The 105,512-nt window shown below is 32.7% G+C and overlaps 6 protein-coding genes and 1 pseudogene across 7 annotated transcripts in view; 1 reads left to right on the forward strand and 6 right to left on the reverse strand.

The window, feature by feature from the left end:
* The window catches only part of LOC133697466 (uncharacterized), a 2,391-nt gene extending 189 nt beyond the window's left edge, over positions 1 to 2,202 (forward strand). Inside the window, exons 1-3 of one of the 2 annotated variants that reach the window (XM_062120028.1) lie at positions 1 to 866; positions 1,004 to 1,202; positions 1,285 to 2,202. The exon at positions 1 to 866 is cut by the window's left edge and continues 189 nt beyond it. In XM_062120028.1, the coding sequence (XP_061976012.1) occupies positions 462 to 866; positions 1,004 to 1,202; positions 1,285 to 1,847 (1,167 nt within the window). In that variant the 5' untranslated portion in view covers positions 1 to 461 and the 3' untranslated portion in view covers positions 1,848 to 2,202. The remainder of the gene's footprint in view (positions 867 to 1,003; positions 1,203 to 1,284) is intronic. The other variant, XM_062120029.1, reaches the window with a different exon arrangement.
* Positions 2,203 to 20,768: 18,566 nt separating this feature from the next.
* On the reverse strand, positions 20,769 to 22,881 carry LOC133698013 (3-ketoacyl-CoA synthase 11-like). Its single transcript, XM_062120872.1, has 2 exons — positions 22,082 to 22,881; positions 20,769 to 21,829 (listed from the first exon to the last, which is right to left on the reverse strand). The coding sequence occupies exons 1-2, from the start codon at positions 22,853 to 22,855 to the stop codon at positions 21,044 to 21,046; spliced, it is 1,560 nt and encodes a 519-aa protein (XP_061976856.1). The 5' UTR covers positions 22,856 to 22,881; the 3' UTR covers positions 20,769 to 21,043.
* Positions 22,882 to 31,485: 8,604 nt separating this feature from the next.
* LOC133695815 (3-ketoacyl-CoA synthase 11-like) lies at positions 31,486 to 33,325 on the reverse strand. The gene is made up of 2 exons (XM_062117766.1): positions 32,527 to 33,325; positions 31,486 to 32,271 (listed from the first exon to the last, which is right to left on the reverse strand). Exons 1-2 carry the CDS (start codon positions 33,298 to 33,300, stop codon positions 31,486 to 31,488), a joined length of 1,560 nt encoding a protein of 519 aa, XP_061973750.1. The 5' UTR covers positions 33,301 to 33,325.
* Positions 33,326 to 40,567: 7,242 nt separating this feature from the next.
* LOC133696785 (3-ketoacyl-CoA synthase 2-like) lies at positions 40,568 to 64,044 on the reverse strand (annotated as a pseudogene).
* A 1,197-nt stretch (positions 64,045 to 65,241) lies between these two features.
* Positions 65,242 to 67,988, reverse strand: LOC133696013 (3-ketoacyl-CoA synthase 11-like). Its single transcript, XM_062118022.1, has 2 exons — positions 67,054 to 67,988; positions 65,242 to 66,119 (listed from the first exon to the last, which is right to left on the reverse strand). The coding sequence occupies exons 1-2, from the start codon at positions 67,843 to 67,845 to the stop codon at positions 65,337 to 65,339; spliced, it is 1,575 nt and encodes a 524-aa protein (XP_061974006.1). The 5' UTR covers positions 67,846 to 67,988; the 3' UTR covers positions 65,242 to 65,336.
* An 8,079-nt stretch (positions 67,989 to 76,067) lies between these two features.
* Positions 76,068 to 78,830, reverse strand: LOC133695991 (3-ketoacyl-CoA synthase 11-like). Its single transcript, XM_062117985.1, has 2 exons — positions 77,909 to 78,830; positions 76,068 to 76,969 (listed from the first exon to the last, which is right to left on the reverse strand). The coding sequence occupies exons 1-2, from the start codon at positions 78,698 to 78,700 to the stop codon at positions 76,187 to 76,189; spliced, it is 1,575 nt and encodes a 524-aa protein (XP_061973969.1). The 5' UTR covers positions 78,701 to 78,830; the 3' UTR covers positions 76,068 to 76,186.
* Positions 78,831 to 91,739: 12,909 nt separating this feature from the next.
* Positions 91,740 to 97,453, reverse strand: LOC133697488 (U-box domain-containing protein 44-like). The gene is made up of 4 exons (XM_062120074.1): positions 97,036 to 97,453; positions 94,914 to 96,276; positions 94,020 to 94,338; positions 91,740 to 93,529 (listed from the first exon to the last, which is right to left on the reverse strand). The coding sequence occupies exons 2-4, from the start codon at positions 96,144 to 96,146 to the stop codon at positions 92,016 to 92,018; spliced, it is 3,066 nt and encodes a 1,021-aa protein (XP_061976058.1). The 5' UTR covers positions 96,147 to 96,276; positions 97,036 to 97,453; the 3' UTR covers positions 91,740 to 92,015.
* Between the last annotated feature and the right edge of the window lie 8,059 nt (positions 97,454 to 105,512).

Consider the following 105,512-nt stretch of genomic DNA (forward strand, 5'->3'; position numbering starts at 1 on the left):
GTCTTCCACGAAAAGACTCTAAGCTAAAACCCATTGTCTTCTCTTGCATAGCTTCCAAGTTTTACTTTTATCCCTTTAATCATGCAAGGAAGGTACTAGTTTTTTCTTGTACACAAATTTTGGTAGAATAACTCTTTTTTCTTGAGGCTTTGATTGGGTCTAGTATATTTTTTTTATTTCCTTTTTTGAGCTTTTTGAAAGAGAGAGATAAATACTGGTAGGGATCAGTTTTAACCAGTGCACATTGATTTTAATGAACTATACGAAGTAAGAATCATCAGGATCCGGATAGGTCATTGATGATTAGTCAGTCTCAGTCACTGTGTAAGCAAGCAGGTCTGTATTTGTGTGTGAGAGAGGGGGGCTAGCTAGAGCTGGATATGGAGCAGCTGCAGAACTGACAATCACCCAGTGTTTAAAACCACATAGCAATCCATCCTTGTTAACACTCACTCTTTGTTATGCCTTTCCCTATGAAGATCCAACCAATAGATATTGATTCTCAGGCACGGGTTCGAGCTGAACCGGCTAAACCGGTGCTGAAATCGCGTCTAAAGAGGCTCTTTGACCGGCAGTTACCAAACGTGTTGCGGATTTCCTCTGTGGACAAAGCACCAGGTAGTGAAGCTCCGTGTGGGAATAACAGTAAAGATGATCAGTTTGAGCCGAGCTCGGTTTGTTTGGCTAAAATGGTGCAGAGTTACATGGAGGAATCCAACGACAAGCCATTTCGGGGCCGCCATCGCTGCAATTGCTTCAACGGCAATGGCAACGACAGCTCGGATGATGAATTTGATGTCTTTGGTAATGGTTTTGGGGAATCAATGGGCACGGCTCCTTCTGGTGATGCATGTGATTTTCTCAAGGTAAATAAAATCACTTCAATTGGACTCTTTCTTCTTGTATGTCCATATATAAGCACAAATAGATTATTTTCTGAAAGAAATGATCAGAGAGAGCTAAAATAACAGTGACTTGTTTGGTTGGTTTTTAAAAATAACAGAGTTTGATTCCTTGCGCGAGTGTTGCGGAGAGAAATCTATTAGCAGACACTGCAATGATTTTGGAGAAGAACAAGAATCACAAACAGAAAGACGGTTTTTTGAGAAAGATCGTAACAGATGGATTGGCATCTCTCGGCTACAATTCTTCTATTTGCAAATCTAAATGGGACAAATCTCCTTCTTTCCCTGCCGGTACATGTACAATTCATCCCGTCTTTGTTTTTCTAATAAAAAATTCGAATTTTGTTTTGATTTTGTTTTAATTTTGTTCTCTGATTAGGTGAGTATGAGTATGTGGATGTGATAGTTGAAGGAGAGAGATTGTTGATCGATATCGATTTCAGATCGGAATTTGAAATAGCGAGATCGACCGGGGCCTACAAGGCGATCCTGCAATCGTTGCCGTACATCTTCGTCGGAAAATCGGAGCGGCTTGGACAGATTGTGTCGATTGTCTCGGAGGCAGCCAAACAGAGCTTGAAGAAGAAAGGCATGCACTTTCCTCCTTGGAGAAAAGCGGAGTATATGCGTGCTAAATGGCTCTCACCTTGTACCAGATTACACGAAAACGTTTCGAACAATAACAGCAACGAAACTGAAGAGCTAAAAGAGGAGTTTCCAGAGAGTGATGATTGTTGTGGGGAGTTCGAGCTGATTTTCGGAGAGAATTCGAAGTTAGATTCCGAGTCGTCCATTTCGTCTCCTGAGAAAAGTTCCGGTGAGGATGAGAAAGTGAAGGTGAGGACAGTGGCGTGGCAGCCACCGGCGGTGAAATCGAAAGGTGTAGAGAGAGGAGCCAGGATGGTGACTGGATTAGCTTCTCTTCTCAAAGAGAGACCATAAAAAAATTTTGGAATTTTTTGAGGTATAAAAAATATAATTTCTATATATAATTATAAATATATCCTTTTTTCCCCTTCGTTTTCTTGTTTGCGAGGTGAAGGGTTGTTTGTAATCTCTGAGGCAGGTGAATCCATCGTCAATGTAATAAAATATCGATAATGTAAATATTAAAACAATGTAAAAAAAAAAAAAAGTTAGAAAAAAAACTAAAAAACTAAAAGCACCTGAGGATCGATCCTCGTTTCTCTAAATGGCAGATACTGTCTATTAAAAAATGGGGGTCTCATACCCATTTTTCTTAGGTATTGTTTCTACAATGGGAACAAAGGAGGATGAAACTTTCCTCTTTTTTTTTTTTTTTGTTAGTGTCTCATCTTTTTAGGCAAATGACCTTTTACAGATTCTTTATTTTTAATTTTTCTTTAGTGGTGGTGTTTGGGTTTTGTTATTGTTGTTGTTGATGACGGACGGCAGTGGCTCGTGGAATCTCGAACGCCGTGAGGAGGAGGCAAATAAAACGTTCACTGGAATGGCGTGATATTCTCTCTAGCTTTCCATGGATTTTTTAAAAAAATTTGCACACTAACCTAAATTTTTTGACCATAACATATTTTTATTTTATTGGAATTCAAAAAAATAATATTTATTAAATATTATTATTTTTAATTACCACAAAATAAATTTTTATGTTTTAGAATTATGATAACTTAACCTGTCACGTTTCAAACGTTTTAAAAATATAACATATCGTGAAATTTAAATCCCTCCTCAAATTAAAGAATATATATAGATGCAACTATCCTTTCTAAAAAACTCATCAATCACTTATTTTTTTCCCTTTAAAACACAAAATACTTGAATCCATCATAATCTATATGATGGATCCTAGGATGTTTTTCTTTTTAAATTCATCGTTGCCATTGCCTCCCAAGCACTTTGTAGTCCGACAAGCAAGGTAAACATAATATATTTTCATTAAATATATGGGTTTTATATTTAATTTGTGTTTGATTTAACTTAAATGAAATTATTGTTTAGGGTTGAGGTTGAATTTAGAGCTTGTTGAATTAATTATAAATACCATTAGTTAGGATAGATTTGATATAATTGAACATGAAAATAAGTTGAATTAATTATGAATTAATTATTTCAATAAATTATGTGTTTCGTTGAATTTTGAATAAGTTATTAAATTAATGATTCTGTGTGAATTGGTTGGAATCAACTAATAATGTTATGAATTACGCTTGATGGTTTCATGCAATAGATTATGAATGCGGTAGAATTTTGATGAGTTACACATTGCAATAAATTATGGATAAGTTGCCTAATTTGATATTTTCTTTGAATGTTTTTAATTTTTTTTTATGAATTTGGGTTTGATTTCATGCAATTGAGCATGAAAATACCAATTAGATATGATATCGTGAATTTTGTTTAATTTTGGTCAAGTATGTGTTTTGTTAAATTTTTGGAATTTGTTTGAATTTACTATGAATTTTGGCAATTAGGATTAGGGTAATGCAATTTAGTTACAATTATGACCAATTGACCGGAATTCAAATTGTTTTTTTTTTTTTACAAAATATCTTGTAACATATTTATGTTATGTCATTACGATTATACTTTTGTTCCTGATGTGAGCAATTTTAGACATGTACAGAAATGAAAGAAACTATTTGTCATGGACTTGAGTGGAATTATAATGATATTGATGTTGAAATAACTTGGAGGTGTTACATTGGTGAACATCAGTATTATCATGTACTAATTGTATGTGATGACAGTTTTAAGACAATAATTGATTCTTTCATCCAAGATGGATTAACACATGATGATATTGTATGTAAGTAGTCGATCAAAATCTTTGTGTATCCTGGCTTTTGGTCGAATATGTACAAGTGCATCACAATTTGTTAGTCCTTCAAAGTCAGTTAGTAGTGGGAAAATTTTTTATTGTTGAATGATTTTGTTATAAAGGATTGATGATACTATGTTTGACAATCCATTTACCAATCAACATAGATTTAGCTATTTCAAGCCAAGTGACAATGAAAATGATAAGACATTAGACCTTAATATGACAGTAAATATTGATGATGATATTGATGAAATTTGAAAGATGGAAGAGAGATTGGGTGATTGTGTGAGAGAAACAAGTTTAGAGGGGGATAGAAAGAGAGGATAAAGGGTTGGCAGCAAAAGAAGTTAAAGAGAGAAAAAAACCATGAGTTGAGAAGGAAGAAAAAAGATGTTGATCAAGAAATTTGCAAGGATATTTGCCATTGCTCATCCAAATTTTCTAGGTGAGTTATTCTTCTATAAACTATTATCATTAATTAGTGTTTAATTATGGAAATTGAATAGATCTTTAATTATTCAAGTTAAGGTTTATTGATGAAATTTGAGGGAAATGGAAATTAAGTGTAGAATTGTGAAATAAGAGTTTAATGACAATGAAATAGATGAAAATGGATGAAGGAATTTGGATTATTAGAGACACTTAATTTTAAGTCAAATGGGAAAAATGTAGGGGGAGTTCTTTCAATTTAGATTTCTATGTATATTGTGTGTGTTGTAAAAGCATATTGATAATGGGAACCCTAAATCTAACTAAAAGGTTAGGAAGTAAATCATGATATTTGTTAGGTTTAACATGTTTAGGTGAGTTAAATGCCATTGAATATGCACTTGAGATTTTTAATGTAACTATTATAGAATGTGGTACTAGCTTGAAAACATGTTAAGACAAGAAGAATCAAAGAATGGAACATCTAGTAAGTTTGGGGTTAGGTTTTGACCAAATAAGGAATGATAAGACGAATATTTCTTTAAATATGAAGTAATATATGAATATGATAAAAATGATTGATCTAGTATAGTTATATTGATAACGGACAAGATTTGTATTCATAGAGATTCATTTCTTCTTCCTTGTTATGATGCAGATTGATGTAGGTGACAAAGTTTGTGTTTAATTATGTAAGATGAAAGAAGAACACTAAAGAAATGGGAGCCTAAGCTTCGATAACGTATGAATGACAGCATAATTAGTTGTTAAAATATAATATGATATTTTTTTAAAGTATATTAAACTTATCTAATTTCACATTAAACATAGGTACTCTTACATAGGATATCGCACAGCAAGGTGACAAATCTTCTTTTTATGGTGGGCAACACATTACAAGGCTAACATTACCAGAAAGCATGACTAATTTCATAGAGAGTTTGAGTCATAGTACATGCCTATCGCCCCGTTGACACTTTTGTTCTATGATTGTAGAATAGACAATGATTGGGGGACATTTTCTCCGATATTATCAGTATATTTAACTTTAATAAATATTTTCATTACTTAACATTAAAGGTATTATATTTTAAATTATTGTGCAAGATGAGGTTACGATTTATTATTAGACATATAAATGAACGAAATTGTATGAACGAGTTCAGCCATATGTGTTCAAGACTGATTTTTTATACATAAGTTGTGTAGAGCACATCAAGCTTAACCACAACCTGATCCATGCACTAATTGAGTGATGAAGATTTGAGACACACACATTCCATCTTAGGCATGAAAAAATGACACCGACATTACAAGACTCCGTAATTTTTTTTGGTCTTCCTATTGATGGATGGGTGGTCACATATACTGGTCTGTATAATTAGATTGCATTATACGAGCATTCATTTGGTTTGCCATCCTCTCCTTCTAAATTGAAGAGGGGTAGAATACATCTTAAATAGATTGAGGAGACATTTACCATATCATTATATGATGCTAATGACAAGGTTTTGCGAAGGTATTCAATAAATTATTATTTGAATGTGTTAATTATATATGAATTAATATGATGATTTTAATTTGCTGTGTAGATATGCGAGAACATATTTATTGTGCATGTCTAGCAGTATATTATTTATAAACCTCACAGGGAGATATCTGCCTTTAATTTATCTGACGCTTCTGGATGATTTTTTTCGCACCCTCCCGGGAGCTCGACGTCGCGGCGACCCATCCTTCGTATCGGGGATTGATGTTGGGGTCTTTCTGTTGTGAAAAAGGGAGTCGCCACCTAGTATTATGGTCATTAGGAAACCTAACTGGTCTTTCAGAGATTCTAAGGCAAGGGACTGGTTGCGTAAAAGGAAGGTATTAGCACCCCTAGTACGCCCTACCTAAGGTAAGCTGCTTGGTGTTTGATTTGCCTTATAAATGTTATGGTGTTGATGTTCTCTAATCCCATCAGTTTCCTAGGATAAGTCTACTCTGATGAACGAAATCTAGGGTGCTTTAAAACTAAATTTTTTTTGTCTTAGTATTTTATACTTTCACAACTGGTAAACCGTGAAGTAAAAAATATTGAAATGTCCTCGATTATAATCAAGGCTTCTTTCAAGGATGTGTGCGGATTTATTATTCCTAGAAAATTATTTTGGATATTTACCACTCCGGGTTTCTTTATCCAAATATAATAGATGAATTCCCTCCAAAATAAGATTTTTATAATTTTTGGAATATTGGCCAATACCCTTTGGAGTTTTACAAACATGTTGTAAAATCCAGAAATGCAAGAAAAATGATTTTTGTTGTGTTTAAGAAATCCATGCGAAAACACATTTTTGAAACTTCAAATATTTGTTTTTTTAGATAAAAGACGTCAAAACAATGTTAGGGTATTGGCCGTATGCATGAAAACAAAACATTTTTTTCATTTTTATATTTTTTTCTGATGTCTTGACGAAAACCGGGTATTTTCATACCGGATTTGTATCTTTATAGTATAAAAATACAAACTTGCAGAAAATCACAGATTTTTTGAATACATATTTGAAGAAAACTTTTGAATGGGCCATACCCGGCCCAAAAGGAAAATGGGCCGAAATCAGCCCAACAGTATGGGCTTACTTTCTACAGGGCTGAACTCAGCCCAGCAGCATGGGCTGGGCTGGGGTTCCGGCCCAAAACAAGTGTGGACTGGTTACTGTGCACCAGCACAGTAACCGGGGGTTACTGTGCATATGCACAGTAAGTAACTAGTGAAATAGCATTTCATTGTTCAAGTGAATTATATTTCACTTGAACAGTGAAATGCAAGGAAATGGTGCATTCACAGCGACGAGAAGGAGAAACAAACCTGGTGGCAGAAGCGATGTTGAAGACGATGGTGAACACTCCCTGTGATGCTGGTGGCGGTGGAGAGGCAGCCGACGAGGTCTCCCGGTGGTTCTGACGGTGGCAGTGGCTGAGAAGCTCAATGTCAACAACTGTTTTCTGCAGTATTTCTTCTCCTTTATGCAGATGCACCCGCCTCTATTTTCCTTCCTCGTTTGCTTTTGTTTGGTTCTTCTCCTCTTGATCTCGGGTATTTCCTTCTGTCAGCTGTTCGTCCTCCTCAGTGTACAATGGTTTCCCTCAATGGTGGCGCGACGTGTGGGAGAAAGATGATGAGCTGAGGAAAGAGGGTTGTTGATGAGAGGGAAAGGGGACAGTGTTGGGGCTGCTAGAAGAGAATGAGAGGAATGGGAAAGGGCTGCCCCGGTTTGGCTTTGCAAGAGAGGGGGCTGTCCCTTGTTGCTGGCTGTTGAGGGGAAGAAGAAAATCAAGCCGGCTGGGAGAGAGGAGAGGAAGATGATGAGTTCTCTGGTTTGTCTTTGGCCAGACAAAAGAGGGAAGGAACGACGCTGGTTTAGGTGGGGTGAGAGGCTGAGAGTTTCGGTCAGCTGTTGTGGGGAAGAAAAAAATCAAAAGCCTAGGGGGGGTTGGATCTAGCGGCCGGCAAAGAGAAAAAGGAAAGAGAAAGCTGGTTGCAGGAAAAACCGGGCAGGAAAAGCTTATTTTGTGCCAATTTTGAGCTCTCAAAAACCTGCCCCCTGAGCATGGAAATTGCTCCTATTTATAGGGTTGGAAAGAGGGTAATCTTGTCTTCAATGGGGAAAACGTCTCAGCCTTTGATTCGACTCGAGTAATCCAAACCGTTGGTTCAAAGTGTGCACCTCGAACTGCCAAATTTGCAGACTGCCCAAGGTGCACGATTTGGGCCAATAAACAGAACCGTTCCTAACTTTTTTGACCCGATTGGACCACTCCCCGGGATAAAGGGGTTCCAAGTGGACATGTTGGTGCATGCTTTGTCGGATTTGGGGGCCAAACGAGGCAGAAAACAAGATTGGAAGTCAGCCACCCGGGCAGCTCGGTGGGGAAGAAAATGAACAGTACCTGGCTCCTGCCCTTTTTTTTAAAAAAAAATGCAAAACGGCGCCGTTTTGATAAAAATAGGGATTTCTTTGCCAATTTTCAATTTAGTCCTCCGACTTTCAGTTTCGTTTAATATTATTCCCTAATTGACCCTAAAACTTCTGATTTGATGCAATTTAGTCCCAGTATAACTTCATCTTCGGCCCTAGAGTTACGCGCCTTTGCAATATGGTCTTTGGTCTCGGATTTATGCAATTTCATCCCTAATTGACCATTGAACTTTCAATTTCTATGCAATTAAACCCTTGATTTAACCAAATCAACTCTCAAAAATTATAATTTGACCTCAGAACTTTAATTTCTTCCAATCAAAGCCTAAATTGACTTAAAACTCAATTTTCCTTGCAATCAAATCCTCTATAAATTCAAATAAACCTTCAATAAAATCCAATTGAGTCCATAAACATTCAATTTTGGCCATTTTCTCTTCAAATTAAATTTTCTCTTCCAACAAGGCTCTCCTTTGTTAAATATATACTGTAAAATTTCACTCGCATTTCTGAACCTCCTTAATTAATTTTTTTCTGATTTTTTCTGAGCGCCCCTACCTCTTATTATTTTTCTAATTTCTTTCTGCTATATATTTTTATATTTTTTTCTTTTATTTCTATTTAGGGGGGGGGGAACCCAAAATGGGTTTCAACAATTTTGATGCAATTCCCATATATAACTGAGGATTTATTGTTTTAGCATGTCTGTATAGACATTTATATCTTGAGATGGGCCAAAAAGATTGGAGAATGTTTGCTACTTCTACAGGTATGAATGAAAGAATTTGAAACAACTATTTACGTTTTAGATGTTTGTTGTTAACATGAAAAAAACTCATTTTTATTTAATAACAATTATGACCTTGAGAGCATATTCATATGAATCGGTTCTAAATTCCTAATTTGTCACTTATAACTGTTAAAACTATAAGTGTTAGACTTCAGCTCCCACTTGGATGCAAGTAAATCAATTTTATTTTGCAATTATATGCATTTATATTGTCTATTCGTAACTTTAAAAATACAATTAAACTACCACATTTGTAATGTTAGTTGGTGTGCTTGTAGAGTATTTGATAATAACTTAACACATGTGTTGTCATTTTATCTGAGCAAGCTAAATATGCAACAACCTATCTAGGTATTTTTTGAATAATTTGTTAAAGAAAATAAGTTAACTTCACAATAATTATTGTTGTTTAATATTTAAGATACTTATCTTCTACATATCATGTGAACGTCTTATGAGGATGAAAAATTGGTAGTTACTCTAGTTATTTGCATTAGAGGGATGAACATATGAACATTAGTGGTCCCATTGATATTTTTTAAGATGATTGAGCTACATTGTCCAGATCGAGCAATAAGACATTTTAATACAGACAAGACATTTCATTTAACATAGATACGAGTGGTGCATTACACGTAAAAAATTACCAGGGTAAAAATAATGATTACAATTGATTAAGCCATCATTAAACTTATGTATCACAGTGGGATGCATCAAGAAATGAGATATTTATATAGATACATCATGTGATTACAGAGAATGAGTATATAATTTGGTACATAAGTATCACATATTGGGTCATTACAACGAATCCCAAACAAGTTCCTCCACCAACATACAAGCAATAAAAGCAACATGTCTAGCAGGTTCAAAATACCATAGGTAATCGAATCTTTTTAAAATCAATATATGTTAAACGATGCATTTTATTTATTGATATTTTAATTTAAAATTAATATTTTTTAAAAAATTAGGTTGACTTGTTGTTACGGGAGGGTCGAGAGGCCACATCCATGCTTCATAATATTGACAAAGAACATGAAGTATACACCTATATGTCTTGGTGGTTCAATGTTTATTATAATGCACTTTATAACTTTGAAGAGATGTTAACTCTTGATGATGTTGTGGCAGAGGACGAGGCCACTAAGACAGGAGCAAGATGTAGTCGTGCTATTGACGAGCTTAGATCATCCATGTGGATGGATAGATGGGTTATATTGACATATTTTGGGACTTAAATTATTAGAATGTTGTATTATTTAAGTATTTCATATTCCTTTTGCATGCATATATGTTTATTTATTTGCATTCATCTCACGAAAACATTCTCATAGAGAACTATATTTCATAAATGTGGTGGGGTAAAATAATTGAGATTTGTGTTTTGAGTGGTAAGCTTGATGCTACTTGTGATTATGAAATGTGATAATTTATTGTATTTGATTATTGTGGTTATTTTCAGGTATTTTAAATTGGATAAAATTTTGGGTATATTTCTTAAATAGAAGAAACTTTGCTTGAATTTTGTTAAAATTAGAAAATTTCTTACTCTCTAAAAGCATTAACTAAATAAAATATAAGATTAACAAACTAAATAACCATTGAAATTATAGTTGTTATGTAACTCAATGATAAATCTCATAAGAACCTTTTTTTTGTTAGATTTAGATGTTGAGAAATTTCATTGCTGGATTTTCATGGAATAATTGGGATATCTATTGAAATTTAATCGATATCGCGTTTCAGAAACACGACATCAATTAAATATTGCGGTTCAAAAAATGTAACAATCAAAAGTGTGTTTTTCGGTCAAAACATTTTGCTGCATTGTTAATTACCCAACATGTCCCTTTCCATGATAATTACCCAATATGTGCCTTTCCATGTTTAAAGTTTTTTTATTTTTATTTTTATTTTTTTTATTAGTAGTTTAGGTCTGCTCAACTTGTGTTTTTGTTTTTAATTCTCTTTTTTTTTGGGACACCTAAAAAACGCCTCCAATACTTAAACTCAGCTCGCGAATCCATTCATTTTAAAGGTTTTCACAGCCTCCAGGGAAATTTCTCCACTCCCGGTGGGTGGGTCAAAATTTGGGAGTGCTGGACTGTGGTATAAACTAGGAAGATGCTGTCACACGTGCAACACAAGCACAAGTGCAAATATTTGAACTTGAGCTAGATGATTTGCATAATCGAAAACTAATCCTGTTTTGGTTCTTGCTTTTTTAGAGGCATCGGGGTCATATGTACCTGCTGTAGCTCATTACCGAGGAGGGCTAGCATATCATAAATTGAAATCTTTTCTTCTCTCAATCGTAGCATGAACGTTCATCATGAGTAACCAACCACTCCTTGAAGGAACCAGCTCCTCCAGTACTATTTAAATCCTAATAGAATGCCCTTTTCCCTTTCCTATGAAAGAGTGAACCGTTATATTTCTTGAACAACTTTAAGAACTTGGCATATCTAGCGACCGGGAGGGGGGCCTATACACAATACATCTAATTAAAATTAAATCCCACAATGTATTATCGTATTCATGAGCTATTGTGGGGTCTCTTTCCCTTTTCTTATTTTTGGGTGATAGGACTGATGATGGGGTGGGGTCTCTTCTTCGTTCTTCCCATACAAGGCAAAATTATAAAAACAAATTTGCCTAAAGTTTGACGATAATAATGCTCTTATGAAAGCAACCCATCACCTACCTACTCTCTCTCTCTCTCTCTCTCTCTCTCTCACACACACACACAGAGAAAGAGATGGTATGGAGATTGCTTGCGAGGTGTATATTTGTTAGCCTTTTAGCCTTCACGAAATCAGAGTATTCATAATGCACAATGGAAAAAGAACTTGGAAGGGCAGTTTTGCTCGTGGGAAGAATGTTGGGCTCCCACTTTAGAAATGCTAGGCAATTTGCTGGGCTTCCAAAGACAAGGACTCGAGGAAATTAAGGTAAATTTGCCACATGGAATTGGAAATCGATGCATGTGGACAGTGACGGAAGTAGAAAATAAAATTAAGAGGGTCAAGTTTTTAGTTGTTTTACTTAAACTAAAATTATAAATATCATTAAAAAAAGGGTTGAAAAACAAATTCTTTGTGGGGGCCGGGGCCTGTGCCAGCCTCTCCCTGGCTCCACCCCTGCATGTGGGTGAGAGAGACGCTTTTCTTCTTCTTTTTTTGTACAGTACTTTTATACATAACCCAAGATTATTCGTTTATTAAAAAAAAAAAAGAGTAAATATTCATTTTTGATAGCAGGATATGATTTGGAGCTTTAAATCACAAATGGTAAGGGATGTCTCAATCCAAAACCGAGTGAGAGCTCATGAAAAGTCTAGACAGCTTAGCCTCTTTTCTATCGAATCATGATTTAACATGTTTGCGGGTTGCTCGACAAAGCTTCTATTTCCGTTGATTTTTGAAAATGTTCTTGACTTGAAAAAAAATTAAATTATTTCTTTTAGTATTAATGTAAAAATAAATTAAAAAATTATTTTAAAAGATACTCTACACCGCAGTTCCAATCATCCCTAAAACGATAACAATCCTCCTTTATTCAAAGTCATTTATCCGTTATGATATGGATTCAATATTAGGTGGCATATGGTCCTTTAGCATATTCTTCTTTTTATGGCCTTTTCTCACATGTTACTGCTGATTTCCTCCTTACCCACTTCCTTTTTAAACCTTGAATGCACTCGAACTCAAAAAAGAAGACAACAGCCACATTGTCAGACGACAAGGCAATTATACTTCTGATATTGTTACATTAATTTATCAAGCTTATGTCTCGAGAAGCATTGGAGTGATGATCTTTTATATCTGGATTAACATAGTTTACTCCTATGACTAGCTCTGCTGCAGCTTTACCTCATCGAATCAATGGAGCGGATCGATCATCATTAAACTATAAAGGGTAAATCACAAAACACCTCCCTGGTGCTTGTGTTTCCGCCACTTGGTCCCCATACAATGCAGTTTTTTTCTAATTACTTCCCTGAATCTTCACTTTTGTTTTCAATGTGTCTCAGTTAGAGTCTCTAAACTCTCAACCTGCTATTCTCAAAAAAAAAAAAAAAAAAACTCTCAATCTGCTGCAAAGATGATGATGAAAGGATAAGATTGCACTCAATAGGATTGAAATATAGAAACAAATACACAAAAGAAATAATATGAATCATGTTGCAGATATATCAGGGAAAACTTTTACTTACGTATTTATAGATTTTTAGAGAATTGGTGATTTAAGTAAAATGAAAAAAAAATTTCAAGTTACCCGAATTGCGTGGGTTATATTTATTTACTTACGTATTTATAGATTTTTACAATTAATGAGTTTGTAGTTTTCAGGACAGTCAAAACTTTTTTCACTTGGTTAATTGAAATCTTTGAAGGGATTTTGGATAAAAAGAATAATCAAATAATGGGTGCAAAATCTGAGTAATTCTGGTTAGCTGAATTACAACCGGGATAAAATATAATTTAAGGAAAGTGAGATTTTTCTTAGATAATTTAAAGAATTCTCCGAAATGATAATTTTCATCGGAGCCATGCGCGTAGTTAAAAAACTCTTTGACTGGTATCGAGGAGGTGGGGTGGTTCTTCTGTAATGGCTTCAAAGAAATGGAATCGGAAAGGGATTAAGGAAATAAACCAGCTGATGGGATCATCAATTTCGACTTATCTACCAAACGAGAGCAGAAATATTAATTAATGAACAGCTGTTGCGCACTGTATTAGTATCTTAACCACCCAGTTGGTTCCATTAATTGGCTTCCTTGGAATCAAAATTAGATATGAATATAATATAAATGATAAACTAAATGATTAGATAAAGAGTTTGACATGGAAGTCCTTTATTTATAAAAAAGGTAAGGGATTAGATAAAGATTAGTGACTCTCCAAGCATCAAAATTAATATATCAACTAACGAGATTCCAAGAATTCTCATTAAAAACACCATCGCTATGTAAATTATCTTAATCCTGTTTTATCAAGTTTATAATCAAAATTAAAATGATTTGGATGTAAAACCAATAACACCTAACAATGTATTTGATGTTTGCCCAAAGAAAAATCCAATGAGACCCTAATGTACCCGCATCAGACCATTTTCTAGCGGTGGTTCTGATGTGCAATGGCTATTGCAACTGTGTAAATTAATGGCAGAACTTATCGATTCAAGATCGTATTTCTGTCCACCTTCATGAATTCTCTCTGGTAGTGTCAAAAACTCACTATAAACAAGAACGTATCCCCTAATGTCCCTGTGCTCTCACAAAGCTGCAAGGAAACTCTGATGGAGACGAGGGGATGATCTGAGATATTCTTAAACGTATCAACTGGGCTGTCAGACATCCAGGCCAGGCCTGTATAATGATTTCCAGCTGCTTTTCTTGGTTAGCAGTACAGTACAGAATCAAGAACAGCCTAATTATTAAGAAAGAGTTGATTGCTAAACTCCAAAATCTAACGGTAAGCTCCCCCACCACATGGCCCACCCTTTTCAGGGCCTTTACGACCCCGATGACATTCATATGTTTATCCACCCCCTACAGTAATATAATATAATACAATGAATAATTTAATCAATGCCTCGAACAAATTTGATCAACTGTGATTTTCTTTGCTGATTAATCTTCCTAACACACTCACCTTTTATTTTAGGATTAAATCATGCATGTAAGCAATAAATTAGCTTTTCAAATATACTATAAACAACATGGATATATTCATCAGAGTATTAAATCTTGCTTTCCTAACACAGAAAAATAAAGATATATCTGTCGAATTTGCTCTTACGTGCCTCGAAAGAACGTTATAGTGAAAGAAAACAAACTTAAAAGAAAGAGAAACAACTCACGATTGAGATGAGAGTGCTTCACAATATTATCTTTATCATTAGACCCTGCCATTCATTTTTAAAAAGATCGTAAGGAGAATTACCATGCCTCACTTCCCCTTCAAAGAGGGGAGGAAGAACGCAGGGGATAGGAAAGTGAGGTCTTTTTTTTTTTAAAAAAAAAAAAGTTATTTCATAATCCAAACATAGCAATATTTGAAATCCAACTTTCTTGACTTGTTATTCCATTCAATTTTATAAACGAATACCATTGTTGGAGCCCAAATGCACCATCCCCTCCTTTAGTTAGCCCAACTCTTCTGCATGTCCTCGCCTGAGCTACATGCTAGAAGGCCGAAATTTGTAGAGTTTCTTTTCTTAGGCTTTTTATTAATTAGAGGTGAGAAAAAAACTGAAAAATTGATTAAATTAAGAAAATTTACTGCTTTTTACACCATTAATCTTGTAATTTTGGATATATAAGTGCAAATACATTTTCAACATCATATTTTATCAATAACCTTTATCTACAACTATAATTACAACCTGCTTTTAATACCAAACACCAGCTAAAATATATTTTATTATATTATATTGGGACTAAAATCGCTTAACTAGTTGGTAATTTCTTATTTTATTATTTGTAGTAAAATTATCATTAAGAATCTAACTTAAATTTAAGTATTTTTAAAATTAAAATAAATTATTTGAAAATATTAACTCTTTCATTTATCAAAATATATATTTTTTAAAAACAATATAAGTAAGAAAGAAACAAGAATTAATACATTATATAAGTCTTTTAAAAATAAATAAAAATACTATATAATTGCTATTAGTTTCTTTGTTTTTTTTTTTTGTTAAAGTTAAGGAAATAAAGATAAAGAACCTTCCGTGTAAAAAATCACGACTTGGAAAAGCAAAATGATCAAAGATTCATTACGTGGCAAATCTCTGAAACCCACTCATGAAGGCCGCAATGCCCGATGATCCAGCAAAGTAAAAGCCCAAACCATTAAAATAAAATCGAATCCGGGTCAATAAACCTCCCCTGCCCAGCTGCCCTGAAAAATGGATCCCGCGGTCGACGACCCAATCGCGATAGCCAAACAAGACCGATAGACACACAAAATAATGTAGAAGCTGGACCAAGACAAGTCCGGGGGCGGCTCCATAGCCCCAGCTCCTAAGAGAGGGCGTCCCTTCGGCAGCACAAGTGACCGTGCAGCCGCCTCACCTGCTGCAGATTCTGTGGTACAAGTTGAATCAAAAGGGTATCAGCCTTGATGAACTCCAGGAGTAATTAATATAACTTGTGGATTTGACAGGAAAAATGGTAAAAATGTGATGTTAGCAGTCTGTGGAATAATGCGAGTTTAAAGGAAGAAGAAAGACGAATCACCAGAGAGAGACATGGGCACTCAACGCTCTCACGTTGCTTTCTTTCAAAGAAGACATGCGCAAAGACTCCCGCTAAAATATCTGGCTTCCTTGATGATCTTCTTCAAGTTGTATTTATCTAGCTTTACTCACACTTTTAAAATCTCAGGGTTTGTGGAATTATTTAATTAATATTCTAGTAAAAGTCTGGACTTGATTGAATGCAAGTTATTTAGGTGTAAATTTGGTGCAAATAATGATGTGTTAAAACAAAACAGATAGATGATTGGCTTGATATTGCGCTTCCTAAAGAACTCCAGAGACGCTTAGGGTTAGAGCATTGGGTGCCCATTTGTTCACTACAGGATTTGGTAACTATATCAAGCGAGCGACAATCTGCAGAATATGTAGAGATCAAGACATTAACATTTAGGTTGTTTAGGGTTATTAAAATCATGCTCAGATTGATGAGAAGCCTCATTGGATCCTTGAGCTTTTGAGCTAACACTGCGGGAAGAAAACTTGACGGGCATGTAATTGTGCATTGGAATGTGAAAAAGTGAAGATTGCCTTGTATGCTCTGTAATTTGGAAGTCGATTTAGACAAGAATTCTTTTCCTGTTTCTATTTTCTTTTTCAATTTTACAAGTCTTCCCAAATCTTAATATTTTATTTCACCGTTTTCCAAGACCTATAAGGGCCCGTGACTGTTAAGGTACATACATGAGATTTTAGGTTCATGACCCCTTAATGAAAAGAGAGAACACTGCATGTGATGTGCATATGGGAGTCTGTGAAACAAAGATCTGGCTCTTCTCTTATTGCAACCAATGTATTCATGCTTTGGTATGTCGGAGGTTGCAGGAATCACGAGTGTTTAAATATGTGATTTAACCTTGAGTTTATGATGTTAGGATTTGGTTGAGAAAGATAGAGATATCCCTGTACTTGCTGAGTCGGCAAATATCTTTGGAGAATAGAGCCATAGAACTCTGCATATACATTCACCTTCACATACAAAAAAAAAATAAAATTAAGTTGGTTCACATCTCTTGATTCTATTTTATGATATCAGGGCTATTCTTTCTGGCTTTGCATTGTTGAAAATAGTCTGTTATGAGATTAAGATATCATTAAAGCCTAACAAATTGAACTGGGAAAGTGAAACAATGCAAACACAGCACCTAGGGGGTTTCAGTGTATTGGTTCAAGGTGTGAATTATCAAAGGTAGTCAGATAATCGCACATTGTTGTCATGGAAAATTATTTTTTGTTTTTTTTGCTCTTCTTCTGTCTTCCCTCTGTCCCTTGGTCACAGCAAGAGAAAAATGGTTATTTTGACGAAATGCTTGACAAATACACAAGTACAGCATATGAAATTGAACGTATTAATTTCTGGTGATGTAAGTTTGAAGATGCTTAGAAAGATATATGCACCAATTATGCTTTCAAATACTTGAGAGAGGATGTCGAGATTGTAGATTCAACCTTATGATTCTTGAATGGCTAAAGTACATTTGATCTTTGTTTGAGGTTGTGCGAAGTCATTTGCATTTTTCACTGTTCCTGTGTTTGCTCTTCTTTTCCTGTCGGTAGAATGCCATTGTCGGCTACATAGTTTAATATTGTAAGGGAATTTTGGATTGATGTGGTTGTGATTAGACAGACGCCCATGTTTGATTTTTTTTAAAGTTATTTTTTTATATTTTTATATATTTTGATAAACAGATATAAAAAAAATTTAAAAAAATATTATTTTAATATATTTTTTAAATAAAAAATACTTTAAAATATAACAACTATCAAAATAACACATGCATCCTACGTATTCACCTCAACTCATGAAACCATGAATTTAGAGCGTAGGAGACAGGTGGGTTTGGGTTTAACCGATGCAGCAATGTTTGTTTGGAGAAGTGAATGTTTGCCCATGTGTGCAAGACATCAAAGTTTATGTTTTTAGTTAACTGGAAATGAAGTAGTGCAGGTTATTAGAAACCCAGGGCCGGGGGGGATTGATTATTAGCCTTTGAATTGACGCTAACAAGTCTTGAAATCAAAAAACATGTAACTATTTAGATGGTGGTTTAGTGGTAAGAGCTTGGGACCAAGAGGTTTGCTTCCTCTGTGGTCTCAGGTTCGAGCCTTGTGGTTGCTCATATGATGGCCACTGGAGACTTACATGGTCGTTAACTTCAGGGCCCGTGGGATTAGTTGAGGTGTACGCAAGCTAGCCCGGACACCCCCGTTAAACTAAAAAAAAAAAAACATGGTCAATAATAGTATTGTATATTTTTATACGGCAGCACATTCATTGAAATTAGTAATCTTAAGAGTCGGACTTGGTAGCCAAGAAATTAAGTTTGCTTATTTTCTTGATTTTTTAGGTTTAAATCTTAGGATTAGTAATTAAAAAATTATTAAATTTCTTCAACAACAAGCTACGTACTCACTTCTTCTTCTTCTTCTTTCTATTTACACATCAAGCAAATTCATGTCACCCACGTTATACACCACCATTTCAGTATTAACACATACTTTAGCATCATTTTAATCACAGATTAATTAAACTTGTATCAAACAAATATTTCATCAATATTCTCAATCATATTTAATGTTAATGTTTTAGTTGATTCTTTTCTTGTGGTTGTCGTAGCTTGTGGCTTATAAACATACATGTTGGAGTAGAACGGAGTGTACCGAGTGAATGCTACTCCCTTCTTTTCTTCTCTCTTTCCTTTCTATTAATAAATCAAGCGAATTCATGTCACCCAAGTTATAATACACCATCGTTTCAGTATTAACACAGACTTTAGCATCAATTTAATCACAGACTAATTAAACTTACATTAGACAATTTTATCAATCTCAATCATATTAATTAAATTGTTAATGTTTTAATTGATTTTTTTTTCTTGTGGTTGCTGTAGTTTGTAGTTCATAAACAGATATATGAGTAGAGTGGAGCATATCAAGTGAAGCGGGTGTAAAATTTAATTTTTTATTTTGTTGTTGAGAATAATTAATAGATTGAGGGCACGGTACGTGGCCTGAGATCTATTTTGCTCTCAAGGACGGGACGGGACGGTACTATTAATTAATATTTAGTCATATGGTCCGGGAACAAAAATCCAGGAAACTTGCACTCCATAATTCTATATCTTATTCACAAGTGGGTTTCGTTTCTATATATAAATTATCTTAGACGTACTGGATATATAATTAATATGCCGACCACTAGTTAATGTGACGCTACATGCCACCAACTTCACAAAACTTGGTGGAATTTTATGAGTTACTTTTTCCTTCTTTGCTTAGCGTGTGAGACAGGAAGACTTCACATATTTATCACAAGTCTTTGTTTAATCTCAACAACTATATAGTCAATGTGATAATTATATCTGAAGACGCTACTTGCCGAGTCGAGTTGAAAACTAGTCATTCTTAAATATCTTCTCCGAGGGTTTTTGTTTTCCATTAAATTCCACCTCTGTTGTTGTTCTGCCTTTGTCATCATATGTAAATATCTCTTAGATATACTTTTGCACAATTACAATTTTTAGTGCATTAGTTGCACCGTACATTTTCGATATTCATCTTCAAACTACATATGATGAGATATAATATCCGCCTAATTCCTAAGTTCTCATCCTTTCTCTTCTGAAATTTTAGCTTTAGGTCTCCTATCGAAAATCCTATGAGTTAGTGTGTTTGGCAGTGGTTAATGGGGCTAGAAATTGTAGTTAATAAAATTAATTTTCTTTGTTTCGTTCTTGTTGAAGTGGAGAATTATAGGAGGGTATATAATAATTACCCTGTAAAATTGGTGATTTGAAGGGTAAAGTTTACATTCAGCGACTAAGATTTAGCTTCCCAGTCTTTCCGACTCTTTCCTTATTTTTGTCTCAAAAGCACATCCAATTTTTATCTCCCTCCGATCACCACTAATATTTAAATTATTTTCTCTGGTTACTTTTTTCATTAAGCCCAATTATTTTATTGGAGAACAATCCAAAGCCTCCCAACTCCTTTTATTTTATTTTATTCACATGGGATATTTATTTCAGTTTGTGCGTATCTCTACTAACCCCTATGAGTCTTGAAGTTAATAACCAGATAAATCTTCAGTAACCATTAATATTAACAATCACAAGATTTAAACTTGAGATGGAATGAAAAACAAACCCTTTAGTAGCATGTAATTAATGTGATGGAATTTAGTGAATAATGTAATTAATTTCCTTCATTGTAAATTAAAATGCCTTGATTGAAAAAATTCATGAATTTCAGCTTTACTCAAACTGGTTTTAAATTAGTAGAAATGTTGGTTAATTTGACTTGAATCCAAACCCATTAAAAGAATTTTTTTTTTTAAATGTCATCTTAACTAAATTGATTAGTTTGAATTGTCTTGATATCGCACAAGTTGATTCAATATAATCCAAATTATTTTATTAGCCAATACCTCAATTGAACCTGACATTAGAGATATAGCCATTACAGTTCATCGAACAAAATTTTGTGAGAGAATGTCATTCATGAGTTGTGAGAAATATTAGAGATAGCAACTAGCAAGCCAGCACAATATAATTTTTTTTAATAAACCGATATATATATATTGGAATAAAAATAGAGGGCAAGAATCCCACTAAACACCAACTTGACCACACGATAATAAATAAACATCGGACCCGATCAGTGCTACAACAGGATTGCACAAAGAAACGTGAAAACATATAGCTAGAACCATTACATTAATTATAACACCAATTTCAATAATGTTATATTTCTACACCAAAAGAGATGTGAAAATAACATTTTTATTTCATGTTAATAATTACTACTGCATTCGGATAATAACATATTGCCGATTGAAATAATAATAACGATGGACGATGACCTTTTTTCCGAGATGATATTGTTTTTAATAAACAAGTGGTGCCACTCTGGGCACACGAACTGGAAAGTCATCAATCTCATCCATCCAAGGATTCTTCTCTTTGGCCGGATCGATAGCTCTTATAGCACGCCACACGGCACTGTTGCACTTAAATCCTGAACCAAAACCTATTTGCCAAATTCTGTCCCCCTTCTTGATCCTTCCCTTGGCCTCGGAGTACGCCAATTCATACCACAAAGAACTGCTAGAGGTATTTCCAAACCTATAAAGTGTCATTCTTGATGGCTCCATATGCCATTCAGTGAGCTCAAGATTTTTCTCAAGCTCATCCAACACACCTCTTCCTCCCGCGTGGATGCAGAAGTGCTCAAATGCCAACTTGAAATCAGGAATATATGGTTTTATCTTCATCTTGAAGATTTTTTTGGCAACTAAGGTTACAAAGAAAAGAAGTTGTTCGGAGACTGGAAGAACTAATGGGCCCAGAGTGGTTATATTCGTTTTAAGGGCTTCTCCAGCTATAGCCATTAGGTCTTTTGAGAGAGAGACCCCAACTCTTTGGGTGTCAAGATCCTCTCGTTGCAAGACACAGTTGAAGGACTTATCATCTGCACCCTTATGTGTACGTACAGTACAGATAAGTTGATACTTTGAGCGACGGCGATCAAATGTCCGGTTGGATAGGAGGACTGCGGCTGCTCCCATACGGAAGAGGCAGTTGGTGACAAGCATCGATCGGTCATTGCCAAAATACCAGTTGCGAGAAATGTTCTCGGTGCTCACCACTAGGGCATAGGAGTTGGGATGCACCTGGTACAGTGAAGTGTCAATCCTTGTAATTATTATTACTTTTATTATATAAAGGAAATATTTAAACCCGAGGCCTTTTGACACGTAGATTTGAAATATGTACAAACTTATGCTTAATTTTAAGAATATCATACATATGTGCAAATCATGCTATATATCAACCGTACCGTCGTCAAATCATTCAAATTAAATTGCTAAATCCGGAAGTGGCACCTTAAAAACCGTAAAAGTTTGCCATTTGAAGTAACAAACCTGTAAAAGGTCTTTGGCAAGATCAATAGAAATAAGTCCTGCACTGCAGCCCATACCACCAAGATTATAGCTCAAAATGTTCCCTCTAAGCTTGTAGTGATTCACAACTCTAGCTGAGAGAGACGGCGTGGGATTGAACAAACTGCTATTCACCACAAGTATTCCTATGTCTCTAGGCTTCACCCTTGTTTTGGCCAAGAGATCATCAATTGCTCCGAACATCACCATCTCTGATTCCCTCAAGGATTCAGCCATGGACTGGTCTGGCGGGACACGCATCAAGCCTGTTGGAGCGTAGGTCATTTCACCATAGCCTGATTTCTCTAGGATTTTCTTTTGAAAAGCTAAGCTTTGCTCTGTGAAAATCGCGGACGCTGCAGATAACTGCATGAAGAGTTCTCTAGATGCTATATTAGCTGGTCCGGGCTTGTAACATGAAAAATCCACCAAGTAAACTTTTCTTGGACAGCTCATGAAGTAGAGTGTAGCAGTAAAAACAATTGAGGTTGAGGAAAGAACTACTGTCACAAAATTGAATTTGAGTTGATTCCAAAGCTCATCAACTGTGAATGTTGAAAGATGAGCAAAAATCACGCAAAGTACTGGCATGAGCATGAGGTACGTGGCATTGGAAACCAAGTAGTGGTAACCAAGTTTCACATATTTGAGCTTAACAGATAAAAAGAAGTTTGGTAAGTTGTTTTTCTTCCTCTCGGGTAGCGGTTGAGACAACACAGATTTGTTTTCCAGGTTTTGTTTCTTCTCATCTGCCATATTCTACCAGTACCAATGAAGTTCAATTGGCAACACCTCAATTCAGTGATCAAAGTTCAAACCTTCGGTGTCTTTTATATACGAGTGGTGTGCTCGTACTGCATTTTTATTTTATTTTTTTTACAGAGTTACAAAACTTTGCCAACCGGATAGATTAATGTAGGAAATTCAAAATCGGTTCAGGTTACTAGTTGAATTAACCAAGATTTTGACCGATAAAACTCATTTAATTATATATGATAGGATTTTAATAATTCAGGTGATCCGGTTCAAACTGAACCAAGTTAATAACCCAAAAAAAAGCACTCAACACTTCCACGAGATTATAGGAGTGTTAACTATTGCAGGTTGCCGTGCTTTTAAAAAAAATTATTTTTTTTATTTTAAATTAAATTAATCTTATGTTTTTAAAGGGTTTTAATATGTTGGTATTAAAAATAAATTTTAAAAAATATATAATTTTAATATGTTTTCAAATAAAAAATACTTTAAAAAAATCATTAAAATTTAAATCTACCTATTATTTTAATGATGACGCAATCAGTAATAACAAAACAATTATCCTTCATATTTTCAACAATCTGCGAAGAAACTCGAACTAATTAACCCTTTGAGTGAAAGGGACAGGGGAGGGGTATTTTTTTTGTTTTGTTTTTTGGTAATGAGTGTTCTGTTGAGTTTAGCTCGGGGAATAAAAGATGCACGACAAGCAGATGAATGGGAAATTAAACTTAAGCTAGGCTGAAACGATTTCATCACAAGCCTTTTTTCAACCTGGGGGACAAAACCACGTCGTCCATCGTCCACTTTTCTTTTCTTTCAATAAATTTGTCCTGGTAAGTTTGTTTCTTGGACATGCCTAGGACTGCCAATTCATTCAAAGACTTTGGTAGTTCTTCACTGCCGACAACAGGCTTGCCGAATAAATCGATCATTATTTATTCTACCCGCATGGCCCAGTCCTGCTGTGGCTGGGTCCTGGTACCAGTAAGGGGGACTGTTTCAGCTGTAACGTGCAAATATTACCTAAAATTATTTTATATTAAAATCACTTTGGACCCTCTTACTAGTTATCTAGATACAGATTACTTGGACTGTAATAATATAATGATGGAGTTGTTCTTACTTTTAAAAAAACACCTTGTTAAGCTTAAGCATGTAATGGAGGGTAGAATTGTTTTTTTCATTAGATGTATTTGATATTAAAAGAATAATTAGAAATAAAATAATCAGTTCGGATTTTACCAGGGCATGGTAAGGTTATCAAGCCCTTGGTGTTAGGGTATGGTATTACTATCAGACACCTGATATTGAGATTAGACTTGACATTAAAGCTTAACCCATTTAAACTTAAGGTTAGACAAATTTAATATTATTATTATTATTATTAAAAATATTATTATTTTTATTATAATTAATATTATTTTTATTATAATTAATATTATTAATATAATAATTAATAAATTTGAAAAAATATTATTAATATTGAAAAGCAACTGTAGATTTTATTTGATGGGTAAAATTAAAAATTATTATTATTATCACTAATAAATTTGAAAAAAAATCTTATTACTATTAAAGAAAAAACATAAATTGGATTTGAAGGGATTAAAAACTATAAGAATTTGGGTTAGACGAGTTTAATATAACTATTATTATCATTAATAAATTTGAAAAAAAATATTATTACTATCAAAGAAAAACCATAAATTTTATTTAAAGAGATTAAAAACTATAAAAACTTGGGTCAAATAAGGTTAATATTATTATTAATATTACAAATATTATTATATTCATTAATATTATTAAAATTTAAAAAATATAATATTATTATAAAAAAAAACATGGGGCTGAAAAGGCCTAAGTTGTTCGGGCTCTTGGGTTTGGCGTTGTAACCTGCCCAAAGTTCTTGGGTCTGGCCTTGCAAATCGACCCAGGGCTCTTGGATAAGGTGTTCGGGCCACAGCTTTTGGGTCTAGCATCCGAATCTAAGGCTCTTGGGAATGACGTTTAAGAGGGATCCAAAGCTTTCGGGTCAGACGTTTAAGAGGGGCCCAAAGCTCTTGCTTTTAGCGTTGCAGTTAGACCCACTTAAACTTGGGTCAGACAAGTTTAATAATATTATTTGTATTATAATAATTATTATTTTTATTATAACTAATGTTATTAATATGATAATTAATAATTTTGAAAAAATATTATTAATATTGAAAAACAACTATAGATTTGATTTGAAATGTAAAATTATTATTATTATTATTATTATTATTAAATTTGAAATAAAATATTATTAATATTAAAGAAAAACCATAAATTTGATTTAAATGAATTAAAAACTATAAGAACTTGGGCTAAGTAAGTTTAATATTATTATTAATATTAAAAATATTATTATTTGTATTATAAATATTACTATTGATATTATAATTAATATTATAAAAATTACTTATGGGTCCAGGGTTGTCGCCAGACCCAATGCTCTTGCTAGTCCTGCACCCAAAGCTCTTGGGTCTGCCGGTGCAGCTAGGTCCAAATCCAATTCTATTGGGTATGATGTTGCGCACAGTTAGACTCAAGGCTCTTGGGTCTTAGTTTTTTTATATATTTTTTATGCTAAAAAATATTGGCTCGCAACGTAGCGCGGGCTACCTAACTAGTACAAAGCTCAAAGGCATCAGCTTTTTACATTAGCTAAAATATTGTGCACTATTTCATAATCTGCTGTGGATTAGAACAATGTAACTTTTGAAAATTTTCACTTTAATCTCTGAACTTTTATTTTACGTGATTTGGATTTTTGGAGCCTAAATTAGCCTTCGATTGTATTTTTATAGGAAGGAGGATTGAATTGAAAGCTAAAGGACTTAAGTGAAAATCTCAGGTAGAATTGGGAGAGAGTTGAAAGTTTCATTGAAACATTCATTTTAATCCCCAATATTTTTTTGGTATAAAGTGACTGGTGCCTTATATTTCAAAATAATACATTTTGATACATAACTTCATTTTTCTTTTTTTTTTCAGTCTTTTTTTGTTAAGAGGAGAGAGAGGGAGTCCTCGAATTTCGGTTTAGAGAGAGACAGTAGCTATTGGGGAAGATTTTGATCACTAAAATAGTTGATTTTTATGTCAGAAGGTTTCATATGACGAAGGGACCATTTAGATATTTGTTTTTACCTTCAAAACACCTAAAACAACAAATCTGAGCTCGAGAAGAATTTTTATTTCGAGTGGATTTTGTAGTGGTTTTTTTGTTACAATGGATTGGTTTAACAAGGTCTCTATGGTGTTTTTTAGGTAGGAATGGGCAAAAAAACAATAAAACTGATTAAACTGAGAAAACTAAAAAAAATAATTGATAAAACTGAACCGTGAAAAAAACTGATTAGAATTTTTAAAAAACCAACTAGTTTGATTTGGTTTTATAAGTCTGAAACTAAAAAAACTAAGCCGAACCCAAACCAAAAATTGAGCCAAATCAAAAACAACTGAGTCAAATCGAAAAAACAGAGCTAAACCAAACTAAAACCGGTCGGTTTGAACCGGTTTTTGTTCTAAAATAACCGAACGGAACTGAAACGATCGGTTTGAACCGGTTTCAGTATTTAAAAAAACCGGTTTGGTTACTTTTTTGATAAAAATTGAACTGAATTGAAAATAATCACCCCTATTTCTAGGTGTTTTGGGTAAAAAATAGGTTGAAAATGAGATTTTTGGGTGAAAAAACAATGAACCTTGTTTTTCCCGACACTACAGTGGCCGTATTCTAAGATGAAATAAGCGACGCATCATTTTTTTTTGAAATATTTGGGGCGGACGACGCATTGTCCACCCCATTAAACTTTAAAAAATGGCATGCGCTTAGGCCTGACATTGGAGGCCGTTGGTTCATTAGGCCTGGTGTCGGGCCTAGCTTACCAAACCTACAAGCTTTTGGCCTAGTTTATATATATATATATATATATATATATATATATATATATATATATATATATACTTTTTTTGTTTTTTTTAAATAATGCATCATTTGTGTATACTTTTCCAAATAAATTTTTTGGTTTATGTTTTAATTAGATTGTGATTATTTTTAAATGATATTGGGTGTATTTAGTTTTTAGAGAGTTGAATATGATTCATCTTTAGTTTTTTCTTAATTTTATATAGATTGTTTTTAATATTGATTTTTTATAAGATTTTTCATATATGCAGCTTTGCAGTATTCTTTTTTTATATATTGTTCAATAAATTTTATATGTGTCGGTTTTTATTACAAATTTTATTTGTTTTTCTATTACAAACTTATTTTGATAGAGGAATTTATTAAACATGACCAAGTAAATTGCCCGTGTTGTGATGTGAGATATCTTGATCTTTATTTTTCGCTTGGTTTTCTCAATTCATCTTTTTTTATTGTTGATGATTTTTTTTTCATTAATTTACACAATGTTTATTAGGTTGTTTATATATATATATATATATATATATATATATATATATATATATATATGCCACCTTTTGTTTTGAGTTGTTCAAACAATGCCTATGTTAGATTGATCTCTCTTTACATTTTATAATTTGATTCTTATATGAAATTCGAGACAGTTTATGCAAGTTTTATGCATGTTACTTATTCATTGCTTGAAAGCAAATCATATACCTTTTTAATGCTATCAGCTCTTGATTGCATACTTAGAAAACATTTTTTTTCAATTGTCTCATAATTAAAAGCAGTGCATGTTTCTAAAAGTAACCCGCAACAACACGCAAACAATCTATTTAGTATAATCTAAACCGTGTGGGAAAAATAATATGCAAGTCCACGGTGTTTTTCCCTCTTTTTTCATATATATATATAAAGCATGCGGGGTAAACATTATACAGCCGCATTGTTCGCCCCCTCATCCATAGATGACATTATTTACTTTTTTTTAGGTTTGGTATAAATTTGAGGGGGGAAAATATTACACTCGATTGAGTTTATGATCCGGGTTCACCCTATATAAATTAAAGCGTGTGTTGTGAACACTATACAGACACACTGTTCACCCCCTCGCGTTTTACTATGGACGACACTAGTCATTGTTTTTTTTAAAGGTTTTTCTATAAATTTAAGGGGAAAATGTGTGAGATAAATATTGTGCAGCCGCAATGTTCATCCCCTTATGTTTTACCATTGACAACATTGTTCACTTTTTTTAAGGTTTTCCATAAATGTAAGGGGAAAAAACCGATCGAGTTCATGATTCGGGTTCACCCCACAAGTTTTACTATGGACGACACTATTTACTCTTTTTTTTTGTTGAAGAAAAACTATTTTCTTTTTTTCTTTTTATTTTTTAAATTAATATTAATCTTAATTTTAATTTTAATTTTATTTAGATTAATATCTCTTCTCTCTTTTATGTTATTTAGAAATCCTATTTGAAATGATAATTATTTTTTAATTATACATTTAATTTTTGATGAGGTTTTTATGATTAATCTATATATTTTTTAATCTTTTGTATAAATGAACTTTATTTCTGAAAATAAAAAGAAAATTATTTTCAAATAATATTTATAATATTTACAACTTTACATATTATTTATTTTCTTTTTTTTATTCAACCAATTTAATATGTGTGTTTATTTTTATTATCGTTTGATTGGATAAAAAAATTATTTTAATTAATAAATTTAGCAAACACAATCGCCTAAATGTCACATCTTGCAAAATTAAATATTTTGATCTATACATATTTTTTGATTTTTCCAGTTTTTATATTTAGTCATCTTTTATGTTTTTTTTTCACTTTTTAATATACACAGTTCTCAATTTATTTGATTGTATATATATATATATATAAATATTTTGATTTTCACTTAGAATTTTTTTAAAATAAAAAACATGTTGAAAAAGTCTATAAATTTTTTCATTGAGAAAAAATAAATCTAAACTACTGTAAATGCAGGCCAAATATCTAGTATATATTAATGCATGTAATTTCTTCTCTAGAAGAGTTAAAAGGATTTTTTTTTCAAGAAGTGTTATTTTTCACGAGCGTATTTTATTTTTATCTTAATTGTCTTTTTTTTAAAATTGACTAAAGATAAGGTGATAAATTAATATTTTTAACTCAGTTAAGTGTTGAGTTGAAATATATGTAGGTCCGCCGAGCTACCAAATTTATTTTTTTTTTACTGAACAAAGCACCGAGTCCATGCTTTTTTTTTACTCCTAGAATCTTAAATTCTATAATTAGACCATAAGTTAAAGATATTTTACTAATAAGTAAAATAACAAGTCATAAATATTTTACTTATATTTTAACACCTTCCATTGAAAAAAAAGAGAGTCATATGTGTTATAAAAAGGACCATGAAAATCCTTCCAGAGAAGTTTCAATTTTTTCCGGACTCCCTATTACATATTTATCATTGGAATTCGTTTCTAAAATAAAATTTTACTTTATATCCAACGATACTTACTTAAGTATTAAAAATCTTTAAATTTATCAAAAAAAGTTTTTTACAAGGATTAAATATTAGCTACAAGTTTTAATTAAAAAAAATTAATCAGATAACCAGAACTAAAAAAATTCATCAATTATTTAATATATAAACCTTGACCCACAATCTCATGATGAATATTTGAACCCCATCAGAAATCATTTTTAAGAAATATTGTGCGTGGGCACCAAAAATTCATTTGTACTAGTGTGGTTGGGTACTTAAAGGTTTTTACTGTTAAAATGACTCAATTTTCTTATACGTGAAGACAATCGTACAAAATAAAATTTTGAGTTTTGGAGTTCGGTTACAAGTAAATTAATCCCAAAAGCATTCTATATAATATATTTAATTTTAAGTGGTATTTTGCTGTTTTATCAATTGGTTCGAAGCTAGATATTTGAAGTTTCAATGATATATTACGGACCAAAAGCTAGGTTTGAATGAAAATATTATAATTATTTAAAATACTTTACTTTATAATATTCACAAAAGATATATGAAATCATGTTATAAAAATATTGTAATTTTTTCTTGAATTCAAACCTAAAAATATGAAGTAAAAAATAAACTGGTTTACCACCTAAACCAATACGTGAAAGATAGCTTTTTTGTTTATTTTTTCAAATGTCCATGAGTGAATATATCATTCTTTGTCAAGGATCGGGCTCTCCTCATATTTAAGAGTAACACAATCATATTAGAAAATTTAAAATTATTATTTTTTTAAATTAATGATTTAAATTTCATTTCACTAGCTTAATGTGCGGTTGCTAATGATTTATAAATTAATGATTTATACCACTTAGGTAATCTTGATGTTGTGCATTTGTATCCTTAGACTATCGACATTAATTTAATTTACAAATGCCTATGTGGTTGAACGATCCCTTTGAGCTCTAATATTGAAAAATCTATTTTCTTGTACCTAACCTCTATTTTGTTTTACAAGGCATGTTGCTTTCCTTCCCCAAATGCCCTCTTTATAGTTTAAGATGGGCTCATGCTGTCTAAGGCCCATAATGATTAGGTTTAGATAGTACTTGAATCTTTTAAGATGGGCTCATGCTGTCTAAGGCCCATAATGAGATATGCTAAATACTTTCAAATTTGAATTCACTCTCCAGGCAGCATGTGCATGCATACACACACTTGAGTAATCTTTAATATATCGTATTTTTAATACTCTTCCTCTTTTCTTGCTATTAACTGCCTGCGTTAGTGCTATTACATTCGATCAGGTATTATAATTTAAATTGAGTTTTGTAATTTATTTTTATTTATTTTTTATGATATAATTCTAGTTTCATGACTTGATTTATGAGTTTTATAGGTTAATCCAGTTTATTTAGTTTTTTTTGGTTATTTTTATAATTATTTTTTTTTAATTTTATCTTTTATTATTTTGATTGACTGAAAAATAACCTTTATAATTTGTTTTAATTTATTTTTTATAAAATTATCTCAGTTTCGTTACTTGAGTGAAAGAAAGTTATCTCAGTTTCATTATTTGAGTGAAAGGTTTGATAGGTTATATTAAGTTGATTTGGAGTTTCTTTTATTTCTTTTTAAATTAATTTTTTTTTCTAGTTTTATACAAATTATCATTTTAACCAAATTGATTAGTCTGAATAGACTTCAATATAATCCAAATTATTTTCTAAGCCAATACCTCAATTGAACCAGACATTACTATCAAAAAAAAAAGAAAAAGAGAAGAGATATAGCCATTACATTTTATCGAACAAAATTTTGTGAGAGAATATCATTCATGAAGGAGTTGTCAGAAATATTAGAGATAACAACTAGCAAGCCAGCACAATATATTTATTTTTTTTATAAACCGATATATATATTGGAATAAAAATAGAGGGCAAGAATCCCACTAAACACCAACTTGACCACACGATAATAAATAAACATCGGACCCGATCAGTGCTCCCAAGAAACGTGAAAATATATAGCTAGAACCATTACATTATAACACCAATTTCAATAATGTTATATTTCTACACCAAAAGAGATGTGAAAATAACATTTTTATTTCATGTTAATAATTACTTCTGCATTCGGATAATAACATAATTTGCCGATTGAAATAATAATAAAGATGGACGATGACATTTTTTTCCGAGATGACGTTTTTAATAAACAAGAGGTGCCACTCCGGGCACACGAACTGGAAAGTCATCAATCTCATCCATCCAAGGATTCTTCTCTTTGGCCGGGTCGATAGCTCTTATAGCACGCCACACGGCACTGTTGCACTTAAATCCTGAACCAAAACCTATTTGCCAAATTCTGTCCCCCTTCTTGATCCTTCCCTTGGCCTCGGAGTACGCCAATTCATACCACAAAGAACTGCTAGAGGTATTTCCAAACCTATAAAGAGTCATTCTTGATGGCTCCATATGCCATTCAGTGAGCTCAAGATCTTTCTCAAGCTCATCTAACACACCTCTTCCTCCCGCGTGGATGCAGAAGTGCTCAAATGCCAACTTGAAATCAGGAATATATGGTTTTATCTTCATCTTGAAGATTTTTATGGCAACTAAGGTTACAAAGAATAGAAGTTGCTCGGAGACTGGAAGAACTAATGGGCCCAGAGTGGTTATATTCGTTTCAAGGGCTTCTCCAGCTATTGCCATTAGGTCTTTTGAGAGAGAGACGCCAACTCTTTGGGTGTCAAGATCCTCTCGTTGCAAGACACAGTTGAAGGACTTATCATCTGCACCCTTATGTGTACGTACAGTACGGATAAGTTGATACTTTGAGCGACGGCGATCAAATGCCCGGTTGGATAGGAGGACTGCGGCTGCTCCCATACGGAAGAGGCAGTTGGTGACAAGCATCGATCGGTCATTGCCGAAATACCAGTTGCGAGTAATGTTCTCGGTGCTCACCACTAGGGCATAGGAGTTGGGATGCACCTGGTACAATGAAGTGTCATCAATCCTTGTAATTATTATTACTTTTATTATATAAAGGAAATATTTAAACCCGAGGCCTTTTGACACGTGGATTTGAAATATGTACAAACTGATGCTTAATTTTAAGAATATCATACATATGTGCAAATCATGCTATATATCAACCGTACCGTCGTCAAATCATTCAAATTAAATTGCTAAATCCGGAAGTGGCACCTTAAAAACCGTAAAAGTTTGCCATTTGAAGTAACAAACCTGTAAAAGGTCTTTGGCAAGATCAATAGAAATAAGTCCTGCACTGCAGCCCATACCACCAAGATTATAGCTCAAAATGTTCCCTCTAAGCTTGTAGTGATTCACAACTCTAGCTGAGAGAGACGGCGTGGGATTGAACAAACTGCTATTCACCACAAGTATTCCTATGTCTCTAGGCTTCACCCTTGTTTTGGCCAAGAGATCATCAATTGCTCCGAACATCACCATCTCTGATTCCCTCCAGGATTCAGCCATGGACTGGTCTGGCGGGACACGCATCAAGCCTTTTGGAGCGTAGGTCATTTCACCATAGCCTGATTTCTCTAGGATTTTCTTTTGAAAAGCTAAGCTTTGCTCTGTGAAAACCGCGGACGCTGCAGATAACTGCATGAAGAGTTCTCTAGATGCTATATGAGCTGGTCCGGGCTTGTAACATGAAAAATCCACCAAGTAAACTTTTCTTGGACGGCTCATGAAGTAGAGTGTAGCAGTAAAAACAATTGAGGTTGAGGAAAGAACTACTGTCACAAAATTGAATTTGAGTTGATTCCAAAGCTCATCAACTGTGAATGTTGAAAGATGAGCAAAAATCACGCAAAGTACTGGCATGAGCATGAGGTACGTGGCATTGGAAACCAAGTAGTGGTAACCAAGTTTCACATATTTGAGCTTAACAGATAAAAAGAAGTTTGGTAAGTTGTTTTTCTTCCTCTCGGGTAGCGGTTGAGACAACACAGATTTGTTTTCCAGGTTTTGTTTCTTCTCATCTGCCATATTCTACCAGTACCAATGAAGTTCAATTGGCAACACCTCAATTCAGTGATCAAAGTTCAAACCTTCGGTGTCTTTTATATACGAGTGGTGTGCTCGTACTGCATTTTTATTTTATTTTTTTTACAGAGTTACAAAACTTTGCCAACCGGATAGATTAATGTAGGAAATTCAAAATCGGTTCAGGTTACTAGTTGAATTAACCAAGATTTTGACCGATAAAACTCATTTAATTATATATGATAGGATTTTAATAATTCAGGTGATCCGGTTCAAACTGAACCAAGTTAATAACCCAAAAAAAAGCACTCAACACTTCCACGAGATTATAGGAGTGTTAACTATTGCAGGTTGCCGTGTTTTTTTAAAAAAATATTTTTTTTATTTTAAATTAAATTAATTTTATGTTTTTAAAGGGTTTTAATATGTTAGTATTAAAAATAAATTTAAAAAATATATATAATTTTAATATATTTTCAAATAAAAAATACTTTGAAAAAATCATTAACACAATTTAAATCTACCTATTTTAATGATGACGCAATCAGTCGTCACAAAGAATTATCCTTCATATTTTCAACAATCTGTGAAGAAACTCGAACTAACCCTCCGAGTGAAAGAGACAGGGGAGGGGTATTTTTTTTTTTTTTTTTTTTTTGTGGTAATGAGTGTTCTGTTGAGTTTAGCTCGGGGAATAAAAGATGCACGACAAGCACAAGAATGGGAAATTAAACTTAAGCTAGGCTGAAACGATTTCATCACAAGCCTTTTTTCAACCTGGGGGACAAAACCACGTCGTCCATCGTCCACCGTCGACTTTTCTTTTCTTTCAATAAATACGTCCTGGTAAGTTTGTTTCTTGGACATGCCTAGGACTGCCAATTCATTCAAAGACTGTGGTAGTTCTTCACTGCCGACAACAGGCTTGCCGAAGAAATCGATCATTATTTATTCTACCCGCATGGCCCAGTCCTGCTGTGGCTCGGTCCTGGTACCAGTAAGGGGGGACTGTTTCAGCTGTATCGTGCAAATATTACCTAAAATTATTTTATATTAAAATCACTTTCGACCCTCTTACTAGTTATCTAGATACAGATTACTTGGACTGTAATAATATAATGATGGAGTTGTTCTTACTTAAAAAAAAACACCTTGTTAAGCTTAAGCATGTAATGGAGGGTAGAATTGTTTTTTTCATTAGATGTATTTGATATTAAAAGAATAATTAGGGATAAAATAATCACTTCGGAATTTACTAGGGTATGGTAAGGTTATCAAGCCCTTAGTGTTAGGGTATAGTATTATTATCAGACACCTGACGTTGGGATTAGGCATGATTATCATACCATTAGGCTTGATATTAAAGTTGAACCCAATTAAACTTAAGGTTAGACAAATTTAATATTAATATTATTATTAATATTAAAAATATTATTATTTTTATTATAATTAATATTATTAATATAATAATTAATAAATTTGAAAAAATATTATTTTTATTTATTTGAAACCACGTCGTCCATCGTCCACTTTTCCTTTAAGCATACAAAACTTTTAGCCTTTGCTATTATTTTTTTTATAGCAAAAATTTCATGATATACTCTCTCTGCTCTAGCTTTGCTTATTGGTAATTTAGAATTTCACCTTGTAATTTATTTATTTTTAATTTGTCTTTTTAAAAGGTTAAAGTAGTTTGCAGGTTTACTTGGGTAACCGAAGTTATCCTGGTTTATAGGTTTGGCAAAGTATTTTTTTTTAATTGAACTTAAATTTGTTATCGTTTATTTTTTTCTCGTATAGTTAAAAAAATAATTTTGAAAAAAAAACATGTTATTATACTTTATAAAGTTCATGGATCTGTTCATAGGTTCGGTTGGTTGACAAGGTTCGCAGGTTTGGAAAGTTTAACTCTTTTTTTCGATTGTATCTATAGATATTGAGTTAATTGGAAATTCAATTTCACAATTGGTTTCGATTTGCTTTCAATAAAGTTATTGTGGTCTCGAAAAATATCTCGGTATTGAGTTAATATTTGATTTTGCGATTGTCTATTTTTATTATCATACAGTTAAATAAAAAATATTTTTTTGAAGAAAAAACAAATTATAATTCCAGTGGAGTTCATAACCCTGTTCACTAGTTTGGCATGCTAGCTGAAGTTACCCGATTCACAGGTTTGACAGGTTTACTAACAGTCTGGATATGCTTTTTTTTATTTTTTATCCTTTATTTTTTTATTTTGTCCTTCAATATTTGATATGCTCTCTCTGCACTCGCTTTGCTTATTGTTTTTTTTTTTTTAAAAAAAATTATTTTTGTTTATTTTATTTTTTAATATTGAGGTAATTTAGAATTGAATCTTGTAATTTTTTTATTTTTAATTTGTTTTTTATATGGTTAAAGTAGTTTGCGGGTTTCCTTTAGTAACCCAACTTATCCTGGTTTATGAGTTTGGCGAAGTGTTTTTTTAATTGAACTTGAGTTTGTTATCGTTTATTTTTTTCTCGTATAGTTAAAAAAATAGTTTTGGAAAAAAGACATGTTATTAAATTTTATAAAGTTCATGGACCTGTTCAGATATTCGGTTGGTTGACAAGGTTCGCATGTTTGGAAAGTTTAACTCTTTTTTTCGATTGCATCTATAGATATGGGGTTAATTGGAAATTCAATTTCATAATTGGTTTCGATTTACTTTCTATAAAGTTATTGTGGTCTCGTATTGAGTTAATATTCGATTTTACGATCGTCTATTTTTATTATCATATAGTTAAATAAAAAAATATTTTTTTGAAGAAAAAGCAAATTATAATCTCAGTGGAGTTCATAACCCTGTTCACTAGTTTGGCATGCTAGCTGAAGTTACCCGATTCACAGGTTTGACAGGTTTACTAACAGACTGGATATGCTTTTTATTTTTATTTTTGATCCTTTATTTTTTTATTTTATCCTTCAATATTTGATCGGTTAGGAATAAACTATAAGGTTTATTTTTGTTTGTTTTCTATAAGGTTATTATAGTTTCAAATAAATATATATTTTAGGGTTGGTGTTTAATTTTACGAGCATCTATTTTTATTATATAATTAAAAAGAGTTTATAAAAAAAAAATTATTAAATCCAATAGAGTCCATGATCTGGGTTATTGCGGGACCGGGATAGATCCAATTTGTCATTATCTTGATATTTTTTTTAAAAAAAATTATCTTGAATTTTTTTTTGAAAACTAAGTCATGTTTTCATCAGCCATCCAAGTTTCATTTGGATCCATAAAAGCGATTGTTTAAATCGAACTAGCTGCCATGCGATTTAATTGAAAACTTGAGTTTGACAAAGAGCTGAGATGAAAGGTTAAGATTGACTCATTTAATCAGAGTTAATAACACTATAAAAAAAATACTCCATGTGCTCTCAACATTCCTTTTTACATTAAAAAAAAACTAATCTGACAAAGACAGAACGTGAATTAATAGACTAGTAACATAGACTAGTTAGCATTTTTTTAGCCAGTGATTTTTTTTATCATTTAAGAATAATTAAAAATGTAAAAATTACAATATAATTGATTTTAAGATATTATGTAGGAGTTATAGAGAGGTTGAAATTTCATCGTGATTTATATCTGTTAGTTCAAACTCTCAAGTTTTTAAATTATTATTTAATTTTAAAATTAATTAAAAATATATTGAAATTAAATTAAAAGTTTGTTGAAATTAAAGCATGTTTTCATTCAACACACTAAATTATTTTTAATATAGCATGTCATTAATCCACTGAATTGATATGATGATCCACAAGTTAGTCTAGTGATTCAATGACTTGTATCATTTTTCTAGTTTAGTTTTTGGATCGAATACGATAATTATAATTTTATGGTGATTGTTTCCATGTGGAGCCTATAGAATAAATATTATAATTTTATGGTGATTGTTTCCATGTGGAGCCTAAAGTATAAATTATTTTTTTAAAAATAAAAAATATATATATTTTGATATATTTTTAAATAAAAAGCACTTTAAACAACAACTACTATCACATTCACAAACAACTCCTTAATAAAAATAATTTATTATCTTTAAAATTAAAGGTTTAGATTTCATTTTACCGAACTAATATGCTCAAAATTCAAATGGTATTAATGTCTTTAATTTTTCAAAGAGATCTCAAGGTTGAATTTCTCTTGGACAACACATAAAAAAAGTTAATGGTTTGTTAGAATTCTTTTGAAATTGATAGTTATTTTTTTCCAAATAAATAAAATCTAAGTCATTAATTTCAAAATCAACGATCTAAATTTACCTTCCATGATTGATCATGTTTATCTCTAAATTCGGGGAGCCAAATATTCCTTGTCTCCTCTTCCCTCTATCCTTTCTTCAAGTCTTCAAATCTTCGACGCATCTCAAATGATTAACTTAATTTCTCATTATACACACTCGCATACACGTGTGTACGTATGATGCTCGTAGGATTGACTATAAATCTAGGAATGATAACTTCTTTTTAATTGATGATTAACAGATTAATATTTTTTCAAAAAATATTTTATTTGTTGTCGTCATGATGTTAAATTCTTCGTACCTAACCCTGCACGTGAATTTAATCTGTGTCCTTGGGATGACAGTTCTCCGAAAAGCACATGGAACTGTCAAAGTCTGCTGTGATGTCGTTTTGTAAATTGCATTTTTCATGTAAAAATATATTAAAATACTTTTTATTTTTTATTTTTTATTTTTTATATTAACAAAATATGCTAGAATGGAGCCAAAAAAACAGAAGAGAGGAGATGAAAGGGAAGTGGTTAAAAGATGATGACGGTACAAGGGGTTAATGGTTCTGAGTTATGATTTATAGGTGAGGCTATTAAATGGGTCGCGATGATAGAATGCAGACCAATAAATACGTCCGGGTAAGTTTGTTTCTTGGACATGCCTAGGACTGTCGATTCATTCAAGTGCTTTTTTTTTTTCTCTGTGATTGCGGCTGTATTTTATTTAAAATATAGTTAACCAAAAAAAAAATATACTGTTTATTAGGTCTCACTTCTTTTTTACGTTGGAAATACAGTATTTGAAAAGCAAGAATTCCTTGCTTTTTTGCACTGTTCACGTTACTTGCACTTTTCAATAAATAGTGCAATTAACATGAATAGTGCATAGTGATGCATTGTTTACTTGCACTGCGTGGATACGTTTTTTTAATGTGTTAATTTTTTTAATATTTTTTTTAAAAAACTAGTTTAGAGTGAATTTTATACATGATAATATTTTATTTAATTTTATTACATGCTAAAAAATTATGGAAACTGTAGTTCTTGTCGGATATATTTCGTACGTAATGGAATTATAGATAGTTTAATGGAATAATAAAAAATATTTTATATAAAGTATTATTTATTTCATGAATTAATAGCAATAGTTAAATCTAAAACATTTAAATTAAAAACCATCAATATTAATATATATATTTTTAAAATTATTTTATAACCTCAATTTAAAAAGCATTTTTAACCAAACACATTAAACTACTTTTTCTTCAACCTCAATTTTAATCACAGTTTTAATCAAATACCTATTTTTTCGAACCAACCTCAACTAAAAGTACTTTTTATAAAACAATTTTTTTCAAACTACAACCACAACAGCTACCGCAATACCAAACACACTCAAAGACTTTTTATATTGCGAGACCTATTAAAAAAATTAAGTTTAAAATGTAGTTTTTATAAAACAATTTTTACATATTTTTTTAACTAAGTTTTGTAAAACACTATTTGTTTTTATATTTTAAAAGCACTTTAAAAAAATGATAATTTTTTATTTTTTCCTTTGCTTCAAATTAATATTGTTTTGATGTTTTTAGATCGTTTTGATGCTCTAATATCACAAATAATTTTTTAAAAATAAAAATTCATTATTTTAATGCATTTTTAAAAAGCAACCACACAACTACCAAACATTTTATACATGTTTTTTGTTGCACATAAACTTCAACCATATTTTTTACCAAACACGTATCTAAATCTAACTAACCTCAGTTAAACATATTTTTTTACAACTTACTTTTTTTAAATCACAACCACAAAAATTACCTCAAAAACAAACACACTAAATTATTCTGCCTGCATGGCTTAGTCCTGCTGTAGCTCGGTCCTAGTACCCGTAAGGGGACTATTTCAGCTGTTTCGTGCAAATATTGCCTATAATTATATTATATTATTCAATTTATTAAAATGAATGAATGTCCCTCTCCTTGTTTATTTAGATATAGATTACGGTGGATTGAAGTAGTATAATGATGGAGTTATTTTTATATATATATAAAAAACTTGCTAAAAATACAGTGGCGTAGATTTTTTTTTTTTCATGGGAAGCATTTGGCATTAAAAAAATATTTGGGGATAAAATGGTCAGTTCAAATTTTATTGGGACATCATAAGACTGTCAAGTCCCAGGTATTGCGGCGTGGCAAGACTATCAGCTCTAAGCACTAGGAAATGGCATGGCTGCCAGACACCTCGCTCTGGGGTCAGGTAGTGACTGTCATACCAATGGACCTGACATTGCAGCCGAACCCACTTAAACTTAGGCAGACAAGTTTAATATTTTTATTTTTATTTTTATTAATATAATAATTAATAAATTTACAAAAAATATTATTAATATTAAAAAACAACCATAGATTTCATTTGATGGGTAAAATTAAAAATTATTATTATTATGATTAATAAATTTAAAAAACAAATCTTATTACTATTGAAGAAAAACAAATTGAATTTGAAGGGATTAAAAACTATAAAAACTTGGGTTAGACGAGTTTAATATTATTATTATTATTAGCATTAATAAATTTTTTTAAAAATATTATTACTATTGAAGAAAAACAATAAATTTTATTTGAAGAGATTAAAAACTATAAAAACTTGGGTAAGACAAGTTTAATATTATTATTAATATTATAAATATTATCATATTCATTAATATTATTAAATTTAAAAATATATTATTATTATAAAAAAAATATAGATTTGATTTGAAGGGTAAAATCAATTATTATTATTATTAACTTGGGTTTGGCATCCCCTTCCACACCCAAGTAACTTGGGGCTGAAAAGGGACGTCAAACCCAAGTTGTTTGGGTTTGGCAACCCCGCCGAGTCCACGGCTCCTGGGTCCGGCATTGTAACCAACTTAAGGCTCTTAGGTATAGTCTTGCAGACCGACTAAAGGCTCTTGAGTCTAGTGTCCGGACCCGCAACTCTTGGGTCTGGCGTTCAGATCCAAGGCTCTTGGGTCCGACGTTGTAACCCGCTCAAGGCTCTTAGGTATAGTCTTGCAGACTGACCAAAGGCTCTTGAGTCTAGTGTCCGGGGCCACAGCTCTTGGGTCTGACATTCAGATCCAAGACTCTTGGGTCTAGCATTGCAGCCAAATCCAAGGGTCTGCAGTTTAAGAGGGATCCAAAACTTTTAGGTCAGACATTTAAGAGGGGTGCAAAGCTCTTAAATCTGCTGGTTGCAGCTAGACCCATATAAATTTGGGTCGAACAGGTTTAATATTATTATTAATATTAAAAATATTACTATTTGTATTAAAAATATTATTATTTTTATTATAATTAAGGTTATTAATATGATAATTAATATATTTGAAAACAAATATTATTAATATTGAAAAACAAATATAGATTTGATTTGAAGTGTAAAATTAAAATTAAAAATAATAATAATAATCATCATCATCATTAATAAATTTGAAATAAAATATTATTAATATTGAAGAAAAACCATAAATTTGATTTGAAGGGATTAAAAACCATAAGAACTTGGGTCAAACAAGTTTAATATTATTATTAATATTAAAAATATTATTATTTGTATTATAAATATTACTATTAGTATTATAATTAATATTATAAAAATTACTCATGGATCCGTCGTTGCAACCAGACTCAACGGTCTTGCGCATGGCGTTGCAGACAGACCTAGACTCAAGATTTTTAGGCCTAACATTGTAGCTAAAGCCACACTCAAGACTCTTTGATTTGGCGGTGCAGCCATACCCAAATCTAATTCTCTTGGGTCTCACGCTGCTGCTAAAGTCAAGGCTCTTGCGTCTTAGTTTTTTTTAATATTTTTTATGCCAAAAAAAGTTGGCTCGCGACGTAATGCGGGCCATCTAACTAGTACAAAGCTAAAAGGCGTCAGCTTTTTACATTAGCTAAAACACTATGCACTCTTTCATAATTTACTATGGATTATAATAGTGTAATTTTTAAAAAATTTCACTTTGATGTTTGAACTTTTATTTTGCCTGATTTGGATCTTTGGAGACTTAATTAGCCCTCAATTGCATTTTTTTAGGAAGGAGGATTGAATTGAAAGCTAAGGGAGTGAAGTGAAAATCTTGGGTAGCATTGGGAGCTGGTTGAAAGTTTTGTTCAAACATTCATTTTAATCCCCAATATTTTTTGATATAAAGTGATTGGGACCTTGAATTTCAAGACAATACATTTTGGTACCTAACTTTATTTTCCTCCTTTTTTCCTTTTTTTGTTCAGGGAGTCCTCAGATTCTAGTCTAGAAAGAGAAAGTGGTCATTGGAAAAGATTCCAACCACTCAAATGGTTGATTTTTGTGTTAAAAGGTTCCATATAATGAGGGGGGTTACGTTTAGGTATTTGTTTTTACCTTCAAAACACCTTAAACAAAGTATCTCTGCTCGGGAAGAATTTTTGTTTCGGGTGGATTTTCGGGTTTTGGGGTGGTTTTTTGGCTTTTCTATGGCAATGGATTGGTTTAACAAGGTCTTTATGGTGTTATATAGGTGTTTGGGGTAAAAAAAAAGGATTGAAAATAAGACTTTTGGGTGAAAAAACCACGAAACTTGTTTTTCCAGCCACCACAGTGGCTGGATTCTAGAATGGAGCGAGCGACACATTTTTTTTTATTTGAGGCGGACGACGCGTTAAACTTTAAAAAAGAGCAAGCGCTAGGGCTTGGCTTTGCAGGCCCGGGCGCAGACCATTGGTTCAGTGGGCCAGGCGTGGGGCCTGGCTTACCAAGCCTACAAGCTTCTGGCCTTGTTCTTATATATGTATACTTTTCAAAATAAATTTTTGGTTTATGTTTTAATTAAATTGTGATTATTTTTAAATGATATCAGGTGTGTTTAGTTTTTAGAAAAGCGGGTATGATTCATCTGTGGTTTTTTTTAATTTTATATAGATTTTTTTTTAATATTGTGTAGATGCACTGTTCACCCCCTCATGTTTTACTGTGGACAATGCTGGTCATTGTTTTTTTTAAGGTTTTTCTATAAATTTAATGGGAAAATATGTGAGGTGAATACTATATAACCGCACTCTTCACCTCTTTATGTTTTACCATGGACAACATTGTTCACTTTTTTTTAGGTTTGTCATAAATTTAAGGGGAAAAAACCGGTTGAGTTCATAGTCCGGGTTTTCCCCATAAGTTTTACTATTGATGACACTATTTACTCTATTTTTTTTGTTGAAGAAAAAATACTTTCTTTTTTTGTTTCTATTTTTTAAAATTAATCCTAATCTTAATCTTAATTTTATTTATATTTAGATCAATATCTCTTCTCTCTTTTATGTTATTTAAAAAGCCTATTTGAAATGACAATTATTTTTTAATTATGCATTTAATTTCTGATGATGTTTTTGTGATTAATCTATATTTTTTAATCTATTGTATATATGAACTTTATTTCTGAAAATAAAAAAAATTATTTTCAAATAATATTTCCAATAAGTAAAACTTTGCATATTATTTTTTTCATTTTATTTTATTCAAACAATTTAATATGTGTGTCTATTTTTATTATCGTTTGATTGGATTAAAAAATTATTTTAATTAATAAATTTAGCAAACACAACCGCCTAACTGTCATAGTCTTGTGAAATTAAATATCTTAATATACACTTGTCTCTTGATTTTTCTAGTTTTTATTTTTAGTCATCCTTTATGGTTTTTTTTTTCATTTATTAACACATAAAGTTCTCAATTTATTTGATTACATGTATATATAAATATTTTAATTTTCACTTAGAATTATTTTTTAAATAAAAATCATGTTGAAAAAGTCTATATATACATTTTTTTATTGAGAAACAAATATCTGAATTGTTGTGAAATGCGAGTCAAATATTAAAACAAAAGATGCACGAGAAGCAGAAGAAAGGGAAGAAACTCGAACTAACCCTTCGAGTGAAAGTATAGTTTTGAAACCCGGCCCGGCCCGGCCCGGCTAGTTGACCCGGGACCCAGCCGACCCGGGGCTGGAACCGGGCCGGGTTGAAGAAAAAAAGAGGGAAGGAAAAACCCGGTGTGACCTGGCTGACCCGGTCAAGACTCGGATGCAAACCCGTTAACTTTAGTTTGTTTGTTTTTTTAATAAAACGATGTTATTTTAATTTTAAAAAAACTGATCCAGCCGACCCGGTCGAAACCCGGAATCCGGACTTTGAACTAGGCCGGGTCTTAAAACTACGAGTGAAAGGGACAGGGGAGGGGTATGTTTTTTTTTTTTTTTTGGTAATGAGTGTTCTGTTGAGTTTAGCTCGGGGAATAAAAGATGCACGACAAGCAGATGAATGGGAAATTAAACTTAAGCTAGGCTGAAACGATTTCATCACAAGCCTTTTTTCAACCTGGGGGACAAAACCACGTCGTCCATCGTCCACTTTTCCTTTAAGCATACAAAACTTTTAGCCTTTGCTATTATTTTTTTATAGCAAAAATTTCATGATATGCTCTCTCTGCACTCGCTTTGCTTATTGTTTTTTTTTTAAAAAAAAAATTATTTTTGTTTATTTTATTGAGGTAATTTAGAATTGAATCTTGTAATTTTTTTATTTTTAATTTGTTTTTTATATGGTTAAAGTAGTTTGCGGGTTTCCTTTGGTAACCCAAGTTATCCTGGTTTATGAGTTTGGCGAAGTGTTTTTTTAATTGAACTTAAGTTTGTTATCGTTTATTTTTTTCTCGTATAGTTAAAAAAATAGTTTTGAAAAAAAGACATGTTATTAAATTTTATAAAGTTCATGGACCTGTTCATATGTTCGGTTGGTTGACAAGGTTCACATGTTTGGAAAGTTTAACTCTTTTTTTCGATTGCATCTATAGATATGGGGTTAATTAGAAATTCAATTTCATAATTGGTTTCGATTTACTTTCTATAAAGTTATTGTGGTATCGTATTGAGTTAATATTCGATTTTACGATCGTCTATTTTTATTATCATATAGTTAAATAAAAAATATTTTTTTGAAGAAAAAGCAAATTATAATCTCAGTGGAGTTCATATTCCTGTTCACTAGTTTGGCATGCTAGCTAAAGTTACCCGATTCACAGGTTTGACAGGTTTACTAACAGACTGGATATGCTTTTTATTTTTTTATTTTTGATTCTTTATTTTTTTATTTTATCCTTCAATATTTGATCGGTTAGGAATAGACTATAAGGTTTTTTTTTGTTTGCTTTCTATAAGGTTATTATAGTTTCAAATAAATATATATTTTAGGGTTGGTGTTTAATTTTATGAGCATCTATTTTTATTATATAATTAAAAAGAGTTTATAAAAAAAAGATTATTAAATCCAATAGAATCCATGATCCGGGTTATTGGGGAACCGGGATAGATCCAATTTGTCATTATCTTGATATTTTTTTAAAAAAAAATTATCTTGAATTTTTTTTTGAAAACTAAGTCATGTTTTCATCAGCCATCCAAGTTTCATTTGGATCCATAAAAGCGATTGTTTAAATCGAACTAGCTGCCATGCGATTTAATTGAAAACTTGAGTTTGACAAAGAGCTGAGATGAAAGGTTAAGATTGACTCATTTAATCAGAGTTAATAACACTATAAAAAAAATACTCCATGTGCTCTCAACATTCCTTTTTACATTAAAAAAAAACTAATCTGACAAAGACAGAACGTGAATTAATAGACTAGTAACATAGACTAGTTAGCATTTTTTTAGCCAGTGATTTTTTTTATCATTTAAGAATAATTAAAAATGTAAAAATTACAATATAATTGATTTTAAGATATTATGTAGGAGTTATAGAGAGGTTGAAATTTCATCGTGATTTATATCTGTTAGTTCAAACTCTCAAGTTTTTAAATTATTATTTAATTTTAAAATTAATTAAAAAATATATTGAAATTAAATTAAAAGTTTGTTGAAATTAAAGCATGTTTTCATTCAACACACTAAATTATTTTTAATATAGCATGTCATTGATCCACTGAATTGATATGATGATCCACAAGTTAGTCTAGTGATTCAATGACTTGTATCATTTTTCTAGTTTAGTTTTTGGATCGAATACGATAATTATAATTTTATGGTGATTGTTTCCATGTGGAGCCTATAGAATAAATATTATAATTTTATGGTGATTGTTTCCATGTGGAGCCTATAATTATTTTTTTAAAAATAAAAAATATATATATTTTTGATATATTTTTAAATAAAAAGCACTTTAAACAACAACTACTATCACATTCACAAACAACCCCTTAATAAAAATAATTTATTATCTTTAAAATTAAAGGTTTAGATTTCATTTTACCGAACTAATATGCTCAAAATTCAAATGGTATTAATGTCTTTAATTTTTCAAAGAGATCTCAAGGTTGAATTTCTCTTGGACAACACATAAAAAAAGTTAATGGTTTGTTAGAATTCTTTTGAAATTGATAGTTATTTTTTTCCAAATAAATAAAATCTAAGTCATTAATTTCAAAATCAACGATCTAAATTTACCTTCCATGATTGATCATGTTTATCTCTAAATTCGGGGAGCCAAATATTCCTTGTCTCCTCTTCCCTCTATCCTTTCTTCAAGTCTTCAAATCTTCGACGCATCTCAAATGATTAACTTAATTTCTCATTATACACACTCGCATACACGTGTGTACGTATGATGCTCGTAGGATTGACTATAAATCTAGGAATGATAACTTCTTTTTAATTGATGATTAACAGATTAATATTTTTTCAAAAAATATTTTATTTGTTGTCGTCATGATGTTAAATTCTTCGTACCTAACCCTGCACGTGAATTTAATCTGTGTCCTTGGGATGACAGTTCTCCGAAAAGCACATGGAACTGTCAAAGTCTGCTGTGATGTCGTTTTGTAAATTGCATTTTTCATGTAAAAATATATTAAAATACTTTTTATTTTTTATTTTTTATTTTTTATATTAACAAAATATGCTAGAATGGAGCCAAAAAAACAGAAGAGAGGAGATGAAAGGGAAGTGGTTAAAAGATGATGACGGTACAAGGGGTTAATGGTTCTGAGTTATGATTTATAGGTGAGGCTATTAAATGGGTCGCGATGATAGAATGCAGACCAATAAATACGTCCGGGTAAGTTTGTTTCTTGGACATGCCTAGGACTGTCGATTCATTCAAAGACTTTTGGTAGTTCTTCACTGTCAACCACAGTTTTGCCGAAGCCATCAATTATACTGCGATTATTTTTCACCTAACTATATTTTACTGTACAAAAAATATAGTAAGGTCTTCGGTAACTAAAAAATTAAGTTTACAATGTAATTTTTGTGAAGTAATTTTTATATTATTATTAATATCATTAATAAATTTTTTAAAAATATATTATTATTATAAAAAAACCATAAATTTTATTTGAAGAGATTAAAAACTATAAAACTTGGGTAAGAAAAGTTTAATATTATTATAAATATTATAAATATTATCATATTCTTTAATATTATTAAATTTAAAAAATATTATTATAATAAAAAATATAGATTTAATTTGAAGGTAAAATCTATTATTATTATTATTATTATTATTATTATTATTAATTTGGGTTTGGCATCCCCTTCCACATACAAGTAACTTATGGATGAACAAAGACGTCAAACCCTAGTTGTTTGGGTTTGGCAACCCCAACGAGCCCAAGGCCCCTAGGTTCGGCGTTGTAAACAGCCCAAGGCTCTTAAGTATAGTCTTGCAGACCGACCAATGGCTCTTGGGTCCAGTGTCCGGACCCGCAGCTCTTGGGTCCGTCGTTGCAACCTACCCAAGGCTCTTAGGTATAGTCTTGCAGACCGACCAAAGGCTCCTGGGTCCAGTGTCCAGGCCACATCTCTTGGGTCTGGCGTTCGGATCCAAGGCTCTTGGGTCCGGCATTGCAGCCAGATCCAAGACTTTTGGGTCCAGCGTTGCAGCCAGATTCAAGGCGCTTGGGTCTGTAGTTTAAGAGGGACCCAAAGCTTTTGGGACAGACATTTAAAAGGGGCTCAAAGCTCTTGGATCTGGTGTTGCAGCCAGATTTACATAAATTTGGGTTGGAGAAGTTTAATATTACTATTTGTATTAAAAATATTATTTTTTTATTATAATTAATGTTATTAATATGATAATTAATGAATTTGAAAACAAATATTATTAATATTAAAAAATAACTATAGATTTGATTTGAAGTTTAAAATTAAAAATAATAATAATTATCATCGTCATCATCATCATCATTAATAAATTTGAAATAAAATATTATTAATATTGAAGAAAAACCATAAATTTGATTTGAATGGATTAAAAACTACAAAAACTCGGGTCAAGCAAGTTTAATATTATTAATAAAATTAAAAATTTTATTATTTGTATTATAAGTATTACTATTAGTATTATAATTAATATTATAAAAATTACTCATGGATCCGACATTGCAACCAGACTCAACGGTCTTGCGCTTGGTGTTGCAGACAGACCCAGACTCAAGATTTTTGGGTCTGACATTGTAGCTAGAGCCACACCCAAGACTCTTGGATGTGGCAGTGCAGCCAGATCCAAAACCAATTATTTTGGGTCTACGCTGCAGCCAGACCCAAGGCTCTTAGATCTTAGTTTTTTTTATATATTTTTTATGCCAAAAAAAGTTGGCTCATGGTGTAGTGCAGGCCACTAACTAGTACAAAGCTAAAAGGCATAAGCTTTTTACATTAGCTAAAACATTGTGCACTCTTTCATAATTTATTGTGGATTAGAACAATGTAATTTTTTAAAAAAATTATTTTGATCTTTGACAACTTTTCTTTTGCATGATTTGGAACTTTGGAGACTAAATTAGCCCTCAATTACATTTTTTTAGGAAGGAGAATTGAATTGAAAGCTAAGGGAGTGAAGTGAAAGTCTGGAGTAACATTGGGAGCTGGTTAACAGGTTTATTCAAACATTCATTTTAATCCCCAATATTTTTTTGGTATAAGGTGATTGCGACCTTGAATTTCAAGATAATACATTTTCGTACCTAACTTCATTTCCCTCCTTTTTTCCTTTTTTTGTTCAGGGAGTCCTCATATTCTAGTCTAGAAAGAGAAAATGGTCATTGGGGAAGATTCCGCCCACTGAAATGATTTATTTTTGTGTCAAAAGGTTCTATATGATGAGGGGGGTTACGTTTAGGTATTTGTTTTTACCTTCAAAACACCTCAAACAACATATTTCTGCTCGGGAAGAATTTTTGTTTCGGGTGGATTTTTGGGTTTTGGGGCGATTTTTTGGTTTTTCTGTGGCAATAGATTGGTTTAACAAGGTCTTTATGGTGTTTTATAGGTGTTTTGGATAAAAATTGGATTGAAAATGAGATTTTTAGGTGAAAAAACTACGAAACTTGTTTTTCTAGCCATCACAGTGGCTGGATTCTAGAATGGAGCGAGCGACACATTATTTTATTTTTTTTTAGGCGGACGACGCGTTAAACTTTAAAAAAGGGCAAGCGCTAGGGCCTGGCTTTGCAGGCCATTGGTTCATTGGGCTAGGCGTGGGGCCTGGCTTACCAGGCCTACAAGCGTCTAGCCTTGTTCTTTTATATGTGTGTGTGTGTGTATATATATATATATATATATATATATTCTGTTTTTAAAAACAAATAATGTATTATTTGTGTATACTTTTCAAAATAATTTTTTGATTTATGTTTTAATTAAATTTTTATTATTTTTAAATGATATCGGGTGTGTTTAGTTTTTAGAGAAGCGAGTATGATTCATCTGTGGTTTTTTTTAATTTTATACAGATTTTTTTTAATATTGTGTAGACGCATTGTTCACCCCCTCATGTTTTATTGTGGATGACACTTGTCATTGTTGTTTTTAAGGTTTTTCTATAAATTTAAGGGGAAAATATATGAGGTGAATAGTATGCAACCGCACTGTTCACCTCTTTATGTTTTATTATGGACAACATTGTTCACATTTTTTTAGGTTTGTCATAAATTTAAGGGGGAAAAACCAGTTGAGTTCATAGTCTGGGTTCACCTCACAAGTTTTACTATTGATGACACTATTTACTCTTTTTTTTTGGTTGAAGAAAAAATACTTTCTTTTTTTGTTTCTATTTTTTAAAATTAATCTTAATCTTAATCTTAATTTTATTTATATTTAGATCAATGTCTCTTCTCTCTTTTATGTTATTTAAAAAGCCTATTTGAAATGACAATTATTTTTTAATTATGCATTTAATTTCTGATGATGTTTTTTCTGATTAATCTATATTTTTTTTAATCTATTGTATATATAAACTTTATTTTTGAAAATAAAAAAAATTATTTTCAAATAATATTTCTAATATGTACAACTTTGCATATTATTTTTTTCATTTTATTTTATTCAAACAATTTAATGTGTGTGTCTATTTTTATTATCATTTGATTGGATAAAAAAATTATTTTAATTAACAAATTTAGCAAACACAACTGCCTAAATGTCATAATCTTGTGAAGTTAGATATCTTGATATACATTTGTCTCTTGATTTTTCTAGTTTTTATTTTTAGTCATCATTTATGGTTTTTTTATTTATTAACAGACAAAGTTCTCAATTTATTTGATTGCATATTTGTATAAATATTTTAATTTTCACTTAGAATTATTTTTTAAATAAAAATCATGTTGAAAAAGTATATATAAACATTTTTTTATTGAGAAAACAATATCTAAACTATTGTGAAATGCGAGTCAAATATCAAAACAAAAGATGCATGAGAAGTGACACGACCAAAAGATTGATGTCTTCTCTCAAGTGCAGGAGTGTCGAAGTAATAAATAACCCAGCATGACCGGGGTCGAACCACAGGGAGGTTACTTGTATAAATTATAAGCAACAATAATATAACAACAATAATAATAATAGTAGTAGTACTAGTAATACTAGTAATAGTAATAGTAGTAGTAATAATAATAATAATAACACCAATAATACTATTAATAATGATAATAATAAAGATGAAGAAGAAGAAGTTGATGAGGACTTTAAGATGAAAGATTAACGTAAGGATTAAACAATGATAACAACAAATGTCAAGGTTAGAGGATCCACTAATGGTACTTCAAACAAGTATAGTATAAACTCTTATTATTCAATTGGAAACCACACATAAAGGAGGTTACAATCAGATCATAAATTGTTAACATGATTACATTAGTTATCTTATTCGAATAATGCTAATACTTGTAAATGTTGTCAGGCATTCATGATTATAACTTATGTTAACAACAAATCAAGTTCCTTTCATAGCTCAGGTGTCGGTTATACCATACAGTATGGGCTATGAAAGTACCAAGTATTTGTTGTACCAAATGTTATACAACATAAATCTAGATTAACCATTTAACAAGCAAAGTATTAAAAGTGAACAAGATAGCAAATATAAAGCATGTTAGTATCCAACATTAAGGTCCATGTTAAGTTTATATTATACTTATTCTTACACCATTAGTGTACCCTTTTCACCTTGACATAATTAATTTAGCTAGACATAATGAAAGAAAGAAACATAAATAAACAAGATAAGAACATAAGTAAGATAAAAGTTAACTAAGTAAAGGAAAGGAAATGAAAGGCATAAACTTAATATTAATGAAAGCAAAGCATAAGCAATACAAAGAGAGAAAGCAAGAGCATGATCTTGATCTCAACACCAAGATGCCTAAATACATGGCAAATGCCTCCTTTTATAGGCCAAAATTCGGAACTATTGATTTGTTGACTAATTGATGAGTGGGTGGCCACATCTTGACTTGGTGACAATTCTTATCTTCTTGTCTGCCAAAAACGTCATTGATGACGTCATAATTTGAACAAACTTGAATCATGAAAGTTCTAGGAAATTGTCTCATCTTTCCAGGGTAAACATTTGAGATCATTTGGACTTCTAGAACTTGAGATATGGGCTGAACACTGAACAGTGTCTGGGCTGCAAGATAGATTCAGACTTCTTTGTTGTTGCTACAATTTGGACTTGAAAACGGCCTTGTTAAATCTTGGGCTCCACATGAAAGTTGTAGGCCTATGTCTTATCTTTCCATCCATATAAAATGGACCTAAATCCAAGATCTACAGCTCCAGATATGACCCAATTACCGAACTGTGTTCCAATTTGGACTGCACCAGCATCTCTTTGGCCATCTTTTTGTCCTTTCAATTTCAGTACTTCAACTCATCAATCAATTCTTTCATTTATGTGGTAGGCCTGTATTTAAGATAAACATTTACCATAAATTAAAGGTATCTTATATAATTAGATATGTTATTATAAAACATGCTTTAGTTAAGGAGTTATTGATACTTTAAGTGCAAAATGATGATATAAAACCTTGATAAAAAATGCACTTTCAAGTACTAATCACACCCCCCAACCAGCTTATTACTAGTCCCTAGTAATTAAGGCGTTAAAATAGAAAAACAATTTGCAAATTCCACAAAGCAAGGCATTCATCATTCAACTTCCATTAATCTATCCAGATAAACAAACTCTCATTAAATTTATATATCTGCTCAATACCTCTTAAACAAAATATTAACAAACCTTCCTTGTTATGTGCTCAATGTATGAAACATAGATGATGGGGCTTTTGTTGGAAGAAAACAATATTTTGTTCTAATGTTTAAGGTTAACTTCCTTGGGTTGGGATTATTTTATTTTATTTTATTTTACTCTTTTTTTTTTAATATCTATACATATAACATAAAACACAATGCATCTTTAACCCATGTAACGAGCTTTCGGCTAATGACTCCCAGATCAGTTGATCTTAGGGCATTAGGTGTTGAGACACCCCTACGAGCTTAGTAACTCGGGTTGCAGATACTGATACGTAGATAGTGCAATGTTTGATTCCCTTAAGCTTTTCTCCTTAACCCATGTAACAAGCTTTGGGCCAATAGCTCCCAAGTTAGTTGACTTTAGGGTATTAGGTGTTAAAACACCCCTTCGGGCTTAATTGCTTAGGTTAGGGAGGCTACGAAACCAAACTTATCTACGTTTTTATTATCATCATTTTTTCTTTTTTTCTTTTTTTTTTTGCAAATTATAAACTATCCCTATCCCTTAGTTGTTACCTTTAACAAAAGAACATAAATAATGTAATAATCCAATGTGCAACCCACAATCATATGTTAAAGTGTGTGTGTGAAAATGAAGGTTTAAGAATATTTGTTAAATGAGTATATGAGCAGAACCAAGTGATAACAATGCGAGAGTTTGTAAACCTGAATATTTCAAGAAGTATTCTAATAGGCCTTGTTATGAATATTGCAAATAACCATTAGAAAATGTTTACTAAAATGTGTCTCAAGAGTCATTCCTCCTTACTCTGCCATCCTAGTAATAACAGTTTTGCCAAATGGTTTTTAAAACAAAAACAGTTAGTTGGTTAGTTTTTTTTTTTAAAATACTACTACCCTCTCCCCCCAACCAAAACGAGACATTGTCCTCAATGTCCTAAGGTAGAAAGATAGAGTATAGAAGACATTACCTGAAACAACGAACACTGACAAACCTGAAACACACTTAAACAAATATAAGAAATAACAGAACAAAATACTATGTTAGAAATAAAACCAAAAGACACAAGGATTCACAAACGAAGGCTCAAATCCAATCTAAGCTTTTTACGGCTTTCTGTAGTTGACCAATTGATGCGACTCATGGAAGGATCATTTACAGGGGTGAAAGATTGTAGTTTGTCGATCAATTGTTCAGCCGTAGTAGCAGAGATTATGATTTGTCGTGCCGAAGATGTTAGAAATTCCTGTTCCAAAGCTTGATCAAGAAAAGACAACAAAGTATCATAAAAACCATTAACATTGAGCAAACCTATAGGTTTATGGTGAATGTGAAGTTGGGCCCAAGAGGAAATATGAAAGATCTCTTCCAATGTGCCCAGACCACCTGGTAAGGCAATGAAGGCATCAGCATGGTTAAACATTGTATTCATTCGATCAAACATTGTGGAGACCTGTAGTTCCTCTCCAATTGTTCTTCCAATGATGTCCCCTTTTGTTAAAGCTTCGGGGACGACCCCCAAAACTTGACTACCTCCTAAAAATACAGTTATTGCCACACCCTCCATTAACCCAAGGTTGCCTCCCCCATACACTAAATAAATCCTTTTCTCAGCTAGTACCTGACCAAGATGATTTGCTGCTTCTAAAAAAGCTATTTCCTTCCCAGGACTGGATCCACCGAAAACACAAATATTTTTTATATGATAACTTGAGGAACCTGCCATTTCTACACGCTTCTATATCTGTCTAATGTAAGGGATGAGTAGAAATGAGGGGAAGGAAGAGAAGATTTTATAGATGAGAAATTGAAGATGCAATCATACCACCTATATGTAGGCCAGCTGGAGTATCACACACTCTCTCTCTCTCTTTATTTATTTATTTATTTTGAAAAATCATGTGTATGTACAGGTAGTTGTGATTGTGGCTCACATCTTCCCTTGGTTTTACGTCCAAGAACGGCTTAAACGCCCTCTATGGGTCGGGGATAGGCTTCCCATCCAGTTTTCTTAAAAACTGGCAAACAGGGTCTTTTTTAGTCAGATTCCCAAGACTAAGTCTATCATGTTCTTTATGAAAATGAGGCCATAAATCATGAATTGCGCGATGCACATCTCCACTAGGATGCGTTTCAAGGGTCAACAAAAGATTATCTAAAGACCCCTTACTCAGGCCATCCTTAATGAATTGTATTTTATCTTCACGGTTTATAGATACCATTTTTAAAGAACGACATGTGGCATTACAAGTCCATCTGGCACATCGGTGACAGACTTTCAGTCGTTTTGCACGACGTTTCTTTGCAAAAGTGCTTTTACCTGTTCCAGGCATGTGTGAAATGAAAGAATTGGAGGACTCACCTGATAATCGGACCTTTGCTTCAATCAGCCAGCGAATATCTTCAGGAATTCCATGATTCATTAACAACTTCAATCTTGCACATCTAGCACGGTAAATTTTGTAATCGCATTCTGAGGCAGAGCGGGAAAGTACTTTTTCAATTTTTCAAGAATGGTGTCCATTTTGAAATGAGAATTGAACAGATTCAAAAAAGAGAGGAAGAGCAAAGAATTGCACAAATATATACAAATATCAGTTATTATGGGAAACTGAAAGAACCGACTGAAGTCACGGAGTACCGTTATCCGCCTTTTGACCGGGGTGAGAGACTAGCAAAACAAGAGTCACACCAAAAGGAAACACAAAAACAATGTGAGAAAATGAATCAATCTTTATATACAGGATCACTCAATTCAATCGAGTCATTTTCAACTGAAAAATTATCAAAGTAGACTTTCAAACGATGTCCATTTACCTTGAAAACATTGCCATTCTTTGGATTCTCGATATCACAGGCCCCATATGGATACACATGTTTCACAATGAAAGGACCACTCCATCTTGATCTTAGTTTTCCAGGAAATAAATGCAGTCGAGAATTATAAAGCAAGACTTTTTGACCAACATTAAATGTTTTTCTCAATATTTTCTTGTTATGCAACTCTTTGATTCTTGCTTTATGAATTCTTGAATTTTCATATGCATCATTTCTTATTTCCTCAAGCTCATTTATTTGTAATTTTCGCAGTTGACCAGCATCATCAAGGTTTGAATTAAAAGCTTTAATAGCCCAATAAGCTTTATGTTCAAGTTCCACAGGCAAATGACAAGGTTTTCCATAGACTAGTCTATAAGGTGACATACCTAATGATGTTTTATAAGCAGTTCGATAAGCCCAAAGTGCATCATTAAGTCTTAAAGACCAGTCTTTCCTATTAGGGTTCACTGTTTTCTCCAAGATTTGTTTGATCTCCCTATTAGCAAGCTCTACCTGTCCACTAGTCTGAGGGTGATAAGGGGTGGCAACTTTGTGAGTGATTCCATATTTCTTCATTAAAGACTCAAATGGCTTGTTGCAGAAATGTGTTCCACCATAACTTATCATGGCTCGAGGGATTCCAAATCGACTTAAGATATTTTCTTTCAAGAATTTTATCACTGTTTTGTGATCATTGTTTCGACTTGGAATTGCCTCTATCCATTTTAAAACATAATCTACTGCAACTAATATGTACACGAAACCAAATGATGAAGGAAATAGACCCATGAAATCTATACCCCAACAGTCAAAGATCTCAATGACAAGAATAGGATTTAAAGGCATCATGTGACGTTTTGAAATAGATCCCAACTTTTGACAATTTTCACAAATCTTACAGAATGCATGTGAGTCCTTGAACATGGTGGGCTAGTAAAATCCGCATTGTAAGATTTTTGCAGTTGTCTTTCTTGATGAGAAATGGCCCCCACATGCCTCAGAATGACAAAATTTAATGACACTACTTACCTCATTGTCAGGAATGCATCTTCGAAATATTTGATCAGGACAATATTTGAATAAATAAAGGTCATCCCAATAAAAGTTCTTCACTTCATTCAAGAACTTTCTTTTGTCTTGGGTACTCCAATGAGCTGGCAATTGTCCTGAAACAAGAAAATTAACAATATTAGCAAACCAAGGCATCGTAGAGACAGAAAATAAAGATTCATCAGGAAAGTAGTCATCGATTGGTGTGATGTCAGATTTTGAATCTGTTGTCAATCTTGACAAATGATCGGCGACAACATTTTCGGTGCCCTTCTTGTCTTTGATTGTGATATCAAATTCTTGAAGTAACAAAATCCACCGAACCAATCTAGCCTTAGAATCTTTCTTAAAAAGAAGATATTTCAATGCTGCATGATCACTAAAAACAACAACAGGTGAGCCAACAAGATAAGACCTGAATTTTTCACATGCAAATACTACTGCAAGTAATTCTTTTTCAGTAGTGGTGTAATTCATTTGAGCACTATTCAAAGTTTTACTTGCATAGTAAATCACATAGGGTTTCTTATCTTTTCTTTGTCCCAAGACAGCACCCACGGCATAGTCACTAGCGTCACACATTATTTCAAAAGGTAAAGACCAATCAGGAGGTTGAATGACTGGAGCAGAAGTAAGCTGGTTTTTAAGTTTAACAAAGGCTTCTTCACAATATTTAGTCCATTCAAAGATATTATCCTTTGTTAGAAGGTTACTCAAGGGCTTAGATATTACGCTAAAATCCTTGATGAACCTTCTATAAAAACCAGTATGTCCTAAGAATGATCTAACATCTTTAATAGATTTTGGTGTTGGCAAGTTAGCAATTAACTCGATTTTAGATTTATCAACCTCAATTCCTTTTGATGAAACAATGTGACCAAGTACAATGCCGTCTGTTACCATAAAGTGACATTTTTTCCAATTCAGTACAAGATTCTTCTCTTCACACCTGCTCAAAACCTTTTCTAAGTTAGTCAAACAATCATCAAATGAATCACCAAAAACAGAAAAATCATCCATAAAAATCTCAAGAAAACGTTCAACCATATCACTGAATATACTAAGCATGCATCTTTGAAACGTGGCTGGTGCATTACATAATCCGAAAGGCATTCATCGATATGCAAAGGTACCAAATGGACATGTGAAAGTAGTTTTCTCTTGATCTTCTAATGCAATTTTAATTTGGTTGTAGCCTGAATAGCCATCTAGGAAACAATAAAATTCATGACCTGCAAATCTTTCTAGAATTTGATCCATGAAAGGTAAAGGAAAATGATCTTTTCTAGTCATTGAATTAAGTTTCCTATAATCAATGCACATGCGCCAACCAGTAATAGTCCTAGTTGGAATTAACTTATTTTTTTCATTTGTTATCACAGTAACTCCAGACTTCTTAGGTACCACTTGAGTAGGACTTACCCATTTGCTGTCAGAAATAGGATAAATGATTTCATTATCTAGAAGCTTAATGACTTTATTTTTCACTACTTCTTTCATATTAGGATTAAGCCTTCGTTGCATTTCTCTAGAGGGTTTAGCATTTTCCTCCAAATAAATTCTGTGAGTGCAAATCAAAGGACTAATTCCTTTTATGTCAGCTATGGTCCATCCTAATGCATTTTTGTGCATTTTCAGAGTTTGTAATAACTTACCTTCTTGTTGTGCATTAAGTTTGGAAGAGATTATTACCGGAAAAGTTTCATTTTCTCCTAAAAATGAGTATTTGAGATTGAGGGGTAACGGCTTCAAATCAGGTTTGGTGGTTGAACACTTGAAGGTATTGGCTCAATTGATCGTGGCGGCAATTCCTCAATTTGTGGTCTCCAATTACTTGCCTTTGATTCTTCCTGAAAATAAACCATTTGCAAATCATCAGATTCATCAATCTCAATTTCATTGGAAGTGGTTTGAAATTGATCATGAACTAATTTTTCAGTAAAGTCCACTTCCTGTAAATCATTATCATCCCCAGGTTGCTTGCAAATGTTGAAAATATTCATCTCCAATGTCATGTTTCCAAAAGATAGCTTCATTAGTCCATTCCTACAATTAATCAATGCATTAGAAGTTGCAAGAAATGGACGTCCTAAAATAACAGGAAATGAATTACATGCTTCAACAGGTTGTGTATCCAAGACAATAAAATCCACAGGATAAATGAATTTATCGACTTGTACTAACACATCTTCAACTATTCCTCTAGGCACTTTTACAGATCTATCGGCAAGTAAAAGAGTCACAGAAGTTGGTTTTAACTCACCTAGATTGAGACTTTGAAAAACTGAATATGGAAGTAAATTCACACTAGCTCCAAGATCAAGTAAAGCTCTTTCAATTTTATGTTCTCCAATAAAGCATGAAATTGTAGGACAACCAGGGTCTTTATATTTCAATGCATTATTGTTCTGAAGAATGGCACTTACTTGTTCGGCTAAAAAGGCTTTCTTTTTCACATTCAGTTTTCTCTTCACAGTGCACAGATCTTTCAAAAATTTAGCATAAGAAGGAACCTGTTTAATAGCATCCAGCAAAGGTATATTGATCCTTACCTGTTTGAAGGTTTCAAAAATTTCAGAGTTGTGATTGACTTTCCTTTGTTTGGTCATGACATGAAGAAATGGAAGTGCTGGCGGAGAATCAGTCTTTTCTTTGCAATGATCAGATTCAACCCCTTCCTTACCCTCAGAGATTGACTCATCATCATTCTCACAAGGTTCAAGAATGGGTTTTTCAATAACCTTACCACTACGAAGAGTGATGACTGATTTGGCTTGATCCATGTGTTGGCTTCCAGAACTACTTGCATTCAAATTGTATTGCCCCTTTGGATTTTGTTGTGGTTGAGATGGAAACTTACCTTTCTCTTGGAAACTAAGAGCAGATGTCAATTTTGCAAGAGTATCTTTAAAATCTGTCATGTTTTGAGCAAGTTGAGTGTTAATTGCCTCTTGCTTTTCCATAAATGCATGCAATGTTTCCTCAAGATTTCTTCTAGGAGGTGGAGCGTAAGGAGGTGCATATCCATGAGAATTTTGGAAATTATGATGTGCTTGAAACGGTGGCTGTGAAGTTTGAGCATTATTGTTCTCACTCTTCCAACTAAAACTTGGATGATTTCTCCAACCAGGGTTATATGTTTGCGAATATGGGTTATGGTTGGGCCTTTGAAAATTGTTTAATGCATGGGCTTGTTCATGGAGACATTCTTTAAAAGAAGGCAAGGTTGGACAGTCATTGGTTGAATGTTCGTTGGTTTCATAAATTTGACATGCAATGTCTTGAACAGATTTTAGTTGACCACTCTTTTTTAATTCTAGTGCCTCAACCTTTCTAACTAAAGATGCAAACTTGGCTTGAAGGTCATGATCTTCCCTAAGGTTGTACATACCTCCACTAGATGTATGAGGTTGGGTTTTACTTGGTGCCTCATAAGTACCTGTGGTGTCCCAATTTTGCGCATTTTCAGCTAGCAAGTCTAGGTATTCCATTGCTTCGTTAGGGTCTTTATCCTCAAAAGTTTCATTGCACATCAATTCAACCATTTGCCTATCTCTAGGAGTTAACCCTTCATAAAAATGTGAAACTAATCTCCATGTTTCAAAACCATGATGGGGGAAAGTATTAAGTAAGTCTCGATACCTATCCCAACATTGATAAAATGTTTCTCCTGGTTTTTGAGAGAAAGTAATGATTTGTCTTTTGAAAGAGTTTGTTCTGTGGGATGGAAAAAACTTCTTTAAAAATTGTTGTTGCATTTCATCCCAAGCACGAATGGATCCAGGTCTCAAATTTTGTAGCCATGTTTTAGCTTTATCTTTTAATGAAAAAGGAAAAAGCTTCAATCTAATGGTGTTCATGCTACAATTTGAGTCATTATATGTGTTGCAAACTTCCTCAAATTCCCTTAAATGCAAGTATGGATTTTCTAAATCTAAGCCATGAAAAGATGGTAAAAGTTGAATAATGTCTGTCTTAAAATTAAAATGAGATGCATCAGGAGGAAAAACTATGCATGAGGGTGCACTTGTTCTTGTGGGATTCATGTGGTCTCTAAGAGTTCTAACCCGAATATTCTCATTATTCTCATTATGAAGTGATTGGTTATCTTCTTCAGCCATATTTTCTGAAAATGATGAGGATACCCTACAAAATCTACCACTTAATGTACGTGACCACACTCTCATGCACGTGTAAGAAGAGAATAAAAGGAAGAAGAAAACAAAAGAAAAACAAACAAAACAAAAGAAACAAAGTTAGATACAAGAAAAGAGAAAAGAGAAAATAAAATAAATACTATAATTTGTACAAGAATTTACCTCCCCGGCAACGGCGGCAAAAACTTGACACGACCAAAAGATTGATGTCTTCTCCCAAGTGCAGGAGTGTCGAAGTAATAAATAACCCGGCAAGACCGGGGTCGAACCACAGGGAGGTTACTTGTATAAATTATAAGCAACAATAATATAACAACAATAGTAACAACAACAACAATAATAATAGTAGTAGTAGTAGTAGTAATACTAGTAATAGTAATAGTAGTAGTAGTAATAATAATAATAACACCAATAATACTATTAATAATGATAATAATAAAGATGAAGAAGAAGAAGTTGATGAGGACTTTAAGATGGAAGATTAACGTAAGGATTAAACAATGATAACAACAAATGTCAAGGTTAGAGGATCCACTAATGGTACTTCAAACAAGTATAGTATAAACTCTTATTATTCAATTGGAAACCACACAAAAAGGAGGTTCCAATCAGATCATAAATTGTTAACATGATTACATTAGTTATCTTATTCGAATAATGCTAATACTTGTAAATGTTGTCAGGCATTCATGATTATAACTTATGTTAACAACAAATCAAGTTTCTTTCATAGCTCAGGTGTCGGTTATACCATACAGTATGAGCTATGAAAGTACCAAGTATTTGTTGTACCAAATGTTATATAACATAAATCTAGATTAACCATTTAACAAGCAAAGTATTAAAAGTGAACAAGATAGCAAATATAAAGCATTTTAGTATCCAACATTAAGGTCCATGTTAAGTTTATATTATACTTATTCTTACACCATTAGTGTACCCTTTTCACCTTGACATAATTAATTTAGCTAGACATAATGAAAGAAAGAAACATAAATAAACAAGATAAGAACATAAGTAAGATAAAAGTTAACTAAGTAAAGGAAATGAAATGAAAGGCATAAACTTAATATTAATGAAAGCAAAGCATAAGCAATACAAAGAGAGAAAGCAAGAGCATGATCTTGATCTCAACACCAAGATGCCTAAATACATGGCAAATGCCTCCATTTATAGGCCAAAATTCGGAACTATTGATTTGTTGACTAATTGATGAGTGGGTGGCTACATCTTGACTTGGTGACAATTCTTATCTTCTTGTCTGCCAAAAACGTCATTGATGACGTCATAAGTTGAACAAACTTGAATCATGAAAGTTCTAGGAAATTGTCTCATCTTTCCAGGGTAAACATTTGAGATCATTTGGACTTCTAGAACTTGAGATATGGGCTGAACACTGAACAGTGTCTGGGCTGCAAGATAGATTCGGACTTCTTTGTTGTTGCTACAATTTGGACTTGAAAACGGCCTTGTTAAATCTTGGGCTCCACATGAAAGTTGTAGGCCTATGTCTTATCTTTCCATCCATATAAAATGGACCTAAATCCAAGATCTACAGCTCCAGATATGACCCAATTACCGAACTGTGTTCCAATTTGGACTGCACCAGCATCTCTTTGGCCATCTTTTTGTCCTTTCAATTTCAGTACTTCAACTCATCAATCAATTCTTTCATTTATGTGGTAGGCCTGTATTTAAGATAAACATTTACCATAAATTAAAGGTATCTTATATAATTAGATATGTTATTATAAAACATGCTTTAGTTAAGGAGTTATTGATACTTTAAGTGCAAAATGATGATATAATACCTTGATAAAAATGCACTTTCAAGTACTAATCAAGAAGCAGAAGAATGGGAAGAAACTCGAACTAACCCTTCGAGTAAAAGAATAGTTTTGAAACTCGGCCCAACCCGGTTGGTCGACCTAGGACCCGGCCGACCCGGGGCTGGAATCGGGTCGGGTTGAAGAAAAAATAGAGAAAGAAAAAACCCTGTGTAATCATTTAAGAATAATTAAAAATGTAAAAATTACAATATAATTGATTTTAAGATATTATATAGGAGTTATAGAGAGGTTGAAATTTCATCGTGGTTTATATCTGTTAGTTCAAACTCTAAGTTTTTAAATTATTATTTAATTTTAAAATTAATTAAAAAATATATTGAAATTTAATTAAAAGTTTGTTGAAATTAAAGCATGTTTACATTCAACACACTGAATTATTTTTAATATAGCATGTCATTGATCCACTAAATTGATATGATGATCCACATGTTTTCTAGATTAGTTTTTGAATCGAGTATAATAATTATAATTTTATAGTGATTGTTTCCATGTGGAGCCTATAGAATAAACATTATATTTCTTCCATCTCATCTAAAAGAGAGAGTTCTTTTTTCGTTTAGATATCTTAAAACATATGTTTTTATTCATAATTAAAAAGAATAGAGTATCAAATTTTATTATTTTACTTCTTTTAAAAATTGAATTCACATTTTTTTTTCAACTACATGTAATTTTAAAATGTAATGTAATAAATATGATAAAAAAAAATATATGAGTTTTCTCTCTCGGAAATTGGAAGTGTCTTGAAGAAAGATTGCGAAAGACTAGCTAGGGTGGCAAACAAAACGAAATGATTTGTGTGAAGTTTAATAAAACTCTCTTTATGAAACAGAGAAAGTAATTGATATTTTAGGAAGGGTAGGGTGAGGATTACAATATTAAATACAATAAATAAAGTGGTTTACCATCTAAATCAGTATTTAAAAGTGATGCGTCTGGAAAGTAATTGAAAATATAAATATTGAAAATATTTTTTTGAGTTAAGAATAAAAAGATTAGTAACCTCCGCTTGGATGCAGAAGTGCTCAAATGCCAACTTGAAATCAGGAATATATGGTTTTATCTTCATCTTGAAGATTTTTTTGGCAATAAGGTTACAAAGAATAGAAGTTGCTCGGAGACTGGAAGAACTAATGGGCCCAGAGTGGTTATATTCGTTTTAAGGGCTTCTCCAGCTATAGCCATTAGGTCTTTTGAGAGAGAGACGCCAACTCTTTGGGTGTCAAGATCCTCTCGTTGCAAGACACAGTTGAAGGACTTATCATCTGCACCCTTATGTGTACGTACAGTACGGATAAGTTGATACTTTGAGCGACGGCGATCAAATGTCCGGTTGGATAGGAGGACTGCGGCTGCTCCCATACAGAAGAGGCAGTTGGTGACAAGCATCGATCGGTCATTGCCGAAATACCAGTTGCGAGAAATGTTCTCGGTGCTCACCACTAGGGCATAGGAGTTGGGATGCACCTGGTACAATGAAGTGTCAATCCTTGTAATTATTATTACTTTTATTATATAAAGGAAATATTTAAACCCGAGATCTTTTGACACGTAAATTTGAAATATGTACAAACTCATGCTTAATTTTAAGAATATCATACATAAGTGCAAATCATGCTATTTATCAACCGTACCGTCGTCAAATCATTCAAATTAAATTGCTAAATCCGGAAGTGGCACCTTAAAAACCGTAAAAATTTGCCATTTGAAGTAACAAACCTATAAAAGGTCTTTGGCAAGATCAATAGGAATAAGTCCTGCACTGCAGCCCATACCACCAAGATTATAGCTCAAAATGTTCCCTCTGAGCTTGTAGGTGATTATAATTTAGGTGATTATAATTTGAATTGAGTTTTTTATACAAGATATGTATCCATGATTTGTATAATTTAGGTGATTATAATTTGAATTGAGTTTTATAATTTATTATAATTTATTTTTTATGATATTATTCTAGATTTGAATCAACGTACCGGTTCTACTAAGAAAAAAAGAGGTGAAAGAACTTTAAAAAGCATGTTGTCAAGTCATTTATAAAGACTCGACAGCAAGCAATGCATGGACATGAACACACTATCAAGACTTTATAAATGACAGTTCATTTGCTTATGGCAATTATGAATAAGAAAGGCTTAAGATTTCCATTACTCTCGTTGTCTTTTATAATTGGGATAACATGTCTGGTAGTTTATTCAAATCCATGTATAATTGGGCCTAGTGATTGGTCGAATTCAATAACATTGAATTTGATAACCTTTCTGGATTTATATATATTTAGACTGAACACTTAATTATATCAAATGATTGTTGCCTTTGGTTCTTCTCAACGAGGATCCAAGTGAAAAAAACATATATAAAAAATATTAATTCATCATCCTCCCAAGTCTTTGTTTGTTCAATACAAGGCGTTGTCAATCAATTGGGTTCTAATGACAAATTGATGCAAGCCGCCTACAAAGAAGTTAATTCTCTAAAACGAGAGATTCTCTCAGGCAATTTGTCAACCTAGATCAACCTGTCAAACTCGCGACCTGAGTTATAAGACTGAGATAAATCGATATAAAGCAAATTGAAATAAATTATGAAACTTAATCCCTAACAAACATAACGTTGAAGGATGTAATTGAAATTGAAAAATCAATTAAAAAAACAACTTGAGTTAACTTGGATTAACCTTCCAAACTCGTGACTTGAGTTATGAGATGAGAATAACATCATAAAAAGTAAATCAAAATAAATCATGAAACTTAATTCTCATTTAACTCAATGTTGAAAAATAAAATTAAGAAAAACAGGCTAATTAATGAAGTTAACCGGTCAAACTCTCGATTTAAATCTTGAAACTGGGATAACCTCATAGAAAAATAGATTAAAAAAGTAAAATTAAAAGAAATAAACAAAATATTATTAAAGAGAATAATATTTTGTGTTTAGAGATAAAGTATCTCGCTCTTCTTTTTTATTTTTTTTGTTATTTTGTGAATATCCTACCAAGGGTTTTTCTTTTCTTACTTCTTTTCCTTTCTTTTTCTAGATTGATTATCCCACAGCAGAGTGGCTTAATAAATGTTTTCGAGCAAACAAAACAATAAGGGAATGTTAAACTCTTCAACCATCTTGCACATGAATGACATTCATTGACTAATAACAACTAAAACACTACTTCTCGAAATAATAAGAAGAAGAAGAATAGAATGTAACCAAAGAACAGAAAAGGAGAAAATAGTCAATGGCCACTTCATACATCGCACATAAATTCATTTACATTTAACAATCGATCCATTTTTTTTTTTAAAAAAAAGAGAAAGATTCAAGAGGCGATGGGCACCACTTTAGGCACATGAACAGGGAATTCATCAATTTCATCAACCCAAGGATTCTTCTCTTTCGCCGGATTGATTGTCCTCAATGCATGCCACACCGCACTGTTACACTTGAATCCTGAACCGAAAGCAATCTGCCAAGTTCTATCACCCTTCCTAATTCTCCCTTTGGCCTCAGAGTAAGCCAATTCATACCACAAAGAACTACTAGAAGTGTTACCAAACCTATAAAGAGTCATTCTTGAAGGCTCCATGTGCCAGTCAGAGAGCTCGAGATTTTTCTCAAGTTCATCTAACACAGCTCTCCCACCAGCATGGATGCAGAAGTGCTCAAAAGCCAACTTGAAATCAGGAATGTATGGTTTTATCTTCATTTTGAAGATCTTTCTTCCTACTAAAGTAGCGAAAAATAGGAGTTGCTCTGACATGGGAAGGACTAACGGCCCTAGTGTTGTGATATTGGTTTTAAGGGCTTCTCCAGCAACAGCCATGAGGTCCTTAGAAAGCGAAACACCAACTCTTCTGGTGTTATCCTCTTTTTGGAACACACAATTGTAACACTTATCATCAGCCCCCTTGTGTGTTCGAACAGTGTTGATTAGTTGATACTTTGAGCGGCGGCGATCGGATGATCGGTTGGAGAGAAGGATTGCAGCACCACCCATACGGAATAAGCAGTTGGAGACAAGCATGGACCGGTCATTGCCAAAGTAACAATTAAGAGTGATGTTCTCCATACTGATCACTAGAGCATAGGAATTGGGATGCACCTGTTACAACAAAAAGTGAAACACACTATAGGTTATCTCATTAATTGCACAGCTTCTGAAACACCTGTTGCAATATTTAACAGAGAAATGATATTCTCCATCCTGATCTTTAGTTCATAACATACAACTTGTATATATCTGTAGAACCCAACTTGCAGGTGAGCGTCAATTTCATGAAAAGAGTATTAATCACACAGCTGGATATATCTCAAATGAATATTTTCCGCATCAACTCAGCCAGAGGACCACTCTTTTTTGTTGGTGCTTTCTTTTCTTCTATTTATGAAGGGCGTCTATAAACTGCTACCTAAGCTATAAATGCTTTGAAACATCATTTTCCCAGACCTGAAGTAGTTGTGTGGGACTATCATTTATTGTTCGAAGTCTACCTTTTCTTTTTTAATTAGATTACAACTCCCGTCTTTAATTCAAACTCACTATATATATAGGCTTATCACTTAGTATTGATGTCATTTTAATTTAAAGTTGATGATTCCGACCCGAACAGGTGTATATTTTTTAAATTATTATCTAACTTATAATGAGTAGGGTGTAATTCCGATCTAAAACCCATATGTAATCTAACCAAAAGTATATTTATATGCATTAAACGCGCTCGTGTATAATATTTTTATTATTATTATTTAAATATTTGTGTATTCTTCAAATATCTATTATCTATTTCAAAATAATAAATAATAGATAGATAATATCCATGTATGAATACTTGAAATGGCATGTTGTCACCAAAGAATACCAGCTGGACATCTTGTGGATTCCACGATATTATTTAGGGAACTGCTCCCTTTGTATCAGATATCCATAAGTACCATGCTCTCGTCAGTTGTCTCCCCATTCTGGAGACTAATTAAGAAGAACAGATTAAAGAATTTAACTTTAAAAAAAAAAAGGAAGGATGTTCAAGTTTTCATACCTGCAGTAGCTGCTTGGCAAGATCAATAGAGATGAGCCCAGCACTGCAACCCATACCACCAAGATTATAGCTCAGTATGTTCCCCCTGAGTCTGTAGTGATTGACTACCATGGCAGAGAGAGACGGGGTTGGATTGAACAAACTGCAATTCACTATAAGAATGCCTATATCCTTAGCTTTAACCCCAGTTTTGGCCAAGAGCTCATCAATGGCTCCAAACATCACCATCTCAGCCTCCTTCCTTGCGTCCTCCATGCCCGGCCTTGGTGTGATCCGCATCACTGCCTCAGGGAAGTAAGTATTTTGTCCTAAACCAGACCTCTCAATAATCTTCTTCTGAAAGGCTAAGTTCTCTTCACTGAAGCAGCCTGCTAGTGCTGATTTCTCCATGAAAGTCTCTCTGGTGCACATTCGAGCGGGTTCGGGCTTGTAACATGCAAAATCCAACAAGTATATTTTTCTAGGACGGCTGGTGAAGTAAAGAGTAGCCAAGAAAACTAGAAGGCCTGAGCAAACAGTTACTGAGACAAAATTGAATTTGAGGTGGTTCCAAAGCTGGACGAAATCTTGGATGGTGAGAGTTGAAAGATTAGCTGATGCAATGAATAGGAGTGGAATAAGCAGGAGAAACATGGCATTGGAGATTAAGTAATGATAACCAAGTTTCACATATTTGAGTTTAACTGATAGAAGAAAGTTTGGGAGGGTGTTTCTCTTCGTTTCAGCTGGTTCAGTATCATGAACCGTGACTGATTCTGGTCCCAGTCTTTGTTTGCTCTGATCCTCTGTCATTTCCGGGGCACTTATTAAATACCCTAAAAAAATGGAAAGTCTTGGCCTGAATGCACGAAAACGGAGAGGCCTCAGAAGGCTATATGGAGAAGGAGAAAGAGAAGAGAGAAAACTGGGTTGCCGAAAGGGAAGAAATGTATTGGGTTTTAAAGAGAGTGGATCGAGAGAGAGAGAGAGAGGGTGGTTCTCGGGAGGATGCAACTACCCCAACGAACTTTTAATTGTTAACGCGCCATGGCATTCAATTTGCCAACCACGAAAATACAGGTATTCATTTTGTACATAAATAAAATACTATTTTCTTTTTTCCTCAATGAGGTCACCTTCGGCAAATCTAATTTCGAACCTTGCCACTCCGACACTGTATAAAAAATTTGAAAAACTTATTAAATTGAGAAAATAAAAATAATAATAATAAAAAAAGAATTGTAAAAAAAACTAAATAAATTAATTAAAATTTTAAAAATATTAACTAGTTCAATTCAATTCGGTTTTATAAGTTTAAAATTGAAAAAATCAAACCGAACCCAAACAAAAAAAAATCCGGAAAAAGCCGAGGCAAACAAAAAAAACCAAGTCAAAACGAAAAAATCAAGTCAAATCGGTTTGAATTGATTTTTGTCTTAAAACACCAAACCAAACTGAAACCAATCAGTTTGAACCGGTTTCAGTTTCTGCTTTTTATTTGAAAACAACCTTTTAATTTAATTATTTTTTTTATAAAAACCAAATCAAATAGAAAATAACCATCCCTCGTAGCCTGATAAGATTATATAATTTCTGGTCATGTGCACATAAACATGAGCACGTGTGGATCACACAAAAAGACAAATTACAATTATACATGCATATGCATGTATGTATGCACTGGAATCAAATTAAACAATTAATAATATTCTAAAAAGCGTGGTAAAGTGTTATAGCTTTCTTCATATCTTTTATTTTCATTATATTAATATTTTTATTTTTTTTTCTTTTCCCATGATTGACTTTTTTTAAAAAAAAATTGCATGTTTTTTTCAAAATTATTTTTGCTGATTTTTTTTAATATTGAACTAATTAAGAATTTAGCTCTGTCATTTAAAAAAAAATTATGGATTGTTATAATGTTTTCTTGTAATTTGTTTTTCTTTTTTTATAATTTTTTTTCAAAATGGTCCTTTTTGGTTTTTTTTTATTATTGAGCTGGTTGAAAATTTAGCTTTGTAGTTTTTTTATTAAAAAAACATTGTAGATTACTACAGAATTTCCCCCACATGGTTTTTGTTTTGGTAAAATATTTCTCCAAATGTTTTTTTTTTCAAAATTATCTTTGTTGAATTTTTTTTTAATATTGAGCTGGTTGAAAATTTAGCTTTAGCTTTCCCCCACATGTTTTTTTCTTTATTTTTTTCTTTTTCTTTTTGCTTTTTTGTTTTTTCCCCAATTTTTTGTTTTTTTTTTGTGTTTTTTCAGAATTATTTTTTTTATTTTATTTTTTTAATATTGAGCTGATTGAGAATTTAGTTTCATGGTTTTTTTTCTTTAAAACACTGTGGATTGCTAAAGTGTTTCCCCACATGATTTTTTTTATTATGATTTTTTTTCAAAATTATCTTTATCGATTTTATTGTTTTTAATAGTGAGCTGGTTAAAAATTACAACCGAAGATTTGCTCATGAAATACTATAGATTGCTACAGTGTTTTCCTGCATAATTTTTTTTCCTTTCGTTTTTTTATGATTTTTTTCAAAATTATCTTTGTTGATTTTATTTTTTAATTATTGAGTTGATTGAGAATTACAATTGTATATTTTCTCACAAAACACTATAGATTGCTGCAGTGTTTCCCTACAAAAAAAATTTTCCTTTTGTTTTTTTATGATTTTTTCAAAATTATTTGTCTATTTTAGTTTTTTAATATTAAATTTGTTGAGAATTTAACTTTGTAGTTTAATTTTTCTTGAAAACATTGTGGATTGCAATTTTGTTTCTCCATATAATTTTATGATTTTTTTTTACAAATCCATGATAACGCACAAGCATGCCATAAGTCTGCGGCAATACGCGAGCATAGCAACTAGTAGTATGACTATTTTATATTCTCCTATTCCCTTTTGTGTTTTAAAAATATTTAAAAAAAATTAAATTTTTTTTATTTTTTTAATTATTTTAAAGCGCTGATATTAAAAATAATTTTTAAAAATAAAAAAATATATATTATTGTAATATATTTCTAAATAAAAAACACTGTAAAAAATAACCAAAATCCCACAGACACGTTTCTAAACAGTGAAACAAGGTAATGAATCATCGACCAGTAAAAAGTTGTGGTTGTGGTTTGAAAAAAGTTGTTTTATAAAAAGTACTTTTAGTTGAGGTTAGTTTGGAAAAATATATGTTTGGTTAAAGCTATGGTTGAAATTGAGGTTGAACAAAAAGTAGTTTAATGTGTTTGGTTAAAAAATGATTTTCAAATTGAGATTATAAAATAATTAAAAAAGACATATATTAATATTGATGGTTTTTAATTGAAATATTAACGATTTAACTACTGCTATTACATCATGAAATAAACAATACTTTATATAAAGTATTTTTATTGCAGCTTAAACTATGTTCAATTTCATCATGTATGAAATCTATTCAATAAGGACTATAGTTTCCATGGTTTCCTGAGCGTGCAATAACATAAGGTAAAATATCATCAAGAATAAAATTGGGATTGCGATCAAATTCTGCAAATGCTACACCATTATACGATCTCCTTCAAATGTAATTATGTAGTGCCATTGAATCAGGTTAAATATTAGTTTTTCAAATAAAACACAATATTGAAAAAAAATTAGATTTTTTTTTATTTTACTGGGTCACATCCGGTTCAATACATTTAGGTTTGGGACGGACCTGGTTCGATGCATTTAGGTTTGGGCCGGACCCGGTCTAGCCCATTAACAATGGAGCTGATCTCCATTGTTCACGTAGCTGAACAGTGGAGACATGGAGAAGAAAAGGAAGAATGAGAAGGAGAAGGAGAAGGGGAAGAAGAGGGGGCGGTGGCCCTGGGCGGTGGTGAGGGAGCTGCGCTCAACTGTTCTTCAATGTGAATAGTGGAGTCTCCACTGTTCACGTTGCAGAACAATGGAGACATGGTGCAAAAGAAGAAGAAAAAGAAGAAAGAGAAGGGGCGGTGATGAGGGAACCGCGCTCCACTATTCTTCAATGTGAATAGTGGAGTCTCCACTGTTCACGTTGCAGAACAGTGGAGACATGGTGCAAAAGAAAAACAAAAGGAAGAAGGAGAAAGGGCGGCGACCCTGGGCGGTGGTGAGGGAGCTGCGCTCCACTGTTCTTCAACGTGAACAGTGGAGCCACCACTGTTCACATTGCAGAACAGTGGAGACATGGTGCAGAAGAAGAAGAAGGAGAAGAAGAAAGGAAGGGGAAGGGTTGGTTATTCCTCTGCTGCAAAGCGCGCCATTGTTACTGTGTTGTAACATAGTTGCAACAAAAGCAGCCCCAAGCTGCTTTGAAGAAGGAAAAGAAGAAGAAGGAGAAGGAGAAGGAGAAGGAGAAGGGGAAGGGGAAGGGAAATGGCTAGTTATTCCTCTACTACAAGGCGCGTCATTGTTTACTGTGTTGTAACACAGTTGCAACAAAAGCAGCCTAAGAAATCACTAGAAACCAAAGTCAAGGTCAGTAGAGTGTTAAAGATTCCACTCAAGATAAGGCATTAATTATTAGTTTGATCTAGTTCTGTTGTCGAGCCTCGCTGCGGGTATAGAGTACAATTGTCAGCAACATTTGGCGAGTTATAAATAATTTATTTTTTTAAAAAAAATATATAAATTCATAATAAAACCAAGTTTACTCATTCAAGCCAAAATAAAGACACTACTATTTAATTTTTTTAATTACTTTTAAAGCGAGAACATTTTAAACTAACATCGACGTCATGCAAAACTCATTAATCCGATCATGACCTTATTTGATTAGGTTTAATTAATTTTATTTTTTTAAATTAAGTTTTTGAATTATATAATGTTAAAAGTAGAAATATATAAAAAGCACTTGTATAAAATTTAAAGAATGAATCAAAGAAAGATAATACAAAGAGTTGTACAAAAAAAGAGCGTTTACTGATTAAAAAAATTATATAATTTTATTCAAAAACATGTAAAGATTAAAAGATGTTTTATGAGATAATACTTCATAAAGTTTTTAAATTTATTTATTTTGATAAAGACCAATCACGATAGACATCTCAAACATTTTGTTAACTAATTGATTGTAATTAGTTTCAATTTTGGGGGCTAGCTTGGGTATCGTCCACCATCTACCATGTACAAGGACGTGTCCTCTTATGTTTTTAGATTCCGATCATCAGGTGGCTGAAAAATTAAGTTGTGGGATTTTACCTTAAAAAAAGTCGTCCTTCAGCCTATTTTTAACATAAAAAAAACACCCTGAAACATAAAGGAAACAGTTTCCCAAGCTAAAATAACCTTAATTGAGTCCAAAATACATCAAATTAAACTGAACAAGTTTTCTTTTAAGTGAAGAAAACATGGTTGGCACTCAATGTGAAAAAAAAAAAATATTTGGCCCTTTATTGGGCTTGGATGGAAAGGTATTTGAGATTGAATTAAAAAAAATATTAAAGAATCAAAGACTAAATTGATCGAAAAAATATGTTCCGTATGTGTAACACATACACCATTGAGTAGGGAAGGCCACTGCATTAAAAAGATATATGTAACTTTTTCATAGCTTTAATAGCAACCATCTTTAATGATATTGAAATCGCCTCAACGAGGGTTCCTTTCTACGATGATGAGAGCTGATGGTGTACCATCGACGTGGCTCTAATAACCCATTTCTATACGTCTCTCCCTCTTTTATCTTTTTGGTTTGTGTGCTTGATTTCTTTTTGTTTTTTTTTTTTTTTTAGAGACAAAACCGGGCTGTCGTTTTTTTTAGATGTCAATTATACTCCCATCATTTTTAATCTTTTGAAAAACATAAATTTTGAACATATATTTTTTTTTCAAAAACAAGAACTTATTAAATATCAAGATATTTTTTTTACACTTTGACAACACATGCAAACCATTAGCACTGTGCAAATAGAGTGTGAGTGTGAACTGGCAAACACCGGGCTGTTCTAGTGTTTTGTTAATTAATGTTACTTTGAAGTCAACAAATTGACATTCAAGAATACTACCAATATATAATTTTCTCCCGGTATTAATTGGCCTTAGAGTTTGAAAATTCTCACAGAAATTTAAATGTTCGGGCTATTTCGAGTGCACAGACGTAACGAAAACTGGTCCCAGAAGGCAGCCCTAGTGAGCCTATAGCGGGAATACGATTGAAACTGTTTGTATTAAAAAAAAAATATTATTTTTTAATTTTTTTTATATATTGGTATTAAAAATAATTTTTTGAAAATAAAAATATATTATTTTAATATATTTTTAAATAAAAAAATAACGGCTAGTAAAAATAAAAATGAAAACGTAAGATAATCGGAACCTAGTATAACATGATCTATTGTAAACACTAATAAATGATTTGACATTAACTTTTAGATATTGTACATCGTAAGATTGATGAGGAAACGAGTGCATTACCTAAACCATCTAAACCTTGGTTAGATACGCATGCATCAAAACAGATATTGGTTTGCATCTGCCATGTTTTCAAAAATAAAAAAAAAAACATAGAAATGTTCGAAATCGCAGCCAACATGTTTATTCAAACAGTGACTGTTATATAGAACAAAGTTAGAAATGCAATATAGCATCAGCCATGCAGTCTCCTCGGTCCAGAAACAAGTGATTCTGAATAGTTGCATATAAATTTATTATAAATAAATAAAAATGTTTTTCAGACAGATTATATAAATAATTTAATATATATATATATATATATATATTTATGAACTAATTAAATAGGTTTAAGTTCAAGAAAAAATTTGGTCCTGCCAAACTAAAATAACTACTAAAAAAAACTATAACATTTTATTTAACTGGTGGATTGTGCTACAATTTTTGTAGGATTTTTCAGAGATTGTTTTTTCTATAGCAACTAATGTATCGTTGTGCGGATTTTTAGATCTTTAGATATTAAAAATCTCGCCGAGACCTTTTGTTTTCATAATTCTTATAATTTTTTTTATTATATTCAGATTTTATACCTTTATCTTTTTAATTTTGGATTTTTTTTGTTTTCTAATTGAGATAGAGTTTTTAACCTATTTAAAGCTTTGTAACTTTTTCATGAGACAAACTTCATTATGAAAAAATAAATTTAGGATTAACATCTACCATCCTTTTCACTCATAAAATTTTTTATATTCTTTAATTATAGTTGTCATTTGCTTTCGCCTGACGAATTCTAAAAAAATGATATTACCGAAGTGTTCTAACAATATGAAGCAGCGTAAATTATTAATTGATGTTATTAGTTGTATATTTCAAATTGGTTTTAAACTTCTTGGTATTTCGAATAGTTTTGGAAATTGCAGGAGATATTTAAGATTAAGGAGGCAGAAGTTATTCGAGAAGGGCAAAGTCCACCTGATCGTGATGACATAATGATAAAATGTTTTTGGTGAAAAATCTGGTTTGGTACCGTTTTACTGACCGAAAAAACTATGCCAAGGACCCAGTTCTACTAGGAAAGAAAGAGGTGGAAGAACTTAAAGAGCATGTTGCCAAGTCATTTATAAAGACTCGACAGCAAGTCTTTATAAATGACAGTTCATTTGCTTATGGCAATTGCGAATAAGAAAGGCTTAAGATTTCCAGTACTCTCATTATTTTTATGATTGGGCTAGTATGTTTGGTAGTCTATCCAAACCCATGTATAATTGGGATTAGTGATTGGTCGACTCCAATAACATATATTGAGTTTGGTAACTTTTCTGGATGTATGTATATTTAAACTCAACACTTAACTATATATGTTGCCCTTGGTTCTTCTCGACGAGGATCCAAGTAAAAAAAACATATATGAAAAATATTAATCCATCACCCTTCCAAGTCTTAGTTTGTTCAATACAAGGCCTTGTCTTTCAATTGAATTCTAATGACAAATTGCTTCCTCCGTCTACAAACAAGTTGATTCTCTAAAACGACAGATCCTTTCAGGTAATTTGTCAATCTAATTTAACCTATCAAACCCGTGATCCAGGTCATGAGACCTGGATAATTTAATATAAAGCAAATTGAAATAAATTATGAAACTCAATCCCCAACAAACATAATGTTGAAGGATGTAATTGAAATTGAAAAATTGATTAAAAAAACAACTTGAGTTAACTCGGATTAATCTTTCAAACTCGTGACCCGAGTTTTAAAATGAGAATAACATCATAGAAAGCAAATAAAAAAAATCATAAAGCCTAATTATCATTCAACTCAATGTTAAAAAATGAAATTAAAGGGAAAAATTGTTAATTAATTGAGTTAACCGGTCAAACTCGCGGTTCGGGTCATGAGATTAGAATAACCTCATAAAAAAATAAAGTAAAACAAATTATAAAACTCAGTAATTAAAATTGAAAAAAATTAAAAAAATAAAACTAAAAGAAATGAACAAAATATTATTCAAGTGAATGATATTTTGTGTTTAGAGATAAAGTATCTCAGTCTTTTCTTTTTTATTTTTTTTGTTAATTTGTTAATATCCTACCAAGGGTTTCTCTTTTCTTACTTCTTTTCCTTTCTTAATTAAAAAAGTAAAACCAAAAGAAATGAACAAAATATTATTCAAGTGAATGATATTTTGTGTTTAGAGATAAAGTATCGTGGTCTTTTCTTTTTTATTTTTTTTGTTAATTTGTTAATATCCTACCAAGGGTTTCTCTTTTCTTACTTCTTTTCCTTTCTTAATTAAAAAAGTAAAATTAAAAGAAATAAACAAAATATTATTAAAGAGAATAATATTTTGTGTTTAGAGATAAAGTATCTCGCTCTTCTTTTTTATTTTTTTTTGTTAATTTGTTAATATCCTACCAAGGGTTTCTCTTTTCTTACTTCTTTTCCTTTCTTTTTCTGGATTGATTATCCCACAGCAGAGTGGCTTAATAAATGTTTTCGAGCAAACAAAACAATAAAGGAATGTTAAACTCTTCAACCATCTTGCACATGAATGCCATTCATTGACTAATAACAACTAAAACACTACTTCTCGAAATAATAAGAAGAAGAAGAAAGAAGAAGAAGAAGAATAGAATGTAACCAAAGAACAGAAAAGGAGAAAATAGTCAATGGCCACTTCATACATCGCACATAAATTCACTTACATTTAATAATAGATCCATTTTTTTAAAAAAACAAAAAAGAGAGAGAAAGATTCAAGAGGCGATGGGCACCACTTTAGGCACATGAATAGGGAATTCATCAATTTCATCAACCCAAGGATTCTTCTCTTTTGCCGGATTGATTGTCCTCAATGCATGCCACACCGCACTGTTACACTTGAATCCTGAACCGAAAGCAATCTGCCAAGTTCTATCACCCTTCCTAATTCTCCCTTTGGCCTCAGAGTAAGCCAATTCATACCACAAAGAGCTACTAGAAGTGTTACCAAACCTATAAAGAGTCATTCTTGAAGGCTCCATGTGCCAGTCAGAGAGCTCGAGATTTTTCTCTAGTTCATCTAACACAGCTCTCCCACCAGCATGGATGCAGAAGTGCTCAAAAGCCAACTTGAAATCAGGAATGTATGGTTTTATCTTCATTTTGAAGATCTTTCTTCCTACTAAAGTAGCGAAAAATAGGAGTTGCTCTGACATGGGAAGGACTAACGGCCCTAGTGTTGTGATATTGGTTTTAAGGGCTTCTCCAGCAACAGCCATGAGGTCCTTAGAAAGCGAAACACCAACTCTTCTGGTGTTATCCTCTTTTTGGAACACACAATTGTAACACTTATCATCAGCCCCCTTGTGTGTTCGAACAGTGTGGATTAGTTGATACTTTGAGCGGCGGCGATCGGATGATCGGTTGGAGAGAAGGATTGCAGCACCACCCATACGGAATAAGCAGTTGGAGACAAGCATGGACCGGTCATTGCCAAAGTACCGATTAAGAGTGATGTTCTCCATACTGATCACTAGAGCATAGGAATTGGGATGCACCTGTTACAACAAAAAGTGAAACACACAATAGGTTATCTCATTAATTACACAGCTTCTCAAACACCTGTTGCAATATTTAACAGAGAAATGATATTCTCCATGCTGATCATTAGTTCATAACATACAACTTGTATATATCTGCAGAACCCAACTTGCAGGTGAGCGTCAATTTCATGAAAAGAGTATTAATCCCACAGCTGGATATATCTCAAATGAAAATTCCCCGCATCAACTGATCAGCCGGAGGACCACTCTTTTTTGTTGGTGCTTTCTTTTCTTCTATTTATGAAGGGCGTCTATAAACTGCTACCTAAGCTATAAATGCTTTGAAACATCATTTTCCCTGACCTGAAGTAGTTGTGTGGGACTATCATTTATTGTTCGAAGTCTACCTTTTCTTTTTTAATTAGATTACAACTCCCGTCTTTAATTCAAACTCACTATATATATAGGCTTATCACTTAGTATTGATGTCATTTTAATTTAAAGTTGATGATTCCGATCCGAACAGGTGTATATTTTTTAAATTATTATCTTACTTATAATGAGTAGGGTGTAATTCCGATCTAAAACCCATATGTAATCTAACCAAAAGTATATTTATATGCATTAAACGCGCTCGTGTATAATATTTTTATTATTATTATTTAAATATTTGTGTATTCTTCAAATATCTATTATCTATTTCAAAATAATAAATAATAGATAGATAATATCCATGTATGAATACTTGAAATGGCATGTTGTCACCTAAGAATACCAGCTGGACATCTTGTGGAAGCCACGATATTATTTAGGGAACTGCTCCCTTTGTATCAGATATCCATAAGTACCATGCTCTCGTCAGTTGTCTCCCCATTCTAGAGACTAATTAAGAAGAACAGATTAAAGAATTTAACTTTAAAAAAAAAAAAAGGAAGGATGTTCAAGTTTTCATACCTGCAGTAGCTGCTTGGCAAGATCAATAGAGATGAGCCCAGCACTGCAACCCATACCACCAAGATTATAGCTCAGTATGTTCCCCCTGAGTCTGTAGTGATTGACTACCATGGCAGAGAGAGACGGGGTTGGATTGAACAAACTGCAATTCACTATAAGAATGCCTATATCCTTAGCTTTAACCCCAGTTTTGGCCAAGAGCTCATCAATGGCTCCAAACATCACCATCTCAGCCTCCTTCCTTGCGTCCTCAATGCCCGGCCTGGGTTGGATCCGCATCACTGCCTCAGGGAAGTAAGTATTTTGTCCTAAACCAGACCTCTCAATAATCTTCTTCTGAAAGGCTAAGTTCTCTTCACTGAAGCAGCCTGCTAGTGCTGATGTCTCCATGAAAGTCTCTCTGGTGCACATTCGAGCGGGTTCGGGCTTGTAACATGCAAAATCCAACAAGTATATTTTTCTAGGACGGCTGGTGAAGTAAAGAGTAGCCAAGAAAACTAGAAGGCCTGAGCAAACAGTTACTGAGACAAAATTGAATTTGAGGTGGTTCCAAAGCTGGACGAAATCTTGGATGGTGAGAGTTGAAAGATGAGCTGATGCAATGAATAGGAGTGGAATAAGCAGGAGAAACATGGCATTGGAGATTAAGTAATGATAACCAAGTTTCACATATTTGAGTTTAACTGATAGAAGAAAGTTTGGGAGGGTGTTTCTCTTCGTTTCAGCTGGTTCAGTATCATGAACCGTGACTGATTCTGGTCCCAGTCTTTGTTTGCTCTGATCCTCTGCCATTTCCAGGGCACTTATTAAATACCCTAAAAATATGGAAAGTCTTGGCCTGAATGCACGAAAACGAAGAGGCCCCAGAAGGCTATATGGAGAAGGAGAAGGAGAAGAGAGAAAACTGGGTTGCCGAGAGGGAAGAAATGTATTGGGTTTTAAAGAGAGTGGATCGAGAGAGAGAGAGAGAGAGAGAGAGAGGGTGGTTCTCGGGAGGATGCAACTACCCCAACGAACTTTTAATTGTTAACCCGCCATGGCATTCAATTTGCCAACCACGAAAATACAGGTATTCATTTTGTACATAAATAAAATACTATTTTCTTTTCATGTTTCCTCAATTAGGTCAGCTTGAGCATATCTAATTTCGAACCTTGCCACTCCTACCCTATGGTGACAACAAAGCAGGCAACGTGTCCGGTTGGGCCACACCTGCCGAGGGGTTGATGCCGAGCCGTATTTTCAATATAAACGACTGTTGGTAAACAATATCACAGTTTATCTCCATATATTTATCAGACATATATTCTTATCTTAAAAGAAAGAAAGATATTAGGTGTCCAAGTTATTATTATAATTATTATTATATCTATGTTAATGGACTGTGGGCAGATCAACGAGCATGATATTTGACTACCTTCTTCCTCTGTTTTCTATTTTTCTATCCTTTTCATTCGTCTACTTTAGATAGAGAGAGAGAGAGAGGGAGAGGGAGGGAGAGGGAGGGGCAGATAGCCTGATACGATTATATAATTTCTGGTCATGTGCCCATAAATATGAGCACGTGTGGATCACACAAAAATGCAAATTACAATTACACAAGCATATGTATGTATGTATGTATGCACTGGAATCAAATAAAACAATAGTATGAATATTTTATATTTTTCTCATTTCTATTTGTTTTTTAGTTTTAAAAATATTTTAAAAACAAATTAAATTTTTTTTTGTCAAAAATAATTTCTAAAAAATAAAAAATATTATTTTAATATATTTTTAGATAAAAAACACTTTAAAAAATAACTAAAACTTTTCTCATCAGAAACGCTTTCAATCAGTGAAACAGGGCAATGAATCGTCGACCGGTAAGAAATCATTGAAAACCAAAGTCGAGGTCTGTAAAGCGTTAAAGATTCCACTCAATATAAGACATTAATTATTAGTTTGATCTAGTTTTGTTGTCGAGCCTCGCTGTGAGTATAGAGTACAAGTGTCAGCAACATTTGGCGAGTTATAAATAATTTATGTTTTTTTAAAAAAAAATAATAAATTCATAATAAAACAAAGTTTACTCGTTCAAGGCAAAATAAAGACACTACAATTTAATTTGTTTTTATTATCAATAACTATAAAACATGTGAAGAAAGTATTGTACCTTTTTCACATGTTTTTTTTTTAGCTTTTGTTCCTTTTTGTTTTTACATGTTTTTTTTCTTTTTCTTTTTCAAAATTGACTCCTTCTTCTTCTTTTTTTATTTTTTTTCAAAATTATCTTTGCTAATTCTTTTAAATATTGAACTAGTTGAAAATTTAGTTATGTAGTTTTTTTCTTTAAAACATTGTAGATTGTTACAATATTTCCTTATATCGTTTTTTTTTCTTTCGTTTTTATGATTTATTTCTTTTTTTTAAAATTAGTCTTTGTCGATTTTATTTTTTTTCATATTGAGCTGATTGAGAATTTAGCTTCGTAGTTTTTCAAAAATAACATTATGAATTGCTATAGTGTTTTCCTCACATGGTTTTTGTTTTACTGTAGTGTTTCCCCACATGTTTTTTTTTAAATTATCTTTGTCGAATTTATTTTTTCAATATTGAGCTGTTTGAGAATTGAGCTTTAGCTTTTCTGATGTTTTTATTCATTTTTGCATTTTTTTTCAAAATTATCTTCTTCTTTTTTGTTTTTTTTCTTTTTTTTCAAAATTGTTTTTGTCAATTTTATTTTTTTTTATTATTAAGTTGATTGAGAATTTAGTTTTTTAGTTTTTTTCTTTAAAACACTGTGGATTGCTATAGTGTTTCACCACGTAGTTTTTTTTAAAGATTTTTTTTTTGTTTTTTTTCAGAATTATCTTTGTCGATTTTTTTTCATATTGAGCTGATTGATATTTTAGCTTTGTAGTTCTTTAAAACACATCCAGTGTTTCCCCACATGATTTTTGCCTTGCTACAGTGTTTCACCACATGTTTTTTTAATCAATTTTTTTTTCAAATTGTCTTTATCAAATTTATTTTTTTCATACTGAGCTAGTTGAAAATTTAGCTTTGTAGTTTTTTTTTTTTAAACACTGTTGATTGCTATAATTTTTCCCCACATGATTTTTTTTGTTATGATTTTTTTCAAAATTATCTTTATCGATTTTATTATTTTTAATATTGACCTGGTTGAAAATTACAACTGTAGCTTTTCTCATGAAACACTATAGATTGCTACAGTGTTTCCTTACATAGTTTTTTTTCCTTTTATTTTTTTGTGATATTTTCCAAAATTATCTTTGTTGATCTTATTTTTTTAATATTGAGCTGGTTGAGAATTACAATTATATATTTCCTCACTAAACACTACATATTGCTACAGTGTTTTCCTAAATTATTTTAATATTAAGCTGGTTGAGAATTTAGCTTTAACTTTCCCCACATGTTTTTTTTATTCTTTTTCCAAAATTGTCTTCTTCTTTTTTTCGTGTTGTCTTTTTCAAAATTGTTTTTATTGATTTTATTTTTTTAATATTGAGTTGATTGAGAATTTAGCTTTGTAGTTTTTTCCTTTAAAACACTATGGATTACTACAGTGTTTTCCCACATGGGTTTTTTTTCATAATTTTTTTTCTAGAATTGTCTTTGTCGATTTTATTTTTCTCATATTAAGCTGGTTGAAAATTTTGCTTTGTACTTTTTTTTCCTAAAAACACTGTGGATTGCTACAGTCATTCTCCACATATTTTTTTTTGTTATGAATTTTTTTAAAATTATCTTTGTCGATTTTATTTTTTTAATATCGAGTTGATTGAGAATTACAACTACATATTTCCTCATGAAACACTATAGATTGCTACAGTGTTTCCCTGTTTGGTTTTTTTCCCTTTTATTTTTTTTTGATTTTTTTAAAATTATCCTTGTTGATTTTTTTTTTAATATTGAGTTGTTTGAGAATTTAGCTTTGTAATTTTTTTCCTTGAAAATATTGTGAATTGCAACAATTTTTCTCTATATAATTTTTTTATTTTATTTTTTTCACAAACCACGATAACACACAAGCCCGCGGCATCGCACGGGCATGACATCTTGTTACTTTTAAAGCGAGAACATTTTAAACTAACATCAGCATCATGCAAAACACATTAATCCGATTGGTTTAATTAACTTTATTTTTTAAATTATATAATGTTAAAAGTAGAATTATATAAAAAGCACTTGTATAAAATTTAAAGAATGAATCAAAGAAAGATAATACAAAGAGTTGTACAAAAAAAGAGCGTTTACTGATTAAAAAAATTATATAATTTTATTCAAAAACATGTAAAGATTAAAAGATGTTTTATGAGATAATACTTCATAAAGTTTTTAAATTTATTTATTTTGATAAAGACCAATTAGGACAGACATCTCAAACATTTTTCTAACTAATTTATTGTAATTAGTTTCAATTTTGATGGCTAGCTTTGGTCTCGTCCACCATGTTTTTAGATTCCGATCATCAGGTGGTTGAAAAATTATGTTGTGGGATTTTAACTTAAAAAAAGTCGTCCTTCAACCTATTTTTAACATTAAAAAAACACCTTGAAACATAAAGGAAATAATTTCCCAATCTAAAATAACCTTAATTGAGTCCAAAATACATCAAATTAAACTGAACAAGTTTTCTTTTAAGTGAAGAAAACATGGTTGGCACTCGATGTGAAAAAAAAAATATTGGCCCTTTATTGGGTTTGGATGGGAAGGTATTTGAGATTGAATTAAAAAAATATTAAAGAATCAAAGACTAAATTGATCGAAAAAATGTGCTTAGCATGTGTAACACATACACCATTGAGTAGGGAAGGCCACTGCATTAAGGAGACGTGTGTAACTTTTTCATAGCTTTAATTGCAACCATCTTTAATGATATTGAAATTGCCTCAACGAGGGTTCCTTTTTACGATGACAAGAGATGATGGTGTACCATCGACGTGGCTCTAAGAGCATCTCCAATGGAGAAGCTAAATGGATAGCCAAAAATAAAAAACTAATATTTTAGTTTTTCTTTGCTTGTTTTTCATACTCCAAGGGAAAAGCCAAACAAAATGCTAAAATGTTTTTTCTTTCCCACAAAAACTATTCCTACATATCTCTCAAAAGAGCCAAAACTAACAAAGTGGGGCCAACAAAAAAATAAACCAATTAAATCTAGCCATGTGGAAAAAAAAATAACATCAAAATCATTAAAAAAAATAAAACACTTATTTATTCTACTCTAATTGGCTTTTCAAATGGCTTTTTTCAATTGGAACATGCATGGTACAAAAAGCTATATTTATACTATTCAAAATGTTATTTTATCAATTTATCTCTTTAAAATAGCATCTTTCATCGGAGATGCTCTAATAACCCATTTCCTTAAATCTCTCTTTCTTTTATCTTTTTGGTTTGCGTGCTTGATTTTTTTTGTTTTTTTTAGAGACAAAACTGCTAATGAGGACTATCATTTTTTTAGCTGTCAATTATACTCCCATCATTTTTAATCTTTTGAAAAATATAAATTTTGAACGTATTTTTTTTTACCATGCTAAAGAACCAATTAGTCTAGGATTTCGAGTGCACAGACGTAACAAACACTGGTCCCAGAAAGCAGCCCTAGTGAGCCTATAGCGGAGAATACGATTGAAACTGTTTGTATTAAAAAAAAATATATATTATTTTTTAATTTTTTTATATACTGGTATTAAAAATAATTATTTTAATATAAAAATATATTATTTCTATATATTTTTAAATAAAAAAACAATCATTACTACATGTACAAAAAAAACGTAAGATAAACTATTTAGATGGTGGTTTAGTGGTAAGAATTTAAAACCAAGAGGTTTGCTTTTTTTATGGTCTCAGGTTCAAGCCGTGTGGTTGCTTATATGATGGTCACTGGAGACTTACATAACTGTTAACTTCAGGGCCCGTGAAATTAGTCGAGGTGTGTGCAAGCTGGTCCGGACACCTATGTTCAAAAAAAAAATTATCTCAGGTCAGAACGATAAACCCTCCCTACCTGGCTGGCTAACTAACGTGTGAGATTTGGGACCTTAACAATTTTCTAGGTTCTTAACTTACTTGCCAATGGACACGAACATCAATTACCCGTTAATACAACCATGCCAGAAAACTAGATTATAGGCTTACATAGATTGGCAAATGCCTTGAGAGTGGAGCATAATATTTTTTTTTTTAGTTTAACGTGGAAGTTTAGGTCAGTTTACGTGTATTTTGATTAATTTTATGGACCCTGAAATTAACAACTATTTAAACTTTCAGTAGTTATTATATAAACAACTACATAACTCGAACCTAAAACTATAGAAAAAGCAAAACTGGTTGCACAGTATTATTTTTAAGAACCCAACTTATTGTTCTTGGCACAACCTCTTTTATTTTTATATTTTGAATGACAAAAATGACCCTCGAACCCTCGGTCAACTCCATTAATTCTTTCCAAACCTTCCTCATGGGACCGATCATCTACCCAGTCATTTGATGTGCTATGAAATGGTATCTATTACAATGTGGTCTGTTGAGATATTCTGGTTTTGCTGCCGCAGGCCACAGAAGCCTGAAGCCTGGGTTGCTTCACCCAAAAAAATTGAAATTGAACAAATCTTTCTCCAATGCCCACCAACTGTTTGGTAAATTTACCACATGAAACTGCAAGGGTGTTTAGGCACAATTGGTAATACTGCTCTTGATATGTTGACAGAACTTCAAAGGATATTCGTGGGATTTTCTTCCCAAGAACCCCCGCGTTCTTAATGAGGTTTTAGCTGAGATCAATTGTTTGATATTCGGTTGAATGGTGGTTGAACCGATCTTAATCAAGAACTTGTGTTGATTTAAACAAGAAAGATAGATACCTGAAAGAGGGGTGGGACTTGGGATCGGAGATGAGGCTTGCTGGAGATGCTAGGAGGCACGGAAATAAATTGGGCAGGACAGGTTAAAAACTTTGCTATAACAGGTGACGAGGGTCCCCCACTGCTCATATTCGGTGAGGGAGACAGTGCAAAAGAGGGGTCATTTTTGTCAATTGGCATAAAAAAAAATAAAAAAGGCTGTGCCAATGGACAAAGACGACAACATGCTCCCCTTATAATTATTATTAATTCAGAGGTGAAATATCACCTGGGGCATTTCCGTGTATAACAAGACAATGCAGGGTAGTTGAGGAATAGCGCACTCCAAGAGGCAATAACGTGTACCTCAGAATCGCTTTGATGGGTTGTGTCAGGGGCTGGTAACAGCTATAGCCGCTGCCGTTTGACCAGAAAAGAGAACTCGTCTCTAGCCGTCAGTTTGTCTCTTGAAAATTGCGTGTGAAAGATTTGAGGCATTTTCTTCGAAACCTCTCTTAAATGCTGGAACTTCCAACCAAATAATACCGCCCGCCCAGATTGACATTCACCCCTTTCCAGCGTATTCGTTCCACACCTACCACGGCGTACTGGTTTGTTGTGAAAAATCTTGAGCATATATTTTTTGGCCCCTCGAGCCGTGCGCATGGTAACCAAGAAATTCAGCTCGCACGAGACACCCCCCCCCCCCCCCTCTAGTTTCTTTGTTTCTCTGTGCTTCCAGTGTGAACATTTTTATTGGGCGGCAATCATCCAATTTTTGTCCTACTCTTGATCATGTGAATCTTCAAGATTAATGATTCCCTGCCCCATCTCTTCGTTTCTTCAACCTACCGTTTAAGATTATTTATCTTCGTTTTTCCTTTTGGGTTTTATAGTCAAATGAAAGGCAACCATTCCAAGTTTCCTAGAAAATATTAATTATTAGCCTAACCTGAAGACAAGACGGCCACTACAGAGAACTGGATATATTCAACCACATTTTGATACGTTGAGCACGCCAAGCATGTCAAGATCAATTGCTACAAGAAAGGGTTTAAAAAAAAAACAGTAAAATTAAATGGATGATTTCAACAATTTCTTGTGCGGTCAGAATAACATTTTAGCTCTTAAAATCTCACTCCTGGTTAGTCCTTTTCTTCTTTTTCATAAAAAAAAAGGTCGATTAATCAGCAAGGACATTCTTAATGTTTTTTTATAAATGGAAATCGCTAACTTGTCTGGTAAAAAAAGGTGAGGCTAATTACTGGTCTGGTTCCGTATATTAGATGAGATAACAGACCTTGCCCTCATTTATCCCTAATAAATCAAGCAATGTGGGACCCACCATTTACTTTCCTCCTTCTCCTCCTCCGTCTATAAGATTACGGAGACTTAGAATGTGTTTGGTATTGCGGTAATTGTTGTGGTTGTGGTTTGAAAAAAATTATTTTATAAAAAGTACTTTTAGTTGAGGTTGATTTGAAAAAATAGGTGTTTGGTTAGAACTGTAGTTGAAATTGAGGTTGAACAAAAAGTGGTTTATTGTGTTTGGTTAAGAATGCTTTTGAAATTGAGGTTATAAAATAATTTTAAAAAATATATATTAATAATGATGGTTTTTAATTTAAATATTGTAGATTTAACTATTGCTATTACATCATAAAATAAATAATACTTTATATAAAATATTTTTTATTGTTCCATTAAAATATCTACAATTCCATAACGTTTATACATCCGATAAGTACTATAGTTTTTTTGATTTCTTAAGCGTGCAACAACATCAGGTAAAGTATAATCAGGAACAAAATTGAGATTGCGATCAAATTCTGCAAATGCTCGTCATCAAGCGAACTTTGTCTAATTTATATAGTTTCATTGAACAATGTTAAATACTAGTTTTTCGAATAAAACACAACTAAAATAATAAAAAATAATTTTTATTTTTTATTTTACTGAATCGAACCCGTTTCAATATATTTTTGTGTTTTGAACCGGAACCAGTTCGGTCAGAATAGTGTAGCATGCTGCACTGTTCACGTAAACAGTGCAGCAACAGTGCAGTGTGCTGCACTATTCACGCTAATTAATTAGCATGATGTGCAAAGGCATGCATCAGAGAGGCAGAAACGCGACAGAAGCATGTAATTTCTACTTCAACAAAACATCGTTTTTAACGTAGATAATGGTAGGGTCCACACATAAAAATCAGGGCTGATTTCATAACCAAACACCATATTATCACTGTTACAGTTAAAACACAGCCACAAACGCTTAGCCAAACATACTCTTAGAGGTCTCTCCGATGGTGTTTGTTTACGCGGCAACTTTTACTTTTAAAGTAAATTGTATAAGCAACGCGTTTGGTTAATATTAAAATTTAATTTATTGTTTATGGGATCCATAAAAAATTACATTAAAACCATAGGTTTGTCGAAAGTTGCTTCTCCCCTTCTCCTTCAGTCTTGACAGTGGAGAACAACTTCAATGTTCATGGTCGGATCGGGTCCATCTCAAACCTAAATGTATTAGACCGGGTCCAACTCATTAAAAAAATCCAATTTTTATTTTTATTTTTAATTGTGTGAATTTAAAAAACTAATGTTTAACATTATTCAATGACACTATAAATTAGAAGGAGATCGCATGATGACTTAATATTTGTAGAATTTGATCGCATCCCAATTTTGATCCTGATGATATTTTACCTGATGTTGTTTCACGCTTAAAAAACCATAGAAATTGTAGTCATTGTCAGTTGGATTTCGTACGTGATGGAATTGTAGATAGTTTAATAGAACAATAAAAAATATTTTATATATAGTATTATTTATTTTATGATGTAATAGCAATATTTAAATTAAAAACCATTGATATATATATATATATATATATATATATATATATATATATATTATAACTTCAATTTGAAAAGTATTTTTAACTAAATACATTAAACTATTTTTTATTCAACCTCAATTTTAACCACAGTTTTAACCAAATATATAAAAATAATAAACCTACCTCAATCAAAAATATTTTTTATAAAAACAATTTTTTTCAAACCATAACCACAAAAATTATCAAAATATAATTCATAGTATCCGGGGTCAAGAATGTACCAAGCCTCTGTGCTTGACGATGGAGGCTCTGTTTTTGGATGGTCGCAACAAAGATAGAACATAGCCTTGGCAAAACAAATAACATGTGCTAGATTTATTTTACTCGAACAACCAAAGATGCAACATTATAGATATATATATATAATTTTAATTTAAAAAGTATTTTTAATCAAACACATTAAATAATTTTTATTCAACCTCAATTTTAATTATAATTTTAACCAAATATATATAAATATCAAACCAACTCTAATCAAAATTAATTTTTATAAAACAACTTTTTTCAAACTACAGTTACAAAAACTATTTCAATACCGATCATATTCGGGAGTCAAGAACGTCCCAAGCCTCTGTGCGTGACGATGGAGGCTCTGTTTTTGCTACCATTTAAGGATGAAAGACGAAAAAGATGCCGGATCTCATTCATTCTTGGATAGTCGCAACAAAGATAGAACATAGCCTTGGCAAAACAAAGAACATGTGCTAGATTTAATTTACTCGAACAACCAAAGATGCAACATTCAATAAAAAGGGGAGGGGTTAGTTTTAAATAAAAATAAAGAGCAGCATGCTGCTCAATTACTAGCACCCCATCGTAATTTTAGTTAATTAATTAACAAGAAACTAAAACACTTGATAAAAGAGTACTTTCCTCACTTTAGCCCTATAAAAACATCCACTAACTTAACAATTAAACGGTGATTACAAAGATACTTGAATTTTGACTTTAATTAGGAATAATTAAATGATTTAATTAGCATTATAAATAAATAAAAACGACCTTTTAGTCTTTTTTTTTTATTTTCCATGCACAATTAAATTATTAAACTATCATAGGAAACTATAAAAATAAAGCTTCCTTCCAAGGGTTTTTTCCTATTTCTTTGTTTTTTTTATAATCAACTTTGATTTAAGGATAAATATTTCACAAATATAATATTAATATAAAACAAAACTGGTTGGCCAAAGTACAAGAGTTTTCTATCATTTATATTTCATATTTTATTTAGTTTTTATTTTTTTATTACTATTTTTTTTTGTTTTTTTAATTGATTTTTTTCTTCATTTTCATCCCTAATCATTAGGTTTCATTTAATTTTTATATTAAATTTAATTCTTATTTTTTTAATATTTTTATATCCTTCCACAAATTAATTTCTTTTCAATTTTATTTCTCATTATTTTATTTCAATTTTTTTCATGTTGAATTGGACCCCTATTCTTTTTATTGATATTTATTTTGTTTTGGATCTTTATTTTATTGCATTTTTTTTTAAATTTCACCCCCAATATTTTTTTATTGGGCTGAAGGTTAACATAAGTTGATCTTGGTTTTTCTTTAGGTCTTATTATAAAATTATTATTATTTTTAATTTTATCCTTAAATATTTGATTTTTATAGAATTGGTCTTCATGCTTCTTCTTTTTTCGCTTTTCTTTCTATAGAATTATACAAATTTTATGTCCATGGTCATAGGGTTGGCGGGTTAAACCCAGTTGACTTGAATTTTTTTATTACTTTTTTATTTTTTATTTTTTTGTTTCATGCCTCAATATCTTTTTTTTTTGAATTTTTTTGAGTTTGCCTTCTATACACTCAATCCTGACCTCATGACCACTATCACAAGTTATGAAGGTTAAAGTTTGTTGACTTTGTTTTTTTACATCATTTATTTTATTTTATTTTTAATTTCATCTTTCAACATTTATTTTCTCGAGAGTTGGTCATTGTGTTTTTTTTCTTGCTTTCTTTTCTAAGAGGTTATCTCAATCTTGTTCCCATGGTTGTAAGGTTAGTGGGTTAACTTTAGTTAATTAAAAAAAAACAATTCTTTAGCTTTTCTTATTATTATTTTTTAAGCTCCATGCCTTGACATTTTTCTTATAGAGAATTTTGCTTTATTGTTTTTTGGGTTTACATTCTATGCGGTAAGTTCTAAGCTTATAATCATAGTCACGAGTTTCAAAGGTTAACACAAGTTAACTTTGGTTTGTTTGGGTCATTTTTTAATTTTTTTCATTGAACATTTATTTTTTCATAATTGGTCTTCATGTTTTTCCCCCTTTTTTTTCTACGGTGTTATCTCAATTATGTGCCCATAAACGCGAGGTTAGCGAGTTAATACGGGTTGAACCAAATTTTTTTTAATTATTTTTTTAGTTTTACTATTTAATATTGAGTTGTTTTATAATTGAACTACTTCATAGTTTATAATTAAAAAACATGGGGAAAATTTTAAAAAATAAAAAAAAAAGTAGGGAAAGCTAAAGCTAAAGTTAAATTCTCAACCAACTCAATATTGAAAAAATAAATTTAACAAAGATAATTTAAAAAAAAAACATGTGGGAGAAACACTGTAGCCAAACAAAAACTATGTAAGGAAAACACTGTAGTAATCCATAGTATTTTTTTTTTTAAAAAAAGCTACAAAGTTAATCTCTCAACCAGCTCAATATAAAAAAAAACCGACAAAGGCTATCTAAAAAAAAAAGAAGTCAATTTTGGGTAAAAGAAATGAAAAAAAATGTACGAAAAAGGAAACAAAAGCGAAAAAAAAAAACACGTGGGGGAAGCTACAGTGTTTTAAAGAAAAAGACAAAAAAAAACTAAATTTTCAACCAGCTTAATAATAAAAAATTAAAATCAACAAAAATAATTCTGAAAAAAACAAAACAAAAAAAAAGAAAATATGTAAAAAATGACAATTTTGGAAAAAAAAAAACATATGGGGAAAGCTAAAGTTAGATTATCAGCCAGCTCAATATTAAAAAAATAAATTCGATAAAGATAATTTTTTAAAAAAATATATGGGAAAACACTGCAGCAAAACAAAAACTATGTAGGGGAAACACTGTAGCAATCCATATTATTTTTTTTAAAAAAAAACTACAAAGCTAAATTCTCAACCAACTTAATATAAAAAAAATAAAATCTACAAAAATCATTTTCAAAAAAAATAAAGAAATCATAAAAAAAAAACAACGTATGAGAATATTATAGCAATCCACTATTTTAAAGAAAAAAACTACATAATTAAATTTTTAACCAGCTCAATATTTTAAAAAATTACCAAAGATAATTTTAAAACAAAAAAAATTTTAAAAAAAAAGAAACAAAAAAAAAAGAAGAAATCAATTTTGGGTAAAAACAAAAACAAAAAAAAATATATAAAAAAAACCTGCTAAAAAAAATACCTGCTACGATAAATATCCTACGCGTTTCAGAGTTCTTTAATAACAATAAAAACTGAAATTACAAAACACGTTTTACCAGAACCCATCATTTGGTACCCCATCTATTAGTTTTGCTCTTCAGCCGCCATAGCCTTAGCAGCAGATCGATGTTTCTGAAAATTGGATCTAGAAATTCCATGCTCAGATTGTTTACACTACCATATTCCAGAATATATAGTTCAAACAAGTCCATGGAATGATATTAGGAAAATTGCCTGGAGAAACCATAATTTATTTGAATTTTAAGCAATTTTTTCTCATGTAATAAATTGAGATTACAAGACACTACTCAAGTAATATTGATAGTCATCTTTTCTCCGATAAATCTTGAGTTTGAACCTTAAAAAAAACAACTGCCTCATTCTAATATTGGTTACGCATGCACAGAACATATGCAAGCAAGAATGTCCAATCGTCAACGCATGTGAATGTTTGTCCACAAACATGCACAGGAGACATGTACTAGACCAGGTTCATATGGATCGAACTGTATGCTTGATTAATTCAATGAACCTTAATATCAACAGTGGTAGCTGTAGCAGTTCCTCAGAAGTGGTAATGCGATTGATTTGGCCCCACATGGACGACCAAGTCTATGTAACCACACCAATGCATGAGTGATCTATAAATTGTATTAGTTTTTACTCGATTGTTTAAATTGTTACAAATTTTCTATGCGATATTAGGGCTTGAAAGAAGGCACTGCACCCGAAATAAATAAACAAACATATAAAGTAAAAAGGTATACAAAAATATATTACTATGGCGGCATGCACTTCTGATGTAAGACAATCGAACTGGATGTATGATGAATATTTTTAGGGATTCATCCTGATGGATAATAAAAGTCAAACTGAACAGCTAAAAAATTATGCAAGCTCCATTCTGACCTGATCACAGATAGTTTTCACTAAAAAATATTCCTGGCAGAAGAGATGTTGATGATCGCGAATAGCGTTCAAGGAGCGACAAGACTTTTGCGACCCTCCTCCCCATACGGCTATCCTCATGACCATTCCTGCCAGGCAAGCCAACAAGAATTAACCTGGCTGAAGGTCCATAGTGTTCCACCATTTCCCTTGACAAAAAAACCTTCTCCAAAAGTCCCAAAGCCTCTTCCTTTAGAGAATCTGTTCCCCACGTGAAAATATCGAGTACTGGTTTTATGGCATCAGCCTCATGCAAGACATTTGCTCCTCTGTTAGGAGAGCCTTCCTGAACCATCGTGGAAAGCGTCTGAATTGCTTCGTGAGCAATCACATGAACCTCTCCTTGTAAGAGTTTTACCAGGACGGGCAGAGCAGTTGCCTCAATGAGACAAAATGTAGTTCTCACACTGCAGATACCCCCATGTGCTGGGCATAAATGAGGACGTGTTGGCCGAAAACACCAGCATCCTGTTGCTTTGGACACAACAACAAGCTTCGGACTGCTTCTAGAAAGATCGCCAATGAGCGCTGCTGCTCTTGCTTTTGCCATTACCGAGCCAGTTGTCAGTAAGTTTACAAACAACGGGTAAGCTCCTTGTTCAACCACAATCCGCTGTGTCTCGGGATTTGCAGGATCTGTGAACCTGAAGAGTGCACTTAGAGCATTTTCTTTTGCTTCCATGGTCCCTGTTCTTATAATTTTTATGAGGGCATTAAGCCCATCCAGATCAATTAGCTTCGTGGTTACGGAGACTTCAGATTTTGGTAGATTGGCTAATAAACCAGCAGCAGCCATTTGTACATCACTCTTGTTATCATTCTCAAGGAACCCCACTAATGCCTCAAGCCTTTTTGGCTTAAGAAGGTATTCCACCACTCCTTGTGGTTCATGATGAGAGAATAGAAAGAGAAGATTTATGGCAATTTCACGAATTTCTGAGTCGGTATCATCAAGAAGAGGAAGTACAAGAGAAACACCTTTAGCAGTGAGAACTGCAGTTTTAACCAACCCTGAATTAAACTTGCAAATTCCAAGAAGTGTACGCAAAGCAGGCCTCCGAACATTCTGGGATGAGTGGGCAATCTGTTGCAAAGCTAACAAATCGCTGACAATAGGTTCTAATTCAAGTTGGGCCCCATTTTCATCAATAAAGAATTTAATCCCATCATCATCACAAGAGAATTTCTCCAAGATTTCAGAACACTTCACGATAATCATTGAGCGCATATGAGCGGAAAACATTAGTGTGATGATAAGTGGAAGCCCACCAGCAGCAGCGATAAGCTCTTTATTGGCAGCGCAATCAGAGAGTTTAACCAGGGCAGACAGAGATAACTCTTTTGATTCAAGATTGCCAGATGACAGCATTTGAAGCAAACTGGGTAATATCCCTTCCTCACCGAGGAGCTTTAAGTCTGAATCAAACAATTCTATGTTAACTAAAGCTCGAACCATTGAAATCCTTGAAGAATCGGTCCCTGAAAAATTTAACTTGTCGTAAGAATACTAGTCAACCATGCTTTACGGCTACAATTTTACCCACAAGGACACAGGCATATCAAAGAATGGAACAATAAGTTAACTCATTTAGATGCACAAACACAACTGCAAATAAATTAAGGGCATACTAGCACACCTCCTGACAAACGAATTCAGCCTTCAGATTTTCTAGCCAAAATCTAAACTATATATAGCACTAGAGTGGGATATGCCTGTGTCTTTGGCATTTTCTGAGGTGGTCTTTTACCGAGTTGGAGCATGTTTGGTAATTTTGTGATGAATTTCTTTTCCATTGTACGTTGTGTTAATTACTGGTATATTCAATCAATTTCTTTCTTTTTTTGATAGAGATTGTACCATGCAAGAATTTCAGAATCTCCAGATTTAGCTAAAAAGCTATTTCTTGCTTTCTTCAAGAAGCTAATGGCATTGAACGAAATTTAAGAGGGGAAGAAATGTTTTCCTGACCTTGTACAATCCGATCAATAAGTGGTTTATACCAGCCTGATTTTGCAGCCCAAGAAATGTTCTCCTCATCAATTTCAACAAGTTTGTTCAAGATTTTTTCTGCATAAACAGCTGACTCCCTGACTTGACCTTTTAAAAGAGTGACAAGGAATAGAATTGCACTGCCCTGTTGAGAGAGTTTCCTACAGGCAGACACATTCCAACCAGACCTCTCTTGCAGTAACTCATATAGCAATTCCACTGCAGCCTTTGAGATGCTTGGGTCGCGTCCTAAGCATGGAATAACATGATCCCACCCTCCATAGTCGACCAATTTTTCCTGTAACATTTGATTCAGTTACTATTCTTCACTTGCTATGAGCTAATTTGTTCCTTTACACATCTAATGGTGCTCACAAAGCAAAACAGAGCTCAAATCTGTCCTTCCAGGGTGTCGATGTATTTCATAGATGTATTAACTTGTGAGATTAAGACATGAGAAAGCAGTCTAACATAATAACTTATCATTCAACCAGTAAGATATGTCACAAGTTTTTGCAAATAGAGAATATATATATACACACCATAAACAAATGCCTAAAAACTTCACATTATTAATGGCTGTAGGCTTATAGAAAAAAGAAAATGCAGTTATAAAAGAACCATGACGAGCAATATAATCTCTATATTCAAAACAAACACAAATACTGCTTTATTCATAGCATCATCGCTATATTGCATGGATTTTACATCCCAGCATCAGAATCATTATAGAAGCTGTACGAGTGCAAGAAACATGAAAGTTAAAATAAAGTTCAATTAAGCTAGGGGGATGTATGGAAGATAAAATTGCTGGCAGATTTAAAATCACCCCTAAAGATTTAATGCACGAGCACTATTATCGATGCTGCTTACCTTATTTCTTACATGCCCTTTGACGAGATCCTTTAAGGTTACTAAGATCTTCCTCTTCTCATCTTTGTTATGACTGGTCCCAAGAATAGATATTATGATATCTGTTAGACCTCCTATGGAGATCCAATCCTTGTTTATTGAATTTTCTCTCATCAGATCCTGCATTTGGTTTAGGGCCTCTTCTACAGATGAGTCAGCACTTGCTAACAACTTTGCCTTAGAAGCTCTGATTCTGAGGCAATAATTTAGTTCTCTCCATTCCTCTATTGATTGTCTGAGCCGGACGTTAGACCTCAAAGTTGTATCTTCAAGAATCTCACCTGTTTCTGGGTCAGTTCTCTCTCCGCGGTCAAACCAAGCTTCAATGGCAGCTCTCTCACAGGTAGTACCAGTACAAAGGCTAACAGGATCAGTCATCACAGTCCCATTTATACGACAAAGGAAAGGAGTAAGTGGAGTAATATATTCTTCCCTGTCATCAAATCGCTCAACAACCTGAAGCCTCGTAAAATACTGCTTCTTGATTTCTTCATAATCTCTAGCTGCATCAGCATGAGAAAGCAATTCGATAACCTGCTCTAAGAATAGAACTTCAGCTCTTTCTTTCCTATTGGCAGCTTCTTCCTTTTCCCTTCTAAAGCTTGCTAGCTCTTTGCTTATCTCTGAAGGTTCAACAGGTACACCAACAGCCCTGGCTATTTCTTCCAGCATGTCATTAGCGAAACCCTGGTTGAGTTTCTGGTCACGCAGACCCTGGTTTAACTTGTCAACAATCTGAAGCTGAGAATGCGAAGCTTCGAATTCAGCCCTTCGCATTTCATCCTGTAGCCTATTCATCTGGTCAGATATCCCTGCAAGGACTTCAGTATTCGCAAGTGATAAAGCAGCCAATGACCTGCCGATATCCCTAGTCACTTCTTGCACCTCATTTACAATATGACGACACTTTACCAGTAAGTAGAAACGGGCCCGGTTTTTATACTTCTCAACCAAATTATTTGCCTTCTTGACATCTGCTTCAAGGGTTTCAAGTGCTTGCCTGGCAGCTCTAGAGTCATCCAATTTTTGAAGCTGCAGTTCCTTTAACACTGATTCGATGTCAAAGAGGTGCTTTGCCAGAACCTTGAAACTCTCCTTCTCAATTAGAACATCCTTTGCAGCCTGGGCAGTTTTAAGTACCTGGCTCGTTAACACAGCCAAAATGGTTCCTATGGGTACCAGTTCCAATACCATTCTATACTCTTAAGCCAAATCCTGTAATGAAACTACAGCCAAGACAAATTGGCATCAATCACATATTATTCAATGCATAATCTGCTAAATCCCGCATCCACATACACATCAGAAGCCCACAAGCATTACCCTGTAAAAGAAATAAAATTGGAAACAATGATACGAGACTAAATAACATCCAAATAGCCAAGTGCTGATATTTAGGGTTTCATCTCAAAAAGAAGAAAAATAAAAATACAAACAGTGATTCCACCAAAATCACGAACACTATCTATCTTGACTTTAAAGTGCACACATGTACAGAAACAACCAACAATTTTTCTTCTTTCTTTCATCTAGCGGTGGGCATATCACAAAGAACCAACAACTAACATAATTTCATTGGCCAGAAACAGAAGTGGATTAGAGGCATAGCAAGCAAGGTTAAATGACTACCAAGTGCATACATATATGGCAACTCACATTAGTAAGTTAAATGATATCAATCAAATCGCCTAAGAGTTCAAGCCGGATCCAATAACATGCCCAGAAGCAGAAAAACCGACTCCAACTCCCAAAAACCACATTTCTGCCCTGAACTGGCAGGAACCCACTATAGAAAAACCAAATATAATAACCCAACTGGTGAAAATTACATATATGTGGAGTGATTACTGAATGGTTCTATGATGGCAGACAGGAAAATATCAAAATAATGGATGGAGTAATAAAAACACTAAAAGGAGACGGGACGATTACATTGTCGCTCATATAAGACCAACAAGCAAAAGATTAAAAAAGAAAACTAGAACCACTAAAGCTGTGGCTTCCGCTTTCTTAGCAACCAAGCTTCAATATAATCACCAAGCCACATAAAACAAACGAAACTAAAAGCAAAAAAGAAAGGTACCTCTTGCTTCTCCGGCTTGATTCTCTGAGAACTCTGAGAGGCAAAGAGCTCTCTCTGCATAAGTCTCCCTCATTACAGCTTTAATTTGTATACATATACAAATATACCTTGACTTCAAGTCTTGGTTTTTAAGTCAAGAATTTACCGGGAAAATACCCGAGAAAATTCGGCCTCTCTTTACTTTAACGTCGAATCAGGAAGGAGCCCTCATTTTTTCATACACGCGTATTGGAAAAAAAACAATAAGGCCAAGCCAATCAAAAAAGAGTTTATTCTGAGGAAACACATGTCTGGTCTTTTTGCAAGGAGTGGTCGTCATGTTCGATTTTACTGTAGTTTTTTTCATAGATCAGTTACCATAGTATAGCCCAATGGAATTGCTTGTTTGTTTGAATTAATGTTGACTTGGATCAAGACTGGATGGTTTTATGGAGAAAATGGTCCCGATTTGCTCTTGCAAAACAAGAGGGTTGTTCTTTATTCAAGGGTTCTAGTGCCGGCAAGCAATGGGAATGGACTTGGGCTGTAAATGAACCTAGGGCAACGCTCTGGCCCGGAGCAAGGTGTCATAGATAAGGCCCAAAATGCCTTTATCAATGTATAAGATCGCTTTGAGAGGGCAGGGCACAAAAGGGCTCCACCAGTCGTTCATTCTTTTCATCTGAAAACGCAGGATACCGTACCATGTCATTGGCTTGCTTGCAAATACATATCGTTTTCTCAGCATTGATTGGTCTCAGGCTGGCCACTTGCACCATTATCTCCCTCCCCGTCACTTGGATGGAAACTTTGACAGCAGATGGATCAGACACTTGACAGACAGAGAAGCGCTGCCTTTCTCTCTCGGTCTGGGGACCTCGCGGTTACTGTCTACTCTACTTCAGTTCATTTTACCGGTGCTCGTTTATTTTCATTTCCGAGCTGGAGTGATGATTCCTGACGCCACTCTTATTCTGCAGATTTCCCAGGAAGTTTCGGACCTGTTTTGATGTATGGATTGTTTTTTAAATTGTATTTTTATTTTAAAATATAATAAAATGATATTTTTTATTTTTAAAAATTTATTTTTAATGTTAATATATTAAAATAACTTAAAAATATATATATATATAATTAATTTAAAGATAAACAAATTTTAAAACACAATTGTATTCAAACGAAGCCTTCATAATCCCGTAGAAAATGCTTCTTTTATGCCTTTGGGCGCATCTCATTTGAATCTTGACTCAGTCTTCCTTTTCAGGGCATGCCATAAGAGGGGAGACCCTCGAATTCATCTTGGATTTTTTAACAGAACTCGTAAGTGAGCCGGCAAGTCAGGATTGCTCGAGAGCGGTGGAATCATCAATCGAATCCTATAGAGAAATTGGTAACCAAGTCTTCTAAAGCTGGAGTTCTTCGCATGAGGGCATCAATTTCATGTAAAATCACATTTTTATGTGCTTATTGAACATGCTTACCTCCTTTTTCTTGGAATCGATATGACGGGAGACTAAGCATTGGCCCCTTCTTTACTCCCTTGCCGGTAGAGTGGACTTCGCACCATGACTCGAAGAGGTATTTGAACTATTACTATACACCAATCTTGTCCCGCAGATTTCCATGCATTTTGCTAGTTACTATAATTCAATCTATTCTAATACCACCCTATCTCAATATTGAAACATTGAAATTGTTTTGATTATGATATATACCGGTTAACCAACTCATAATTGAGCGCTGAAAGTACCAACCAACCTCCAGGCTGGAAATGACATTCTAACACAGCCCTGAAGTTTGCTAGTCTACTTGACAAGTCAAAGATTGATGCTGGTTGTCAGCTAATTCACAGAAAATCATCAAGTCTCTACGTTCCCCGAAAATACTTATGATACCTTGAGTCATGTTCGTTTTCTATAAAATAATTTTTTAAAAATAATTTTTTAAATTTTTTTATATTTATTTACTATTAGAAAATATGATCAATAAAAAATATTTTCTGGTTAAAGAAAAATATTTTCTGATCAAAGAAAAATTTTACTTAGTTTTCAGGAAAATATTTTTCTTTTTGGCTGTGTTTGTTTTTCGAAAAGTGATTTCCGGAAAATCACTATCTAAATTTTCATGTGTTTGTTTGCTATTAGAAAAGTTGGTCAACGAAAAACACTTTTCAGTTAAAGAAAAATTTGGCTTGGTTTTCAAGAAAGTAATTTCCTAGAAAATTTAGACGGAAAACACTTTCCGAAAGTTGTGAAAAATTTAGAAATGTCATTATTTGCTGATTATATCAAATTTGATCCTTAAACTTTTTATTGTTATATATATTTTGTTTTGAACATTTATTTTTTAATTTCATCTCTTAAAATTTAATTTTTATACTAACTTTGATCCTTATTTTTATAATTGTTATTTGTTTTTTCCTTATCATTTTTTTATTAAAATTTTTTATCTATCAAATTTGTCCTTATTCTTTTGAATGTTACTTATTTTATTTGAAATAATCTATGAAATGTTAATTATTATTATTTTAATTTCTTTATCTTTTAATTTTTTTATTTTTTATTTGATCTCTATTATTTTGATTATTAGTTATTTTATCTGAGATAATTTATGAAATTATATTTTTTTTCAATTTCATTTTTATTTAACTTTTTAATTTGTAAGATTTGTTCCTCATTATTTTAATAAACTTGAAAAAAATAAAATATTAATATATTATTTTTTAGCTCATTTTCAATAACATAATCAAATACTAGAAAGTGTTTTTTAATTTATTTTTCATTACACTACCAAACATCAGAAAATACTTTCTCGAAATTTATTTTTTTTTAAATTCACTTTTAAAAAAAAATTATTTTCCAATAAACAAACAGCTAAAAAAAAACTATTTTCCAACAAACAGATCGACATTAATATCTTTCACTTCTCCAACCAAATAACACTCCATAAGTTACACCGCTGCATATATACTGTGGTGTTTCAAGATTTTATATAGAAATCAAGGATGAATTTTCTCCATTACTATCTTGAAACTTGAAATCATAAACGAAAGGTCCATGCATCATATGGGAGTGCCTTAATCAACGAGGATAACTGGATATTGGCGTAAACATTGCAAGAAGATAAAGACAGAGCAACCTACTGCAAGGAAATTCATCCTTCATTAAGTCAGTTTTATTTAGGTCTTTGTATATCACCCACAGCATTCATCTAATACTTCTCCAAACAGGAAAAATTATTTAATTACTGAAACAAAATCCACAGAGCATACAGCTGCATATTACATATATGTTGTTGGTAGGAAACCAAAAAAAACCTGTGAGGCTACAATGGTGACTTGCAGTCAGCATCAATGAGTATCGTTCCTGCGACCCAATTCTCGAGCCCTTTCCCTCATCTCCTCTGGTGATGGAGGTCTTACTATCTTTGATGGGAACACTATGTATGAACGCTTCATGCAAAAGAAAAACAAGATAAGATGATTAAAAGAATTGATCAAAGGTGCGTTTCAGAAAACCAGAGGTTCCAACCTTAGCAAGCACTCAAGGACAGATGACTATGTTCATGAAAGGACCAGGTAACACGAAAATTAACAGTTTCAGAAAAACCTGCAAGTTTCTAGGTGCACTGCATCGAGAGAATATTACCACATCGTACAGCTCAATCAAGATGGTGTAAATTTGTCACTGCCCAGAAACGCAACTCTTGCAAACTACAATAAACTGGTGTCAAAGCTATGGTGAAGCCAAGGGATCATATCTGTCCATTTCACCTAATCTCATTCTTTACAGCTTAGGCATTGGTTACTTTGTTTTTGAGACCAAATCTTTACTAGTTTTGGGTTAAGTAAAGTTCTAATTTAAGGTTTATACCACAAATACAGGTGAATTAATATGCAAAGACACAATCACAATCGTTGCAATTTCCTAGAAAACAGGGCATTTGATACTTTAGTTGAGGACCTTCCACAAAGTTGCCTCTAGGATCTGCTCTCCTTTTTTCCCTCCCTCTTTATGCACTTCTGTTTCAGGATTCTGCTCAGACAGTGTTTTGGGTATAAGTGTGGAGCATCCAAAGTCTTGTCGAAATTATTACCTCTTATCAACCATATCAACATAAACCTTGATTACCAGCAATTCTCCAATTCATTTCCAACAATTTAACCACTCAAACATACCCATCTCAAGCTGCTGCGGAGGAAACCTGCAACAGAAGTTTTAAATTCCAACCACTAAAGTTATTCCTTTGCCCTCAAATGTAACCCAATGCAAATACAATTCAACTACAAACCTTTTATCTTCAAGTCTAAACTCAAAAGCCTCCATCTCTACCAAGTCCTAACCCAGCACAACAACACAAGTTCAAATTACTTACGACCTGTTGAACAGCAGCTCATTCAATTTCTTGATATGCTTAATATTAGTAAATTTTTATCTTTTTCAAATTCTCTCAGGCTAACTAAATAACCTCAGTACTGTGCCCTTTGATGCAAGTTTGGGTAACCAAAGTAACAGCACTCAAGTCCAAGACAAGCAGAAGGGTGACAGCACTCAAGTCCAAGGCAAGCAGAAGGCCATAATAACCGACAGGAATCAAGCTAATTCAAGTAAAGGAATACATTCTATGGAGGCTACAATTCCAGTGGTACACGTTGGCAAGAAAGGGGAAGTTATAACCAATAATTAAAGATCATCTCATACTTCCAAGTGGCAGAAGAAGTTACTATAACTGTCATTATTCTTATCTTAGTTGGTAGATATCTAGTAATAACTGTAATATGTATTTCTATTTAATTTAGAATGCATGGCTGGGTTGGTTAGATTGTAATGAAGTTCATAGTCTTTGGTGTGATTCTAAAATGAGAGTGATTCTCTTGAGTGGTGTGAGGCTACTTGTTCTCTTTTCCTTGTAATTTATTTTCTGCAATAAAATATCAGCTTTCTTTCCCTTTATCAATTCTTTCTTCGGCTATCTTCTCTACTGGAACCAAAATTAGTGAATTTGGTTCTTCTTGATATTGTTAGGCATTACACTTGTTGTTATTTTCCCTTAGTATTTCACATCCTCTCCATCTCTCTTGCTAGAACCCAGAGAGCTACTCCAACAGTGATTCATATTAATAATGGATGATGGCGTATTTAGATCCTCAAGTCTTCTCATTCGACAACAAAGTAAAGACACGACATATCTCGTCTTGCATGTGAGTATGCGTGAGGCTTTTGGGATCGACAGATGTTGGCAGTTTGTGGCAAGAAAGTTGGAGCTTGTAATGAGAGCTGGACAGAGTTTAGCCCACTCTCTCATGCACAGTGCAAAAAAGATGCTTTCAGTGTGTCTATGGTAGCTTGGAAAGGAGAGAACATTTATCTACCTTCTTGTGGCAGAGCAGACAGCAAGAACAACGTTCCATCACAACTCGGGTGGCAGCGTGAGAAAAGGCGCAGTGTGCACAAAAATTAAAACAAACTTGTTTAGTCAGCAACTTGAGATTTAGGCTGAATTCTTATTCAAGATCGATAAAGTACTGGTTGGATTGCATCTATCAGGAGAAGCACAAATGCCAGCAACTAATTGCAGTTACTGTGCCTCCACACTTTAGAGAGAATGCGTAATCTAACAACGTTAACACTCTAGAAAACATAGTAATGTTGATTTAGCTAAATGAAAGTGAATGAGAACCACATCCAAACCCTAATCGCAGTATTAACTCAAGGGTATATTGAAAGAGACATGGACAAACAACATAATTCATGGCAAGTCTGTGTGGTTTCAACAATAAGTTCATGAGCAAACAGCGAAAGCAATGATTAAATGAAACAATAACTAATTCCATAAAAAATAAAAGGCAAAGAGAATCTCAGTATCTTTTTAGCATTAGCTTAACATGCGTATACCAGTTTGGGCAATCAATTAACCAAGAAAATAAACAAAAACGACATATATCTATAGAGAGGGGGAGATACATACATTTCCCATGAATTTCTGGAGATTCTTTGTATTGTTAGCGAAAGCGTACATAAGAACAACGGGAACGGTCACATAAACGCCGAATTTAGCAATCTCCAAGATCCCCTTTGATGTCCCCAATGAAGACATTTTTCTTCTCTTTCCAGGTACGAAAAGCTTGCTTTCAATGATGATCAATCAGATTAACAAAAAGGGCGGTCAGATACAGATCGAGAGAAGGGTTTCGGTATATATATGAAAGAGAAACTAGGATAGATACGTGGAAGGATTAGAGAACAGAGAGGACTCCTTGCAAGTGGCTGGCTCATTTCATGGATCATTTCATCTGGAAATGGGCTGGACTTGGCCCATTCTCAAGCTCCGGTTACGTAATCTGTATTTGTTCTCTTTTATGTCTCTTACGATTACCACAAAGGATTGGCTTCTTCTTCTTCTTCTTCTTCTTCTTCTTCAAGATTCTTCCTCTACACGCTTCAATTCAACGCCTCTTGGATTTCCCTCGATTATTTCTTAGTATTTTTCTGATTTTAGTAACTAAGCCTTTGTTCTATTATACATTGCCCATTATTTTGTAATTCCTTGGTCTTCCCTAACTTGAAATTGATACCATCAGCAGAGCTTGTTCAGTGGCCTTCAAGCTAGATGTCCTTTCAGCTATTGCAAGAGGTAGGATGGCTTCCACAGTAATTAATTCAATAATAGAACTGTAGCCGGACGATTATGTCATACAATGTATGGATGACAATTTCATCTATAATCAATAAATAATTATCCGAACCAATCCAAATGGATAAAACATTTGTCTGTTCGGATTCATGAAATAACCAAAGTCAAAAAATTAGATTTGTATAGGATATAGTTATCGCTCAACCCGACTAAACCCGAATTAAACTATATAAATAATCTTAAAATTTTAGAAAATTACATGTATACCAAGCAAAATTTAGGGTTTTTTCACACACTCACCTCTTTAGCCTCCACTCCTGGGCCGCCTCCTCTCTACCTTCCATAATGATCTCTCCTTGATGTTTCTTGCTTTTTTCAGCTTAATTTTCATGCAAGTCCGTCAGGTGTGTTCATTATATAAGCAGTTGTTGTTCAAGCTAGCTAGCTAGGTAGGTTCTAATTGTAAACTAGTTGTTTGGGTATAGTAAATCAGTAAGTCAGATCTACATAAAATTATCGACTCATCAGCTCTCCCGCAAGCAAGCAAGCACACTAGAGAGAGAAGATAAAGCTTGCATTCCCTCATTTCATCATCCCTGGCATCTTCCCTGCAAACACACATCACTATAAAGGCGTCCATCTGTATTACAGGATCCTTTAAATCCATCAATAAGCTTATTTTCCAAGTACTTTGGATTTCTATGTTGAATAACCACAATTAAAAAATTATATTTGTTTTTATATTTTAAAAGTTTTCTTTTTTACTTTAAATTAATATTTTAATATTATTTTAATATATTTACAAATAAAAAATACTTTAAAAAATAATAACATGACAACTCAAAATAATGATTTCCAAAGCGCATCAACCAGCGTATCTCTCGAGGTTTTCTCCAACTTTGTTAATATCTATTTCTCACACTTTTTTTTTTTGTTGGTGCAATAGTGTTTTATTGCTGGGTTTAATCACGCATGTTACCATCACATTATTGTGATATTGACGTGCAAATCTAATACCCATTCCTTAATTGTCCAGCAAGGCAGGCTCGTTAGCATCAAATGAAGGATTATTGTTGGTCCATGTGGACAATAGATCCAATCGTTCAACCTCCTATTACAAATGCTAAAATTAAAACTCATATATATAAAATATGTAAATAATATGATTATAAAATTTCCACGTTGTTAATTATTCACCGTGGACGTACTATTGGTAGAGGTAAACCAACAAGTCCAATCACATCTATTTAACATCTCTAATCAATTGGATTTTCTTAGGGCAAATACGTGGAAATTAGTTAAAGGAATAATTAATAAACTATTAATCATAATTTTAAAATCCATTCTATTTTAACAAGTTAACTCAAACACTACCCACCTGAAATTAGAATCGGACCGGATTAAAACAAATAGAAAAATAAAATTTAGTATGACCCGACTGACCTGGTTGCAACCCGTTAACTTTTATTTTTTTACTAAAACAACGTCATTTTGATTTTTTTTAAAAAAATTGACCCTGACAACCCCGGTAACCAGGTCAAAACCTAAAACCCGGATCTTAAACTGGGCCAGCCACCAGACCGGGTCTAAAAACTATAATATTAAAGTTAATAGCTAAAGAACAGTTTTTGCTCCCTTTTTTAATAATCTTTTAAAAATCACTCAGAGTTAAAAACCAATCTGTTAGGTCGTGTTATATCCTTGGTATATCCTTCTATGGCGACCTGCCGATATTTTATTGCAAATATTGTCACCAGCTCAAGTACATGCATGCATAGGTGTTTGACATTGCGTGCTATCATATTTAAAACAAAATTATTTTTTTATTTAAGTTATTTTTTATATATATTTTTAGATTATTTTTA

Source organism: Populus nigra, chromosome 6, assembly GCF_951802175.1.
Source record: "Populus nigra chromosome 6, ddPopNigr1.1, whole genome shotgun sequence".
Lineage (NCBI taxonomy): Eukaryota > Viridiplantae > Streptophyta > Magnoliopsida > Malpighiales > Salicaceae > Populus > Populus nigra.

Bases quoted from the DNA above. Each gene is read 5' to 3' on its own strand.
- LOC133698013 (XM_062120872.1), bottom strand. From the start codon at position 22,855: ATGGCAGATGAGAAGAAACAAAACCTGGAAAACAAATCTGTGTTGTCT. The intron at 21,830-22,081 runs GTTTGTTACTTC...TCACTGTACCAG, and splicing joins TTGCCAAAGACCTTTTACAG to GTGCATCCCAACTCCTATGC.
- LOC133696013 (XM_062118022.1), bottom strand. From the start codon at position 67,845: ATGACAGAGGATCAGAGCAAACAAAGACTGGGACCAGAATCAGTCACG. The intron at 66,120-67,053 runs GTATGAAAACTT...TTGTTGTAACAG, and splicing joins TTGCCAAGCAGCTACTGCAG to GTGCATCCCAATTCCTATGC.
- LOC133695991 (XM_062117985.1), bottom strand. From the start codon at position 78,700: ATGGCAGAGGATCAGAGCAAACAAAGACTGGGACCAGAATCAGTCACG. The intron at 76,970-77,908 runs GTATGAAAACTT...TTGTTGTAACAG, and splicing joins TTGCCAAGCAGCTACTGCAG to GTGCATCCCAATTCCTATGC.
- LOC133697488 (XM_062120074.1), bottom strand. From the start codon at position 96,146: ATGGTATTGGAACTGGTACCCATAGGAACCATTTTGGCTGTGTTAACG. The intron at 94,339-94,913 runs GTAAGCAGCATC...CAAATGTTACAG, and splicing joins AAGGGCATGTAAGAAATAAG to GAAAAATTGGTCGACTATGG. The intron at 93,530-94,019 runs GTCAGGAAAACA...TAAATTTTTCAG, and splicing joins TATTGATCGGATTGTACAAG to GGACCGATTCTTCAAGGATT.
- LOC133695815 (XM_062117766.1), bottom strand. From the start codon at position 33,300: ATGGCAGATGAGAAGAAACAAAACCTGGAAAACAAATCTGTGTTGTCT. The intron at 32,272-32,526 runs GTTTGTTACTTC...TCATTGTACCAG, and splicing joins TTGCCAAAGACCTTTTACAG to GTGCATCCCAACTCCTATGC.